Source organism: Tursiops truncatus, chromosome 19, assembly GCF_011762595.2.
Source record: "Tursiops truncatus isolate mTurTru1 chromosome 19, mTurTru1.mat.Y, whole genome shotgun sequence".
Lineage (NCBI taxonomy): Eukaryota > Metazoa > Chordata > Mammalia > Artiodactyla > Delphinidae > Tursiops > Tursiops truncatus.
In genome coordinates, this window is record NC_047052.1 from 21,638,994 (window position 1) to 21,783,172 (window position 144,179).

A 144,179-nucleotide genomic window follows, 5' to 3' on the forward strand; every position below is an offset into this window, starting at 1 on the left:
CAGGATAAATTACTTACTTGGTTTTGCCAACTCTGTGTACCACAATCTTGACTATGAAGACAATTTCCAAAAAAGTCACTTTAGATATACATGCTACTCAGCCACATGCCCAATTCTCCTATTTCCAGCCACATGAGAAGATTATATGCCTCTAACGCAGACATGCCATGAGCATGCTCTTACCAATAGAATGTGAGTAGACATGACCTGGGTCTCCTCTAGGTGGAAGTATTTAAGATCTGCTCCAACTTGGAGGGGCGTCAAACAAAATACAGAGCTGAGCCCCCCACCCAGATGTGACAGCATGGATAAAAACTAAACGTTTCTGGCTTTAAGTCACTGATGTTCTAGTGTTTGATACCATTGCATGGCTTAGTCTAAACTGATTAAATACAGAGGCATTTCAAGAAGATCTTGAAGACTTGGGAGACATTAGAATATGTTTTCTCAGTGATGAACACTTTTAAAAGGACCACCGTCATATGAATAAATCAGTGGCTAGAAATCTGGTTAAAGAAATAAGTGTTTTGTTCTGGCACTGGAGTCACTTTACCTCTCTGGACGTTCAATTTCACATTTGTAAAATGAAGTGATTTAACTTAATAATCTCTAGAGTCCCTCTTCACTCCATAAATCTACAAATTATCTGCATGCTTTGTATTCACAGCACCACACCTCATAACTACACACACTGAATGTATGAACAAGAGAAAAATATCTTTTTAAAAAAGTAAGTTCCTTCATTTAATGATGTAATATTTTAGCAATATGTTGCCCATATTCATATGTTAGCATGAAAAAACATGGATTTGACTATTCTCTGTAACACAAAATTTATGGAACTATTCGCATAGTTTTTACTACTTGTTCTGTGAAAGATAAAGCAATTATTGAGCGAACCCATTGCCTTCCATAAAAGGAAAACCTTTGTTTATCCTGGCATTAGTTAGCATGAAACCTGTTGAGTTCTAGCTCTTCTTGTTACCCTTCTCCCCGTCTCCCATCTACACACATCTAACCCGTAACTAAGTCCTGACAGTTCTACTATTCGAGAATTTCTGGCATCCATTAACCTTTCCCCATCCCTACTGGCAATGCCTTAATCCAAGAAAACTTGTTTGCTGCAACTCTCTCCTTACTGGTCTTCTTGATGGCACTTTTGCTCCTTTGATATATTTTCTTTCAAGCCTGAGTCTTCCCCCTTATACTTTATCATGTCAGGACCAATCTCCCTTCCCTCCTCTCATTCATTTTCAAATTTTGTATTTACTTTAGGAGATTTTTATCTCTGCATAGCACTCTTTGATTAAGGGCAGATCCCCTTGACATGAACTCTGGAATAATTTTATTTTCATTTTCATGACATTAGAACAGTGAACTACATTATGATTTCTTATAAGGATTACTGCAACTGGTGGTCTGACAATTATTTATACTTCTCCTATGTACTCTTCATACTTCTCATGATATCTTCATATAAGATGAAGTCCAACTAGAGTCTGACAAAAAAGACACGATGATCTTGCCCTTAGCAATTTCTTTTATTGCACCTCTTGCTAAACTACAAGCTCACCTTAGGTTTTAGACTCACTTGACTAAAGGAAATCTGTTTGAATAGAACATTTATCTCTTGCTTTTTTTTTTTTTTTTTTGCGGTATGCGGGCCTCTCACTGTTGTAGCCTCTCCCGTTGCGGAGCAAAGGCTTCGGATGCACAGGCCCAGCGGCCATGGCTCATGGGCCTAGCCGCTCTGCGGCATGTGGGTCTTCCTGGACCGGGGCACGAACCTGTGTCCCCTGCATTGGCAGGCGGACTCTCAACCACTGCGCCACCAGGGAAGTCCTATCTCTTGCTTTAAACACCTGAAGCATTGCTCCCTGAGACTTTAATATCCTTGATCCAAATGTTCCTCTGGCTAACTTCTAATGGTTTCTAAGATCCCAGTAAGCAGGGAATTATCACTATTAGGAAATATTCTCTGAATTCTGTAATAATGGGTTAGATGTTCTTTGTTTATTCTCCACAATACTTTTAGCATTTTATCAACCTTCATCAAACTGAATTTCTATTTTCAGTTTGCTTATCTGGGCTTTCCTCTGGACTTGAAGTTCCCTGAGGGTAAAGCTTATGTTTCATTTGGTTTTGTATGTCTAATGCAAGTCTTTCCCTCTCTAGAACTCTTTTTTCATCTGGGAGATAAACTTAATGCTCTTTGCTCCTGACAGCTTTGGGAGTTATGAAAACCAGTCTAAGACAATGAACATAAAATTGGTATATCAACAATTAAATACTGCACATATGGAGAGGAATATATTCCAATTTCTTGTATATGATAGGCTTTCAATAAATGGCAGTTGTTGATTATGCCAACTGGAACCTCAGCAATCTGTGTTACCTAAGAAAGTTAGTCTCTACTCAGTCATTAGGATTTTACCAAGACCTAGACATAGCAATACCATTAAAGACCATGAATATTCTACTGTACAAATCCATTAGGAATACATAAAGCATTTTTTCTGTTGGCTTATTGAGGCAACAATTATTCAAAATTCAGAAGTTTCTGCTTGGCTTGTTCCTAAACAGTTGAGTGAAGACTTTGGATCCCTAGATTCTTCTTTCTCTCTTTGTACTACACAGCTCACTGTTGCATGCATGCATTCATTTATTCACATTTTGCTGTATAGTAGACAGGAATCTGAGTCCTGAGGAAACACCTAGAGATCTGAAAATGCCCTTCCTATCAAGAGTCCCACTGATCAGTTGAGGAGCTAGGCTGAAAAACAAAATAACAACAAAACTAAAACAAACAAAGAACACATGTAAAAAGGGCTCCAAGGTACATATGCATTGGGTGGAATAGTGGAGACAAAATAGAGAATGGTTCAAAGAGCATTGTAGCTGGAGGGTAAAAAGAAAGACCTCACAGAGGGAAAACACATTATTTGAGTTTTAAAAATGATTAGGAAGGCATAGGACGATTTTGTTTGAGGAGAGAGGCAGGGATTTCAGATGGACATTTTCCAGTATATGAAGGTAAAAGTAGCAAAAGAGATTGCATGAGGCATTTAGCATTTAGGAAAATATACGTGTTTAGTGAACTCAGGACTTAGCATCTGTAAGAGGTTGTTGTTAAGTGTCCAGACTAAGGAGAGCTTCTCTTGCCCCTGTATGGTGGTCACCTGCATCCTGTGAGCAACGGGGAGACCTAGCAGAGTTCTCAGCAGAAATATTTAAGTGAGCAATTAGATCATTACTTATTGAGAGTAGGGAGGGACAATTGTGGATCTAGAAGCAGATAAAGAGGCTAGTATACCTGGAAGCTTAAAGAACATAACAAGAATCAAGGCTCTGGAAGAACCTTATGTAATGATTTTAGTATAGTATTTTTGTTTGTTTTTAATACAAAATAATTTTCCCATGCATTTATTTTATGAAGGAAAAATTTTATAAGTGACATTATATGTTAGGATTTGTTTCATGCCAACTCTGATCATTTGGGGCTAGGTGTCTGCATCACTGTGTTAAGAAGGATTCTGAGGCTCTATCCAGGCTCCAGGAAAAAGAAAACTTGATTATATGGTGATGTATGTTATGGTCAAAATAAAGGGAATGGTGACTGGGTGAACCACATATTTAATCTCTCTATTTTTATTTATGCAGTTAACATAATGAAACAGAGTTGTTCGTGTGTTAGTCATGAGATGGGCAATCCAGAGTTCTAACAGGTTATTTCTTTGCTCTCTGTCCTACCTTCACCCTACCCAACATGTCCAATTACCTCCTATAACATTTAGATCTCTAAAAAATATACCTTGAAAAACCACTATTATAGTTAAAATGCCCTTATATAGATGGAGGAACTATTTTCTGATGGTTGAACCAAAAGAACTATTTACATGAAGAATGTACTCAAAACTAGGGTTAATGGATTGTTTTTAACAGTTTATTTTGCAATAACAAAGGATACAAGGTGAAGAATTCTCATTTCTGTGGTTTTAAGAACTACACAGCTTCTGACCAACGAAATAGCTTACAATTTCTAATTGGTTTAGATGTCCCAAGTCCATCTTAGGTGAATAATATCATTTAAATATTTTCAGTAATTTCACTTCCTTTAACAGGTTTTTAAACAATGTTTCTGCCTTGCTTCAGGATATCTTTTAATTGCTCTAAATTATCACTGATGTCTGTAGCATTTTCACAGAACATGGATTGATTTCAATTAACTTTCTCATGCTTTTGCATAAAAGCAGTCTTTTTCAATTTGCCAAATTGGATCACACAACCTCTTAGAACTGAGGAATGACAGTTATTAAAAGGTTGGGAAAAGAGGACATGGCCAAGGTTGTTTACTTCCTAATGTCTCCATTTGGAATTTTCAGTTGTGCTTGATCATATAAAACCATTGATGAAGAATGTGGGTTAGAGGGTTGAAATAGACTATCCCCCCAATGGAGTGCTTTGAATTCCCCAGGATTATATTTTAACTGCAAAGGAATAACCAAAGAGAGTCTGTTTAAAGCCTGTTCAAACACCCCTACCACAATTAAAACTGTTGTTTTCTCCTTTTTTCATCTGCTTGTGCGTATGGTACAAGTGATGGACTCTCAATATCTGTGACCATGTACACTCTGGGTTGTGGGTAGAAATCTGCTGGCACTTTTACACAAAATGACTCCATCACTATTGTTGAGTATTATGAGATTTGAGGTAAGCAGTCAGTGGAGAGCAACTGTGAAAACACAGTCAGTACAAAAAAACAACAGACCTAGAACCTTGGAAGTCACAGGTATTGAGACAACAGAATTCAAGGTGGGACAAGGCAAATGGTGCAGAATCTAAAGAGTGAATGAAAAATAAATGAAAAAAGTGAGTGGAACAAGGGTGAAAGAAGCTAATTTTTACTGGCATATTTAATAAATCCAAGAGAATCAACTTAAAAATACTAACAAGTTAAGGAAATTAACTCAGATGACTAGTTAAAAAGTTAGTGTGGAAAATAATCAATTTCTTAATTTAGAGATAACATGATTCTATATATAGAAAAACCCTAAAAATTCCACCAAACTATTAGAACCAATAAATGAATTCAGTAATGTTGCAGGGTACAAAATTAATGTACAGAAATCTGTTTCATTTCTATACACTAATAATGGACTATCAGAAAGAGAAATCAAGAAAACAATCCCATTTACAATCAAGTTGAAAAGAATAAAATACCTAGGAATAAATTTAACCAAAGAGGTGAAAGAACTGTACTCTGAAAACTACAAGACACTGATGAAAGAAATTGAATACAAATAAATGGAAAGATATTCTGTCTTCATGGATTGGAAGAATTAATACAATTAAAATGTCCATACTACCCAAAGCAATCTACAGAGTCAATGCAATGCATGGCATTTTTCACAGAACTAGAACAAATAATCCAAATTTCCTCTTCTTAAAAGGACATCAGTCAGATTGGATTAGGGTCCACCCTAATGGCCTCATTTTAACTTAATTTTTTCTTTAAAGTCCCTGTCTACAAATACAGTAACATTCTGAGGTACTGGGAGTTAGGGCTTTAACATATGAATTTTGGGAGGGCACAATTCAGCCTATAACAGACTGTAAGCAACCTAAATAGCCATCATTAGGCTACTATTTACATAAATCATGGTGCATCTATACAATAAATACTATACGGCCACAACGACACACACACACACACACACACACACACACACACACACACACACACACATACTCTTAGCTTACCACAGGAAGGATAGATAAAGGACTGATGATGGTATTTACTTGTAGAGAGGACACACCTTGTGGCTTAGGCATGATGGGGAGACTATTTTGTAATGCTCATTATTTTTTAAGGTGTATGCATTTTTTTTTTTTTTAAAGAGAGGGAAAAATATTTAAGAGAAGGAATGATTCTAGGACTTGTAGCCTGTGCAAAAATTGATAGTGATGCCCTTAACTAAGAAAATGAATACAGAAATAAAAAAATAAAATAAATGTGTGGAAGTCAGCAGCCATGACACTCAAGCTCTTCTTTTTAAAGACCTTTGCAATGATATTGTTATACTGTCATCCTTCTGGTATTTCAAGTAATTAAATCTTCTTCAGTAAGGTCATGCCCATGTAATACTGAATTCCATAGTAACGTCAGTCCTATTATATTGAGCTGCCAATGTGTTACTCCACTTGTGAGACCATATTCCGCTAGACTACACTACAGACACATTAAAATATGAGTGGAATATTAAATTGACCATCCTTCCATTACAGAATATGTCATCTTTCTCCATTATAATGCAATGTCGCTTTCTTTAGGGGCCTGGAAAACTTTTTGGTATTGTTAGTAAGTTTCTGCTGTCTCTTTGATGTCAGTAGATATTTAATTTAATTATCAGGGTTGAACGAATTTGGTGTAGCTCAGTGATAGCTAACAACTCTGTGGAACTGTAACAGTCCACAAACAAATTAGTTCTCCAGATGTGGAGACATAAATAACCACACCAGTGCTGTCTGTGGGTGTAAAGGGAAGACAGGCATTGTGAGTAATAATTGAATATTTTCTGAAATGGCGGAAAGGGCATTTGGATACAGAGAACAGTTTAATTTTAAGTTTTGCATTTAGAGGAATACTCCTCATTTTTTCCTGTTTTTAACCTAGTGTGTAATCAGTCATTAATTCAGTATTTTCACTTCATTCAATCTCTTAAATATGTCTTGTGCCCATTCTTCAACCCACTGCCAGTGTCCTTGTTCAAATAATTTCTTAACCATCTTCCCTTCTCCAGACTCATCCACTGAAATATTGCCACTAGATAAAAATTTATAATAAATACAATCAATAAGATCATCCCTTTGCTCAAAATTACTCTGTGCTCAAAATTACTCTGAGGATTCCTGTTGGCTAAAGGAAGAAAAAAATCTCAACTCCTCTGACAGCTATACCAGCTGCTTCATAATCTAGTTCATATTTCCCCCTTCATTAGCACTCCCCTGCATTTTCTCCTTTATACTTATACTCCAGAAATTCTGACATATTCTCAGTGACTTTCATGTGCCACATATATTTCTAGTCTAGAAAAATCCTAAGGGAATTGTGTTTCAATCCAAGTATCTAACAAACTCCCTCCCATACAGGCTATGTGTTTATTCATTGATTTTTGTCTCTTAATGTTTTGCTGCTAAAATATTAAAATCCCCAACCATAAATAACTTAAATAAGAAAATATTTGTAACATTTTACTAAAAGTATACCTTTCATGGAAGGAATCCTATAAACAAAGCAGGGTAGATCTACTCCGGGTTAGCTTCATTAGCCTGTTTGCAACCTACCTAATGTTACCCTCTTATCATACTACATAGTTGCTGTTGAGGCTGGCACTCAGGCCTTAGAACACAGGAAAACAAAGCGAGGAGACTGATCAATTTGAAGCAGAGTGACTCTGGTAGTTTACTGGTTAGGATCTGATTAACCGTTTCCGCAGATACAGAAAGTTGTTTTGTTTGTTGGTTTTTAAACTGAAAATGGCATTGGCTTCCCATGTACTGACAATCCAAACATAGGATACCATAGTGATTCAGTTACCATCAAGCATGGGTGGAATGGAGGAGTTAACTGTTAGCTGGAGGCAGGAGGGATTTCCTGCATGCAATTAACTGGTTGTTGCCATTGGCTCCATTGTTTGGCATTTCAAGTGGCCATGGTCATGGGAATAAGCAAGAGGATAACATCACTAAAAGTCAAATATATAAAATGCATATATACAATGTTTATATATATATACACACATACACATAATATTTCTGTTCTCTGAAGTTGCCTGAAGGAGTCCCAACTTCTATTTGGACTGAGAACAAGAGTTTTCCTGGTTACAAGGCTAGGGTATTCATGTCATGAAGACACTTAGAGTGACAGATGTCAAACACATTTGCACAGTCATTTGTGAGACAGAGATTTGAAACAGGACTTTACAGAATACCAGCTGGGCTTCTGAGCTCCTCACTTCTTGATTATCTGTACGTTATTTCACCTGTCTGGAATAGCCACTCCTGTTTGGATCCCTAGCACATTTCTAGTAATTCTTTGAACATCACTTGAATTAGGACTTTCTTTATAAAGCCTCCATTCATTCCCCCACAAAGACATTGTTTTATCCTATACTATGTTCCCACTGCATCAAAAGAGTGATCATCTTAATTGCTCATCTTTATATTTGAAGGGCCCAGCATAGTTTCCTGGCATGTAGTAGCTACTCAATGCATGCATTAAATGAATTCTAGAATTAATCATTAAATACACAAATATATTCATAAATGAATTGATAAAGATGAATGAAAACAATTTCTCCTATTTTAGTGCTTTGAGGAAGAGAAGAGAAGGTAATTAGCATAAATACAGATAAATATTTAGTAAGTGTGTAAGGGGTATTGGAGTAAAGGGATCTCTAATCAATTTTTAATTGTTCAGAAATAAAGACTTGAACACAAAACAAACAAAATAAACGGAAGAGATGCACAGAGAGGCTAAACAATGCAATTTCTCACTGTTAGTCTCTGGGTAGTTCTGCACAAAACTTTTCTGAACTTAGCTCAGATTATGTTCTAGGTCATTGACTGGCTATGCACAAGGACAATACATGAGCAAATCACAGAGCACATAGGATTTTTGTGCTGGAGAGGCAGTTGTTAAAGTTTAGGTCTAAAAGGTAAAGGAGAAAAGAAATGAGATGTGGAGTCAAGGTTCATTCATGTAGGTCTTTCTTGGATGCTGCCACCAGCCAGATAGAGCAGACCCTTGACTTGGAGCCATAAATGGTAGAGAGATGAACATAAACGTCAAGGAAGTGAGAGCTTGTGAAGAAAACTTAGGGCCGAACAATTTATTTCTGGCAGGTAGAGTTTTGCTAACTTCTTATTTAACTTAAATTCTTAGTAAGTGCCCCCCTCCTTTCTCTGCAGGATATTCCATAGGAGCTTCTGGGTTTAAAAATAATGAATTTGTTAACCATTTTAGTTTCAAAAGAAAGCAGAGCAGATAGACTCAGTGGCAGAAGAGTTTTAATACTGACTATATCACTGACTGACCATCCTCCTTTGAGGAAGTTAAAACCCATTAACCTCTTCTGGAAAAACAGGGTATGTGTGACTGGATTAGATATAACAATGATTAATGATAGTAATACTACCTAGTATTTATTTGATATTTCCAACATGACAAGGACTGAACTAAGAGTTTTACATTCATTACTTAAAATAATTCTTAGCATAACCCTCTGAGTCAGGTGCTTTTTTCATATGCCCATTTTATAGATGCAGAAATTGAAGTGGTAGTATTGGAATTTTAGCTAAGGAATTTTAACTTTAGAGCCTACATCTTTCTTCAGCATCCATTCTGTGAACACTAACCATATATTCCTGCATTTTAAAAACAACCCTGTTCAATTATTATGATTCATTAGGCACATAAATATCAGACTTTTCATTCTTTGTGTCTTGATTTTTAACTTGTTCTTGTTTTAACAACAGCACCTCTGTATGTACCTTTCTATGTGTGTATAAGTAGCTACTGACTTTTCAGAAGCACCACTGGAAAATGTCCATTTGAGAGGACTGATGACAAAGCTGTTACATTCTTTCTTGGTGTGTTCATAAATTTTGCTAACATCTATTTTTTAGTTAGAAAATGAAATTACTGGGCTTCCCTGGTGGCGCAGTGGTTAAGAGTCTGCCTGCCGATGCAGGGGACGCGGGTTCATGCCCCGGTCTGGGAAGATCCCACATGCCGCGGAGCAGCTAGGCCCGTAAGCCATGGCCGCTGAGCCTGTGCATCCAGAGCCTGTGCTCCGCAACGGGAGAGGCCACAAGAGTGAGAGGCCCGCATACCGCAAAAAAAAAAAAGAAAATGAAATTACTGATAAATATACTAATTATATAATCAAATAATAGAAGTAGAAACATTTTAACTCAAGTATATTTGCCAACAGAATGCAAAAATTTTTTCATGGTTTTAAACATTTTCAAGGATTTTACATTATGCAATAGAGAATGATTTGCCATCCTTGGAGGGCAGACAAGGTGTTTTAACACCGAGGCAAACAGGCAGCAGAAACTAGAGTCTTGATCAAAGGTCTTTCAATAGGATGATTCTTATCCAGGACTACTTCTGGTTCAGGAAATTCAAATATAGCTTTCCAGGAATTAATTAAAAAGAAAACCATTTTAATCAGATGAAACTGGTCCATTCTGGATGTCTGAACCAAACTTGGTTGGTATTCAGAGACACGGAACAAGATGGTGAGGGTTCTTAGAAACTAAGCCCTTTGAGGAACTGTCAGAGGAAGTATGCGTTTTTAATCTTCCAGGAGAAGACAGAAGTGTTGAAGTAGACTCTGGAAACCACCAGAGACAGAAAATATCATGGGTATTTGTGCACTGAGTGATGATCAGAGCAGGGTGTTTCAAGCTTGGCATCACTGACATTTGGAGTGAGATAATTCTTTACTGTGGGGTGCTGTCCTGCATATTTTAGGATGTTTAGCAGCAACCTTACCTCTACCCACTAGAAGCCAATAGCACCCCCCCCCCAGTTGTGACAACTCATTGTCAAACTTCCCTAAAAATCTCTTAAAATGCCTGCCAACTTAGAGACTGAGTTTGTGATTCCTCTCTAATTCCAAAGCAGCATGTATCAATATGTCAAACTTGTTATGATGTGCAGGATTTATTTTAAACTAAGAATGGGCTTCCTCTACTATCCTCTCTTCTTTTATTTTTAAAAAATATTCCGTAATAAAAACTGGCATTCATTTTTAATCCATTTATAAAACTAAATCTTGACAACTGCAAAATTATCGACTCAGAATGTACCATGTGTAATCCTTAACAAAGTAACACTAATATAATTAGCAATAAAAAATAACGGATGTGGGTAAAAAAAAAGTTTCAGAGTGCTAATTATCTTATTTGCATAAAAGGGATTCAATCCATACTACCTTAAACATGTAGGGAAAATAATGAGTCTAACTTCTTAATGATTTTAATAATGCATTTTAAAAAATTTCTTAGGGGTCTGTTAATAAATTATATACCCTAATATAAAAAAAACACCTTAAGTTTAGCAATTCAGTTAGATTTTCTTCAGGTTCTTTTTTCTCTTAAATTCAAGTAGAATAAATGAAGTGCATTTGCTTAAAATATCAGTAAGAGTAGAAATAGTCTGTTTACAAATGTCTATCTAGTCATCATCCATCCATGCATCTAGTTTTCTATCTTCCTTTTTGTCCTTCCACTCATCCATCATTTATCTTTCTATCCATCCATCTAATCATCTTTCTATTTGTATGTATGGACAGATAGATGTCTGTTTAGTGACTAATTTATACTACCACCACTGCTATCATCTAATTTGAATACTAGTAACTTCTGGGTTGGTGCTATCCTTTGCTTTCCTCTTTCTGCTTTTTATGTTACTTGAAATGTTAAATGAATATAAATGATTTTAATAATATTAAAATGATAATGCTTTAAATGGGAAAACACATCAGAAAAAGAAGAAAGTAGTAGTTGATATAGATTGAGAATCTGGATTGCAAGGATTATCTTTTGTCAAATTTGGGAAAATAATATTTCTTGAAATGAGAGCTACAGGTGTTGTTCCTAAGTAGAATAAAAATATCTAAGGAAAATAGGAATTTTGAGCATTTTGTGGATCTTTCACAATATTCAACACAGGCCTGGATTTTGCATAATGAAAAAATATAAATAAATTTTCTGTGCCCCTAAGTCTCATAGTTCATATCACATCAAAAGCCAGAAACACACCTGGATACCCAAGTCCTCCCTTACAGTTCCCCGTTCCTCATAGTCTTGGCTTTGCAACTTGACACACTCATCTCATTTTGCCCCATTTAGGTTTGGTTTTCTAGATCCACTTTTATTTCCTGTTTTTGAAGAAGTTTAGGGAGCTATAGGTAAAAAATAATCTTAAGACTATTTAAGTATCAGACCATGACATTCCCAGGTCTAGACTTTCAAAGATAACAGGCTGATCCCAGTCCCATGAGGGTGGTCATTTTGCACTATGGAGATACAAATCACTGAGTAAGAGAGTGTAGGAGTACATCAATGCATATATATACTTTATGCATTTGTTATGTGTGTTCTGCCTCACAGCCAAAGTGGTTTGAGGCAGCCTCTGTGTCCAGCTGATAGGCATGGGAGAAAGAAGCATTGATTTTACACACCCCTTCTTTAAGAGATCATCTTTTTTTGGCCGCGCCATGCAGCTTGTGGGATTTTAGTTCCCCAAACAGGGATTAAACCCCGGGCCCTCAGCAGTGAGAGCACGGAGTCCTAAGCACTGGACCACCAGGGAATTCTCTAGAGATCATCTTTTCATCTAGCATTGGCTTGTATCAATTAAGCTCTGGATGGGTGGGTAATTATGGAACAGAGTCCTCTAAGAATTGCTTTATTCAATCACTTGGACAAAAGAGGATTTTTTTTTTTTGATAGGAGCTGACGCTGATACTTAACTTACATTCTTTTTTTAGATTGCTCTGTCATCTTAGGCATATTGACAGAGAAACCTCAAGGTGTGTGGCATCAGATAGCTTCATCTCAGTGTGGAACCAAGTTTATCTTTATTTCCACTTTCTTTGGATTTTTCAGTTGGCTTTATTGGGTGGAAGCAGTATATTTCAGCTCTCCTGCTTCCATCTTTTACAAAGCTCATTCAAACTGGGTGCCCATACATAAATTAGATAAATAAACATGTGGTTTAAGTTTCATAGAAAAAGGAAAGTCAGATCAACATGATGTAAGCAAATCCTTCTTAAAAATGTGTGTCCTATTCAAAGGGAGGATTACTTTAGTCAAAACTTAATTTGTGGGGCTTCCCTGGTGGTGCAGTGGTTAAGAAATCCACCTGCCAATGCAGGGGACACGGGTTCGAGCCCTGGTCCGGGAAGATCCCACATGCCGCGGAGCAACTAAGCCTGTGCAACACCAACTACTGAGCCTGCACTCTAGAGCCCGCGAGCCACAACTATTGAGCCCGTGTGCCACAACTACTGAAGCCTGCGTGCCTAGAGCCCGTGCTCCACAACAAGAGAAGCCACTGCAATGAGAAGCCCGTGCACCGCAATGAAGAGTAGCCCCCGCTCGCCACAACTAGAGAAAGCTGCACACAGCAACAAAAAACCAGAGTAGCAAAAAATAAAATAAATAATTTTTTTAAAAAAATTTGTATGTTATAGATAGGGAAACATGATATTAAAGTGGCAAATATAGCATTAACGGTCCTTTTTTTAAGGAAACTAACTTGTTAGTTGAAAATGGAGTACTTAGGACATAGGCTAAGGGAAAAAAAAACAGTAGAAAAACAAAAATAAAAGAACAAAAAATCCTGTTAGCGTAAGAAAATGGTGGGATTCAGTGCTTGCTACAGATATGACAGAGAGGAGGAGAGGAATTTGAGAAGAGAAGAAACAAATGACTATTGTAAGTCTGGAGCTAATAGGCAAATATGACGAGTGAAAATATTTCAAGGCAAGGTGGTGTCAAAATATTTGAAACAGATATGTCTAATATTTTGTTTTCTTACATTTTTAGTCTTGTAACCAGATTTTAATGTCCCCAACCTTCAAGAAAAGGTCCCTACACACAAAGAACCCAATGGAAGAAGTATTTGGGGTAATGAATAGAGTTGCTTTCCTGAGAGCCAATGCAATGTTTAAGATGGGATAGCAGGTACAGAAAAAAATGAGAAATTCTTTAATTCAGCTGAAGAAAGAAATTGGAGGCAGGAGTGTGAAGGGAAAATTCAATCAAATCCATAAATGGTTAGAGGGGGTCAGAGACTTGAATCTTCCTCTGCATGTGAGACGGCAACTCAGTCTTGTTTTGGTTGAATAGCAAAGGACTGTTTGACCTAAGTGATATATGAATTAGACATAGAGCATCATTACTGACATTTTCTAAATGTAAATGAAAGGAAAACTGGATCAACATACTGTACCAGCAACATTGAATGAGAGTTAGAAAATATGGATTTTAATGGTACAGATGAACTTACTGGCTAAGTAGAAATAGAGTCACAGATGTAGAGAACAAACTTATGGTTACCAAGGGGGAAGGGGGGATGCCAAATTGGGAGATTGGGATTGACATATATACACTACTATGTATAAAATAGATAACTAATGAGAACCTATTGTTTAACTCTACTCAGTGATCTGTGGTGACGCAAATGGGAAGGAAATCTATAAAAGGGTGGATGTATGTATAACTGATTGATTTTGCTGCACAGCAGAAACTAACACAACATTGTAAAGCAACTATACTCCAATAAAAATTTAAAAAAATAAATAAAACTTTCAAAATTGTTGAATGCTAAAAAAAAAAAGAAAATATAGATTTTAATTGAGACTCTGGCATCAATTTTCTCAATGACTTTGACAAAGTTATTCATCTTCTGTGATCTCCAGCTATAAAAAGGGGGCATATGACTAGGTGTTCTTTCAAGTGTTTTGAATCTCTAAAGAAGTTCTGAAATGTGTCAACTATAGTTAACTCTTAATTTGACACAATCAACCTGTCATCCACAGATTTGTTCTCCCTCTCAACATTATCTTTGTAAAGATTTTAAAATTTTATTTGTAGCAGTAATATTCATGATAACAGAGCTGTTATGAAACATGCATTGTGAAGAAATACAATAAATCATTTTCTATTTTTTTTTCTCTTACAGTAGCAATGGGTCAGGCTACGAGACTGATCTCTAAATGAGTAAATTTGGCCGAAAATCATATAATTCTGTATGCTGCATTACTCCATAGCCATCATGTCTATGTGGAGGGTGAGTGAGTTTCTTGAACTATTGCCAGCCTCTGGGTCTGGGAGCTGAACAGCTTTCCTCTAGTTTAAAGACATCTTCTAACTAGGACACTTGTATGGATGCTACAATTTCCTCCTTTGCAGCTATAACTCTCTAATAACATGGAGTTTTCTCTAGGCTAGCTCAGCAAATTCTGCTCATTTAAAAAATGTCAATCTCCTGGCTGGATTTACCTTTCCTTCAAACATTATAATTTGTTTGTTTTCACTCTGTGAATTGATAGATGGAACATTCAGAAGGGTACTGGGGTTCTGAGTACAAGTGGAAGACCCTAATGGTCCTGTCTGTCTGAAATGAGAAAACTATTAATTAGCTTGCTCTCTTTTCTAACATGGTTTATTTCCCTAAATTGATGAGAAGCTTAAAAATGGTGAACAGATGCAACATCTGTAACTAGGCTACGTCTGTAGGGTTCCATTGCTTGTTAGAAGGCAGTAATAGGTGATGGTCAAGGCAAGGAACCAAGAATTTGGTATTAAATAAAAGTAGGTTATGTCTGGTTCTGCTACAAGCTGTATGACCTTGGACAAAACACTTTAAACCCAGTTTCTGGAGCAACAAACCACATACAACTATGGCACCTACTTCACAATGTAGTTTTGAAGATCACATAAGATATGATATGTACAGCATTCAAAAGCAGTGCCTGCCATAGGGTAACCCTCAATTAATACTATTTATCATTATTTTTTTCTGTCTTATGTGGATTGCACCATCCTATACAGGTGAATTATGGGAGGGCATCAACACTTTGGGTGTTCAGACACCCTTCAATATCTGCTATTTTCCCTTAGCAACAGACATTTTATTTCCCGTTTCCTAGTCAGCTAGCTGCCCCAAGCTGAGTCAGGAATTTACTGCTTAGATTCAATTACATGGTTGACGTTAAATACCAGGTTGTTTGATTGTCCATCTTGCAGGTCTTACAGAAGCATTTATTCACATGCACAAATTCTAGTACATACCATTTAAATACAAAGTGTAGATCTTTCCAAATATATCTCCTCTGATCTACCCAAATTCAGCTAATATTCAGTGTGCCATTGTCCGAATGTCTGTCCTTAACTAAATAAAATCTTTCACATGCCTAAATACTGTTATTAAAACTGTTTAGTATATTTAAAAAGATACTCTCAGGTACTCTTAGTCCTCTCAGGTACTATTTCTCTATTACATGAATTACTGTATTTTTTGTTAATTACATTTATTTCATTTTAAGGCACTATACCTTTCACAAAGTTGTCTAACTTTGATGTTCTTGAAGATCATGAACAATGCTCTACTATCCTGAATCACCACTATGCTAGTGTCTGGCTTACCATAGGTGCTAAATAAATGATAGCTTAATATATGAGAGATGAAATAAACCTAGCTATAAAAATTTTAACTCAAAACCCTCAAGTTTTAGGGTTTTAATCTAATCCACTACTTTCTTCTAGGCCTTTTATGTTTTTTACAGTGTGAATAAAGAAAAGACACTGCAAATATATTTTGTTTGAAGAGGTAATCAACATGACTACGTGTATAATCGGTCATGTCCAAAAAATTCCATGGGTGTGACTCATTGTGGCTGGTAAAGATACTCTTGCCGTAGGAAGTGAGATAAATTTATTGAACTATAGAATACTTGAGCAGAAAGTTACCTTAAACTTTACGTTTTCCAATATTTCTCATGCTAATAGCATCAAGATCAAGTACTACTGGGTCAGAATACATTTGTATGGACTCAAGGATTTGCATTTTTAAACTTTCCCTTACTGATTCCTATGCAAAATAAGTTAGAGAACTATCTATTTACTATGTTCAACATACTCATGAAAGACAAATAAAGACATGAATGAGACCCAGGGAAGAGAAGATGTTTAGGTAAGATTACCTTGCCTAGTCTCTTTATTCCCAGCACTATTTGAATAAAATCTGGCCAGTGGAAATCATGAAACCGTTCCACCTCCTCATGTCAATTGTTTAGTGTGAGCTGATCTTTCAGTTTACATGATCTGTACCCCAGATGTCAGGAAACACTCCTCAGTCATACTGCCCCAGGGTATTAAGCAAATAACAGAATTCAGGATTACAAAATTAACAGTCCCTGCCAAGCCTTAGAATCAATGTCTTTAAGGAAAAAATACACACACACACACACACACACACACGCATGCACACTTTAAAGTTTGGGAATAAAACATAAAATTTTGTTGTTGGACTATGTCCTGTCTTTATAAGTCAGAACAATTTGCTCATAAATCTTTGGATAATTGACTCTGCTGTGTCCTAACTCCATGAAACCTGGCGCTCAGCGAAGATGCTTTATACAATGTGACCTCCCTGAGGATATTTCTCTGAGTTTTGCTCTTATATTTTTCTCTAAAACTTTTAGCCTAAAAATAATTATAAGACCTGAGGGCTAGTCAGAAAATGTAGACTTGAACTGTTCCTCATGACATCATTTTGAAAGGGACAGCTCTTTTGATTTTAAGATTTAAACAGCTAACCACAAACTAATGACTTCCAAATATACATTTCAGATTCAGACTCTTCTCAGACCTGTCTCCAGGAAATCTAAACCTGGGAACACAAAGACATTGTCTTCCCTCCAAGACTATTTTGTCAGTAGTCACTTTTCAAAAACAACATGTGTGATTTGCTGTCTTTTTTTCTTTTCCTCTTTCCTCCCTCCCTCCCTCTCTCCTTTCATTTCTTCCTCCCTATAGTCTTCTCTTTCTTCATTTTTCTTTATTCTTTCTTTCTTTCAGAGGTCCCTATAACCTTAAGAATGAAGTTTAAACTTCTCATTTCTATTGAGGGGAAATTCACAAACTATAAAATTAGCCATTTTAAAGCAAATAATTTAGTGGCATTTAGTACATTCTCAGTACTGTGCAAACACCACCTCTATCTAGTTTCAAAATATTTTCACCACCAGCCCCCCCAAAACCCCAAACCCATTAAGCAATTACTTCCCATTTCTCTCTTACCCCAGCCCCTAGCAAACACCAATCTGCTTCCTGATTCTATGGATTTATACTTTTATGGATCTTTAATATAAATAGAATCATACTGTATGTGACCTTTTGTGTCTGGCTTCTTTTACCTGGCATAATATTTTGGGGGTTTATCCATACTATAGCATGTATCAGTATGTCATTCCTTTTTATGGCTGAATAATAATCCACTGCATGTACAAGCCACAATTAGTTTATCTATTCATCTGCTGATGGACATTTGAATTGTTCCCACCTTTTGGCTACTGTGAATAGCACTGCTATAAACATGTGTATACACCTATTTGTTTGAATACCTGCATTTAATTCTTTTGAGTATACACCTAGGATTGGAATTGCTGGGTTATATGGTCAGTTTATGTTTATATTTTTGAGGAACTACCAAACTGTTTTCCACAGCAGATGAACCATTTTATATTCCTATAAGAAATGTACAAGTATTCTATTGTCTCCACATCCTCTCCAATACTTCTACTTTCTGTATTTTTTTCCTATGATAACTATCCTAGTGTGTGTGAAGTGGTATCTGATTTCACTATTTTTTTTTTTTTTTTTTTTTTTGGCCGTGCCATGTGTGCAGCATGTGGGATTTTAGTTCCCCCACCAGGGATCGAACCCATGCCCCCTGCAGTGGAAGCACAGAGTGCTAACCACTGGACCACCAGGGAAGACCCTCATTTCACTTTTAATTTGCATTTTCTAGATGACTAAAGATGTTGAACATCTTTTCATCAAACTTCTCATTTTTCATCACAAGGTCCTTAGGACCTCCCCCTGCCCGTTTCTCCAACACACCTCTCATCTCTCCCCCACACTCTGTATGTTTTCTATCCCCGTCTAGTTGCAGGTCCCTCAGTAAGCCTTGTTATCTTGCACCTCTCTGTATGTTATTTCCTCTGCGTGGAACATATGTGTCTCTTTTTCCTCCAACAGTTATTCATTCTTTAAGACTCATATCAGATATTAATGCATGTTACATGGCCTCCTTCAGGTTAGTATTGGTTTTCTTTCTATAATTCATGATACCACCATTTACTTAATTATATCATGCTGTTTATGCTGTTTTTGTTATACCTTTCTCTGCTTCTTCTTCTCTCCATTAGATTTCAAATATCTGAAGGGAAGAGTCATCATATTTCCTTTGTGTAACCACACTTTCCAAATTTGATGATGCCAGTCACTGTCATCTCTAACACTCCAAGTGTTTTACACAACCCTTACAGAATGTCCAAAATCTGAAATGGCTTCAAATGACCAGTGTTCTAGCCCCATTGCCTTACTCTTTCTCACGTCAACCCTATTCCTATTTATCTCCCTCCCTCCCTTCTTCCTTCCTTCCTCCCTCCCTTCCTTCCTTCCTCTTCTCTCATACCTTTCATTCTTCTCCTTTCCTCTCCTCTTCATCTCTTATATATCAGCTTCTTATCACTCACTCTTGTTATCTCACTCAATAGTTCTCTCTCTCTCTCTCTCTCTCCCCCCTGTTGCTCTCACTCACTCTCTAGCTCACTCTCCTCAGCACCTGCTCCACGTCTTTCAGTCCCTCCAGTGCCCCTTGCTCCTCTTATTTGTCCCTCACTGCTGTTTCTAAACTAAGCATGCCCTCCTCCCATCCCACCTCCTACACAGTTAACAGTTTAGCATCCTTCATGTTTCATCCTGTGCTACCTCAGGGATGCTTCTTCTAAAACCCTAGACTAAATTAATTCCCTTTTAATATTCTCTCTCATAGTTCTGCACCAATTCAATTTATTTTTAACATCCTCTCTTGAGAAAAATCTCTAAGTTAGGCTGAGCCAAAATGCAAAGAGCTACAGTTTTCTTCCCTGCAAGGCAAATGGGTTGTGGGATCTAGGGCACAACCCTTGACACACTGAAATGAAACAATAATCAAATGATATAAGGCTCCTTGAATGCACTGTGCAAAGATGAGGTGTAATAAAAATGCCAGGTATTACTAACATTATCTCCTAAATCTGTTCATCTGATTACTCTTTGCAAGTGCTTCTCCAATGGTAGTACTGGGGATATACCATTAATTCAATAATAAGGTTAAAATCCTAACTTCTATTCATTTGACCTCTGTTAAACCAATCTGTTTATGGAGGCTTCTACAGAGAAATATGAAGAAACATGTAGTTATTGAAGACAGAGTTAGAAGGTTTATTATATCAGTGATACCATTCAAATAATTTTTGAGAAACACTTAGTTTTGTCTAAGAAGTCATTCATTTAGTTTATGGGATCCTTATGATACACACAATAAGAAGCACTTACAAAAACTAGAAAGAAAACAATAAAAGAGAGCCTTGTACCAAGGGTCTGGGAAGTGATAATCTGAAAAGAGATAAAGAAGACCAAAGGGGAACATTCAGTTCCCCAACCAACCCTCCCTCCCTCTGCATGTGGCCCAAGGTCCACATCAGGATCAATAGGGAATAAAGTCAGAGTTGTGTTTCAAGCAGCTAAGTGCAGCAAGTTGTTCTTCCACAGACCTGGTAGGCTTTGAAAAATCATTTGCTCCTGTACTGGATATTTCTGCCCCAGCTGTCATATGGTACAATAGAAGGTGACAAAAAGCAAAATAAAGCATCATGTGCTTTTGCCCTTTTGGCAGTCGACTCCAGGTTTGCTTATTATTTTTTTAGTGATAATCTATTTCCAGTCTATTGGTTTGCCCACAAAACAAATAGTGCTATCCTCTCAGTGACAGTGGCTGTAGAAAATTACAGGAACTCAGGGCCAAGCCCTTCTCCCAGATTATGCTAAGAATGCCTAAAGAAAGAAGCATTATGTATTATTTGCCTGCTGTATGCAGACATCACTCCTAGTGATGTCAATTACAATGTTCCATTCAAACCGCAGAGTAAGCCTGTATGGTAGATGTTACTCCCTCTATTTTCAAGAGTGGTTCAAGTGAAATTCAGAGAGGTACAATAGCACAAGGTTTACACAGCTTCTGTCTGACTCCCAACCCAAGCCTGCTATAATGGAGAGTCCAAATGAAGTCTTGATAAATTTCATTGGTTGAACAAACTCTAAGGTTACTATTCTGACAGGTACTGTGGTTACTTAAAGTGATAGAGGACTTTAAAAATAAAAAAGTGACATGAGTCTTTAGGTATAGATTTCTTTTCTGGTCCGTGCCATATACATCTTCGATATGAAGGAAATCACCAATACTGAGCCAACATATATTCTACTGAAAAAAGACAACTAAAATACACTAAAACCATGAAAGTCACTTTACTAACCAACAACATATTATTTAGGGAGTTCCTCTTAAGTATCTCTCTTTGGAGTAAATTCCAGACAATCTTCACTTTCCTATATCATTGGGAGGCACCTTTGAGAAGAGTGAATGGCTCTTGGATTTAATGTCTAGGAAAATGTTTCTAAAGTTTAATTTTATTTCAGAAAGATAACTTGCCAACAATTCACTAAAAGACTTGAGTCAGTTTCTTTTGTAAGTGGCTAATCAATGCTCATTTGGGGAAAAAAAAACCCAAAACCAAAAAACTTCATGACAATGTATTTGGATCTGTTATAAAGCAAATAGATGGGAAACCAGGTGACTAAGAATACTTTTTTTTAATTGGATTGAAACAATGCAAACTGCACACTGTGTCTAAATGTTTAATATAAACATTTACACTGAATATATTTGCAGATCAACAGCTGCTCAAACAAAAGCAGCAAATCTAATGGATTTCATAGTCGAAGCCCCCAATCAGAATGGAGTTTACATTCACCACTCATGGCTTATTCAACTGTGCTTGTGTACTGGTCTTTGTTTCAAAATTATTACCTACTTTTAACCTTCTTCCAAGAAACAATCAAAGTTACTTAGTTCATGTTTCTAGACCAAATTAAGTGCAGGGCAATTAATTTTATTCCCCAAACAAAATCCAGTTAGTACCATTGATACGGAATAATGCTTTTCTATCATAATGCAATTATGCTATGTGTGCCCATTTCAACTGAACATATACAAAGACATTCCAAATGCATCTGAATTCTCTATCCCTGTTCGATGTACAATTCAAAGCACTTCAATTAGGGGCACTTGCAAACCCTTGGGGATCGTGGACTGAACACCTCCCTTTGTGAGCAGTCAAGAACTCCATGAACTAAATTGATTTATAATTTTGCAGGAGTTTGAATCTTACCGGAGGAGGCTGATGTGTGGGAGTCAGTCACTTAGTATAGGTAGAGATAGCATTATGTATCCCAATTCAACTCTATTATACTTTACTGTTCATTGTGCACATAATAATCTTTGGGAAGTGAACAGAAATGGAGTTTCTTTGTAAAAAATGAGTGCCAACTGTTAATATTAGTAATAAAATCCAGGAGAAAATAAAGACATCTTCATGAGTAATGGTACTCTAAAAAGAAATAGGAGCACTCCCCCCATACCACCACTACAAGAATTGTAAACTATTGTGGTATTAATTAAGTTGGTTATTCCTAAACATAGTATATTCCTCATAAATGATAAAGTCATAATAAATGTGATTAAATGAAGGTATAATTATTTAGTTTCATATAACATTTCATTTGGAGATGATTTTGGATCTGGCTATTCTTATGGCTTAAAGGAGGAGGAGATTAAGCTAGACTCTAGGAGAAGGTACAATGCATTAACTCTTTTATGTCCTCTGAGTACCTTTTAAGTAGTAAGACAATGTTACAAGTGATGAATCTTATTCACTTAGGTTTCACAAGTGAACACAGGCAATGCTATATTTAGTTATTTAACTGCTAAGTAATTTGTTATTTTATCTCCTTTTTCTTTCTTCATCTGATCTAAAAACAACATACTTTCTTTCTTGAAATAAATACTAATGAAAATAATTTTTCTTAGTGATAAACATATGCAGCTTTATGACACCTTTCTTCTTATCCTGAAAAGTAAGAAATTCCAAAGCCACCCTGATGCTGAAATTCTTTCCTTCATAGCTTTGTGTTGTTTTAACAAAGTATTCTTATAAATACTTCTTTTACTGCTGTATCTTCATGCCAGAGGCCCATGTTCACTTCCAATCTACCTTTTATAATGCTGACAAAATATATTTTCTAGAGTATCACTTTTTATTATGGAATTTCCCAGCTCACAAATTTTAATGGGCCCCTAATGCCAACTCTCAGGGATCCGAACAATTTGTTTTCACTATTTGCTTTATTTTAAATAAGAATCACTACCTTTAAATTACTTAAACTCAAATGTTATCAAGTCTAAAATGAGGGGAGTGTTGGAAAATATATTATATACCTCCTTGCTCCTTGGAACTGTACAAGACACATCACAGAAATCACTTCACATAATTTTTTCAATAATCCTGGAATGCGGAGGAAGAAAATGAGACATGGGCAACTTACCTGTAGTAAGTGCCAAAATTTGTATTTGAACTAGCCCCTTAGACTCCAATAGTGATATGTGTGTATGAGAGCAACGGAAAAAAATGTTATGGGGATTCACAGATAAGGTGAAGGTTGCTGAGGGTCCAAGACCTGGATGTTTTATTCTCACATTGCTGTACAATGGCATCCTTGTGGATTGCTACTGTTTGAAGACAACTGGTGCAAGACCATGCCTACAGATGCACATGACTTTGAGTATCATTTTCATCCTAAATCAAGCCCAATTCTACCATCTCTTCAAGCATAGGTCTCAGATTGCTGGCTAACTCTCAATTGCTAATATCTAGAAGCTCTTCCCCCAGAGGCTTGGCCTCTGCCCCATAAGCACATGCTGTGAGAGCCACTAATATTGCTCTAGGGGTCACTGCACATTGGCATTCTAAATAAATATCTGCTGCTGATTTTTCATAGTTTATATGTCTACTCCGATCCTTATCTAGACATGGCAACATGAAAGAAAGCAATGTCACAGTATATATTTATAGATATTCATGATTTCATTCTTTCACAGATACTTGAGTTGACACCACGTGGCAGGAATTTTTCTAGAGCTTGGAGCTCTAAAGGTGAGATACACTACCTGCACTCAAATAATCCATCACCACAATCAGAATCAGTGATTCTGAAGCTACTCTCCTTGGAGTATTAGAGGTTCAACAAAACACCTCAACCTGTACCCACTACTTTTTCATTTACAAATATTTAATAATTTAAATATACACCAAATGGAGATTTAAAAAGATAGATGGAGCCACATCTATGGGATGGAAGATTGTGTAATCATGAGTAATGCTCGCAAAATTTTGGAAACATTCAGATTTTTATGCATTAAGGTAGTATAAAATATAGAATTAGATACATATATACATATATGTTATCATATATGGACATATGCATAAAATGAAATTATACATAAGATACATTATATTAAATTATTAAAAATGGTTTTCTGTGACAGATTGTGAATGAATTTTTCACAAAAAATTCATTTTTCATTTTGAATTTTTCTGAAATTTCAAATTCCAAAAATAATCGTATATTTTCTGAAAAAGACAAACACCAATTATAAAAATAAATTGTATTCTGCCATCCTGGTAGTGTATACCACCTCTCACTATTTTTAACAAGCCCCACCACAACACTACATATATTTTTGTCCAGTTTTATTGAGGTATATTGACAAATAAAATTCATATATTTAAGGTATACAACACGACAATTTGATATATGTATACAGTGTGAAATGATTACTGCACTCAAGTTAGGTAACACATCCATCACTTCACATAGTTAACGTTGTGTGTGTGTTGAGAACATTTAAGATCTTCTTTCTTTGCAGATTTCAGGTTTACAATACTGTAACATTAACTAAACTCATGATGCTGTGCATTCGATCCCCAGAACTTATTCATGTCATAAATAAAAGTTTGTACCCTTTGACCCACATCTCCCCATTGCTTCCACCCTCTAGCCCCTGGCAACTATGGCTCTATTCCATTTCCATGAGTTTAACTTTTTTAGATCGCAAATATAAGTGAGATCATACAGTATTTTTCTTTCTCTGTCTTATTTCACTTAGCATAATGCCCTCAAAGACCATCCATGTCATGCAAATTACAGATTTCCTTCTTTCTCATAGCTGAATATTTCATTGTTTACATGTATTTATATATATACCATAGCTTCTTTATCTGTTCATCTATCAGTGGACACTTACATTGTTTCCATGTGTTAGCTACTGTGAATAATGCTGCAATAAACATGGGCATGCAGACATCTCTTTAAGATCCTATTTTCATTTCCTTTGGATATATATCCAGAAGTGGGATGACCGTATCAATATCTAATTCTATTTTTTTTTGATGAATCTCCCTACTCTTTTCCATATGGCTGTGCCGAATTATATTCCCACCAAAAATGCTCAAGGGTTCTCTTTCTCCTCATCCTCTTCAACACTTGTTATTTGTTGTCTTTTTGATAATAACTATTCTGACAGGCGTGAAGTGATATCTCACTGTGGTTTTGATTTGAATTTCTATGATGATTAGTGATGCTGAGCATCTTTTCATGTATCTGTTGGCCATTTGTATGTCTTCCTTGTGAAAAGGTTTATCCAGGTCCTAAGTCTACATTTAATTGGGTTATTTGTGGGGTTTTTTTGCTATTGAGATATTGGAGTTCCTATATATATATATATAATATTACCCCTTATCAGATATATGGTTTGAAAATATATTCTTTCATTCCATAGGTTACCTTTTCCTTTTGTTGATGGTTTCCTTTGCTGTATAGAAGCCTTTTACTTTGATGTAATTCTACTTGCTTATTTTTGCTTTTGTTGCCTGCACTTTTGGTGTCATATCCAAAAAATCTTTGTCAAGACAAATGTCAAGTTTTCTCCCTATGTTATTTCGAGGAGTTTTATGGTTTCAGGTCTTTCATTTGAGTCTTTAATCCATTTTGAGTTCATTTGAGTGATGTAAGATAAGGTCTGACTTTACTCTTTTGCATGTGAATATACAGTTTTCCTGACACCATTTATTGAAGAGACCATACTTTCCCCATTGTGCATTCTTGATGCCTTGTTGAAGTTTAGTTGACCATATATGAATGAGTTTATTTCTGAGCTCTTTATTCTGTTTCAACGGTTTATGTGCCTGTTTTATGCCAGTACCATATTGTTTCAATTACCTTAGGTTTGTAGTACAGTTTGAAATCAGGAAGTGTGATGCCTCCAAGTTTGTTCTTCTTTCTCAAGATTGCTTTGGCTATTTGGGGTCTTTTGTGGTTCCATACAAACTTTAGGATTTATTTTTCTAGTTTTGTGAGAATTGATATTGGAATTTTGATGGGGTAGCATTAAATCTGTGGATTCTTTTGGGTAGTGTGGGCATTTTCACAATATTAATTCTTCAAATCCATGAACATGAAATATCTTTCCATTTATTTGTTCCTTATTCAATTTCCTTCATAAATGTTTGATACTTTCAGTGTATAGATCTTTTACTTCTTTTGGTTAAATTTATTCCTAAGTATTTCATTGTGCTTGATGCTATTTTGAATGGAATTTTCTTCTTAATTTCTTTTTTAGATTGTTTGTTGTCAGTGTGTAGAAATAAAACTAATTTCTGTACATTGCTTTTCTATCCTGCAACTTTACTGAATTCATTTACTAGTGCTCACTGGCAGGGTGATGCCACTTGGTTGTACTCTGCAACTGAGCGGGTCCACAGTTGGGCTCCATAATTACCCCTGGTCAAGTGGGGCCCCAGGCTGTGCTTCCTGGAAGATGGGTGTTGCTGGCTTGACTCTGCCTTCAGGCACAGCTGCAGGCTGGTCTCTGTAATTGATTATGGCCACAAACTGCGCCCCACAGTTGAGCAGGATCACTGGCGAGGTTCTCTGCTCAGGCAGTGCTGCTGGCTGTGCTCTGCTGTAGGTTTGGGTTGTTACCAGGCTACCAGTTTGGGCAGACTGCAGGTTGTGCCTAGAAGCTGGACAGGGTTGCTGATTAATCTCCCTGGTTGAATGAGGTTGGTGTATGTACCCCAGATTTGGGCGGGGCTGGAGTTTGGGCTCCACAATTGGGTTGGGTCACTGTCTGGGCTCTCCGGTTCCATACAGCTGCCTCTCATTTCATTGGGATCATTGGCTTGGCTTCTTGCCCCCCTGTAGTGGGGCAGGGTCTCTGGTGTGGCTTCCTGCCTGGGTGAGGCCAATAGCTGTGCTCTCCCACTGGGCTGGATGGCTGGTCGGGAAGCCAAGCAGGCAGAACTGCCAACCATGCTCCCTGGCTGGACAGGGACACCAGGTCAGCTCCGTGAGTGAGTGGAGTGGCTGAATGGGCTCACTGGTCAGGTGATGCTACCAGCAGGGATGCAGTGCCACCACGAAAATCCATGTGCTGGTCACTGTGAGCCCTGTTTCTCTTCTTTGTTCCTAGCTGACTCCAGGTGATCTAACCCTGTCACTTCCCCCATGTTCTCCGTGAGACAGAATCTGGCCTCCCGGAAAGTGCCTTGGATTCTGGGGAAGCTGAATATCCACCTTGGACTCTCTTGCTCCACTTGAGAAATTGTAGGCCCAGAGAATCCCTCTCAGTGTGGTGCTGTGTCAGCATGGGGGAGGGCTGTCACAGTCAAAGTGTCACAACTCTTCTTACTCTTCTAATGCAGCTTGTCTTTTTTTTCTAGTCCATGGGTGTCCTTTACTCTCACCCCTGGGTTCTGAGATTTTCAAAAAGGCATTTTTGTCTGTGGATAACTGCTAGTTGCTCCTTCTGTGAGGAAATATAGCCAGGGACCTCCTACTCTACAATCTTTCTGATGAACCCAGTCACTATGTATATTTTAATTGGACACATAACCAGGCAGACATTATCATTATGACAGAAATACAGAAAACGATTTGTGGCCACAACATAGAAAGGGCAGCATTAGCAGTAATAGCATAGATAAGCATTTTTTTTTTTGTTTTGGAAAGGTTCAAAATTCATGATTTTCAAGCAACAAAGTACCCCTAGAGTAAGAGACAAGCAACATGTAGACCAGTTCTTTAAAAACATGACAGAAACAATGAAGGCATGGCTGAAGCTCATCAACCTGTTAAGAAAGATGGAGGAAGACACTTTCTTCCACTGTAAAGATGGCAGAGCCCATAAACTCAGGACACACTTGACAGCAAACTGAATATAACCAGAGCATGCCAGATTTGCAGAATGCCATTATTCATGCACTGGTTCTACAGCAGTTACTAACAGTAAGTTATTGAGAGTAGTAGGTCGTTCTCATCTTCTCATCATCCCCTAACAGTTTAACGGTGAAAGGAAACATGATTTTAAGGATTTCTTTAAGATGGAGAAAGAACTGACTTCTGTTAAATTATAAAGGAGATGATTAAGGACCAAATGGGAGAATATGCTGAAGCAGACTTAAAGACAACTTACCGTCCTGGCAAAGCTGGAGTTCCTCTCCCTTGTAATTTGTAGACAGAGTTCCTGAGACTTGACCAAAGCACCAGCTGCCTTTCATTTCCTCAAGCTCTGCTCTCACTGTATAAACCCGGTGATGGAAAAGGCAGTTTTCCAATGGATCACGAATAGATAGCAGCCATTTGGAAGTACTGCAAGGAAAAGAAAGGAGTGTTAGTGACAAAGTATTTATATTTATATTTCTTCAGAGTCTTCTAATTTTAAGACATTGCTTTAGGTAAACTATGCAAACTTATTATTTCCAATTCTTCTTTCCTAATAATTTTAGATGTGGCTGAATGGCCCTAGATTTGAAGAGATGGTCAGTTATAACGTGTACAGTAAATCTTTCTTCCTTCATGTCAAAGGTAAAAGTAATAACATTGATTGAAAACCTAATATGTGTCAGGGTTTTATATGAGTTTACTCTTTTTGGTCTCACTACTATTCTTAGGGTGCACATTATTTTAAAGAGAAATGGCAGCCAGGGAGATGATATGAGTAACAAAAACATGTCACTTGTAGGTCTTGCAGGAGAATTATGAAACCAGTTGTCTCTGACTCTAAGTTGAATAGGCTTTCAACTTTATCATTTAGCCAGAAAAAGGTTGAAATGTGTGCTACAGGAATAGTTAATTCACTTTAAAATAAACTCTCATGTATTAATTATAGGACTTTTCACAATTGAAGCATGTTTTTAAACTGGCATTTTAATATGAACCTTCCAAATTAATCAATTAGTGCCTTACAGACTCAAGCCTTGTAAACCAAACATTGAGCAAATCTTATCTCTCAAGATTAATTTATATGGTTTGTCCAAAGTATTATATACCACAAAATCATATTTAAGAGTGGGTATTCAAAGAAAAGAATGCTATTGCTTTATTTATAGGATAACCCAAATAAAGTAAACCTGATTAGAAGAAATGATTTAGGAGGTATTAGGTTATGATAGTAATGTTCTGAACTTAGAATCAGTAGCACAGGCTTGAAACTTAGCTTTACCATGAATGAGGTATCCTCAGAAAACTCAGTCAAAATTGTTGAACTTCAGTTTCCTCACCTGAAAATTGAAGGTAATAACGACCTACTTGCAACATTGTTATAGATGAAAAAACATATAGTAGAATAAATGTTTCATAGTAGGTACAGGACTGTGTTAATAAAATAATTAGGACAAAGTTCATTAGAAATCTATGAAAATCCTCCTTGATTATACCTTTCTAAGTTTTACTCATTTAACACATTTTTGCTGAGTGTCAACATTTATCAAGTGCATTAGTCTGTAGAGCTGCCATAACAAAATACCACAGACTGGATGGCTTAAACAACAAAAACTTATTTCTCAGAGTTCTGGAGGCTGGAAGTCCAAGATCAAGATGCTGGTTGGTTTGATTTCTCCTGAAGCCTCTTACTTTGGCCTACACGTGGCCCCCTTTCTGCTGTGTCCTCATATACATATAGCTTTTCCTCTGTGTACATATATCTCTGGTGTCTCTTCCTTTTCTTATAAGGACATCAGTTAGATTGAATTTAGGCCCACCCAAATGACTTCATTTAACCTTAATTACCACTTTAAAGTCCCTATCTCCAGATACAGTCACATTCTCAGATACTGAAGGTTAGGACTTTCACATATAAATTTTGTGAGGACATGATTCAGCCCATAACACCAAACATTTTAGGGTAGGGGATTGACTAAAACTACATGCAAAACAAACGTGTTACTTGACCTCAAGGAATCTTAGTCTGGTGGAGGTATAGATGAATTAAAAGGATATTATAACACCATGTGATAAATGACCTTAGGGAAATCATGGGGTGCATGAAAGCAGTGAGTGGAAACATTCTATTCAGATTTGGGGATCAAGGAAAGATAACCAAGGAATTTCTTCTAAATTGCCAACTGACATAGAAATAGAAGTCAGATTTGCAAAGATGAAAGAGGTAAAGGGTACCCCAGGCACAGGAGACAATCTGTGCAAAGTCACAGAACTGAGAATTTGTGTTTAGGGAACTTAAGTGAGCTGAAGTGTGGGAGGAAGAGAAAAGAAGAATATGCAGAGATTTACAAAGCATGGTGCAGTCATAATGCTCCTTTCTAGCTAAATCAGAACTTTTGACCTAATCCTAAGGGCACTGAGAACCTCATAAAATAGTGTTAGATAAGAGGGACACATTAGCAGTTTTGTATTTTAGAAAGATTTGTAATGTAGGAAATGAGCTGATGAGAGACAAAAACGAAATCAAGAGATGAAATTCCTCCAATGCACCAGTTATCATGGTCTGGGACATGGAAATATCAAAAGGGATGAAAAAGTAAATTTGTGAGCGACTTGTGGGGTAGAATTTATACTTAGATTGGTTGAGGAGGGATGAGAGAGAGTATGGAAGAGTCTAAGATGTCTGCCAAGCTTTTGACTTGAGTTCATGAGTGGGGGGGAGTAATATTGCTTGGAAGGAGGGTTAAAGTGAATGGGAGGTTTTAGAGTGGAAGGATACATTGTGTTTAGATGTACTGCTTTTCAGATGGATATCTTATTGGAGATGTCAAAGACAGCAGTTTCTATGGGGTCTGGTTGCTGCTAATTGCATTTTGGTAAACGATCTTCAACCAAATTCAGCTCTATTATTTCTAAGGTAAAATTCACTTATGTCAACTCTTTATTTTTGTAAGACAAAACTAGTAACTACTAGTTTTCTTTTACCTACTTTGGAGAAATTATGGATTACAAGAGGTAACTGGATTGGTCTTTTTGACCATTATTTCATGAATCTTTAGACATTAGTTCAGCTTAAAATATGTCTGTGCATGTAGTAAAATATGTTTATCCCATGATGAAAGATGCAAGTAGACAGTCCAAGAAAATTTATGTAGGGAAGTCTCATTTGTTGTTGTTAAGAATAACTTGAATAAAGTCCAAAACCATGCATTTAAGAAAACTAAAACAGAAAAAAAAAATTGATTTAAGAACACAAACACAAATTATTCAATAAAAAAGAAACAACCTGATATAAAAATGGGCAAAAAATCTGAATAGACATTTCTCTAAAGAAGAGACACAAATGGACATAATTACATAAAAACTGGCTCAACACCACTAATCATTAGAGAAATGCAAATTAAAACCACAATGAAATAATACTATACACCATTAGGATGGTTATTATTAAACACGTGCACACACACGCACACGCGCACACGCGCACACACACACACACACGCACACAAACCCAGAAAATAGCAAGTGTTGACAAGGCCGTGGAGAAATTAAAACCCTTGTACATTGCTGGTAGGAATGCAACATGGGGCAGCAGCTTCAGAAAACAGTATGACAGTGCCTCAAAAAAATTAAACATTGAATTACCATATGTTCCAGCAATTTCATTTCTGGGTATATACCCAAAAGAATTGAAAGCAGGGACTTGAGCAGATGTTTGTACACCCATGTTCATAGCAGCATTGTTCACATTAGTCAAAAGAATGGAAAAAACCAAATATCCACCTATGGATGAATAGATAAACTGTGGAATATGCATAAAATATTTTATATTATTTATTTTTTATTTTGTATTTTATATTATTTAACCATAAAACAAATGCCATTCTGATACATGCTACAAAATACATGAACAGTGTGCAAACTGAAATAAGCCAGTCACAAAAGGACAATTACTGCATGATTCCATTACATTAGGTATCTGGAAGAGTCAAATTCATAAAGACAGAAAGTAGAATGGTGGTTGTCAGAGTCAGAGGAGAGAGGAATGAGGAGTTCTTTTTTAATGGGTACAGAGTTTCAGTTTTACAAGATGAAAAGTACTGGAGATGGACGCTGGTAATGGCTGCATAGCAATGTGAATGTGATTAAAGCCACTGAACTGTACACCTAAAAATCATTAGAATGATAAATTTTTCCAAAATTTCAAAAAACTTTAAAATAATTGTATAGTATTTCCTTTACTTATGGATTAAATTTAAAAGCAAAAATCTCAGTTTCTCATACAGCAAGTATATGGTATCAACACTCCATGATACAATCAGCAATAGTGAATGCTATCAATGCATCAGAAGGTCACATTACCCTGCAAGGTGTTTATGTGATATACATATGTTAAAAACAATATTATGAAATAAATGTTAACTTTTCAGCACAGATGGAGAGTTATAAACCCTGGGATCTTCTCTGTCCCCACTAACAGAAGCACAACAATTATCAACAGATGCTGAGATTAGAACTTACTAAGACTTGGGTGCAAAAAAATAATAATAATAAAATAAAAGTCAATTTATAAACAATATTGTTATGTCTGCAATTTATATATTTCAGAGGATATTTAGAAAAAGCCCCATGGTAATGAGTTTCAATACATCAAAGCAGAAACAAACACATATTTTCACAGTGTCTTGGAGAATAATACAAATAAATTATTACAAAATGAGGAAAAAATTGATTGCACTGATACTCCTTGGAGCTGCTGTTTCTTTCTGGTTAATTCCATTTATTACATGAAGTTGCTTGAAACTTCTTAAAAGTCTGTTTAATATTAGCTTGTTAAATATTCATAAATATTTTAGAATTCGGTTATTGCTTTCTTCAGATCCATAACCTTGCTTTAATAGCCCACGTATATTCACATCCACTTTAGCAAACACATTACATTGTGTCATTAAGTTACACAATGAGTATAATTGCTCTACTTCTACTGATTCTCTCCTAGGTGTAATTCATCAGCTAAGAATCTTCTCTCAGAGTCTCAGAGTCTGGAAAGCCTCCTGGTATCTGAAGGGATCAAGCCAGGTGAAAGTCACCATATCCCTCCCAACATCTTAACTATTTATTACCTTGCTCCAGCAGGAGGTCAGAGTTTTTTCTGAAGACACTGTCAATCTGACTTGAATCAGAGGAAACCTCAGAGCTCAGTCTCAGTTAAAGGAGGCCAAATGCCCAATGGCTGAGGAGAGTTCCAAGGAGCTTCACAGCCTCATTAGGGTATAAATGGGATTTCCTGATCCAAATTTGCACATAAAAAGTCAACTCACTTAAACAAACAAACAAAACATTTCTTGATTATGTGCTTCAAATCCTTTAGATTCACCTCTTTAGATTTCCTGCTTCTTCCTGACATCTGACTATGCCATTTTCACAAATTCTTAGTATGTCCTCAAGAGACCAAAAAGAAAGGATAATATGAAACTCAAATGATTGTTTTGTACTTTAGCTGCAGTCAGAAATTAGTGTGAACGGAACTTGAAACTGTTGGCAAAATGATAATTTGCGAGCATCAGTGATTTCAGTTTCCTTGACACCCCCTCATATATACCTTACTATCCCCAAATGTTTTTCCCAAACAGCCAGTGGAATTGAAACACCTGCAGCCTGGTACTTCCTTGGTGGTCCAGTGGTAAAGAATCCGCCTTCCAATGCAGGGGACAGGGGCTCAATCCCTGGTAGAGGAACTAAAATCCCACATGCCACAGGGCAACTAAGCCTTCGCGCCACAAGTACCAAGCGCCTCAACTAGAGAGCCCACGTGCTCTGGAACCCTCGTGCCACGACTAGAGAGAATCCCATTAACAGCAACAAAGAGCCCGTGTGCTGCACCGAAAGATTCTGCATACCTCAACAAAGATACTGAGTGCCACAACTAAGACCAGACGCAGCCATAAAAATAAAATAAATAATTAAATTAAATAAATATTAAAAAATAAAAACCTGCATTCACTATTTGTTACTTGTTAAAAGTGGTCTTCTCTTTGAGGTGTATATCCTGTGCATGAGAGACATGAAATGTCCACTTGGGAATCCAGGCAGGGGCTGTGTTAGGGAGATGAAATAAGAATATTAGTGAATCTCTTGGGTATTGTATCAAGTAAAGTAACTAGTTTGATTCTCAGGACGCCTGTGAAGGACTACGTGACTGCAGATAAGCCTTATAAACTCTATCTCATTTTCCTTAACAGTAACATTTAAATCTACAAGCATCCCCCAAATCTCTTCTTCCATTCAGTGCTGTACCCAATGTTTGAATGTGCAAGGCCAAGACAGAGCTATCATGCAGGTGACAGTCTAGACACACAGATCATCAAACTCTAATGTGTATGAATATCCCTGGGGAACTTGCTGTATATGAATATTCCTGCAGAACACAGACAAATTCTGATCTAGAGATGTCAGAAATAGCTGATTTCTCCTTCTAAAAAAACATTGAATTTTTTTATTATTTAAAAACCTTGTTTTGCTCCGTATGTCCTGATCAAGTATGTGCCTGTCAATGATTTTAGGTCATCTCTTTTCTGCATTGCCATGCTGTGACCAAGGCAGTAGAAAAATTTCCCTTAAGCATTCCGTACTGTACCTAAAAATGAAAGGCGCCTCATTTTGTCATAGCCACATGCCTACCATGTATGACAATGGTATATATTGGTGATCACTTTAATCAAAGAGGGTGCTTTTAATTTTTGTTCTTCTGAGGATACTGACTGAAGGTTATGTATATTTTTCACTCCAAATTCTAAATACGATCTTACCATGCCTCTTCTGAAAGTCCCTTAGTTACTACCCAATTATTATACCAATGTTTTTCAAATTTTGGCTAGGGAGGATCCTCAGGGAGTACCGGCCAGAAACGTAGTTGGAGACAGACCTTCAGTTGTGCCAGTCTCCCTTTCCCTCAAACCCCCACCCAACTACGTGCACATACACACACACACACACACACAACTAGAAAACTGCAGTTTTAACCTGGTTTTGCTTACTGGATTTCCAAAGAAAATTTTGATTGGGTTTCAGAACTAATCAAAGACAGAATCAAAGCATCAGGTTTACTCTCTCTGACACGAAACACAAGTTCCATTATCAACCATCTCCATATGTCTTGTCAGGTTTGCCTGTCCCCACTTCTCCATGTATCCACCTACACAGAATTACTTGCAGTTCCCTGGATGTGACACACTTTTGAAAATCTGAGCCTGTTTCCTGTTTCTCATGTAGTTCCTTCCTGTGATATACTAGCTAGCTCACTGCTACTCGTCTCCCAGGACATAGAAACATTTTAAGGCTATATTTGGGACCCCTTTTCTGGGATTCCACAGATTTTTGTGAATAATTTTGCCATAACCCAAACTTCAGTATACTATAATCATAGGTTTACCTCTTGATATCTATATCATTCATGGAAAAGAGAGCCCTTTGAGGGCAGATACCATGTCTCCGTGTCTGTTATATGCATTTTAGTTTTAAATTTCCAGTACCTAACACCTTGCTGGATACATGATATGTGCTAATGCTTGTTTACGAAATAGATAGAAATATAAAACAATTTCTTTTTCATTTACTCTCTTTTAATGTGTTACTAATGCTTCTAGCTTTCTTTTTTATTTCTTAAAGACAAGATACTAGCAAAACCAGTACATTCAGACAAACAAATTCAGAAGATTACTTGGATTTTGTTAGAGATAAAATAAAAGAATTTAGGTCAAATAACATGTAAATCTTTGAAAGGATCTGGCAATACTTTAGGCTTTGCTAAATTAAGGTTTTGTTGTTGTTGTTGTTCTGTTCTGTTTTTACAGCTATTTAGAAATCAGGTGGAGGATGTAGTTTTAGCTTAAGAATGTTCAGCAGTTCCCTACTCACCTCAAGATAAAATCAAACATTCTTCTGCCCTGAAAACTCAGCTCTTTGAAATTGAGATCTTTCCCCATTCAAATACCATGAGATTCTACATCTTTCTACAAACTTAAGATCCAGACATAATTGGTCCTAATTTGGTCAACACCTACTAATACCTCAAGACCCAGTTCAAATGGTTATTAATTATACAGCCTGTCTTGGTAAATATGTTCTGTTAAAGTACTCGCCTGACCTGGTAATTTTAGGTCTCCCCTCTTCCTCATTGACATGAAGCCATCAAGGCAGTTTGAAAATTTCCCTTAAACACATCCATGACTTACCTGAAAATAAAATATGCATCATTTTGTTGTAGTGACTAATACATGACTAATACACCCCACTATATGTGAGGATGTTAAACACTGGCTATCATTTGAACAAAATAGGATACTTCTCTCAGTAATTTTATTATTTAAATTATTGTTGAGTGAAACTGATTTATTTCTTTCATCATTCTATGAATTTTAGCACCTGTATAGAATCATGTATACTACAAATGGGACAAAGAACAGTTCCATCGTTTCCAAAAGACTACTTCAGGTTATCCCTTTACAGTCTCACCTTTCCCCCAACCCTAACCCTTGGCAACTGCTGACCTGTATTCTACCTCTACAGTTTTATTTTTTTGATTCCATATAAATGGAATCATAAAATATATAACCTTTTGAAACAGGTACTTTTTTCAATCAAAATAATCTCTTTGAGATTCATTCAAGTTGTTGCATATATTAATATCCCACTCCTTTTTATTTCATAATCGACGTCCATTGTAGATGTACCAGAGTTTGTTTATCCATTTATTCATTAAAGGATATTTGGATTGTTTCCAGTTTTGGGCAATTACAACTAGAGCTGCTATAAATTTTTATGTATGGGTTGTTGCATGAATATAAGTTTTCATTTTTATAGGATTAATACCCAGGAGTCGATTTCTGGGTCATATGGTAAGTGTATGTTAAAATTTATAAAAACTGTGTAAATGTTTTCCAGAGTGGTTGTACCATTTTGCATTCTCATCAGGAACTTATGAGAGTTCCACCTGCTCCTCACCCTTGTCTATAATTAACACTAGCAGAATTTTTTTAGCCTTTCTAATAGGTGTGCAATGGTATGTCATCATGCTTTTAATTTACATTCTCCTAATGACTAATTAAATTTAAAATCTTTATTATAGGGTTATTTGACATACATAATCCTCTTTAGTGAATTACCTATTCAGGTTGTTTGGTCATTTGTTGCTTTTTTCCTCGCCAATACTGCCTTTGAAAATTTTAAACAGCTTTATTGAGATATAATTGATATACCAAGGACTGCATATATTTAGTGTATATAATTTGATGAGTTTGGACACGTGTATACACCTGTGAAACAATCACGACAATCAAGGTAACAGACATAGCCATCACCTCCAAGGTTCCTTTGTGTCTTGTGATGGTTAATTTTATGTGTCAAATTCATTGCACTAAAGGATGCCCAGATATCTGGTGAAACGTTATTTCTGGGTGTGTCTGTGAGGGTGATTCTGGAAGGGATTAGCATTTTAATCAGTCAACTGAGTAAAGAAGATCCTCCCTTATCAATGTGGGCAGGCATCATTCAATCCATTGAGGGCCTGAATAATACAAAAAAGAAAAGGCAAATTCTTTTTCTCTCTTCTTGAGCTCGAATGCCCATCTTCTCCTGATCCTGGACTTTAGAGGTCCTGATCTTGGGCCTTCAGACAGGGAGTTACACCATAGGCTCCTGTGGTTTTCAGGCCTTTGGACTTAGACTGAATTATACCACTAGCTTTTCTGGTTCTCCAGCTTGCAGATGGCATATCCTGAGCCTCCATAATTTCATGAGCTAATTCCCATAATAAATCTCCTCTTCCATATCTTTATATATCCTATTGGTTCTGTTTCTGTAGAGAACCATGACTAATACAAGCCCCCTCTTTTAAATATTTCTGTGGTACAAATATAACATGAGATCTATCCTCTTAATATTGAAGTGCATAATACAGTGTTGTCAGCTATAGATACAATATTGTACAGCAGATCTCTAGAACTTACTCATTTTGCATAACTGAAACTTTGTACCCATTAAATAACTTCCATTTCCCTTCCCCCAGACCCTGACAATCACAATTCTATTCTCTACTTCTACGATTTTAACTATTTTAAATACCTAATATTGTATAAGTGGAATCATGCAGTATTTGTCCTGTGACTGCCTTATTTCACTTGCAATAATGTCCTTCAGGTTCATCCATGTTGCTGCAAATGACAGGATTTCCTTCTTTTTAAGGCTGAATACTCCTCCACCGTATGCAGAGTATATCACATCTTCTTTATTCATTCATCTGTCAATGAACACTTGGGTTGCTCTGATACCTTGGCTATTGTAAATAATGGTATGATGGCTATGGAAGTACAGATGTTTCCTTGAGACACTGATTCCAATTTTTTTTCATATATGTATCCAGAAATGGGATGGCTGGATCATATGATAGCTTTATTTTTAATTTCTTGAGGAACTTCCACACTGTTTTTCATAGTGGTTGCACCGTATTACATTCCTACGAACAGTGTATAAGAGTTCCAGTTCCTTCACATCCCTGACACACGTTTATCATTTTTCGTTTGTTTTTTATTAATAGCCATCCTAACTGGTGTGAAATGATATGTCATTATGTTTTGATTTGCATTTTCCTGATGATTTGTGACACTGCACACCTATTATTTAATGGTGGCCATTTGCGTGTCTTCGGAGGAATATCTTTTCAAATCTTTTGCCTATTTTTAAATTCGGGTTATTGTTATTATTTTTTATATTGAGTTGTAGGAGTTCCTTATACATTTTTAATATTAACCCCCAGCCCGAAAAAAGAATGAAATTCTGCCGTTTGCAACAACCTGGATGGACCTAGAGGGATTATGCTTAGTGAAATAAGTCAGAGAAAGACAAATACTGTATGTTATCACCTATGTGTGAAATCTAAAAAATCAAACAATCATGAATATAACAAAACAGAAACAGACTCACAGATATAGAGAACAAACTAGTGGTTACCAGTGGGGAGAGTGAAGGTGGGAGGGGCAATATAAGGGTAGGGGATTAAGAGTTTGAAACTACTATGTATAAAATAAATAAGTTACAAGGATATATTGTACAGCACAGGGAATATAGCAAATATTTTATAATAACTTTAAATGGAGTGTAATGTATAAAAATATTGAATCACTATGTTGTACACTTGAAACTAATATAACATTGCAAATCAACTACACTCCAATTTAAAAAATTGAATAAATAAAAATAAGCATAGATTCAGATATGACCAGAAAGCTTTAGAAACAACATGTCACAGTAAGAAGGTCCCTTCCTACTGAGAAATGGATGATCATAAATAAGCCCCTGTGGGTCAGGATATATGGAAAGACATTTGGTTTCACCTGCAAGGGTCTGAGGATGACTCACTGTTTTCAATATTCTGGCTCACAAGGTACCAAAACCTCCTGGCAATCAGGAAGCTGATGCCCTAGACCAGATATAAGCCCTAGCAACTGACCCTTCAGTAGAAACAGCAGATCGGATATGTAGAAAGAATGGCTACCACAGCACCCAGATGGGATGACATATTGCCAAGGATGCTAACTTGCCCTTTATATACAGTGAGTTGGTTAATGTAATTATAGCGTGTCCTTTGTGTTCTAAACAATGCCCAAGGCAACTGCGAATTGAATCTGGGGCCATCCGCCAGAACTCCCAACTTGTAAAGGATTGGCAAATTGATTATATTGGCCCATTCCCTCCAAATGAGGTTTTTAAGTATGTCTTGATTTTTGTGGACACCATGTTTGTCCTAACCCAAGCTTTCCCCTGTTGCCAAGCAAACTAGGCTACCCACATTAGGGCATTACAGAAGCTAAGTACCATGAGTACATTCTCATGGAATAGACAGTGATTAGGGGTCACATTGTAAGCGTCATGGCATGCAAGCCTGGGCAAAAGAACATGAAAGGAAATGGAGTTTCCATCTCTGCTATAACCCATAGGCAGCAGGGTTGATAGAATGGAAGAATGGAATATTAAAGCAGCAGATTAAATTAGTAAAAAGTAAAGCCACTTTGGCCTGCTGGACCAGCATAGGTACCAGGCTTTCGTACATCTGAATAACCAACCAGTAGAGCCTGTTACCTCATATATCAGACTGGGAACCCCTGCCAAGACATTCAACACTGTAAAGGTACAGAAATCATGGGAGACAGCCAGCGACCTGACTCATGTTATGGATCAACCTGTTCTACTGCTGAGAACACCGAGCCCCGTTACACTTGGGAAAGGCGTTTTCTACTGTAATTTGCAGTGGGATGTCTCACAGGGATGGTGCAGCCAGAGAGCCGCCAAACGAGCCGCTTTCATGCAAGTGAAACCCCTGGCTGACCACTCAGGGCACATTCTGGAAGAGGAGTGAAAGAGGAGCTCATATAACAGCTAATTCCGAGGAATAAAGTGTTGGAGAAGGTCATCCAGATGACGTGACCGTTGGCCGACCTGCGAGCTGGAGCTGGGAATTCGGTGTTCCTCACCCCTCCCCTGTCCTGGGAATGTACCTTCTGCCCACCATTCCCACAGCTGGAGCCGTTTCAGTGAAATAGCCTTGAGAGAGTAACTGAGAGGGTGTACGTGACTGAACTCTCTTAAGGCCTCTCTATTAACTGTCAAGATTCTGCGGGCAGGTGCAGATACCTACTTGTCTCGCAGTCTCCCAACACGAGTCTCTTGGGTAAGTTCCCTTGCTTATTTAAAGGGCCACCTACCAATTCGGAGTGGGCTGCCTCTTTCCTCAGTCACTCCTGAAGCTCCATGTCCAGGCTCCAGTTCGTGAACTAACAGGGAAGACAGACTGGACCAGGCCCAGGAGTGGCTGAGAGGCCTTGGCTGTGGTGTGCACTCCTTGGGCTGGCCGGCTAGTCGCGGGCTTGTGCGCGGCAGTGGAGGCCAGTGACAGGGGTCTGCTGTAGCTACAGGTGTAGCTGTGGGCACAGGCGACAGCCCTGGGTCTGGAGCCTGGGATCCGAGCCTCGTCAGCGTCCGCGAGCATCTCGTCAGGTTCTCTTCTGTGCCGCCAGCGCTCGGGCTAGCTGTGAGCATGCGCACAGCGGAGGAGGCGAGTGGCGGGAATCCCGCCACATCCGGGAACCCTGCCACATCCGGGAACCTGAGCGGTCGTCGGAGGCTAAAGTGCCTCCTGAAGAGGCAAGATGGCTGCAAGTGCGGGCTCCCAGCGCCGGACCGTCCATGGTGGCTCTGGCAGCCGGGGAGGAGGAGGACAGAAGCGGGTAGAGACTCAGTCACTGTCATCTGTAAACGCTAGAAAACCTGTGGAGTCCTCAGCGGCAGGAGTGGTCTGGGTCTGTGATGGCTGCTCTAGCCGCTATTTTCCTCAGTGAGGAAAACTGCTGGTGTCTTCTGCAGAGCAGACCGCTGGGTCCACAGTGAGGTCCTCAGTAATGAAAGCTTCAGGGGTCCACTGGCATCTGCAGCAGCTGTTGAGGCCCTCGGAGGCAAAGGGTATTGGAGTCCGTGGCGGAGCAGGTGACCGGGAATTGTGGGCGCGCTGCCGGGGGCTGGTATCCGTGGCCTCTGCTTTCCTCCTTGTTTCGAGCTGTCTAGAGACAGCTCGGCTGTGCCAGTCGCTGGGTGGGATGAAACCAAAGGCCGTCCTCCTGCAGGGCCCTGGCAGGCTGGGAAGCTGGTTGCTCTTCCTGTTCTCCTTTTCCTGGTGAAGGGAATTCTCTGGGGTCTGAGAGTTCCCTGTCAGCGCCAAGCAGTCCCAGCCTGGGGGATGGGGTGATGCAGGCAAACTGAAACTATTCTTCCTTCCCTATTTGTGAGGTTATTATCGGGCTTTTTTGCTCAGCTGTGTTGCTGAAGCTTCTAAGTGGTCTCCTGAGCTCTCCCAGAGCTATGTAAATTTGTGGATAGCTGCTTAATTGCTGTTCTTTATGGAGGCTGCAGTCGGCTACTCCACCATCTTGGTGACATCGCTCTTACCACTCCCCAAAATTTTTTGAATGACCTTCGCTATATCTACAAAAATATACTGCTGTAATTTTGATTTGAATTAAATTAAATCTTTAAAAAAAATGCGAGGAATGACATCTTTATGAGGTTGAGTCTTCCAATTCATGAACACAATATGTATCTGCATTTTTTTAAAGATCAAATTGGTTTTATTGAGCGGTTCATGAATTGGTTAAATAGAAAGATGCTCCCTATGCATCTCTGTTTTTTAAGATCTTCGATTCTTTCATCAGTGCATTTACGGTTTTCAGAATACGGTTTCTATATATGTTTTACATATTTATACAAGAGTATTTTCTTTTGGGGTTATTTTAAATATTTACATATTGTTTTTGAATTTCATTTTATAATTGTGTATTACATTACTAGACATAGGAATACAATAGATTTTTATGTGTTGACCTTGCATCCTACAGCCTTGATAAATTCATTTATTTAGTTGTGAGAGGTTTTATTCTGTTTTGTTTGTTTTTAGACTCTGGGATTTTCTCCTTAGATGATGAGGTCATCTGCAAGTAAGAACAGTTTTATTTCTTCATTTCAAATTTGTATGACGTTTATTTTATTATCTTGTTATATTTTCCTGGCTGCAGCCTCCTGTTGAATAGGAATGGTGTGTTTAATAGGATTGGTGTGAGTTGATACTCTTATTCGGTCTTTCACTATTAAGGGTGAGGTAGTTGTAGTTTTGTTTTGGTTTTGGTAGATGCTCTTTATCAGGTTGAGTGACTCCTATTTCTGATTTCTGAGAATTTTTATTAGCAGTGGATGTTGAATTTTGTCAGATACTTTCTGGGGCATGAACTTTTCTGATCATGTGGATTTTCTTTAGACTGTAACTATAGTGGGAGATGTTTGTTTTCAAATGTTAAACAAGCCTTGCATTCTCATGATAAATCATAGATGGTTTGGGTTTATTATTCTTTTATATTATGTTGGATCCTATTTGGTAATATTTTGTGGGGATTTTTGAAATTTTATGTATTTCGTGGAAAACCTGCTTTACATGAATGGAGTTTTAAAAACAAGAGTTCATACAAAGGCTCCAACAAGGTAAGTGGTTGGTATTGGTTTCTAGTTTAATTTCACTGTGATCAAAGAACAAAATTTATATGATTTCTCTTATTTTTAATGTGTTAAGGTTTGTTTTATGATCCAGGATATGATGTATCTGGTGTATGTTCCATGCAGGCTTAAAGGCATATTCTGCTGTTGTTTAGTGGAGTGCTCTATAAATGTCGATTAGATCCAGTTGATTAATGGTGGTGTTCAGTTTTTCGATATCCTTGCTGATTTTGTGAGTATTAACTCATATTGATCCTGATTTTTACTCAGCAAAAGTGTTAAGTTTCTGATGTTTATTGTGGATTTATCTATTTCTCTTTTCATTTCTGTTGGTTTTGCAATGTGTATTCTGTAGCTGTGTAGTAAGGTGTATATATATATTTTCTTAGGGAATTGACCCTTTTATCATTTTGTAATGCCTCTCCTTATCCTTAGTAATTTTCTTTGACTGGAAATTTACTTGTCTGATGTTAGTATTGCCACCCCAGCTTTCTTTTGATTAGCATTCATGTGTTATGTCTTTTTGCTAGGCTTTTAATTTTAGTCTCCTTATATCATATTTGAAGTGAATTTCTTGTAGGCAACACATGTTTATAGATGTATTCCTCTAATCTCTGTCTTTTCATTGGCATATTTAGATACTTCACATTTAATGTAATTATTGGTATGTTTGTATTAAGTCTATAATTTTATTAATTGTTTTCTGTTTTGTCCCTTGGTTTATTTCTACTTTCCTATCTTTTGTGGCATATTTTAACATTTTTAGTACTAATATTTGACTTATCTATTATATAGTTGATTATAATTTTATGGTATTTTTGTGGATTACTCTAGAAATCACAATGTAGACTCTTAATATTTCACAGTATAATAGTATCAGCATTTTATCATATCAATTGGGATGTAGAAACATTACCACCATATAGTCCCTTTAGCTTCTTTGCTTTATGTTACAGTTTCTTATCAATTGAAGCTACATATGTTGAAAACCCCATGATACAATATTATGAATTTTTGCTTTCAACGGTAAAACATTTTAAAGCTCTTAGAGAATAGTCTATTATATTTACCTAAGATATTGACCATTTCTGTTGTTTTTACTTTATTCCCAATATTCCAAGTTTTCTTGTGATATTTCTTTCTGTTGGAAGAATTTCCTTTAGTGATTATTTTAGAGCAAATTGACTGGCAACAGATTCTACTAGTTTTTCTCTGCTCCTAAGGACTTTGCCTATTTTGAATTTACAATCTTAGTCCTAACTTCATCTGCATGCTCAGTGAGGAAGTACCCCACATCTAAACATGATTTTATGTTATGCTGGAAGGCCTCATCCTTAATTCAGGGCAGCTTTTCCTTTTGTGGCTTTTGAGGTTTATGTTTCTGCTGAGTGTTAGAATTTCAAAGGTGAGAGACTATTTATTTACATTATGGCCAACTTGTCTAAGGGAAGTCTGACAGTTGTAATAAGTCTGTTGAGCCTTCAGAGATTTAAAAAGAAAAAAAAAAAGAGACTCTCATTCTGACAGGTTAGCAGTGGGAAACCTGGCCTTGATTTCTGAACTTATTTGTTCTTTGAGTTTTTATGTACCATATGGAAAACCTCCTTTATATGAAAGAAGTTTTAAGAGCAAGAGTTAGTACGAAAGATCCAAGTTAGGCATGTGAAATCAGGAAACATAAGTGGAGTGAAATGTGGTTAAGTTGTTGGTAAAACATTTGCTCCTGTTTAATAGCTTAATGAATGGATCTCCACTCCTAATCCGTCTGACCTCTGGTGTGGGTTCTGAGTGTGAATTCCCTGCAGGGAAACAATATATATTACCTACAATGCAGTAAATTGGGAGGGAAATGGAATCTGATTTTTGTCTTTAACAGCCCTATTTCTTCCTTTTCTTGCACATTCAAGTTCCTGCGTCCCACCCTCTAAGGAGCAGGAAATTTTCCAGAGAGAGAGAAGTTAGAAAGAGAGGGGCCAATTTTCTGCTCATTTGTGTGTGAAGAATCTCTAAACAGAGATATCAATCTAGTGATAAGGTACTCAGAAAGAAGGGGGCCTATGTACTCAAGATCCTGATTTCAGTGCTTTCAGATAAATATCTGAAAGTGGGATTTCTGGATCATATGGTTGTTTTTAGTCTTTTGAGGACCCTCCATACTGTTTTCCATAGTGGCTGCATCATTTTACATTCCTGCCGACAGTGTACAGTGTTTCAATTTCTTCACATCCTCACCAGCCCTATTGTCTTTATTTTTTTTTAATATATAATAGCCATCCTAACAGTTGTGAGGTGACATCTCATTGTGGTTTGATTTGCATTTCCCTGATGATTAGTGATGTTGAGCCTTTTTCCTATACCTGTTGATCATTTATATATTGTCTTTGGATTCCCATGTTCTTTAAAGCATTATTCACAATAGCCAAGAAGTGGAAACAATGTACGTATCCATCTACACATGCCTGGGAATATGTGGTATATACATACAATGGGATACTATTTACTACACATTGTGCAGCAGCATGGATGAATCTTGAGAACATTACGTTAAGTGAAATAAGATGATCACAGAAGGACAAGTACTGTATGATTCCACTTATATGATAATCTTATACGATGATCTGAAATAATCAAATTCATAAAGCAAGGAGTAGAATGGTAATTGCCAGGGGCTATGGGGAAGGGAGACATGGAGAGCTGTTCAGTTTTAGTTATGCAAGATGAATAACAATACTGTAATTTACGCTTAAAACTTTGTTAAGAGGGGAAATCTCATGTTAAATGTTCTTACTACAATAAAAAAAAAAAGGAGACCTAACAGAAAAGACAGCTCCATGCATGTCAGGGTGCACTATTTGAGCATCTTGCACGTAGGAGTACCTGGAGTATTTTGGGTGTGTGATAGAATAAGAGAGAAGAGGAAATGCAGTTTCACCAAATAAACCTGTGAAATGTAAAGTAAATAAACTTTGATGTACTTTGAGATAATTAATGACGTTTGAATTGAAAAACTTCTGATTGCGATTGACCCTTGAACAACTTACGGGTTAGGGACACCAACCCCTGTGCAGTTGAAAACCCTTATTTCACTTTTCAGTTGGCCTGCCATGTTCCATATTTGTGGTTCTACATCTGTGGATCCAGCCAACCTCAGATCATATAGTACTGTACTATGTATTTATTGAAAAAATTCCACGTATTAGTGCAGTTCAAACCTGTATTGTTCAAGGGTCAACTGTATTTTATTATTTTTACCACAGTTGCATTAAACTGCTGTAGACTAGGACATGTAAATCTATCTGTATGGATTATATCCATTTGGTATCATACCCAAATATCTCCCCTCTGCTCCAGGAATAGACAAATTGATTTCACTCTCATTTCTGTAATTCTACCAATGTAGTTCCTACTAATTCCTTAGGACTTATATTATTATCACTTCCAAGAAGGCATTTTCTCCCTCCACCCCCTCAGGAATAATGTTAACTATTCTGTCTATTGGCATCCATTATTTACTTCTTAATCTTTATCAGATCATTTGTTGTACAATTCCATAATCAATGATTTCTTCTGTTCTGTTCTCTTTCTTGATCCTCAGAGTTTGCACAGGGCCTGGATGGATGAGAGTCCCCCCTCCCCTTGAAATATATTTTAAATGAATAGAGAAATAAATAAACTTACCTAGCTAAGATACTTAAGACAAGTGGTATGGAAGACTACTTATAGTTTAGTATTCATTTTTAAGGAGAAAAGTCTAATCTGGAGGAAATGATACCACTTTGAGAGTTAAAGCAGAAATGATAATGGTACAAGTGAGAAAGTTTTCTGTTCCAATTTCCCACTTACAGTTCCACCCAAACTGAAAAAAGTTCCAAGAGATGTTTGAGAACTGGTCCAGTGGGATAACGTTTAGAAACAAGTTCTGTATATAAGACGTCCTCAAGTATCTAAAGGGACATAAGTGGTAGAGTATCTGATAGGGGTCTGGCCCCTTTATAAGATATTCAAAGCAGAACTGGCCATATTTTTTCATACAGTTTGGATGTGGCTTATATCCATCAAGATCTTTCCTTACATTCTTATATATCCTCATTCTTTCTCATGCTATGGATATGTATTTTGCCCTTTACACATTTTCCTTTCTAATCATTTGTCATAGGCATCTTTTTTCCTCTTCCTAATGATATATCCATTGTTAAATAATATATTTTATGTTTTATATTTTTCATTTTTACCTCATGTTTTACCTCAATTATTTCTCATATGCAGCACAAAAGTAACATTTACTATAATAGAACTTCACTGTTGGTTATATAATTCCCTACCCCATTACAATTGCCAATGCACTTAAATAAATTCTATGAAAACTTCCTTTTTTTTCACTGAATATTATTTTTATGGGTTTTTTTAGCATCTTTATTAGAGTATAATTGCTTTACAATGTAGTGTTAGTTTCTGCTGTATAACAAAGTGAATCAGCTATATGTATACATATATCCCCATATCCCCTCCCTCTTGCATCTCCCTCCCACCCTCCCTATCCCACCCCTCTAGGTGGTCACAAAGCACCAAGCTGCTTTTTTTTATTTTTAATTTTTTAAATATTTATTTATTTTATTTATTTATTTTTGGCTGCATTGGGTCTTCGTTGCCGCGAGCTTCCTCTAGTTGTGGTGAGTGGGGGCTACTCTTCATTGCGGTGCGCGGGCTTGTCATTGCAGTGGCTTCTCTTATTGCGGAGCACAGGCTCTAGGCGTGTGGGCTTCAGTAGTTGTGGCATGTGGGCTCAGTAGTTGTGGCTCACGGGCTGTAGAGGGCAGGCTCAGTAGTTGTGGCTCACAGGCTTAGTTGCTCCGTGGCATGTGGGATCTTCGCAGACCAGGGTTCGAACCTGCGTCCCCTGCATTGGCAGGCGGATTCTTAACCACTGCGCCGCCAGGGAAGCGCCAAGCTGCTTTTTGACAGTATCAAATTTGACAAAAAAATTTTAAATTTCCTGATTTCAGATAAAATCATATTTTAAATGGTGAAGTATGAAAATAATAAGACCCTGTTTACTTAATAGTTTAAATACAATAGACTGTTTTCTCCTAAATAGAAGAAAAAGAAAGAGAAAAAGAAAGTATACATTCTTATTGTTTCCCACTGGCTGTATTTAGTTGATTTCATGAACTTAATATTTTTTGTCCTTGGTGTTCACTATAATTAGCTGAACAAGATACTTGAAATAATGCATTTTAATAACAATTATATACAAGTGCTTTTAAAAATCAATTGACAGCCTTATATATCAATTCTCAAACTGTGCTATTGGATATGTTATTAAAAACACCCTATGATTTTAAAATAGAAGTTTGGAAAATGCTGGATTACACAAAGTCAAATGGGTGTTCAATAGTGATACTTTTCAGAAAATATTAGTGTACAAGAATCCTAAATAAAGATATACTTGGTACCACTTTTGAAACTGTTTTTACCATGTGCACGCTTGCTCTCTTTATTTTGTTTTTAATTTCTAGCATTATATATGTGTGTGTAACAGGTAGAAATTATTAGTTTTTTTTCAAGTTAATTGAAAAGTAAGATCTAATACAAAAGTTGTATGTTTGCATTAAGGGAAGACAAACTAACATCTTGGCATTCTGTAGGAATGAAGATTTCTCTGTGGTTTGAACATAGAAAAATGGCATAAACTTTGACTCATTACATGGTATGCATAGTGGAGTCATGCAGAATTCAAAGGAAACGAAATCTAAAACACTAGGTCACCTACTACACATGACCTCATATTTCACATTAAATTAATTACTTTTCTTTTATAATTCTGTTTGTTTTAAGCTATGATTCTGGCAGTTTAAAAGTTTTAAAGTGAGTATAAGGATATTATACCTACACTAATGTTTACATATATTTACATAAGTTTAGACTGTTTTAAATCAACTCATAGGATGTAGGATTTTTTCCTCTGTAAATAATAGTTTTATTATTCAAGGTTTAGAAACTTTGTCACATGATGGACATCATCTAAAGGTGCATTTGATCAGTAATGTTTAAATTTCATAACTATTGACTTAGAGCTAATAAATCACTTGTCTAAGGGAAGCTCATGTAAGGAATAAAAATGAGTTAATAATTATAATCCCCAAATAAAGTATCTCCTCAAAAACTTGAACTCATCAAAAGAAAAACTTCATCTGCAAAATATCATAAAGTTTAGTAAGAATAGAAGTGTGATGTTACCACAAAAAGAGCAGAGATTTTAGTAGTTTCTGGTTGAATGTTACTGATGATTTAACCCATTCCTCTGTGAATTTCCAAATTATAATATCATATACTTAATATATTATTTTAAAATATTGTTATGGATGTTATGGACATATATTTTCAGAGACAAATAACCTGCATGAGAGTGGAAATACATACATTTTGAGAACAAATAGAGTAGAAATACCTGCTCTGCCACTTATTAGTTTTGTGATACTGGGTAGTCAAACACTAAAAATATGAATTTAAAAAAAGTCTTCAAAAGACCTCTGAGAATGCATAAATCTCATTTACTGAATTACTGAATGTTTATTTTTTTCCTCTCACTAAATACTCCCTATACAAACTTAATGGTTAATATAATAAAATAGGCCATTTTGTATAATTATTCTATGGACTTCAGTTTCAAATGTTCTTCATCTGAGAATATTTAATAATATGCCTCAGGGAAGAAATGTACAAGTGCTAAGTCTTACTTAAGGTATCTTAAGAGGAAAATGTTTTTTTATGAGTATCTCCAAGTACTTTTATAGCATAAATGTAGTTTTCCTGTCTAAATATCTTTTTGATGAATTTGATATTCAAATAAATATTAACATAATCCACATACAATACCCATTTGAAAGGTTATGGGTGAAAATTCAAGAGAAAACTGTTTTTAAGAATAATGCTCAAGTGAGTTAGTTCATTGCCATAGAATATATTTTTCTTCTCATTTGAATCATAGTTTTTTTCAAAACTAAGAACAATTCTCACTTATGTTTTCTAAAGATTTCTTATTCTGTGGAACATAATGTCTGTAAAAGGTTCAAAGTAGGGATAAAAGTAGTGAGAATTAGCAGCTACATAACCTCATGCATTCTATGTATCTATACCTTTATCTTTTGGTTAGAATTAATTCAGGCATTCATCCACTTTTCTCCCCAGTATTTTAGAGATGAAAGAACATTCTTTATAGACTCCTGTATGTACTCACTTCTTTGACAAGTTTGCTTGGCTATTTAAACAAATCAACATATCTTCAGTTGTTTATGATATCATTATCATCCCTGATGTCTTTCTTTTAAGTGAGGGAGGAACAAACAGCATTAAGATGTGCTCTTGGCTGTGTCATTTTATGCATAATATTATTCATCGTTAGGAGAACCCCAGGAGAAAGGTATCACCATGCTCATTTTACAGTTGAGATAACTGAAACTTAGAAAGGTTAAGGGGGAAATCACGAGTTATGCAATAATTAGGTGGGTGGCTCTAGATCTATTTGCTCCCCACAGCCTTGGTCCTTTTAAAAGTCAGGAAGCCGTCTAGTATGACCTTATCACATATGTCATTGCTCAGTTTCTTCTCTGTTTTGAAAATTGATATTTAAAGCCTCTTTAACCCATTTTACTGAGTGAGATTCATCTTACTTTGTTAAAAAAATCTCTTTTAATTGATGTTAATTATAATCTTCCTTGTTTCTTCCTTTGACTTAGTTTAAAACCTTCCAGTTTCAGGCAAACCTCATAAAACACATGACCGTGTACTTGCTGGTTGATTCCTGTCTGTGGATGATATTCTCAATGATTCAAAAATTTGACCTAAATAAATGTACTCTGTTCAAACCTGCTCCCATAAGGACACTGGTTTCTTTCTGGAGAAAACTCTGGTTTCTGACCTCCTGAGGAGACTTTGACAGAAGTTGGGCTGCACAGGAAGGTAACCTGTAGTGGCACATCTGGAGGCAGAGAGAAAACAGAGACAAAAGCCAGGGGGAATGTAGGTGATGGTTGTAGCAAGGAGAATTTTCAGGCCCACACCTAGAAACGTGCAAACTTGCGAGATTTGCCATTCTATTCAGCAAACATGCCTTGAACTTTCAACACATGCCAAGCAATATGTAAGAGAAAGGAAGATTAAAAATCAGGGAATGAAACTAACATTTCTTAAGATGTGACAAACATTGTGGTAGATAGAACCTAAGTTTTACATTCTACTGATGTATTTTTTCTAACGAATACCTATTGTGTTGGTTATTTTTTTTTGGATGGTTAATCTTATATGTCAACTTGGCTAGGTCATGGAGTGCCCAGACATTTGATCAAATATTATTCTCTGTTATCATGAGGGTATTTTTGTATGAGATTAACATTTGAATCAGTAGACTGAGTAAAGCAGATTGTTCTCTCTTATGTGGGTGAGCCTCATCCAATCAGTTGAAGGCCTGAATTGAACAAAAAGTTTCACCTTCCCCTCCTGCCTTACTGTCTTCAAGTTGGGACATTGTTTTGTTCCTGCTTTCAAGTCAAATTGGAAACATCAGCTCTTCCTGGGTCTGGAGCCTGCTGGTCTTTGAAGTGCCACTTAGACCATCAACTCTCCTGGGTCTCCAGCTTGCTGACTGCAGATCTTGGGACTTGTTAGATTTCATAACCACGTGGACCCATTTCAATAAAGGAAGAGAGAGAGAGAGAGAGAGAGAAGGAAAGAAGGAAGGGAGGAAGAAAGAAAGAAACTCCATTGGTTCTGGTTTTCTGGATAGTACTGAGCAATATACCTATGTTGGTGTGCTATGGACAGGAGATTTCAAGGAGTATGAGATAATCCATTTTCTAATTTATTCTTCCCTGATTTTCTCCATCAACATGGCCCCTGCAGTTTCTAACTGAGATAGAGACCTCAGAACAGGCATCTTTCTCAAGAAATCTGAGACCACATAGATTTTTAGCCCTTACCAATTCTCTCCCTGCTCCCAATCAGTAAGAAATTTATTTCTGGGAGATTGAGCCATTGCTATTGATCAGTTTTCCAAACTGCAGTCGTTTCTTGCTATGTCCATGGTTTTGGCACAACTGTCATCTGCAATATTGACTTGATATTTAAATATACTCACCATTTTTACTTAAGTGCATGTGCTAAAGAGGTTTGAATATACTGGTATTTTACATGGAAAACTAGTATCACTTGCGTTAAAGAGAAGGTAAAAATAAACCTAAGAAAACAAGAGAATACTCTTATATTGTAATACGACCTTATTGCTCACAAGGCTCTGAATTTGAGCCAACTTTCTCTTTGTTTCAAGTGGAAATTAGCAAGCACTAGAAAACTGAAACTTTCTCTTTGATGCAATCAGCATGGATTAAAGATAGTTCAAAAAGGAATTACTTCTTACTGCTTGAATCAGTGTTTAAAAGGTATACTCTTGGGAGTTCCCTGGTGGCCTAGTGCTTAGAATTCTGGGCTTTCACTGCCATGGCCCAGGTTCAATCCCTGGCTGGGGAACTGAGATCCCACAAGCCACATGGTGCGTCCAAAAAAAAAGGTATACTTTTTACTACTCTAATTACCTCTGGTAATACTATGATATGTACACTGCATTTTGAGGAATGTTATTATTGAACATTTCCATCTTTAGTGGTAAATTATACCTTCTGACCATGCTATTCCTGGCCTCATGCTTCCCTTCCTCATGCTAAATTTTCTGCAGAAAGGTACTTCCTTGGGAAAACCTTGTTCTGTTGTAAATAACTGTCTTCCTCAGCTCCATAAAGGTAACTAAATTATTGATATATTAGAATCACCTGGAAAACTTTTGCAATGTCACTACTTGAAATTCCTCCCCAGTGGAATGAAGCCATCTCCATAGTTAGAAACTAGAAACCTGTCTTTTTAAAAGCAGCCTTCATCCTCATCAAGTCATGAACCAATCTGGACTGAGGCAAGCAACCTAAATCCAATAACCTAAGATCTGTTGCTCCCAGGGTCCATCAGTGATCAAAAGGTGTTGACCAAATGGAACCAATATTGAGGAGAGAAGTTCAATGAGATCATGAGAATGTGCCATTAAGGAACCACAAAAAGTGTTAAAAGCAGAATGGAAGTCTTGGCAGCTGCAATCAAGAATTTAAAGGGAGGTCAGCCTTCCACTTTGTACTTTCAGAGTGAGACATGATTCTCAGGCAAAGATGGAGGAACATTTCAATACACTGTAAAAAAGTATGGAGGAACATTTCAATAAAATATATAAGCAAATAAAATTTTTTACTCATTAGAGTGGCTCAATAATGTATTATCTCATTTTACCACTTATCAGTTTTCACTATTTCCCAAGGTAGGGAATTGGGATATAAAGTTTCCCTTGAGAAACTTTTAGTCAAGTAGGAATGACCTAATAGTGAACACTCATAGGGATACAACAGTGGCTGAATGACCCCATGATCTGGGGTGACTGAGCCTGCTGTATAGGTGAAAGGTAGGACCTGATGACATCTGGGGCTTCTTTTTCTCTAAAATCCCAAGTACTATTACTGACTTGTTGCAGAGGTATGCTATATAAATGGGGGTGAAGTATATTATACTCACACATCTATACATGTATGTATCCATTTGAAAGACATCACATGCATTCTTCAGATAGCTTTCTTCAAGGCCCATTTATTCCTCCTTTTCTAACAAAGAGAAAAATGCATTTGGACATGGAAATGGCAATGCTTTTTTCTCCCCCATTCAGTTTTGGTTCCTATTATAACTCTTGGTTACTTTATTTCTAGGAAAAGGAAGTAAGTTAGCTTTGTTTTGGCTCTGGTAATTCTTATTATTTGCTGTGAATGGAGTAATTTCCAGTTAGTGTGTTAGGGATCGATTGCAATTTCAGGGTCCTGTCTCTACCATTCATGTTACCTTAGGTTGAGCGTAAGACAGAATTGTGAAGAAGGTAAAAGTAGTTTTGGTGCCCTCTCCCCTTTTCTTCCTTGATCTCTATAGCCCCATTTCCTGCAGTCAGACACTTCCTCTCTGCTCCCTGGCACCTTTCCAAAGGACTGAGTTTCAATTGTGAAACCTTAATTGTCCCTTTTTAAATGCATATTTATGGATTGTGTATGACCAGCTATACGCTAACCACAGAACACAGAGAAGGGTAGCCTTTGCTCTCTAAAAGTTATTGTTACACAGTAATACACTGGGGAAAAAACAATTGCAAAAAGTTAGGGGGGAAACTACCCTAGGATGCCGAAAGAGGGAGATGATCTCTAACTGATGGGGACATTTGATTTGGGTTTTGAAGTATTGCTTTGCAAAAGTGATCTCAGATGGAGAGAAAAGGCAAAGCAAAGATATGAACTGAACCGAGGGTGATGTATACAAAGGTTGTGGTTAATGGACCACCTGGTCTGGAATAAATGATGGGGAAAAAGGAACTTGTATTATAGATATGGATGGATACAGAGAAATCACTAGATGCTTCCAAGGTGATCTTTTCCCTTAATATGAAACAGTTAAATAAAAGTAAACCTTTTAAATAAGGATATGGGCATGCTAAGACATGTATAGGTAAATAGAGCATTTTGTGTGTGTGTTAAATACTGAATATCAATTGTCTGACTATAGAAGCAACATAAAATTGTTAATATGTTCTTTTTCTTTCTGTATGTTTATAGTTTCCTGGCTAGAGGTGGCTTCTTTTTTAAAGTGAGAATTCAGTTTGGCATGTTTGTAAGAAAGTAATGAAGATAAGACGAGTGACAATTAGAAACAAAATAAGGAAGGCCCTGAATTCTAAATAGGAACAGAGGACTGTTGGGTAGTCCATGAGGGGCTGGCTGCATCCCGCTGTCTTTATTTATTTTATTCAGTTATTTAAAAACCTTTATTATATTTTTATCATAAAGAAAAATATGGCAACTATAGAAAACTTGGAATCATAGAAAAATATATAAGACAACCTGAAAGTCATCCAAAATCCACTACTCAGAGATAGTAATTATATAATGCATGTTTCCTTCCAGCTAAACATGAATATATAATATATAACCCTCCACACACACACACACACACACACACACACACACAATTTTGACATTGACAGAACTAGAATTATACTGCATGTATTTTTTTAACATTTTTATTGGAGTATAATTGCTTTACAATGGTGTGTTAGTTTCTGCTTTATAACAAAGTGAATCAATTATATATATATCCCCATATCTCTTCCCTCTTGCATCTCCCTCCCTACCACCCTCCCTATCCCACCCTTCTAGCAGATCACAAAGCGCCGAGCTGATCTCCCTGTGATATGTGGCTGTTTCCCACTAGGTATCTATTTTACGTTTGGTAGTGTATATATGTCCATATATACACTGCCACTCTCTCACTTTGTCCCAGCTTACCCTTCCCCCTCCCCGTTTCCTCAAGTCCATTCTCTAGTAGGTCTGTGTCTATATTCCCGTCTTGCCCCTAGGTTCTTCATAACCACTTTTTGTTTTTTCTTGGATTCCATATATATGTGTTAGCATACGGTATTTGTTTTTCTCTTTCTGACTTACTTCACTCTGTATGACAGACTCTAGGCCCATACACCTCATTACAAATAACTCAATTTCGTTTCTTTTTATGGCTGAGTAATATTCCATTGTATATATATATGCCACATCTTCTTTACTCATTCATATGTCGATGGACACTTAGGTTGCTACCAAGTCCTTGCTATTGTAAATACAGCTTCAGTGAATATTGTGGTACATGACTCTTTTTGAATTATGGTTTTCTCAGGGTATATGCCCAGTAGTGGGATTGCTGGGTCATATGGTAGTTCTAGTTGTAGTTTTTTAAAGAACCTCCATACTGTTCTCCATAGTGGCTGTATCAATTTACATTCCCACCAACAGTGCAAGAGGGTTCCCTTTACTCCATACTCGCTCCAGCATTTATTGTTTGTAGGTTTTTTGTTGATGGCCATTCTGACTGGTGTGAGATGATATCGTGTTGTAGTTTTGATTTGCATTTCTCTAATGACTGGTGATGTTGTGCATGGTTTCATGTGTTTGTTGGCAATCTGTATATCTTCTTTGGAGAAATGACTGTTTAGGTCTTCTGCCCATTTTTGGATTGGGTTGTTTGTTTTTTTGATGTTGAGCTGCATGAGCTGCTTGTAGATTTTGGAGATTAATCCTTTGTCAGTTGCTTCATTTGCAAATATTTTCTCCCATTCTGAGGGTTATCTTTTCGTCAAAGATAGACATTGATCAAACCTTTCCAGGTTTCCTTGGCTGTGCAAAAGCTTTTAAGTTTCATTAGGTCCCATTTATTTTTACTTCCATTTCTCTAGGAGGTGGGTCAAAAAGGATCTTGCTGTGATTTATGTCATAGAGTGTTCTGCCTATGTTTTCCTCTAAGAGTTTTATAGTGTCGGCCTTACATTTAGGTCTTCAATCCATTTTGAGCTTATTTTTGTGTATGGTGTTAGGGAGTGTTCTAATTTCATTCTTTTACATGTAGCTGTCCAGTTTTCCCAGCACCACTTCCGGAAGAGGCTGTCTTTTCTCCATTGTATGTTCTTGCCTCCATTATCACAGACATGGTAACCATATGTGTGTGTGTTTATCTCTGGGCTTTCTATCCTGTTCCATTGATCTATATTTCTGTTTTTGTGCCAGTTCCATACTGTCTTGATTACTGTAGATTTGTAGTATAGTCTGAAGTCAGGGAGCCTGATTCCTCCAGCTCCATTTTTCTTTCTCAACATTGCTTTGGCTATTTGGGGTCTTTTGTGTTTTCATACAAATTGTGAAATTTTTTGTTCTAGTTCTGTGAAAAATGCCAGTGGTAGTTTGATAGGGATTGCTTTGAATCTGTAGATTGCTTTGAGCAGCAGAGTCATTTTCACAATGTTGATTCTTCCAATCCAAGCACATGGTATATTTCTCCATCTGTTTGTATCATCTTTAATTTCTTTCATCACTGTCTTATAGTTTTCTGCATATAGGTCTTTTGTCTCCTTAGGTAGGTTTATTCCTAGGTATTTTATTCTTTTTGTTGCAATGGTAAATGGGAGTGTTTCCTTAATTTCTCTTTCTGATTTTTCATCATTAGTGTATAGGAATGCAAGAGATCTCTGTGCATTAATTTTGTATCCTGCTACTTTACCAAATTCATTGATTAGCTCTAGTAGTTTTCTGGTAGCATCTTTAGGATTCCCTATGTATATAGTATCATGTCATCTGCAAACAGTGACAGCTTTACTTCTTCTTTTCCGATTTGGATTCCTTTTATTTCTTTTTCTTCTCAGATTGCTGTGGCTAAAACTTCCAAAACTATGTTGAATAATAGTGGTGAGTGTGTGAAACCTTCTCTTGTTCCTGAGCTAAGTGGAAATGGTTTCAGTTTTTCACCATTGAGGATGATGTTGGCTGGGCTTTGTCATATATGGCCTTTATTATGTTGAGGTAAGTTCCCTCCATGCCTACTTTCTGGAGGGTTTTTATCATAAATGGGTGTTGAATTTTGTCAGAAGCTTTCCCTGCACCTATTGAGATGATCATATGGTTTTCTCCTTTAATTTGTTAATATGGTGTATCACATTGATTGATTTGCATATATTGAAGAATCCTTGCATTCCTGGGATAAACCCCACTTGATCATGGTGTATGATCCTTTTAATGTGCTGTTAGATTCTGTTTGCTAGTGTTTTGTTGAGGATTTTTAGATCTGTGTTCATCAGTGATATTGGCCTGTAGTTTTCTTTTTTTGTGACATCTTTGTCTGGTTTTGGTATCAGGGTGATGGTGACCTCGTAGAATGAGTTTGGGAGTGTTCCTCCCTCTGCTGTATTTTGGAAGTTTTAGAAGGATAGGTGTTAATTCTTCTCTAAATGTTTAATAGAATTTGCCTGTGAAGCCATCTGGTCCTTGGCTTTTGTTTATTGGAAGATTTTTAATCACAGTTTCAATTTCAGTGCTTGTGATTGGTCTGTTTTTATTTTCTATTTCTTCCTTGTTCTGTCCTGGAAGGTTGTGCATTTCTATCAATTTGTCCATTTCTTCCAGGTTGTCCATTTTATTGGCATACAGTTGCTTGTCGTAATCTCTCATGATCCTTTGTATTTCTGCAGTGTCAGTTGTTACTTCCCATTTTTCATTTCTAATCCTGTTGATTTGAGTCTTCTCCCTTTTTTTCATGATGAGTCTGGTTAATGGTTTATCAATTTTGTTTATCTTCTCAAAGAACCAGCTTTTAGTTTTATTGATCTTTGCTATCGTTTCCTTCATTTCTTTTTCATTTATTTCTGATCTGATCTTTATGATTTCTTTCCTTCTTCGAACTTTGGGGTTTTTTTGTACTTCTTTCTCTAATTGCTTTAGTTGTAAGGTTAGGTTGTTTATTTGAGATGTTTCTTGTTTCTTAAGGTAGGATTGTATTGCTATAAACTTCCTTCTCGGAACTGCTTTTGCTGCATCCCATAGGTTTTGAGTTGTTTTTTTTCATTGTCGTTTGTTTCTTGGTATTTTTTTATTTCCTCTTTGATGTCTTCAGTGATCTCTTGGTTATTAAGTAGTGTATTATTTAGCCTTGTTGTGTTTGTATTTTTTACAGATTTTTTCCTGTAATTGATATCTAGTCTCATAGCGTTGTGGTCAGAAAAGATACTTGATATGATTTCAATTTTCTTAAATTTATCAGGGCTTGATTTGTGACCCAGGATATGATCTATCCTGGAGAATGTTCCATAGCACTTGAGAAGAAAGTATATTCTGTTGTTTTTAGGTGGAATGTCTTATAAATGTCAATTAAGTCCATCTTGTTTAATGTATCATTTAAAACTTGTTTTTCCTTATTTATTTTCATTTTGGATGATCTGTCCATTGGTGAAAGTGGGGTGTTAAACTCCCCTACTATGATTGTGTTACTGTCGATTTCCCCTTTTATGTCTGTTAGTATTTGTGTTATGTATTGAGGTGCTCCTATGTTGGGTGCATATATATTCTCAATTCTTATATCTTTTTCTTGGATTGATCCCTTGATCATTATGTAGTGTCCTTCTTTGTCTCTTGCAGTAGTCTTTGTTTTAAAGTGTATTTTGTGTGCTATGAGAATTGCTACTCCAGCTTTCTTTTGATTTCCATTTGCATGGAATATCTTTTTCTGTCCCCTCACTTTCAGTCTGTATGTGTCTCTAGGTCTGAAATGGGTCTCTTGTAGACAGCATATATACGGGTCTTGTTTTTGTATCCATTCAGCCAGTTTGTGTCTTTTGGTTGGAGCATTTAATCCTTTTACATTTAAGGTAATTATTGATATGTATGTTCCTATTACCATTTTAGTAATTGTTTTGGGCCTGTTATTGTAGGTATTTTCTTTCTCTTGTGTTTTCTGCCTAGAGAAGTTCCTTTAGCATTTGTTGTAAAGGTGCTTTGGTTGTAGTGAATTCTCTTAGCTTTTGCTTGTCTGTAAAGGTTTTAATTTCTCATTTGAATCTGAATGAGATCCTTGCTGGGTAGAGTAATCTTGGTTGTAGGTTTTTCCCTTTCATCACTTTAAATATGTCCTGCCACTCCCTTCTGGCTTGCAGAGTTTGTGCTGAAAGATCAGCTCTTAACCTTATGGGGATTCCCTTGTATGTTATTTGTTGTTTTTCCCTTGCTGCTTTTAATATTTTTTCTTTGTATTTAATTTTTGACAGTTTGATTAACATGTGCCTTGGCGTGTTTCTCCTTGGAAATTTCCTGTATGGGACTCTCTGTGCTTCCTGCACTGATTAACTATTTCCTTTCCCATATTAGGGAAGTTTTCAAGTATAATCTCTTCAAATATTTTCTCAATCCCTTTCTTTTTCTCTTCTTCTTCTGCGACCCCTATAATTCGAATGTTGGTGTGTTTTATATTGTCCCAGAGGTCTCTGAGACTGTCCTCAATTCTTTTCATTCTTTTCTTTTTATTCTGCTGTACAGTAGTTATTTCCACTATTTTATCTTACAGGTCATTATCTGTTCTTCTGCCTCAGTTATTCTGCTATTGATCCCTTCTAGAGAATTTTAAGTTTCATTTATTGTGTTGTTCATCACTGTTTTTTTGCTCTTTAGTTCTCCTTGGTCCTTGTTAAACGTTTCTTGTATTTTCTCCATTCTATTTCGAAGGTTTTGGATCATCTTTACTATCATTATTCTGAATTCTTTTTCAGGTAGACTGCCTGTTTCCTCTTCATTTGTTAGGTTTGGTGGGTTTTTACCTTGCTTCTTCATCTTCTGTGTTTTTCTTTGTCTTCTCATTTTGCTTAACTTACTGTGTTTGGGGTCTCCTTTTCGCAAGCTGCAGGTTCGTAGTTCCCGTTGTTTTTCGTGTCTGTGCCCAGTGGCTAAGGATGATTCAGTGGGTTGTGTAGCCTTCCTAGTGGACGGGACTAGTGCCTGTGTTCTGGTGGATGAGGCTGGATCTTGTCTTTCTGGTGGGCAGGTCCAAGTCTGGTGGTGTGTCTTGGGGTGTCTGTGACCTTATTATGATTTTAGGCAGCCTCTTTGCTAATGGGTGGGTTTGTGTTCCTATCTTGCTAGCTATTTGACATAGGGTGTCCAGCACTGTAGGTCATTGGTTGTTGAGTGGAGCTGGGTCTTGGTGTTGAGGTGGAGATCTCTGGGAGATTTTCACCACTTGATAATATGTGGAGCTGGGAGGTCTCTGGTGGACCAATGTTCTGAACTTGGCTCTCCTACTTCAGAGGTGCAGCCTTGATGCCTGGCTGGAGCACCAAGAGCCTGCCATCCACACAGCTCAGAATAAAAGGGAGTAAAAGAAAGAAGGAAAGAAAGGAAGGAAGAAAGAAGGAAAGGAAGGAAGGAACGAACAAAGGAAGGAAGGAAGGAAGGAAAAATTTTTTAAGTTATTAAAATAAAAAACAAAAATTAATAAAATAAAATTTGAAAAGTAATTTTTAAAAAAAAGAAAGAAAGAAGAGAAAAACCAAACCCAAAAACAAATTCACCAATGATAACAAGTGCTGAAAACTATACTTAAAAAAAAAAACAAAAAAAGAGGACAGACAGAACCTGAGGATGAACGGTAAAAGGAAAGCTATACAGACAAAATCACACACAGAAGTATACGCATACACACTCACAAAAAGAGAAAAAGGGAAAAAACAAAATATATATATCGTTGCTCCCAAAGTCCACCTCCTCAGTTTGGGATTATTCGTTGTCTATTCAGGTATTCCACGGATGCAGGGTACATCAGGTTGACTGTGGAGATTTTATCCGCTGCTCCTGAGGCTGCTGGGAGAGATTTCCCTTTCTCTTCTTTGTTCGCACAGCTCCTGGGATTCAGGTTTGGATTTGGCCATGCCGCTGGGTGTAGGTAGCCTGAGGGCGTCTGTTCTTATCTCAGACAGGAAGGGGTTAAAGGAGCAGCTGCTTCTGGGCCTCTGGCTCACTCAGGGCGGTGGGGAGGGAGGGGTACGGAGTGCGGGGGTGCAGGGGGGGGGGAGCCTGTGGTGGCAGAGGCCGGTGTGACGTTGCACCAGCCTGAGGCGCGCCGTTTGTTCTCCTGGGGAAGTTGTCCCTGGATCACGGGACCCTGGCAGTGGGGGACTGCATGTATTTTTGTGTACTTTTTTTTTTAACTGACTCATATCTTATTCTATTAACCAGCCTATAAAAACAGAACTTCCTGAACAATGTTAAATTACAAGGCTGATAGCATTTATTCTCTGGTGTTTGGATGATATACTTTTCCATTGTTCTATAATATGTTTCTAAAGAGATATAAAGACAGGCAGATAGATGGATAGATTTAATTTACTTTCATTTCACTTTGGTCTCCTGAATAAATAGTTGGAATTTGCCAGACATCTCATTATATGGAATGCTCATGGAGTTCCACATCTGGAAGTTTGTTGTTGTCAATAGCCATGAGCCCACTTTTCAGTACAGTCCCTCTTTAAATATACTGGAGATCTGTTAGACTGAAGAGAGATAGCCTTACCCCAAATGTCAGGTTTTCAGACAAGCTGGCGTGTGGAATAACTGACAACAGCGATCTCCTGCATGCATGCCTACCATGAGCCTCCTTGCCACCCTGCTATGGACAGCCTGCCCATGTAGCTGCTACTTACTAGCCAGCTGTTTTCTGGATGTTCTAGTCTAGGAGCAGAAGTAGCAATTGAGATTGTTATGTGGATGAAGAAGGAAGAACCCTCAGGCTGTCTCAGTTAAAATTCCCATGCACTGATAGAAGATGATTGCAGAGGTGAGAAACACATCATTTCTGAACAAGATAAGAAACAGCAGTAGTGAGATAAAGGGATTCAGGCACATACCTGACTGATGGATTTCTATGATTTGTTGCATAGCAAATGTGAGTTGCCAATTTCTCAGTCTCCTTCCAATTCTTGTCAGTTTCAGTCCTGAAATTTTCTGGCAATTAAGTAAACCTAGTGTTCAATATAGTTTTGAATTTTTTTTCTGCAAATTTGGATTAGTATCTATGATATATAACCAAGACCCTCTTTAATGGAGCCAATTTTTACATGTGGATATGTTAGGGATTCTTTCTGGTCTGAATCTTTCTATTTTTCTACTGCCCCCTCAACCCTGCCATGAAACATGTCCTGTATTTCAGGGGCCGGCTGAAGGCCGTTTTCTTTGTATCTGGGTTTTCTCTGTTTAAATCAGTTTGACATCGATGTTTTATGGGAGAATCCCTTTGGATTCATGACCTTACCTTCATCCATGCATGCTGTGAGGCCTTTTAGACCTAGGTTGTATCTGTATCTCCTCAGTTTCTAGAACCCTATATCAGAGTTCTTTGGTTGCCTGGGAGAGGAAAGTTGGGGATTTCTATGGGTTTCTAATTATTTCAGTGGGAAATTGAGAGAGGTTGAGCCAGCAGCTCTTAGTTGCTCAGATGTCATTTAAACCTGGAAATAATTCCAATGAAGTTTTCTGAGGAGAGAAATGAATGATTGATACTATACTTAAAGATAATAAAAGTTTGGCTGCAATGTATAGAAAGCTTTAAAGGGGAACTGAATTTGAGAAAATCAGTAAAAACAAAACAAAACAAAACAGTGTAAAACCAGAGGTTTTAAGCCAGAGGTAGTGAAGGCCTGAAATAGGGTAGTGTTTGTTACAATAGAAGCACTGGTATTAGTTGGCTCTTGACTCAAAGCCAGACAAATAAAAAATTTAGAAAAAAATCGGTGTTCTTTAGATGACTTGAAAAACACAGTGGTGGGCAGCCTAGTTAAATATACTGAGCTGCAATTTGTGGTTTTCTTTTTCTTTTTTTTTTTAAAAGAAATGAAGATTGAAAAGAATATTACCTACATAAAGAAAATTGTGATATTAAATAATCTATTGGAAAGAATCTGGCACACAGTAGGTGTGAGATAAATATTAGTCCTTTTTCTTGTCATTTTTAGAATTATTTATTTATACTCAACTGGTTCTGTTTAGCTATTTGTATGTTTATCTACCCACTGAGTTAAAACAAATCCTTCTGTTGTCTTAATTTTATTAAGCTGGATAAACTGTGTTGCTGTCTTGCTTTGTTACCTTGTCCCTGCATCAGAAATGAATGATGAACATCACTATCTCTGGGACCTTTGGTTATTATCTCTGGTTTTCAGAATTGTGCATTTTCCCCATGTATGTTTTCAAGCTGATATGTCACACCAAGATAACTCAATGTGAGCTGCAGAATTTGTATCATAGTATCACTGAGGCTTCCTATCATTTGCCATGGCTGAAACAACCTGACATGAAATATAACACTGTAACATGTCAGGTGGAAAATTTAAACATTGCTTTTTCCCAAGGAAGAATAGAATCTTTATATTATAAACCACACTGTTTCAACAGGGGGGAAAAGTTATGATACTGTATTGATTCTTCTAGGGAGCTGAGTTAGCGAAAATCCCTTCTACTCAAGGATTGTTCATTTCCCTCTTTTGACACAAGAACAATTCTAAACAAGCTGTTTCGTAGCTAACTAAAATCCTTTAAAAAATATCCTAGGAAAGCATTTTGATAAGTACCAAACTAGTAAAACTGTTGTTTACGAGGGTCTTGTTAATTTCTTCTCTCATATTTTCTTGGTAAACTCTAAGTAATCAAGATGGATACAGACATACCTTATTTTATTGTGCTTTTTTTTAATAGCACTTCACAGATACTGCATTTTTTCCTTTACAAATTGAAGGTTTGTGGCAACCTTACATCGACCAAGTTTATTGGTGCCAATTTCCTGACAGCATTGGCTCACTTCTTGTCTGTGTGTCACATTTTTGGTAATCCTAGTAATATTTCAGACTTTTTCATTAGCATTATATTTGTTACGGTGATCTGTGATCAGTGATCTTTGATGTTGCAAAAGATCATTGCAAAAAGATTACAACTCACTGATGGCTCAAATGATGGTTAGCATTTTTTAGCAACAAGGTACTTTTTAATTAAGGTATGTATTTTTTTTAGACATAATCCTATTGCACACTTAATCGACTACAGATTAGAGGCAACATAACTTCTATATGCATTGAGAAACCCAAAAATTGTGTGATTGGTTTTATTGCTGTGGTCTGGAACCGAACCTGCAGTATCTCTGGGCTATGCCTGTACAGTCATTTACAATTTATAAGTCTCTCTCCTTCCTATTTGCACCAGAGAAAAGTAGAGTTAAAAGTAGAGTGTTACAAAGCAAATAAGAGCTAATTATGCAAGAAAGCTTAGTTGTAGATGGTGCATTAGTTTCCCTGAAGTGATCAGTCTCCAGTAATTAGCATGAGCTAAAGAGAAAGAGTGTCTAGTAGAAACTACCATCATTTCTCTGCCTTGCTTTCTACTTTTCTCTCTTTATTTTGCTCTCTGCCTCCTTTCACTCTCTTGTTTGCTAGACATTCTTCTTGGCTTAATCAGAAAACAGACTTTGGTTCCTTGTAATAAAAATAATTTATAAATGCACACTTGAGGTTTCTTTCTGCTGTCATTCTGATTTTATATTGATGATTTTTTCTTGATCATAGGAGTACTAGAGGTGAATAAAGTAGCAAATAATCATCATAAAATGATGATGAGGATAATGATGACATTGCTGATACAGATAGTTCACATATGAGTATTTTTTATTCACTGGAAATCATGTTAAATAGTTCCTAAGCCAGGAGTGCTCTGGTGGTGGGAAACATGGCAATTCTATGTGGTAGGTACATTTAACGTTTTCATTTCCTCACAAGGTGATTGAAATTAATACAAATCATATTATCCTTCTGAATTATTGTTTGTTAGTAACAGAACCAAAATACAGACCTTATTTATTCTGACTTGAAATCCTATGTGCCTACCCCTCATGCTGTGCTCTTTGGAAGATGGACTTGCACTGATAACGTAGGATTTGGAGTATTAGCCAAATTCTACTTAGTGGGGACAGATCCAGGGTTAGGGTTAGGGTTAGGGTTAGGGTTAGGTTTAGTGGTGTCTAAACATAGACACCACTGCTTCTTAGTGATGCTGCTTTTATAGAGGCATATATGGACTTGTGGGCTCATCCCTATTCTTTGCATTCTTGGGTGTTTAGATTTTAAGGTAGTTATATTCCATAGGCAGAGCCAGCAAAAACAAAACAACATACTTAAGTGGCGTAGGTGGGTTAAAATGCAAACTACTTATACAAGATTATAATGGCATAACAGCAGAACAGATAAGGGTATGAATATTTCAGTTGGATAGTGGTGGATTTTAGAACACAGTTCACACTACACCCTTTGTGTGACTTCGGATTCATTCTGCCTTGGTTTCTCCATCATACACTTTTATACTATTGTTCTTACAGGCCTGTTGTGAGGTTTAAATAAAATAATGCATAGAAAGTGCTCTGCACTATACTTATAAAAAATAAGCATGCCACAAATGCTGTCTGTCTCCTTTCCCATATCTGTGGGGCACTGGTCTTTCCTTGGTCACTCTGGTCAATCCGACAGACATGGGACTATCAACAAGAAGAGGAAGCAGAACAGACACTATTGTTGCTGATAAATCATCCTGGATTTAGAGACTTCTCCCTTTGAAATTTAAGAATATCGAAGGCTTAGCCAAGGTGGCAGAGATTATTATTCTTTCTGTTATCCCTTAAGAGCTTGGAACAAGATCACATTTGAGGGGGCTTCTTGAGGACATGCTTTGCTTTGAAGACTGAAATTTTATGTATGCATGTAATGCCTTGTTTGGGATGGTTAGATTTTTACACCCTAGTGGGAAATTCCAGTAGCACCTTACGTGTTCTAATTATTGCTTTAAATTTGCTCAATCCACTGAAGTTGTAGAGTATAGTTTTGGGTGGTGCCCAACAGTAAGAATTTCTGGAAGAGAGATAGAATTTAAATACAGATTTGTGCTGGTGCTGTTCCTGTATCCTGAAGTGTCTTTTCCTCTTGGAGCACATTATATCCTCCTTCAAGACTCAGTTCAAATGTTATCACCTTCCCAGGTCATTCCCTAACCCCTCTTATCAGGTATAGAAATATGTATTACCTTATGCCTATAACTGGAAATAATACTGAATAAAAAAAGTATTTATTGAACACTCTATAAATCTGCCAGGCATAGTGCTACCTCTTTAATATACTTTATTCCATTAATCCTTATAAGAATCTTTTGCTGAAGACATTATTGCTATGCCTATCTTAATGATGAGGAAATGAAGGCTCAAAGATGTCGTGTAGTTTTCCCAAGGTTACCAAGCTAGTCTTGGGTTTTCCTCAGAGAAGATGGATGTGTTTTGCCCAGTTGATGCATAAACTAGGCTCATTCCAGAATATTAATGGAGTCAATTAATCTTTTTATTATAACCTCCCAAATTCTCTGGAAATATTTGTCAAATACAGAATATTAATAAAAAATTAAAATGCAATATACTGAATAATTAAACCCACAAAGACCTGATTTATCTTTAATGCTTTTAATGATATTTTTAAAAAGGGAAAGTTTTGATAACATATGCTTGGGGCAGCATATGAAGAGATGAACAAGCTGTTCCTTCTTATTGTTTATTCTTAGAGGCTGTTGGTGGGGAAGCAAAATGCCAAGGGCAGTGATACTGTGGGTATGATTGCTGTGTGCATGCGTCTGGTAGTATATTATATTTTTCTTCCTTAAGTTTTATTTCTGTTCCATATTCAAAAGTCGTTTTCTCAGTTGTGCTTTTTTTTTAGAAAACATTTTTAATTTTGAGGATTTTTTTTTCCTTTTTTGTCTATCTGTTGAGAATTCACTAGATTAATACTTTCAAAGTCCTTCGTCACCAGGTTCAAAGGAATTGAAGTCATGGCACCCTTACCGTATAGCATGAATATCTCCCTAAAGAATTATCAAAGTAAAGAAATGAGCAATCAAGCCATGAAAAGACATGGAGGAAACTTAAAGCCTAAGTTACTAAGTGAAAGAAGTTAATCTGAAAAGTTCACATACTGTGTAACTCCAAATATGTGACATTTTGGAAAAGACAAAACTATGGAAACAGTAAAATGATTGGTGGTTTGGGGCAAGAAAGGATGACTAGGTGGAACATGGGATTTTTAGGGTGGTGAAACTATTCTGTATGATAAGGTAGATACATGTTCGTCAAACCCAAATAATGTACAACACAAGAGAGTGAACCATAATGTAAATTATGGACTTTGCTTGATAATGATGTGTCAATGTTGAGTTACTCATTGTAGCAAGTGTACTAAACTAGTATAGAATGTTGATAGTGGAGGAGGCTGTGTGTGTGTGTGTGTGTGTGTGTGTGTGTGTGTGTGTGTGTGTAAAGGGGCATACATGGGAATTATATGTACTTTCCACTCAACTCTGCTGTGAACCTAAACCTGCTTTAAAAAATACAGTTTATTTTAATAAGGAGGGAAAGGAATAAAGCACAGTGGTTCCTTTACTTTTCATATTTATCCTGTCAGACAATCCCAATTTCTATGATCCTGTAGGAAAGTAGTGATAAGAAGTTTAAGGAAACATTTCCAGAAATGGAAAAAATTGCTAAAAATAGGAAAACTACAAGTTCACAATGCTTTCCCTCCTTCAATATCTAACTTTCCCATCTACTTCTCCCTTCTTTTCACAGATAGCACTTTCTTGTGTTACAGAGCACAGCTTAAACATTGCCAATTTAAGAAGCTTTTCCTGACCATCCCATTGCTCACAGACATATGGATGGTGCCTAGCATATTCACCTACTCTAGTTCTCCACATAACACTTACTACTGTTGTTCTTCATATTTATAAATCCCTTTACTTTATCGTATCTGTCTAGATCTCCTTGCCTTACAGTTAGCTTCCTTTGGGGCAGATTAGACATGGGTATCTTCATGTTCTGTCTAGGTCACTGTTTTCACTGTGGAGGACGGCAGTCATAAAAGATACTTTTATGACCCTTAAAGATACAAAAGACTCTCATAAAGGAAATAGGGCCCTTGGACTCTAGGAAATTTGGCTACTCCAGCTGGTCCTTCAGCATTGAGTCCTACATAGCAGTGATTTATGCTTGAGCAGCATTTGTTAAGCCCAGATGTTAAGCCCATTTATTTATTTAAATGAGATTTAATGCTAGGGAAAAAACACTTATTGTGTAGCATACCTACTATGAAACAAACCTTCTATTAGGCACTGGAATGCAAAGATGAATGAAACAGAATCCTGAGTCCTTCAGGTTCAGAAAGAAGCATTGAAGAGGGAGGCATGATTATACTGTTATAATACTACACAGTGGCAGTTATAATGAAGGCTGGTGTCAATATTTGAACAGTAATTCAGATATTTGATAAAGGTCAAGGGAAACTTCACCAAAGTCGTAAATTAGTAACAACATTCAAAATTCTGTAGGAGTTTGAAAGAGAAATGAGGAGGAAAGAGTTTCACGAGCAGTTACCAAATGATCTAAGGCTGAGGTGTGTAATAGTGCATGGCTTCTGTGGGATGACAAGCCGTTCACAGTACCTACACCTGCACCTCTGGGAGGGAGCTGTGAAGGAGGAAAAGTTACCACACACTAGGAAGCCCCTTCACTGGTGGAAACGGGGTGTGTGGGGGTGAAGCTTCAGAGCCACGGAGGAGAGGGCAGCAACAGGGGTGCAAAGTGGAGAGATGCCCGCACAGAGGATTGGTGCAGACCAGCACTCACCAGGCTTGTCTGCTCACCTGCCGGGGCGGGTGGAGACTGGGAGCTGTGGCTTGGGCTTCGGAGTTCAGATCCCGGGGAGAAGACTGTGGGTGAATGCTTGAACACAGCCTGAAGGGGGCTAGTGCACCACAGCTAGGTGGGAGGGAGTCTGGAAAAAGTCTGGACCTGCCAAGAGACCATTGTTTCGGAGTATGTGACGAGGAAGGATTCTTGCTCCATGTGCCCACAGAAGGCAGAGCACCACGTAAGCGAGCTCCAGAGACGGGCGCGAGCCGCAGCTATCAGCTTGGACTCCAGAGATGGGCATGAAATGCTAATGCTGCTGGTGCAACCACCAAGAAGCCTCTGTGCAAGCACAGGTCACTATCCACACACACCCCCGCCCCCGGGAGCCTGTGCAGCATGCCACTGTCACTGTCCCGTGATTCAGAGACAAATAATTTTTTCTTCTTTTTTGCGGTACGCGGGCCTCTCACTGTTGTGGCCTCTCCCGTTGTGGAGCACAGGCTCCAGATGTGCAGGCTCAGCGGCCACGGCACATGGGCCCAGCCGCTCTGCGGCATGTGGGATCCTCCCGGACCGGGGCACGAACCCGCGTCCCCTGCTTCGGCAGGCAGACTCTCAACTACTGCGCCACCGGGGAAGCCCTCTTTCTTTTTTTTTTTTTTTTCTTCCTTTTCTTCTGAGCTATGCAGCTGACAGGGTCTTGGTGCTCTGGCCTGGTGCCAGGCCTGAGTCTCTGAGGTGGAAGAGCTGAGTCAGGACATAGGACCACCAGAGACCTCCTTGCTCACGTAATATCAATTGGCAAGACCTCTCTCAGAGATCTACATCTCAGTGCTAAGACCCAGGTCTACCCAATGGCCAGCAAGCTCTAGTGCTGGACGCCCCATGCCAAACAACTAGCAACACAGGAACACAACCCCGCTGATTAGCAGAGAGGCTGCCTAAAATCATACTAGGTTCACAGATACCCCAAAATGCACCACCAGATGCAGCCCTGCCCATCAGAAAAACAAGATCCAGCCCCACCCACCAGAACACAGGCACCAGTCTCCTCCACCAGGAAGCCTACACAACCCACTGACCACCCTTACCCAATGGGGGCAGACACCAAAAACAACGGGAACTACGAACCTGCACCCTGCGAAAAGGAGACCCCAGACACAGTAAGTTAAGCAAAATGAGAAGACAGAGAAAAACACAGCAGATGAAGGAGCAAGGTAAAAACCCACCAGACCAAACAAATGAAGAGGAAATAGGCAGTCTACCTGAAAAAGAATTCAGAGTAATGATAGTAAAGATGATCTTGGAAATAGAATGGAGAAAATACAAGAAACGTTTGACAAGAACCTGGAGGAACTAAAGAGCAAACAAACAATGATGAACAACACAATGAAATTAAAAATTCTGTAGAAGGAATCAATAGCAGAATAACTGAGGCAGAAGATCGGATAATGACCTGTAAGATAAAATAGTGGAAATAACTACTGCAGAGAAGAATAAATAAAAAAGAATGAAAGTAATTGAGGACAGTCTCAGAGACTCTGGGACAACATTAAACGCACCAACATTTGAATTATAGGGGTCCCAGAAGAAGAAGAGAAAACAGAAAGGGTCTGAGAAAATATTTGAAGATATTATACTTGAAAACATCCCTAACACGGGAAAGGAAATCGTCAATCAAGTCCAGGAAGTGCAGAGAGTCCCATACAGAATAAATCCAAGGAAAAACATGCCAAGACACATATTAATCAAACTATTAAAAATTAAATACAAAGAAAAAATATTAAGAGCAGTAAGGGAAAAGCAACAAATAACATACAAGGGAATCCCCATAAGGTTAAGAGCTGATCTTCCAGCAGAAACTCTGCAAGCCAGAAGGGAGTGGCAGGACATATTTAAAGTGATGAAAGGGAAAAACTTAAAACCATGATTACTCTACCCAGCAAGGATCTCATTCAGATTTGAATGAGAAATTAAAACCTTTATAGATAAGCAAAAGTTAAGAGAATTCAGCACCACCAAACCAGTTTTACAACAAATGGTAAAGGAATTTCTCTAGTCAGGAAGCACAAGAGAAGGAAAAGACATACAATAAAAAGCCCAAAACAATTAAGAAAATGGTAATAGGAACATACATATCAATAATTACCTTAAATGTAAATGGATTACATGCTCCAAGCAAAAGACATAGACTGGCTGAATGAATACAAATATAAGACCTGTATATATGCTGTCTACAAGAAACCCACTTCAGACCTAGAGACACATATAGTCTGAAAGTGAGGGGACAGAAAAAGATATTTCATGCAAACGGAAATCAAAAGAAAGCTGGAGTAGCAATTCTCATATCACACAAAATAGACTTTAAAATATAGACTATTACAAGAGACAAAGAAGGACACTACATAATGATCAAGGGATAAATCAAAGAAGAAGATATAAGAATTGTAAATATTTATGTACCTGACATAGGAGCACCTCAATACATAAGGCAAATGCTAACAGCCATAAAGGTGGAAATCAACAGTAACACAATCATAGTAGGGGACCTTAACACCCCACTTTCACCAATGGACAGATCACCCAAAATGAAAATAAATAAGGAAACACAAGCTTTAGATGACACATTAAACAAGATGGACTTAATTGATATTTATAGGACATTTCATCCCAAAACAACAGAATACACTTTCTTCTCAAGTGCTCATGGAACATTCTCCAGGATAGATCATATGTTGGGTCACAAATAAAGCCTTGGTATATTTAAGAAAATTGAAATCATATTGAGTATCTTTTCTGACCACAACGCTATGAGACTAGATATGAATTACAGGAAAAAAACTGTAAAAAATACAAACACATGGAGGCTAAACAATACACTACTAAATAACCAAGAGATCACAAAGAATTCAAAGAAGAAATCAAAAAATACCTAGCAACAAATGCCAATGAAAACACGATGACCCAAAACCTGTGGGATGCAGCAAAAGCAGTTCTAAGAGGGAAGTTTATAGCAATACAATCCTACCTCAAGAAACAAGAAACATCTCAAATAAACAACCTAACCTTACAACTAAAGCAATTAGAGAAAGAAGAACAAAAAAAATCCAAAGATAGTAGAAGGAAAGAAATCATAAATATCATATCAGAAATAAATGAAAAAGAAATGAAGAAAACAATAGCAAAGATCAGTAAAACTAGAAACTGGTTCTTTGAGAAGATAAACAAAATTGATAAACCATTAACCAGACTCATCAAGAAAAAAAGGGAAAAGACTCAGAGTTAGATATGAAAAAGGAGAAGTAACACCTGACCCTGCAGACATACAAAGAATTATAAGGGATTACTACAAGCAACTATATGCCAATAAAATGGACAACCTGGAAGAAATGGACAAATTTATAGAAAAGCACAAACTTCCGAGACTGAACCAGGAAAAAATAGAAAATATGAACAGACCAATCACAAGCACTGAATTTCAAATTGTGATTAAAAATCTTCCAGCAAACAAAAGCCCAGGACCAGATGGCCTCACAGGCAAATTCTATCAAACATTTAGAGAAGAGCTAACACCCATCCTTCTCAAAATCTTCTCAAATATAGCAGAGGGAGGAACACTCCCAAATTCATTCTACAAGGCCACCATCACCCTGATACCAAAACCGGACAAAGATGTCACCAAAAAAGAAAACCTAGGCCAGTATCACTTTTGAGCATAGATGCAAAAATCCTCAACAAAATACTAGCAAACAGAATCCAACAGCACATTAAAAGGATCATACGCCATGATCAAGTGGGGTTTATCCCAGGAATGCAAGATTTCTTCAATATACACAAATCAGTTAATGTGATAAACCATATTAACAAATTGAAGGAGAAAAACCATATGATCATCTCAGTAGATGCAGAAAAAGCTTTTGAAAAAATTCAACACCGATTTTTGATAAAAACCCTCCAGAAAGTGGGCATAGAGGGAACTTACCTCAACATAATAAAGGCCATACGTGACAAACCCACAGCTAACATCGTTCCCAGTGGTGAAAAACTGAAACCATTCCCTCTAAGATCAGGAACAAGACAAGGTTGCCCACTCTCGCCACTATGATTCAACATAGTTTTGGAAGGTTTAGCCTCAGCAATCAGAGAAGTAAATGAAGTAATAGGAATCCAAATTGGAAAAGAAGAAGTAAAACTGTCACTGTTTGCCGATGATGTGATACTATACATAGAGAATCCTAAAGATGCTACCAGAAAACTTCTAGAGCTAATCAATGAATTTGGTAAAGTAGCAGCATACAGAATTAATGCACAGAAATCTCTTGCATTCCTATACACCTATGATGAAAAATCGGAAAGAGAAATTAGGGAAACACTTCCATTTACCACTGCAACAAAAAGAGTAAAATACTTAGGAATAAACCTACCTAAGGAGACAAAAGACCTATATGCAGAAAACTATAAGACAGTGATGAAAGAAATTAAAGATGATTCAACAGATGGAGAGATATACCATGTGCTTGGATTGGAAGAATCAACATTGTGATAGTGACTATCCACCCAAAACAACCTACAGATTCAGTGCAATCCCTGTGAAACTACCAATGGCATTTTTCACAGAAGTAGAACAAAAAACTTCACAATTTGTGTGGAAACACAAAATACCCCGAATAGCCAAAGCAATCTTGAGAAAGAGAAAGTGAGCTGGAGGAGGCAGCATGCCTGACTTCAGACTATACTACAAAGCTACAGTAATCAAGACAGTATGGTACTGGCACAAAAACAGAAATATAGATCAGTGGAACAGGATAGAAAGCCCAGAGGTAAACCTACACACATATGGTCAGCTTATCTTTGATAATGCAGGCATGAACATACAATGGAGAAAAGACTGCCTCTTCAATAAGTGATGTGGGGAAACTGGACAGCTACATGTAAAAGAACGAAATTAGAACACTCCCTAACACCATACACAAAAATAAACTCAAAATGGATTAAAGTCCTAAATGTAAGGCCAGACACTATAAAAGTCTTAGAGGAAAACATAGGCAGAACACTCTATGACATAAATCACATGAAGATCCTTTTTGACCCACCTCCTAGAGAAATGGAAATAAAAAGAAAAATAAACAAATGCGACCTCATGAAAGTTAAAAGCTTTTGCCCAGCAAAGGAACCTATAAAGAATATGAAAAGACAACCCTCAGAATGGGAGAAAATATTTGCAAACAAAGCAACTGACAAAATATTAATCTGCAAAATATACAAGCAACTCAAGCAGCTCAATATCAAAAAAACAAACAATCCAATCCAAAAATAGCCAGAAGACCTAAATAGACATTTCTCCGGAGAAGATATACAGATTGCCAGCAAACACATGAAAGGATGCTCAACATCAGTAATCATTGGAGAAATGCAAATCAAAACTGCAACGAGATATCACCTCACACTGGTCAGAATGGCCATCATCAAAAAATCTACAAACAGTAAATGCTGGAGAGGGTGTAGAGAAAATGGAATCCTCTTGCACTGTTGGTGGGAATGTAAATTTATACAACCACTGTGGAGAAGAGTATGGAGGTTCCTTAAAAAACTAAAAGTAGAACTACCATATGACCCTGTAATTCCACTACTGGGTATACACCCTGAGAAAATCATAATTCAATAAGAGTCATGTACGACAACATTCATTGCAGCACTATTTACAATAGCCAGGACATGGAAGCAACCTAAGTGTCCATCGATAAATGAATGGATAAAGAAGATGTGGCACATATATGCAATGGAATATTACTCCGCCATAAAAGGAAACGAAATTGAGTTATTTGTAGTGAGGTGGATGGACCTAGAGTCTGTCATACAGAGTGAAGTAAGTCAGAAAGGGAAAAACAAATACCGTACGTTAACACATATATATGGAATCTAAAAAAAAAAAAAGGTTCTAATGAACCCAGGGGCAAGACAGGAATAAAGACAGAGACATAGAGAATGGACTTTAGGACATTGGGTGGGGTAAGGGTTAGCTGGTACGAAGTGAGGGAGTGGCATTGACAAATATACACTACCAAATATAAAATAGATAGCTAGTGGGAAGCAGCTGCATAGCACAGGGAGATCGGCTTGGTGCTTTGTGACCTCCTAGAGCGGTGGGATAGGGAGGTTGGGAGGGAGACGCCAGAGGGAGGGGATATGGGGATATATGTATACATATAGCTGAGTCATTTTGTTATACAGCAGAAACTAACACACCATTGTAAAGCAATTGTACTCCAATAAATATTTTAAAAAATATAAAACTATAATATACTTTTACCATGCAATCCATAATTATAATCCTTGGCATTTACCCAAAGGAACGGAAAACTTATGTCCGCACAAATACCTGCACAAGAATGTTTATAGCAGCTGTATTCATAATTGCCAACACTTAGAAGCAACCAAGATGTCCTTCAGTAAGTGAATGAATAAATAAGCTTCAGTACATCTGGATAATTAACTATTATTCAGTGCTAGAAAGAAATGAGCTCTCAAGACATGGAACGACATAGAGGACAATTAAATATGTATTACTGAATAAAAGAAGCCAGTCTAACAGGGCTGTATAATGTATGATTCCAACTATATGACACTCTGGAAAAGGGAAAATTTGGGAGAGAGTAAAAAGATCAATGGGTGCCATGGAGTGTGGAGTGGGGAGGGATGAATAGGTGGAGCACAGAGGATTTTTAGGGCAGTGAAACTACTCTGTATAGTATAATGACGGATGTATATCATTACACATTTGTCCAAACCCATAGGATGTAGAACACAATGAATGAACTCTAATGTAAGCTATGAACTTTGGGTGTTTATGATGTGTCAATGTAAGTTCCTTCATTGTAACAAATATATTATTTTGGTGGGGGATGTTGATAATGGGGAGGATATGCATGAGTAGGGGTGGAAAATATATGGAAAATCTCTGTACCTCTCTCTCAATTTTTGCTGTGAACGTAAAACTGCTCTTAAAAAATAGTCTTTAAAAAAAGTGTATGGTCACCTTAGTGACAAGGCCAAGGAGGGAGATAGGATCAGGACTGTGGGGATGTGGTATATTATGGTTGGAAGGTTGGGCCTTTTTCCTGTGAGGACCCAGATAAGTAAACTGTGAAGGATAATGACCATTAAGGATTTTTATATTTTATTTATTTACATGATATTTTAAAATGCAAGTCACTCAAATAGCAACACGAATAGTGAAATATACAGGAAATGAGGATCCTCAAATAATCTAATAAGAAAACTATTAATATTGAAAATAATTGAGGAGTAGTACAGTGTGGACTAGAGCTAAGGCATGGTGAAGATAGGGAGAAAAATAAAGCATTTAGAGATTTCTGTGAAAGAATCAATTGGGCATGGACAGAGGGTGATGACTCCATGTTTGTAATGTGACTTATAGCCTGGAAATACAAAAATTTGGAAGGAGATGACATGCTCGGATGTGGGAGATGATAAGATGACGTCCTGTGGGGCAGGTATGGGAACACAGATCGAGGAAGGAATTGGTCAACAGTGATGATTATTTCAGACAAGTGAAGTATGGGTAAGGCAGTCTTCTGGAATTTCCACAGGCATTAATGATTATAATAACTGAGCAGAATAAGGATGATGTGAGGTCTAGGAATCTAATGTCAATCAGAATTTGGAGGTTTGCTAAGATAATATTTGATGAACACCTCAGTGGAACAGGCATTGTGCTATTATTTTGTACCCATGTAAAATCACAGCAGCAGAAATAGAGTTGTCATTCTTTCCCCCAACAAATGTTTATTTAATGTATCTTGTGTTTCAGATAGTGTAATCATCATTGGATAACTGTCTTTTACTTTCAAATGTGAAAACTTATGCTCAGAGAGAGGAAGATATTTATTGGAATAACAAGCTAATAACTGGCAGGGGGTGGGGAGGGAATGAACCTGGTTATGTTTATTTCCCCAGTCAATGAACCTTCTTCTGCACAACCTTGCTATCAAGGTATCCGACCTAAGAACAAATCTGATTGTAAAGTGGTTAATTGCATTTGGGTGGAGGTAGATTGTTTAGGATGGGACTTGCAGTCTAACTGGAGTCTTCTGTATAGAGAAGAACACCAGTGTCAGGATTTTAAAGTATTCTAATCAGGCACATACACACAAAACAAGATATCTAGGTGGTACAGTGATAGACACAGGAAAATGTTCATCCATAGAAATCTGCTGTCATCTGAAGCTTAACATAGTGGTAAAGGTGGTTCCTGGTGGGTAGAGAAAATAATTGGAATACCTCAGGGCAGGAGCTACTAGAAATGCAGGCTAGTTCTTGACATCAATGATATTTTTAGGAGGGAGAAGGATTCAGCCCATCTCTGTCATAATGCCCGGGACTTCTCCTTGTTTACGTAGTGCTTGTGTGTCAGTGGTGGGGAGAGAGGTGGTTGGAGGTAATTCAAGGTTCTTGTCATCCTCACTCCTTTCCTCTCTCCCTTCATTTCTCCTTACTTCTCTTTTCTCATTTCTTCCTTTCTTCCTTCTTCCTTTTACAAACACTAGACTTTTATTTACTATGTGTGATGCACTGGGAATGTAATAAAAAGCAGGGTATGACATCGCCAGTATGGAGCTCACATTTTTATGCAGAAAGCTAAAAATAAATAAAATAATTTAATTAGTGCAAAATAACTCAAAAACATGGGACTGAGCTAGATCTACTTTACATAGAGACTTCAAGGCAACATTTTTTGAGGGTTGATAGTAAAACCAGGTCTTAAAGGATGAGAATGAGTAACTTTGCACATGTGAAAGCTTTCTTTTCTTTCTTTCTTTTTTTTTCTGGCCGCGCCATGTGGTATGTAAGATCCTAGTTCCCCGACCAGGAATCGAACCAGCGCAGAGTCTTAACCACTGGACCACCAGGGAAGTCTCGAAAGGTTTCTTAATAAGAGGAACCTACAACCACCTAGTTGCTCAAACCTGAAATGACGGCTCTTCTGTTCTTCACCCCTTTCATGAAAACCATCACCGACTCACTATCACTCTGGGTTACAAACAAGAAAATAAAAACACTTATGAGTACTTAGGAAAAAGGAAATTTAACCAGGAATTAGTTACATTGGTGGTAGATAAGCAGAAAGCCACCTACGTTAGTAACCTACTGTGCTTAGGCTGGTGGAAGATAATTGGTATTCTCCAATAGGGGCTGAAGCCATGAAAGATACACAGATGCCTCTGAGGATGGAGCTGGGAGGCAGAGAGGGATCATGTGAAACACCATTTCCTCCCTGTTTTTTTTTTCTTTCAAATGTCTTAACCTGGGCCACTCATTGGTTGAGCATCTAGATGACAAGGGGGGCTTCAGAAGTAACACCCACTGGGATAGTCATAGCTCAATCCTTATGAAAAGCAAAGCATGGCTGGTTTGAGGAATGGATCTGAAGATAATCAAGTCCTGGTTTCTCGCATAGTATTGTCTCAAAATGTTCTGTGAAACCAGTCCACTTCTCTCCATTTTTAGACCTTGGTCTGAGTCATCATCCTCCCCCACACAATAGCCTCCTAACTTCCTCCCTAGATTTAGTCTGATGCCCTGACAAGTCTCCACAAAGCAGTATGAATGAATGAATGAATGAGTGATATTGTTTAAATAATAATGGGTGGATAAAAGGGAGGGGGTATGAGTTTCAATATTCTATATGAACTCCTGACTTAGGAATTTACCTCTAATGAAGTAACAATTTTTTCTGAACCTCTATTCCTTATTGGTAAAATACTCATAGCAACTCTCTCACAGGAATGATAGAAGTAAAAACAATATTAGGTACGTAAAAGTGCTTAGAAAACTGAAAGTACAGTGTGCTGCTGTGAAAAATCAAAACCATTGGCCCAGTGGGCATCTGTATGTTTGAATCCTCACTCTGATATTTACTATTCACTGTTGCTTAACCTTTCTGAGCCTCAGCTTTCTCTTGTTTACCATGTATCTTTCCCTATTTTTTTTGAATCTGGCCTGCCCTCAGGACTTGCTTTGACTGATAGAAAGTGGTGGAAGAGAAATGATGCTGCTCCTGAGGCCAAGCCTTCCATTTGTGCCCTCTTGGGACACTGCCTTGAGACTGCCATGGGAAGCTGAGCTAGTGGACTGGGTTGTGCGAGGCCACATGGAGGAGAATGGAGGGGCCTCAGCAGCAGCACCAACTACCAGTCACACAGTTGAGGATCTAGAACCTTCTAGAATAGCCAGCCTCCTGATAAATGCAATGCAAGAGTGAATACAAGTAAAATCAGAGGAGAATCTCCTAACCACCCCACATAATCAAGATAAATAGTAAATTGCTATTTGTAGCCATTAAGTTTTGGGGTGATTTGTTGTAACAGTAGTTAACTAATACAGTGTATATTATCAAATGGCATGACTTATTAAGAGAACATTATTATTAACTATTGATAAATTGTGATTGGTGCTACTATTGACATAATAATAGCATTGTCATATTTTAAGCTCTTCAAAATAACTAAAGGTAGCATTATGTCCAGAGCTTTTTCAATAGCGTATGGACCATATTATGACTTTAACATTATATTGAGGACAGGGTTCATTTGCAATTTACAGGTCTTAGCTTCCTTTCCCCTCCACTTTTTAGCATGTTATCTCATTCATAGTAGATATACATACACATTATTTAGCTTAAGGGAATATAAAAAATGTACAATTTTCAGAAATTGAAATACTTACTTTTCCCAACATTGACAAACACTTTATAGACTCTCCTTTGATTTTTAAGCTAACTAAAGAAGAGGGCGGGTGGCGTATGCCCTTTTGCTGATTTTTGGAACAAAGACCAGGACGGGCAATTGAATGCTAGTTTGAAAGATGAAATTTGACCCCACTTGCCCTGTGACCATCTCTTCTTTTTCTATGGAAGAAAGCTCTCAAAAGTCTTCTGTAAAGCCAAACTTAGAGCACTCTTATCTGAAAGGAACTGCTCGTCTCCATCTATGACTCAGATTATTTCTTTGCATATTAAATTAGAAGAGACAGTTCCAGCTGGATCCATCAATGTATTTATAACTCAGTCACACAATTTTCCTCCAGGCAGAAAACTTGGCAAACATTCTTGCAGCCTCGCTGTGACTTTCAAAGATGAGAACAGGAAAATAATTGTGGCAGTTTTTATATCAAACTTCTTGTCTAACTTCTGAATATAATAGAAGTTCAGTCCCCCAGCACATCACAAGTCACCATTTCCACCAAAGGAGGGAGTCAGTAGGACAGCTGAGGAATTTACCAAAAAAAATCATAATTTCTTCTGCCTCTCTTGGATCTTATTCCCAATGAATGATCTTTGGTAACAACAGTGAGAATGTCCCTTGAATTCTATGAAAGAAAGGAGTATTTTCATTCATTAATGACCTGGCACAGTATCTAGCACATAATCAAGACCACTGTGCTGGGTGCTTTAGACACACAATGTCATTAATCAATAAGACAGATTTGATTTTCCTCAAACTTAGGTTGTGACAAGTTAGTTAGCATATTCAGGGCACAGAGTCATCTCCTATAATTTATTTATAGCTTTGTTTCCAAGGGAAACTATATAAGTAATTATATATACACATAGGACTTAAAGTGCTCTTATCTGAAAGAAGTCAGTCGTGTGTGTCCATCTATCAGTCATAGATATCTGTATTTTTACTTAGTTTGTGACAGAAAATCAAATTCAAAGTGTTCTAAGTAAACAGGCAATTTGTTTAGTCATATAACTAAACATTCAGAGGTAAGTCTCTATCAGGTACAGCTGTAACATGGAAATATCACTAGGAATCTCATCGTGTGTCCCTATCTCTGAAGTTGAAACATTTCTACTCTATTAGTTTCAAGATTAACCGATCCTATATTTAAAAATTCTAGTACAAAAGAATCTTCTATTTCCCAATAAATTTAATTAAAATACCTGATTCGAGTCTCATTGGCCTGTTATAAAGCATTCAGCCATCCCTAGAGTAATCCCTGTAGCCAAGAGGAGGAATTAGGCTGAGAAGTTCAACGTGGATCATGTGTCCTCTGGCAAAATTCTAGCAAGATCTATACATTAGTTAATATTATTATATCAATGTTAACTTTATGATTTTGAGAATTATACTATGACTATGTAAGATGTTTATATTAGGGGAAGCTGGATAAAGGTTATGTGGGAATGCTACAGTTTTTGAAACACTTCCATTAGTCTAAAGTTATTTCAAAAACATTTAGAAAAGTATACATTGAACCTAATGAAATGTATGATAGTAAAACTTTAGAGGGTAAATATTTGTGAAAGGCTTCACCTAGCAATTTTCTTTCATCAAATGAGTTAGAACCTTTGGGTTGCATGGTTGGCCATTCCAGTTTTCTCTTGCTGCTTCTTCTTCCTTGCTTTCTTCATAGACCACTTCCTTTTTATATAGATACTTTTTTTTTTTTTTTTTTCTGGTTCGCGGGCCTCTCACTGTTGTGGCTTCTCCCGTTGCGGAGCACAAGCTCTGGACGCGTAGGCTCAACGGCCATGGCTCACAGGCCCAGCCGCTCCGCGGCATGTGGGATCCTCCCGGACCGGGGCACGAACCCGTGTCCCCTGTATCGGCAGGCAGACTCTCAACCACTGCGCCACCAGGGAAGCCCATATAGATACTTTTGATTACAAAAGCATGTGTTATTATTTATCTGTTCACATATTTATCTCCTCATCTAAGCTGTGTGTATCTAGAGTGTCAGGTCTGTAGGTTATTCGTCTTTAAAATCTCAGAGCCAAGCTGAAAGTCAAGTATAGACCAGAAGCTCATTAAATGTTACTAGAATACATGAACAGGAGCATGCTAATTTATTAATTCATATCAACAGCTGGGATAACAGACTATTATTTTAACTAGCTAATGGTTTGGCTTTTAAATAAATATTTAAATAGAATTTTAGTTTATAATGTTCATTTAATTTTTTCCTTTCATAGACATCATTGTCCAATACCATATTATAGCTAGGGAAAACAAATCCTGAGTCTGTTTCTCAGAAAAATAAATGGAAAAATGCTAATAGCATTGCTGTTTCTAACTGCTTTTTGTATGTGGGTTGTAGGGAGTAGGGGGAAAGGCATTGAGAGTTTATTTATTCTTCATTTATTCTATCAATATTTATTGTGTCTCAATGCTGTTTTATTTTAGGATGTGGTCTATACTACCCAATCGTAAGAGATTAGTGAATTCATTTGAAGAAGCAGGCAATTCAGTGAGGGAGAAAATCACCTTAAAGTGTAGCATATTAAAACTAAACTCACAGTTCCTCCACCCCACCCCCTGCCATTATCCCCTGCTGTCTTTGGAATGAGCCAGGTTTCAGTCAGCTCTAGTGTTGTCATATGATATACATCCATCAGCAAACATGCACTCAACTCCTGCTGGGGGCAAGTGTCATGGGATAAAATGATCTTGGAAATGCTTGCCTATCTGAATATGCCTGAGTGCTAATATTTTATATACTCTATATTTGGTTATTTTTTTAACTAATTAAAATTATTAGGATGGATTAGATGTAAATATGTATTAGGCAATACAAATGTAACTGATAGCAAACAATATCAACTCAATTCTATTTCAGAGAAATGTGTCCACATGTCTTGTTATGGTAAATATAATAAAAGTGCGGAGGTCTTGTATCTGGTGACATTCAGGAAGCAGGAATCAGGTATCCATTTGTCTAGGGCTGATGCAATGTTGTAGGCTTGGGTCCAGTGTACTGACAGTTCTCTGTTCATCAACATGAAGAAAGTCAAAGAGATTTTCTGAATACATGTGATAACATTATGGGAATTAAGTTCCCTGGAGTTTCTAATAATAAATTAACTATCCAGAGATTACTGTTATGTAATCTACTGAAATGGGAACTGACCTAATTCCTACTTGCAATGGACTGAATTGTCTCCCAAAATTCACATGTTCTAGTCCTAGCTCCCACTGTGAAGGTATTTGAATATGAGGCCTTGGGGAAATATTTACGTTTAGGTAAGGTCATGAAGTGGAGCCCCCATGATGGGATTAGTGCCTTTCCTAAAAAGACTCCTGAGAGCTTGCTCCCCCTCTTTCTCCCTCCCATGTGAGAACACAGCAAGACGGTGGCTATCTACCACTAGAAAGAGAGCTCTCATCAGAAACCAACAATGCTGGCACCTTGATCTTGGACTTCTAACAACTGTGAGAAAACACATTTCTATTGTTTAAGCCACTGAGTCTATGGTATTTTGTTATGGCTGAGTTGATTAATTAAGACTCTACCTTTTCTTCTTCCCATGTTAGTTAGCAGAGCTGTAACACATATTCAAGTGTATTGACAAATATTTTTATACTGGATGCCTCTTAACTCTGAAGGACTAGAGGTTTGACTTGATGGGGAGCTTCAGTAAGATATTAGGGGAAGCAGAAGTGATCACGAGTACTTAAGAGAAAGCTTCTGCTAGTACTGATAATATTTTATAATTGAGGAAACACATACTCCAAGGATAGTGTCAACTGTGGGAAATACCCTGATCTGTGACTGAAACATGGTAAAAGAAATGGGATACTACACCTTATTTTCTTGTTTGATCACTAAAGTCCAAACATAAATGGTTTTTGCTTAAGTTTCTGTATGTCAAAAGTACTTTATTTAAATGGTCCATGTGGTTGGTTTAAGATGATTAGAATGAGAAGTTTCTATTTGTAGGGTATTTATTCCCTCATATAGGATCTCTGAAGAACTGTGTTGAAACCACTGTTAGATGCTTCGGGAAGCACTGTGCCTTGACTAAGCCTGACCAAGACCTAAAACTTAGGATCATTGGGAAAGCTCATAATTCTCAAAGATTATGATTTTTAGTGTATGAAGTTTAGTAACTGATAATGCATTGTACAGAGAGTTTTAAGTGTCTCGTTTACCTTACCATAATATCTTAGTGATGTATACTTTCTTAATTTTCACGTCTTTTAGGACAGGGACTTCTTCTTTTAACATCTTTATTGGAGTATAATTGCTTTACAATGGTGTGTTAGTTTCTGCTTTATAACAAAGTGAATCAGTTATACATATACATATGTTCCCATACCTTGCGTCTCCCTCCCTCCCACCCCTCTAGGTGGTCACAAAGCACTGAGGACAGGGACTTCTTCAACATCCCTGTCTTTAGCTATCTTGCTCATTTCCAAACAGGAAAACATGAGACTACATACTGTGGCTAATAGAAAATGAAATATATGACCCTGTATTTCAAACAACTTATATTTAATGGGGACAAAATAATATGAAAATAAAATTAAATAAGCAATTCGGAGGAATAACCAATGACTATTTGCTGTTATTCCTGGAGGGATAGGAATTAAGTTGGACCATGGCATCATAGGGACTGAAATGAGAATGAAGAATATATCAAGTGGTTGAGAGCTAAGATCCATGGATCCGCAGCAAATACAATATTTTAGGGAGAGGAAGGCAGCTATTTCAAGCAAAGTTCCCCCACCCCCGCCACAAGAGAATAATGAAGGTTGGTTGGGGCCAGATTGGAAATAGTGTATCATAACTACAAGAATATAAACAGCATCCACTGATCCAAGAAATAGAATAAAATTTGTTTTGGGAATACTGAACCAGCAGCAATTTATAGAGTGGGAGTGGTGGGTAAAAAGAGTTGGAGGCACAGAAGCAAATAATGGAGGAAGATCTGGATGGTCTTAAGAAACAACTCTCTTCTTCTGCCAAGGTTCTATTGCTTAAGGGATTCACAACAGGAACTAGTAGCCTAACAGGAATTAAAGTGCCATTTTTATAATTCTAGATTACAAAAGGCAAGGCAGACTCCTTGCTTCAAACTTGACCTCTGTGATGCTCAATTTTATAGATGCAGTTTTGGTTCTCTTTCATTGACCCTTTAGATTCTGAAACAGACCATACTCCTTACAGCAACTGTGCCTTTGCATATTTGCACATCTATCTCCTCTCCTTGGAGCACTTTCTTTTTGCTGTTGTGAATTCATACTCAGTGTTCAGATTTCTGCTCAAATATAACTTCTTCAAGGTGTCTTCCCTACCATCCTCATATTTAGACAGGCATATTCACTGCTTTCATAGCTTATGTTCTTTTTATTCATTAACTTATCTCATCTCAATACCTATACACTTGTTTGTGACCATGATGATTAATGTTTATCTATTCCCACTGAAATGTTAAGTCCTAAAATAACCAGTCCATAGCTAGAAAGTGGCAATCTGGACCTAAAAGTAGGTATCTTTGAAGAGGTGAAAAAACCTAAAATATATCTCAAACAGACTGAGAATATGGAGGAGTCTTGCCAAAGCAAACACAAACAAACCAACCACAGGATTAAACCTACTTTGATTTCACTGAGATAAAATACCCAGTACCAAGATTTGAAATGCTTTACCCTTAAACAAGACACACCAAAAAGTAATATTTTACTCCCAATTCAGACTATGTCAACTTTCTGACATAGGAATTTGCAGTAGAGATGCACAGAGACACCATGGAAATGCTTGGAAGCCCTCAAGTGCTGAGAATTTTGGGGGCAGACTTCTCTCCGCACAGATGAACACCATGAGCTTGCTGGAAGGGGTTCAAAGAACAGCCCACAGCACCACTCAAGTTTGCTTAAGTGACTGACGTTGGCTTCAGCCTAGAATCCAAAGGTGACAACTGACAAGGAAGAAAAGAAGGGAAAGCAGAGGCGAGGTTTGAACATTTGCAAAAGCCTAAGGCAGCAGAAGGCAAACGCATTCTGGGGTTATCACAGTGTTCGTAACGAGTTGCACCAGAAATCTGTCTAACAGAGTGACAGCTGGTGATTGGAGCAGCCAACCCTAAAGAATTACCCCTGTCCGCCTCCTTTGTAGGGTCTGAAACAATAGGGATGACAAGAATGGGTTGTGTGTCTTTTCATGTCTCATTTATTCATCTCTGAAGGGAGGATTATAATAAAATAGTAGACATTATATAGTGCTTATTATATGTCAGACATTGTTCTGTGTTGCTTATGTTAACTACTTTAATAAGCCCAACACTCCTGACATAGGTACTATTATCAATCCCTCTTTTCAGATGAGAAATGGAGGCACAACATTAAAATAATTTGTCCAAAGTCACACAGCTATTATTAACAGTCTGGCTGCTAAGAGCATGTGCTTAATGCTGGCACTACACTGCCCCTGTATTATAGTATGATGGTTAATATTTATTGAATGTTTATCATGAGTGTTTTTTATGCCAAACAGATACATGTGAAATCCTTTGTTCAGGCTTGGGAAGAATGTTTTCCACTGTGACTCTATAGATGAAAGAATTTAGGCAGAGAGAGCTGTCATGTTGAGAAGCAGTTATTGAGCAATTCCAATGTATATGGTAAGATGCTATGTGATGACCACACATATAAAGATGAATGCCTCACCCACAAGGAGTTGATAGTTTAAGAGACTAGAGGTAGGGGAGTAATGGTAAGAGACAAAGCTAAACATTGACTTGATCATCTACTGTGTTCCAGGTACTAGGCCAGGCATTTTGCATATACTATTCCACGTAATGCTTACATCATCCCTATGATGAGAAAGGTCTCATTCTAACCCAGTCTTCTATCACTGTGTAGTTTTTATTATATACATATTTATAAACATCAGAAAGGAGCTGGAGAGAGTACCTTAGCAGAGGTGTTCAGTTGAGAAAACTGTACATCTCTTATAGCCCAGGTTCTCACTGTCAAGTCCATGCCACTTGGCTGAAGCTTCCCTAGGTCTCAGACTGTAGCCCAATTCATATCTTTAATTCTTGTCTTTCGACAGTAAGCATGTATGAGGGACTTAGTACTGATAAACAATATAACTTCAAAACCTTCAGAGAACAATCCATTCTAAGTGTTTTTCATGGAAAATATCCAAAGTACTCAATAATTGATACAAATGATCAGGTGCTTATTCCAATTTTTTTAATTAAAAAAATGTTTTGCAGAGTATTCTTTTTTTTTAAATTAATTTAATTTTGGCTGCGTTGGGTCTTGTTGCTGCACGCAGGCTTTCTCTAGTTGTGGCAAGCGGGGGCTACTGTTCGTTGTGTTATGCGGGCTTCTCATTGCAGTGGCTTCTCTTGCTGTGGAGCATGGGCTCTAGGTGCGCAGGCTTCAGCATTTGAGGCACGTGGGCTCAGTAGTTGTGGCTCACGGGCTTCCTTGCTCTGTGGCATGTGGGATCTTCCTGGACCAGGACTCGAACCCATGTCCCCTGCATTGGCAGGTGGATTCTTAACCACTGCGCCACCAGGGAAGCCCTGAAGAATATTGTTAAAAAAGGATAGATGGGAACAGATTGAGAGAAGAAAGGAAAATGTATTTGCATATAATACCAAAAAAGCCCACAGACTTTTGCACTGTTTCAGATGCTTTTGTAGGCATAGTTCTTTTTAAGGATGATTATGCATGTTGTAGCAACGTGTGGTATGGATTTTCCCTTGGCAATAAAATCAGTAACTTGTATGGTACTGAGTACATCCCACCGCCTCTCTTGACCACAGTAACTTCAACTTCCAGTTTTGTGTAGAGGCCACTATAGCAAGATTCAAAAGAAACACCTCTGACCAGAGCTCCAAGAAGATAATGACCAGGGCTTCAGTGACTCCACATGGCCTGCACAGTAAGACCCAAACTCTGCAGCTTGAATTCCAACGCTCTGAGTGTGCCCCCACTCTCTATTTACCTGGCTCCCTTCATGTCTTACTACCACCATACAGCCCTAACTCCAAACATTATGAACTTGTGCTTTTTTCATTTTAGAAAATGTCATGTTTATTCAGGATTCAGTCCCTTTTCAGATGCTGTTTCCTCTTCTTGGTATGTATTTTCATACCTTTATCTCTTAACAGATATCTACTCATCCTTTAAGCCCCAAAATTCCTACTCTGAGAGCAGTGGCTTCAAAAAAGTACAGTTGAAGTATTATCTTTAAAATATATGTATTTGCCAATGTGGTAGGTGAAAATATCTTATTTTGAAATTCCCTAATTTCTAATAAAGTTCAACTTTTTGTTATTTGGAAATTGTTATTTTTCAAGCTAAATATCTTTTCATAAGTGGAACATAGTGTGCCTTTGTGTATGTGTTGCACAGTTGTTTGTTCCCTATTTGAGTTAAGGTCTGTTTCTCCCTTTTATGCTTCACTTGTAAACATCTGGGTCTTTAGAATGTACTTTTCAGATGTTGAGTTATAGGATATCTTGTATAGACCTCCTAGGCAAAGTCAGGTGAGGCTCTGATGGGATTCAGCAAGAATCTGTTCTGGTCCTTCTAATTGGTGATGTGTGGGTAGCCATGTCCATGTGTATCTATTGATATCTCTGCCTGATAGAAGTTATAAATGAATGGAGGGAATTATTTTTTTCTTTATAGTTGAAAATTTTTCATGATTCTTCTCTACCTAAATGAACATATGAGAAGATACAATTACTACATCTCCTCCATTACCTGTTTCTTTTTTTCCTCTCTTTTTTTAATTTAACATCTTTTTTTTTAAATGACATCTAATGTTTATTAAACTTCTACTGTGTGCCAAGACCTTCTGCATCATCTCACTGGACCGTCAATAACTGCATGAGATGGGTACTTTTATTATCCCCATTTAATGGATGAAGAAAGTGGGTTCCAGAGGTAGAAGTAACTTACCAGGAGTCACATAGCTAGGGAGTGGCAGAGCCAGGCAGGGTGCCCATAGATCTGACTCCCCCACTCCACACCAGTGTGCCATACAACCTCGGGATGATGCCTCCATTAAAGCAAAGGAAACACAAGCAAGTTCCTGAAAGACATTCTTCTAAAACACAACAACTATGACAGAATGTTAAACCAAATTCAAAACCATGCAAAGAAAATAAAGCCCTAGTTCTTTCCCCTTACATTTTCTCATCAGAATTCACAATCCCATTATGTGTATTGCTCCCTTTGTTCCAGTTTCTTCTTACAAAGAAGTTTTTTTTTTTAACATCTTTATTGGAGTATAATTGCTTTACAATGGTGTGTTAGTTTCTGATTTATAACAAAGTGAATCAGCTATACATATACATATATCCCCATATCTCCTCCCTTCTGCGTCTCCCTCCCACCCCTCTAGGTGGTCATAAAGCACAGAGCTGATCTCCCTGTACTATGTGGCTGCTTCCCACTTGCTATCTATTTTACATTTACCTGTGTATATATGTCCATGCCACTCTCTCACTTTGTCCCAGCTTACCCTTCCCCCTCCCCGTGTCCTCAAGTCCATTCTCTATGTCTGTGTCTATTCCTGTCCTGCCCCTAGGCTCCTCAGAACGTTTTTTTTTAGATTCCATATGTATATGTTAGCATATGGTATTTGTTTTTCTCTTTCTGACTGACTTCACTCTGTATGACAGACTCTAGGTCCATCCACCTCACTACAAATAACTCAATTTTGTTTCTTTTTATGGCTGAGTAATATTCCATTGTATATATGTGCCGCATCTTCTTTATCCATTCATCTGTTGATGGACACTTAGGTTGCCGCCACATCCTGGCTATATGTAAATAGAGCTGCAGTGAACATTGTGGTACATGACTCTTTTTGAATTATGGTTTTCTCAGGGTGTATGCCCAGTAGTGGGATTGCTGGGTTGTATGGTAGTTCTATTTATAGTTTTCTAAGGAACCTCCATACTGTTCTCCATAGTGGCTGTATCAATTTACATTCCCACCAACAGTGCAAGAGGGTTCCCTTTTCTCCATGCCCTCTCCAGCATTTATTGTTTGTAGAGATTAATCTCCAAAATTTACAAGCTGCTCATGCAGCTCAATATCAAAAAAACAAACAACCCAATCCCAAAATGGGCAGAAGATCTAAATAGACATTCTCCAAAGAAGATATACAGATTGGCAACAAACACATGAAAGGATGCTCAACATCACTAATCATTAGAGAAATGCAAATCAAAACTACAATGAGGTATCATCTCATACCGGTCAGAATGACCATCATCAAAAAGTCTACCGGTTTCTTTCTATTTGCAAAATCTATCTGACTTCATATTTCAGAATGTAGCACCCAACCTTCACTCCCAGAACTTAGCTCAGTAATTTACATAATGAAACAAAGGAAAGGAGCAGAGCATGTGTTTTGGCTGGATAGAAAGAAGTAGTTTTTTGATGGACGTTCTGGGTGGTAGGCCATAAATCTCTTCAACTTTTTAATTTTTTTTTTATTTTTGGTTGTGTTAGGTCTTCATTGCTGCTTGTGGGCTTTCTCTAGTTGTGGTGAGCAGGGGCTACTCTTCGTTGCGGTGTGTGGGCTTCTCATTGCAGTGGCTTCTCTTGCTGCGGAGCATGGGCTCTAGGCATGCAAGCTTCAGTAGTTGTGGCACGGGGACTCAGTGGCTATGGCTCGCAGGCTCTAGAGTGCAGGCTCAGTAGTTGTGGCACACGGGCTTAGTTGCTCTGTAGCATGTGGGATCTTCCCAGATCAGGGCTTGGACCCGTATCGCCAGCCTTGGCAGGCAGATTCTTAACCAGTGTGCCACCAGGGAAGTCCCTCTTCAACTTCTGATTTCTTCTCAATTGAGTCTCTCCACACTGTAACTCATGGCAATTATATCAAAGAAATTTGAACAATTTGCATGCCTTTCAGTATTGTGGTAAATTTGAAACAGTCGCTCTTCTTTTCATGGGAATTTTATTGGAAAACTCTTAGGCAATGGAAGTGAATCAGCCTTAGTTAACTGATCAGTGAGTCGTATGAGTCATATCCTAGCACTTAATTCTTTTATTTTATTGACACCTACCTGTGAGCCCCCGAGTCTAACATTTTAGCTGGTATATAATAGGTGCTCAATAAAATGTTAATCAATTAGTTGATTATTCCAGTGTGCACTTGGGTAATATGGAATATGCTAAATTAAGTGCTTTCCTACTTCACCCAGCTACAAGTTTAAATATAATTCTGTCCCCATGCCAATTTCTCAAAAAAGAAAGGCCATTAACTTTACTGACATGTGTAATCTCCAACCTGACTTAGTACCCCAACCTCGCATTTCTCAGATGGGTTTAGTTGATTAAATGAAACTATGTGGGACTATTTGTCTCTCTGTCTAGTAGAATTCATGACTGAGTAGCCTCCTCATATTTCAGTTCAGGCTTCAGTGGATTTCTGAGGAAAATTGCTCTTTTTTTGAGGAAAGAGGCTTAAATATTTTATTTCAAGAAAGTATGCAGATGATTAAAAGTACAACTTAATTGGAATAGTTTGTGTTCACTGAATATTTGAATTTCATTCATTACTATAGCTTTCATTCATTCCTTCATACTTACTAACCCCTGGAGAAAATATCTACCCCAAGAATGATCTCAAAAATTGTGTCAGAGTATAATGAATGCTACAATCTTTTTGTTTCTTTTCTTATTAATTTTCAGTTTCTCAACATAGAACAATTTAATTTCTTTTTTTTTAAGACATTTTATTCCATCAATACTTTAAAATATATAGGAAGGTCCTCTGGCAGAAGCACACAGTTTAGAGCAGATGAAGTTGATTTGGAATTCACTGATCACCATCATTATCATGGTCATCATTTTGAGAGAGGAAAAGAAGGAGCACAGTTCTGACCCTTAGGTGGTTAGTGTTTCTACCAGAAGAGCAAGTATCAGTTTTGAGATCTCTGACTGTATTATGTAAGTGGTTCACCAGATCATTATTTGTATTGAAGATACTGAGATGTATCACTTAGATTCCTCTTCAAGAAAAGGCTTACTGTCCATCTGCATGGAGTGTGGTTGTTGACAGACTTCACTTGGTAGCATTTTGAGGGTCTGTTTCAGGAACTCTCTAGCCTAGATCACTCCCTCATGTGGCCTTAATCCAGTTATTAAGCAAAGCACTGGTAAAAAAAAAAAAAAAAAGTCTGACCATTTCCACTCAATATGATGGATAACTTATTTTTTTTTTTTTATGATGGATAATCTTTGAGCCACACTTCCTTATTGGGATTACGAAGCAGACTTTGTCAGATCTGCCTTGCAATCCTACAGCCCCCCTGCCCACTCATGGTTCTTACTATTTTCTTTAAAGGATGACTCCCCAACCAAACCAGTACATTCCTAACTGTCACAGCGTCAGCTTTCCGAAGAATCTAATCTTTGGAAAATGTGTTAGGAAGGTAAATAAGAAGGCAGACCAAATGGATGAAACATCAAGCAGGAGAGCTGGCTTTGCTTTCCCTCCACTCTTATATGCAGATATCCAAGGATGCACTCAGATTTTAAGCAGCCATTTGGTAGAATGATTTGGATGTAAAAGGAAGGAGAACTCCTTTCTTTTCAGGGTTACAGCTGAACCCTCGCCAGCTGCTCACTTTCAAAGAGCATTGTGCTAGAGTTTTGAGAACAAGCCTATCTAATATTGAAAATAAAACAGTGCCATACTTTCCCTTTGGTTTCCTCTTTTGTGCTTGCTTGCATCTCCCTTTTCATGGTAAGATGGTGCTGATAGGCCATGATAGAAATGAAGCCTTCCTGGTCCCTTGACCCACTGGCTTTCTTAACAAAAGCAGAAAGTTATTACAATCCTGAGTGCTGTAAATCAAGAATTTCATCGTCCTGCATATGCATATCAATTCCTTAAGATGAATTAATCATCACTTAGGATCCTCCCTACAATCCTTTGATTATGCAAAACATATTCAGCTAAGAACATTGTGGTTCAGGGAGTTAAGATGGCTTGACTTAGGTGTCATTATGATCATTATCATCATCTCTTACTGAATATTTAGTGTGTGGCAGATACTGTGATGGGCATTTTATATTAATTATCTAATTTGCAACACCTCTATGACATTGATATCATGGTATCCAATTTTCACATGTGAAAGCTAAGCCTAGAAAGTCTAGTAACACCTCTAAGGTCACACTGTTAAAAATGCCAGTTTTGCTGTGCTTATCAGGTCTGACAAATGGATTCAGTTTGCCTGGATCCAAGACCATTGCTCTTTTTCTTTCATCTAAGAGTTCTATTAATAGGAGCACAAGAGAGACTTTATAATACTTTGGATGGATTATGGCTTTTTTTCTGACATATCTTCCTAGCATGTATGAAGAACACAGATTTCATTGCACAGAATGTATTTTAACTTCTCACATCAATCAGAAATGTTTATTTCCTTTCTTTCTTTTGCTTTTTCTCATTAAGAATGTAGAAGTTATCCTTATTTTCTTTGTCAGGTCCATATCGTTATTCTTCCCAAGCAATAACCATTTTCCCATTTGAGAGGTAATATGTTAATTAAACTGTTATAATGTTGTGGAGTCCCAAGAGCATGATCCGTAAATATAACAGATATGGCTTTGAATAATGGAGCTGATGCTGATGCTCTGGGTATTTGACAATTTATTCATTGTGTGTTTAAGGTTCAGAGGATAACACCTATTTTATAGGAATTCTATGAAGTGAAATTATATCATCCATCCAACTTTTATTTATTTAGCTATAATTTGTTGGTGACTGGAAAGATAGACATAAACAAGTAAATGCAACAAAACAGACCCACAGGTTGTTAGGGCAGCATAAAGGTACATAGTAAAGTACTAGATACAGGCAGGGGATTGGACATGCAGGATTTTCTGGAAGAATTGATACCTGAATTCAGGTTTAAAGTATGAAGAATTAAGCCTGAGTAAAGAATAAAGCAATGGGGAACAGAGAATTTCAGTCAAAGCAGAGGGGACAGTAAAAGCAATTGAAAAAAAAATCATCGAAAAAATATACCGTGGTTGTCAGGAGTACTTACCTGTTGTGAGATGTAAATTTTACAGCAGCGGGCAGATGGACTGATGCTATTTGGATGCTTTTTTGTGTGTATAAATATCCAAAGACTAGAATGATACTTCATACACAGGGCTGAAGAAATTATACTTCTCCTTTTTTCTTTCTCTGAGACTCTTGTTTTTAGGTGTTTCTACCTTTTTCACTTCTTAGTCCTTCTATAGGACCTACATAATTCCCTACCAATCATCAGAGTCCACTCATCTGAACTGTCATCCGTTAGTATGGGTTCCAATCAATTAACCAAAGATAATTACCCATTTCTTTTTTTTTTTTTCCTCCCAAGAGATTTTCCACAGAGCCCCCATGTCTTCTAAGTAACATTGGCTTCTTTTTATTTTCTGTTTATCAGGTCTTAGGAAGTCATATTATAGGTATCTTAAAAGGATTATCTGCTTGGAAGAATGTGGCGAGGATGGAAACAGTAGGGAACTTGTTTATTTTAAAATAATGAAAAGCATGGAACAAGAATTCAAATTCTTGAAAATAAAGTAACTAAATAATAGCTTAATATGAACATACAGTAGAAAATAACTTAGGAAATATTTTGGTTCCTTTTCTACATTATTTCTTTTATTGTTGGATTTATTGGGGTGATTGGAAACAGCTGTGGAGAGAATTTTGTAGGAATATTTGGAATAAATTTATCTGTCAAAGTGGAATTCTAAAAAGAGATTTGAGCGCAGAGAATCATGTTTTTACAGTCATCACTCAAATAATTTTATTTATTTATTTATTTAACATCTTTATTTGAGTATAATTGCTTAACAATGTTGTGTTAGTTTCTGCTGTATAACAAAGTGAATCAGCTATATGTATACATATATCCCCATATCTCCTCCCTCTTGCGTCTCCCCCCCACCCTCCCTATCCCACCCCTCTAGGTGGTCACAAAGCACCGAGCTGATCTCCCTGTGCTATGCAGCTGCTTCCCACTGTCTATCTATTTTACATTTGGTAATGTACATATGTCCATGCCACTCTCTCACTTTGTCCCAGCTTACCTTTCCCCCTCCCCGTGTCCTCAAGTCCATTATCTACGTCTGCGTCTTTATTCCTGTCCTGCCCCTAGATTCTTCAGAACCAATTTTTTTTTTAGATTCCATATATATGTATTAGCATATGGTATTTGTTTTTCTCTTTCTGACTTACTTCACTCTGTATGACAGATTCTAGGTCCATCCACCTCACACTCAAGGAATTTGAAAGGGATCTGCTATGTGCAAATGGAAATTACATTTCTCACTAGCCAGATATGCTTACATTACAAAGATAACTTTGAAAAATTTTGTCAGGGAACATTCATTTATTGTTCTGCTCATTATTTATTCAGTCACTCATCTTATAATATAGGTTAATTAAGCAACTACTGTTAGTTGGGTTCTGTGCTAGCTGTTCAGAACAGCTATGAAGAAGAATAAAGGTTATCTTTACCAGAACTTAGTATTTTCAATGGGAAGACAGATGCTATACAAATAATTATAACTCAGTGTGATGTATGTACTTAAGCAGAGGTGGTGATTGGTTGCCTTGGGAGCACACACATATTAGGCACAATCTACAGGGAGAAAATCAGAATTGAAGGATGAATACAAATTTTCTGGGTAGACTACAGAGGAGGAGCTTGACTAATGATAAGAGCCTCAAAAGAGTTAAATGTTATCACAATAGAGTTACCACAATAGAGTTAAATGGCTAAGATTTTGGATTCTGGAGTCAGAGGAATGATTTTAAATTCTTGCTTTTTTCCCATTATCACTCTCTAATATTTCTCCCCCACTGAGTACTTAATATGTATTAGGCATTGGATAAGAAATCTATCAGATCATCTTCTCCAATGTTCATGGCAGCCTTATGAGTCATCAACATTTTACAAATGAGGCAACTGGCATAAATAGTTTATGGCATGCTCCAGGTCATACAAGTATCAGGAAGGATCTGAACACATGTGGTTTGACTCCAAAGTCAAACTTAGCTTCCAGAACATCTAATGTTATCCAATCCCTTTGCTCCATCTAAGCTTTAAATATTAAGGTCTTTGAATAAATGGGGATCATCATTGACTCTGTACCATGAGTCAGTCTCTGTGTTAGGCATTTTAGTAACACAAATAATAACAAAAATAGCAATAACAACAAAATGGCTACCAACTGACCTTGTTTTATAGAAGGCAATGCATTAATCAATACTAAACCTTAGAAATGGTTATGTTTATTCGACAAATGAAGAAGCCTGGGTTTAGCTAGGTCATGTAATTGCCCAGTAACAGAGCTTGATAATGATAAAACATATAAACACACAGAATCCAGGTTTGCTCCTAGAGCGCATACATATCTAACCTTATCACAGTACTTCCTCCTGCTTAGAAGGCACCAGATCCACTGCTTCACTGGTCTGCTGTCTGTGCTTCCAGCACTGCTACAAGACCCAGAATATGCCTATTGCGGCAATGAAGAAATCTTGCAATTATTCAGAGACAAAGCCCTCTGAATAATAACTCAGGGATCTGAAATGTTAACTTAGAAGTGTTTACCAAGACCCTCAGGGGGAGGCAACCATCGGCAGCTGCATCTGACAACACTATCGATGCCCATTGATTTGATTGCTACCATTATTCAGGTAAACCCTCCAGTAAAGCTCTAAGATGCACTGTGACTATGGACATGCTCAGAAAATCCCACACATCTCCTTATGAGCCCACCTGTCACTTCCTTGTGGGGGATTGGTTGCTGCTTTTTCCCTCAAAATACATTTTGAAGAATGGAATAAAGTCTCTGTTCTTCAGCTGCAAAGCCTGATAAACATGATTAGGTCGTCTTTTCCAGCCTCAGTTACTTTATTGGAGGTACAATAAATGCATATTAGGAAGAATTAAATAATGATAATTGACATATGATAAACTAGGTAAATAATTACTATGGTGGCTAATATTTATTAAGCTTTTACTGTATACCAATATTGTTCTGACTTTGTCTCATTGAATTCCTTCGATAGGCCTGAGGGTAAGTATTATTACTTCCATACTTTACAAATGGGGAAGCTATTATAGTGTTATCTTAGTCTGTTTAAGCAGTTATAACAGAATGCCACAGACTGGGTGGCTTATAGACAACAGACATTTATTTCTTATAGTTCTGGAGGATGGGAAGACAGTGAGGGCTTGCTTCCTGGTTCATAGATGACAGTCTTCTTGCTGTGCCGTCATATGGTAGAAGGAGCAAGGGAACTCTCTAGAGTCCCTTTTATAAGGGCACTAATCCCATTCACGAGGACTCTACCCTCATTACTTAATAGCCTCCCAAAGGCCCTACCTCTGAATATCTTAATGTAGGGGATTATGTTTTAACATATGAATTTTGGGGAACACAAACATTCAGTTTATACAAAGCCTGTATACCCTAATGTGACCCCCAATGAAACACAACCACATATAATCTTTTCCCTTGAGTTCAGGCAGAAACTGTGACTTGCCAAAGGTGAAGGGAGTTTTCAGGTGTAATTGAGGTCCCAAAGTATTTGATTTTGAGTTACTCATCCTAGGTGGTCTGATCTAATCAAGTGACTCCTATAAAAGAGTACAATCTGTTCAGCAAATGAAGAAGACATTTTATCTTCTTTGTAAGAACTTAGCATTTTAGATGGGAAGGCAGATTCTAAACAAATAATTATAATTCAGTGTGATATGTAGTACTTAGGCAGAAGTAGTGATTGGTCATCTTGGGAGCACAGATATATGAGCCATACCCTACATGGAGAATGTCGGTATGGAAGGATGAATACAAATGTCCCGGGTGGACTATAAGGGAGGAACTTGAATCATGGTGTAGAACCTCAAAAGTGTAGGGCAATATAGTCAAGTGGCTAAGACTGGGTCAGAGAAGTCAGAGAGTCTCCTGCTTGCCCTAAAGAAGTAAGGTGCCATTTCTACAGCACAAGGAAATTAATTCTGCCAAAAACTTAAGGGAGATTTTTAAAAAAGATCTTTTTTCAGTCAAACCTCTGGTCGGAAGGCAGCCTGACCAACACATTAATTGCAGCCTTGTGAGACCTGGGTAGAGGACTCAGCTGAAATATGTGCAGACTCCTCACTCATGGACACTCTGAGAAAATAAGTTTTTTTTTTTTTCTTAAATCATTTTAAGCAGTAATAGAAAACAGCTTCTCTGAGGAAAAACAACAACAGAATGCAGATTAAAATGTCCATGTATAGAAATAGTACTTGAAAGATCAGTTATTTGATCTCAGATCTATCTGCAGTTAGGTACAGGGATCATAAACATGTCCATATTAATTCATATATTCAACAAAATAGAGTGTTGCTGAGTTCCTTATGTAAGTCAGTGGTTCTCAAAGAATCTTCACCAACAGCATCAGTATCACCTGGGAGCTTGTTAGAAATGATTATGACCAAGCCCTACCCAGAGCTTCTAAATCAGAAAGTCTGGGGTTGTGGTCCAGCAACCTGTACGTTAAGAAGTCTCTGGGAGCTTCTGATGAATACTAATGTTTGAGATCCACCACTACCGTCAAACAGTAATCTGGGAATTTAAGTAAAGAAATGATGGAAATGAAGATTCCCTTATTGAATGCACAGTTTACTAGGTGAAACTGATAGATGAACACAGATGTCTAATATAGTGCAATCAGCAGTTAGAGAGAGGGTATAAATTATGCTCTATTAGACTCATAGAAGAATTAAGCCTTCTCTGGAAACATTGGTTTTCTTCACAGAGAAGGTAATGTGCAAAAAGAGACTTAAAGAAGAAGTAAGATTTCTGCAGTTGATGGAAAAGGGAAGCATTTAAGGGGATTTAAATATTTTGTATAAAGTGATGGAAACATGGGCCGTGATGATGCCTTGGAGAGTGTAGGAGGCATATAGGAGAATGTAAGGGTGGATATCAGAAGATGAGACTGAACAAGTGAGCGCTAAAAAGTTTGGGCTTTATCTGTTGCACTTAATGAACCATAAAAGAATATTTAGAAAAAAACAGCATCTACTTGGAATTTCATTTCAGAAGGGATAAATTTGGTGGGAGAAAGATGTAGCTCATGGATAGGAAGACTCTTGTTTAATTTGCTACTTTAATGAACACATCACTAGGCTTCAGTGTTCTCTAAAATAATACATATTAATTCTTTCAAAAAGGCTTTCCTTAAAAATCAGTTATTTGATGACATATGTGTTTTGTTTGTTTTGGTTTTACTTTTTTTTTTTGAACAGCAGTAATTATGCTGTAAAACATTGCTATTATGTGCTGCCACTGTTTTAAAATTAAGATTTCTTGTTCTTAAAGTTAGTGAAACTGTCTAAAAATGACTTTGATAAAACAGTACTGAATATTGAAACATTTTCTGGGTGAATCTTGGTGCATTCTAAGGGAAACATTATGGTGGGAGTAAGTATATGTTGAGGTTGCGGGGAAGGAGTGACATGACCCTTTCACATGAACATAGCCAATGTAGGTAGTGCGAGCATTGACAGATTTTACCACAGGGCCACGATTTCAAATTTAAGCTTTTCTATGTTAGGTTTTTCTGGTTGGTTAACACACTCTATGGGGAAACTGGCAAGCTGACTGAGTGTCGGAGAATTCCTGGGTTAGTGTAAAGTGTTCATCCTGCTTCTTGCGTCGGAGGGGGTCCCTGCAATCTCATTTGAAACCCCAGCGCCAAAGTGAAACAGAATACCCTAGTTACTCTGCATAATTCGAGGCAGCCAAGCTGAAAGTTATTTTGAACTTTGTGTTATTTATACGATTTGTTCTTCACTAAATCTGCAATCATTAGAGTCACTCTGGAGTCCATAGCTGAACTGTGGAGCACCACAAGGAATAGAGAGCTACTTCCCGCTTCTCATTTTTAGAAGCACTGTCAAAGCTGTTCTTTATGTGGAAAAAGCACGTGATTTCAATTAGTTTCTAGGGGATAGCAACCTGGAAACTCGTTTATTTGATACCTTGAAGTCTCAAATTGTTCTTATGCACCAAACCATGGAAGGTGAAGAAACCAGCAGCTTTATCACTATCTTTCATGTATTTTCTGAGCTACAGTCAGAAAGAGCTTGGTTATAACACATCCACATAACATAGACATACGCACACACTTACACACAATCTGTTGAAGGAGTGACAGGGTTCCAGGGCATTTTGGTGACCCTGAAAATTTGTATTTAGTTATTCTGAGATCCCTTTCTTGGATAATTATTTTCAAAAATAATTTGAGTTATTTTTGAAAATAGGAATTCAGTGATACTGTTATTTTGGGATGTGGGTAAAGAAAAAAGGGGAAAGAAGACATCAATACAAACCTGAGTTACAGGCTTCCATTTCCCATCCCAACCTCATTACTTAGAAGTAAGATAACATTTAAAGAAGTTCTCAGTAAACTAGTAATAAGCAGCGAGCCTTAGGACTTCCATTGGGTCTCACCAGTCTGCCATTATAAGACCACGTAATTCAGGACTTCAGGATGCTCATGGGATCACTCCAAAAACAGAGACATGGATGAGGTAGCCAGCATTCTGCCAACCTTGAGTTTCCTTCTGAGCCATTCCTCCTATGTATGGTTTCTTCCTTTGGTCCACTGGGTCTTCTTCAGATCAGTTTCTCAAACTAGCTCACACATACTATTTGTACTTTGAATGAACTGGTCACCTAGAATCAATTTGTCAGCTTTATGTCATGGATCTACTTACTCCTTTCTGGGGAAAGTTGTTCTGATAATGACTTCTTTCCTGGCCCTTAAAACCCATCTTTGCTGAACTTTTCCAATGGATACGTACTCCATGGCTGAAGCTTAATATCCTAGACGTAAATGCCTCTCCAATTCATTAGAGAGATCCCTATGTTTTGTCATAGATCTTAGAAGGCAAAGCCCTAGACCCACTTTTAATTGTCCACTTATTCCTTTATTTATTTAAAATTCTCCTTTGTGTGATCTTGGGAAAATTAATTTATCTCTGAGTCTTATTGTCTCTTATCTCTAAAGAGCAGGGATTGAAAATGTTGCTATCACAAGCCTCGACATAAAATTACAGTGCTAAGAACGTAAGTATGAAATGAAATGTGATGTGCATTAGTGAGGTGAGGGAATATCAAACCTAGAAATGAAAATACCTTCAAAGGGTCAGTCGGAAGCTGATAAGATTAATTTCCCAATTTCCATAATTAATGATAAAAAAATTATCAATTGGAATATACTGCCATGCTTACACTCTTCTCATCTCTGTAGTAATTCCTTACTAGAAAAGCTGAGTGAAGCTCAGTTGCCTATTTGGCCTTTGATGTATAGCTGTGCAGAAGATGTCTCTCCAGCAAGTACATAGTTATGGTCACTAAATATAAAGTTCTTTGGATCAATGAGATGACACAGATAATTAATTCAGAAAAAGCCTCCTAGGAAACCTATGCATAAGGTAAAAAAAACCCTCTACGATGTGCTTCAGAGAATTCTCATTGTCAAAGTGAAAAGCAGTAGAATCATAGGAATTTTTAAAAATTGTAATTTGGTAAAGTAGCCTAGTCTGTGTGGCATTCACTAGTCTGTGAATCTGTGCCATTAATAATTAGCATATGTTACAACATGAACAGCCAATAGAAATAAAAATATTAAATATGGTTTATTGGCTCAACTTTCTCTCAGATCACTTACTTTTGAAGCCTTGGTGTCATCCTCACCCTGTCTCCTCCTTCACCATTCCGTCCGATCAGCCTCAAAGCCCTAAACATTTTATCTTACACATTCAAATTATCATGACAGCCTTCCTGCCAGTACTTTCCTTCAGATCTCACCAAATCTTGCTTGAATTATTGAGCAATTATTGCATTTAGTCTCCTTCCCTCCTCTCTCCCTCCCTCCCCCCCTTTCTCTTTCTTTCTCTCTTTCTTTCAACCTCTTTAATCTGCTATATGATGCTAGAAGTATGTTTCTAAAATTACATGTCTGATGTTACCCTTGCCTAAAAATGTCCAGTGGATATTTATGGTCCTTATTAGGGTTTGTTAAACATTTCTTTCTAGCTCCACCTTCTCCCATCTAACCATCCCCATATCACTTGCCCTCCTCTAGCCAAATATCTGAGAAACATACTCTTCATGATGAATATCATGCATTTCCATATCTCTTTCCCTCAATGCATACTGTTTCATTGGTATGTAATGTCCTTTACTTTTACACTTAGTAAATCATCACTTTTTCTTTAAATCTATGTTCTTTTTGTGAAAATATTCTCAGGTCTTCAGGAGCAATTGGGGACCCTTTTAATGTAACACAATAGTAACGTATTGATTTATCTGTTACCATTCGTAACACTGACGACTATAACGGACTGAGAGAGGACCCCACCTAATCCAACTTGCAACCACAGGGCCTTACTGTGTCAAGAATATGTCAAGCACTGAATATATGGTGTATGTAGAAGGAGATGGACTAAGAGAGAATATCTGTTAAAACAAGAAGAATCCACGTGGTAGAATTTAATGTAATGAAAGAGTAATGTGCTTGGTTCTGTGTTAACTTTTCTGGAGGATGTTGAAGGTTATGGCCAGAAGTTGCATGTGGCCTATATTTAGGCTCATTGGTGGGTCTGGTTTTTAGAATATTTTTGAAAGAGCTGGCGATTTTCTTGTCTAAAGTCATTCTCAACTTCTCTTTCTTTTCCACCATGGACAAATGTAGCCAAATCATCAACAAAAAAATGAAGAAGGTAGTGGTGGTTTCATCAGAGGAAGCATCTACATGAGCAAACACAAATGCAAATGCAGAGATAGATAGAGAGAATAGAATAGGATAGAGAGAGAGAGAGACAACAGAATCTCACAGCCACAACTAGCATTTTGCAGAGGTCATCGGAAAGAACAAAACCTTTTTGTAGAAATCAGTTAATTAAAACTCAATACAGTAAGTCCCTTACATACGAACCTTCAAGTTGTGAACTTTCAAGATGCAAACGTGCATTCTATCAACATCAGGTGTGAGGGAAATTGCAGCTTGCCCTCCATCTCCTATTGCTGACAGTCCTTCAGGTCTGCCATCTCCCACCTCCTCTCCCTCCTCTAGTCAGTAACTCTTCTTGCCTGTTCACTCGATGCCAGCCCCCGTATGCCAGTTGTTGTACTGGACTACTGTACTTTTCAAGGTACTGTACTGTAAAATTAAAAATGTGTTCTTTATTTTTTGTGTTTGTTTTTTATGTATTATTTGTGTGAAAAGTATTATAAACCTATTACAGTACAGTACTATATAGCTGATTGTGTTAGTTGGGAACCTAGGCTAACTCTGTTGGACTTACAAACAAATTGGACTTTCGAACGCGCTCTCAGAATGAAACCCGTTCATATACAGGGCACTTACTGTAATTAAAGAGCATTCTTAAAACAGGGCAATGTATTAGTCAGGATTTTCCAAAGAAACAGAACCAAAAGAGAACTAATCTCTTTCTCCCATCTCTCTCTCTCTCTGTCTCTCTGTCTCTCTCTTTCTCTCTCTCTCTCTCTCTGTATATATATACACACACACACACACACATATATATATATTTATTATAAATAGATAATACTCCATAAAAATTTTTATGTAAAATAAATAAATAATAAATAAATATATTTATATATTTATTATAAGGAATTGGCTCTTGTGATTATGGAGGCTGTGAAGTCCCATGATATGTTGTATGCAATCTAGAGAACCAAGAAAGCCAGTGGTATAGTTCCAGTCTGAGTCCAAAGACCTGAGAACCTACCAGCAGATGGTGTAGGTTCCCAGTCCCTGGACAGGGAAGACCAATATCCCACCTTGTTTCAGGCAGAGAGAGTAAAATTTTCTTTTCTTTGCCTAATTTTTGTTGTTGTTGGCCGCACCATACGTTATGTGGGATCTTAGTTCCCTAACCAGGGATTGAACCCATGCCCCCTGCATTGGGAGCACGGAATCTTAACCACTGGGCCGCCAGGGAAGTCCCTCTTAGCCTAATTTTTAATCTCTACAGGCCCTCAGTGGATTGGATGATGTCCACCCACATTGGGTAGAGCAGTATGTTTACTAATCTTAATATTCAGAGTGCTTATAGAGATGCAGAGACCTTACGTGAAGAATGATTTTTACAGTTTAATCCAATAAGAATCACCAGGAAGATCTGTTAAAAATGCAAATACCATGGTCAAACCACTAGAGATTCAGATATGTTAGCTGTAGGAGGCAAACATTGGCTGTTTGACCATTTGAGTTGACTCCTCGGCAGCTTGTGGAATCTTAGTTCCCTGACCAGGGATCGAACCTTGGCCCCTGGTAGTGAGACATCGAGTCCTAACCACTGGACCACCATGGAATTCCCCTGATTTGACTCTTGAACAACGCAGGAGTTAGGGGCACTGACCCTCTTTGCAGTTGAAAATCCGAGTATAATATATAGTCAGCCCTCCATATCTGAGGTTCCTCCTTATCTGCAGATTCAACCAACTATGCATTGTGAAATAGTGTAGTAAATAAATTGTAGTAAATTGAAAAAATCCACATATAAGTTGACCCGTGCAATTCAAACTCGTGTTGTTCAAGGGTCAGCTGTATTTAGTTTCCTCTTCTTTCATCAATCCAACCCATGTTTTATTTTGCAGGTCTGCCCTACACTTAACCCTGCAGCTTGTTTGGAATTGACATCACAGTTAGTTTTGCACTGCTGTATGGATGGATGGATACATCCCTAATATGGAACAGTGCTCACTATTGCTGCTTGAAAATACTTGCTTTTTCACTGGAACTCTCTGTTCCTCAAATGGTGTGGGATTAGTCTGGAACTCTTGGATCCATTGTTGCTCCATGTGAAGAGTTGACCTAAAGATGAACCATGTGCAGGAGCTTCCCATGTGCATTTAGAATGGAAAATATATAGATAGTAGATTTATGTTGAATGTTTTAAGAATACATATATTTCACAATGAGACATATACCCATATTCCCTTGATTTATTCTAAAGTGGATCTTACACTTCTAGCATTTGATGTTGAAGTAGAAGGAAAGAAAAAAGTACATATGTGCTGTGACTAAAACCCTCAAAATAGTTTATGTTATGTTAGTACTTGACACCATACTTATGCTTATGTTGAAAAAATATGTGTGTGCCTATCAAATGTGTTTTATTTTTTAACACATTTTCATATATGTCAAAGTAGGATTTTGAACTAATGTTCATTACCAGGAATGAATTCTTGAGTTCAGTTCCACTTTATATCTCGTTCAGAAGAAATTCTAATCTTAAATAAAACTGGATTTAGAGCCAGTCATTCTATTAAAATGAAAAGTACAAAATAATTTCTTTTGCTCATGATCCAATGATATTAAACTGGCATCAGTATAATTGACCCTTTTGTACAATTTTAAAACATTTCCTATTGCTGATAGTCAAATATTGCAATAAAATGAGAGGACCTTGTTCAAACATATTATCAAAATTGTGAAGAAAAGTATATTTTGACCTCAATTCAACCAGTTCTGCTAAATCAACCAGATCTCTTTCATATTTAGTAACTTTAATTATTAACTTTGAGAATGTCTAGATATTCCTTATGAATCTGTTTGCAAATAATTCCATTAGTTAATATCTTCAACTCTGTGCTAAGGACTATAAAGACATTTAAAAGCTAGATTTTTAATTGCACCTCAGGTACACTATACAATGTAGACATCTTCTCTAACACTCGGATGTGCTGTGTTGTGGAGACAAAAGAAAAAGATATGTATACCTACAATGAGCATTACAATTAATAAGAAATATCACTTTTGACAGTCTGTTGCATACAAGGCACTGCTAAGATATATATCTGGCAACCATCTGTTATGATCACTCATTACTTACAGTTTTGTTTGCAAGATACAATTGATTCAGATTTTTTATTTTTTGGCTGTGTTGGGTCTTTGTTGCTGTGTGCGGGCTTTCTCTACTTGCGGCGAACAGGGGCTACTCTTTGTTGCGGTGCACGGCCTTCTCATAGTGGCTTCTCTTGTTGTGGAGCACAGGCTCTAGGCACACGGGCTTGGTAGTTGTGGCTCGCAGGCTCTAGAGTGCAGGGTCAGTAGTTGTGGTACACAGGCTTAGTTGCTTCGCGGCATGTGGGATCTTCCTGGACCAGGGATCGAACCCGTGTCCCCTGCATTGGCAGGCGGATTCTTAACCACTGCACCACCAAGGAAGTCCCTACAATTGATTCAAGTCCCTACAATTGATTCAAGTCCCTACAATTGATTCAAAGTTTTAAAGGACCAAGTTAAAAACAAAAATTTCTCACAAGATGTATAATTCAAGGACAATTTTACTGGGAAAGATTTGGCATACCAGGGTATTAAGGAAGGCTAAATAATCCATCTCTCATGGTTTTTTTTGTTTGTTTCTTTGACGAAACTCCACAAAATCTTTGCAAAGGTTCAGTGAATCAGAGGTCATTTTCACGGCTCCTAAGACTAGGTCTCACAGCATCAACCTCCTTGCCAAGATTTCCTTGAGATGTTGCTGAATATTCATTCCGTCAAACAAGGACTCCTGATTTCTTTTACCCATGGAAGCCGGGCAATACAGCAAAAAGCTATTCTTCACTGTCACGCACATCACATAGACGAGACTCTGCTGGCAGTTCAAGATAAGTAATATCTGCTGGAAGAGAGTAAAAGATGTAAATCCTTTCTGTGTCTTATGTACTGCAGACTTGTTTAGCACAAGAGTGTCTGGTTGCCGGAGAAGTTGATCTCCTCTAAATGACTTACAAACTTTAAAACCACAATGGTGGTGAGGAAGTAGGGTGGTGAGGGCAGGGGAAGGTGGGAGAAATACAGTTGGTGCAGGAGGGGAGAATAAGATTATCTCCTTTCGTAGGAATAGTGTAAAGTAGTGAATCTGGCAGCAAATGTAGAATCAGAGGTTATCTGTTCTCTTTGATGCTTCTATCTGGATATATGACCTTGGATAAATCACTGAAGTCTCTAGTTCTTGGTGTCCTCATTTGTAAGGTAGGAATTGTTACCTATGATACCTGCTTCAGAGGGTTGGGTGTTCTAAGGGCACAATAATTTTTTAGATGATGTAGTTCACGCTGCAGCTCTGCTCTGGCCACAATTCCTCTCCAAATGGTGCATTTCTCCTTCTCTAATTTGAGAATATACATAGAGGACAACTCTCAGAGGCACCCCTCTTGCAGTATAAAAAGACACAATATAAGAGAAAAGAGTGGTATTGGCATTGTGAAGATTAGTTTTGTTTATCTCTATCCAGGAATTAGGAGCAAGTAACAGCCAGATGGTTAGTGGTGAAATACTCAGACTCTATAATCAGGGAGACGTAGATTTGACGTTGAATAAGTTACCTTGTGAAACCTTATTGGAATTTCTCTGGAGGAGAGTGGGATGATAGCATCTACCTCCTAGTGTTACTGTGAGTATTAAATGAGATTATGTTTGGTCCCATGTCTGGCATACAAATGCTCTCAAAGGTCTGCTGTTGCTGATCTTCTGTTGTTTTTGTTGTTATACTTTTCTGTTATTACCAGAACTATCAATTAGCTTCTACTGAATAAATATGTCTGCGTAGCACTTACCCAGAAGAGCTCTATAAAGTAGCCCATGTGAGAAGCAACTAACAGCATGTCGGCATCAATATTTAGGGATTCCTGTCTTTTGATTTGGGGCTCATATTTGAAAATCCTTTTGTTTTTCTCTGTTCATGGTATTCTAATTCATATGGGCTCTCTCTCCCAATAAAGAGTCACGTGAGCATCTCATGTCTTAGTTTCAGCTATTCTGGAAGATAGTTACATGCTACTTTGAAGTGTCTTATTCACCTAGACCTTATAAAATGAAATTTTATGTATGCCATGTAGTCTATTTTTAAGTCAGGCAATCAACCCCAAATATACCCTTAAAATATGGTGATGTATTATGGACAAAGAGATAGAAACATGCCTTTACTTATTTAGTTCAGGCTTCTGCCCATTAGAGGAAACCCCTTTTATCCTCCATGAATGTGGACAATCCCACTCTAAGGTCTCCAGAGTTCAGATCTCATTGCACTGCCTTGGGAGACGAGGGCCTCTAGAATGAGTCTTATCATTTACTTGGTGATTGCACTCTATTCCTCCTTTTTAAAAAAATCACTACTGCAGGCAAGACCACCCCCAAGACGGCAAGTGTTGATTCTTAGCACCAAAACATCTCAGATGTTAGATCTTACGGCCTTCCATAGGGCCACAGAAGGGTCCTTAGGGGAATAATGAAAAGAAGGTTGAAAAGTACTGCTGTAAGGCTACTGAGGTCTCCAAAATGACTTACCTGTACTATCCTATCTGAACATAATATTTGGAAACAACTGGGAAAAAGGCCAATGGTAATCTGTTACGGACTGAATTGTGTCCCTACAAAGTTTGTATGTTGAAGTCCTAACCTTCAGTATGTTAGAATGTGACTATATTTGGAAATAGGGTCTTTAAAGAGCTATTTAAGATTAAATGAGGTCAGAGGTTTGATCCCTAACCCAATATTACTGGTTTCCTTTTAAGAAGAGGACGAGATACCAGTGGTATGTGCCCAGAGAGAAAAGGCCATGTGAGGGCACAAGAGAAGGTGGTCATCTGAAAACCAGGAGAGAGGCCACAGGAGAAATCAGACCTGCTGATGCCTTGATCTTGGATTTATTGCCTCCAGAACTGTGAGAAAATAAACTTCTGTCATTTAAGCCACCCAGTGTGGTATTTTGTTATGGCAACCATATCAAACTAATTCAGAACCAAAATACCAATTTTATATTGTAAAGCTGGTATATTACATTGTCAGAACGTAGGCTTATTAATATTGAGACTCAAAAGTAGTCAGACTTAACCACTTAGTCACAAGACATGATGTAAAATTCCACACTTCCTCAGGTGAGGTCCTGCATGTAGAAATTTTAGGAGGGCACCGAAGAAAAAATAATATGCTGCATGTGATAAAGGCTGAACTAACTTTCAGGAGCTGTGAGGCAAAAGTGACTAGGTTATGTATGGCCCAATTCTTCCAAATGCATCAATCAGATTAATCAACTTCTCCACTCATGGGAAGTGGTCAGTGAGGAGTGGAAAGAGGTCAGAAATGTGAAATTATTGGCATTTCCTCCACATGGAAGGAAACATCTGGACATTGACCATCTCTATCACCAGCCTAGCAACTATCTCAGAGGTAGAGCTCATTAACATTCTCTACATCGATCTAAAATGATTGGGCCCAAGCACTGGGGTATCAGGAGGCATTAGCCAGGTCTTTGATCTGAGAAGTAAAAAATCATTGGCGTGGTCATGTGTTAGGTACTTGCTATCCATTTCCCTATAGAATTCTGGGGCCCAAGGCTGATTTATGGATATACCTGAATGATTAGGATAACATGACTCACTGTTGTAAAGGATGAAATTTGGCAAGGTCACTACTTCTTATTTGACTCAATTTTCCTCTCCACGAAAAAGATGTCAACAACTTCTAGGATGTTAGTTAAGGGAAAATGAGATGATGGACTTACATGTGTCTTTCCTGGAAGAAATAACAGAAAGCATGTTTTTGAGGAGTAGACAGTAGTATGAAAGGCTACATCATTAATGACTTTGAAGCTGGGCTGGGCCATTTTGAATCCCAACAAAAACAACTGGTCCAGCAGCCACAGGCATTCTAAGTAAGAGTGTCACATATTCTGTGACCTAAGTTTCCATTCTCTCATGACATTGCAATGAGCGGACCAAGGACTTGACCCCCAAGCAGCTCATGATACAGTGATATTTATGCAAAGACATGTGGTTTATGTTGCAGCCATGCCATATCACTTCCAGATGTTTGCAGAACATCACTGGCAGCATCTTTTGAGAGGCTGTTAAAGAAGAACAGGACTGGTATTTTCCCGATTCTACTGTTCCTGTAATTTCTTTTGTGGGGAAGGCAGAATGCCAGCCACTCCAAGGGAGATTGTTGCAATGTACGTGTTACATTTGAACTTCAAATCTCCAGTAATTTTCTCAATTGTGTCTTTAATGAGTTCTTATGAGACCAAGAACAAAAAGGCTGAGATTCTCAAAAGGAAGTTGACCTCTTGAAAAACTATGTTCTTAGCCTCAACCTAGCAGCCTCTTCGTACCATCCCCAATAACTCTTGTCTTAATCTATCCAACCAGCACACTTTTCACTTTAATGAAGTGGGGGAGGGTGGAGGGAGAGGGAGCGTGAACAAGAGAGCCTATGCTAGAATTCTAGCAGACCATTACAGCTCATAGACAGATAATGGTCAAATATGGGTGCTCATAAGGAATTCTGAGAGGGGGAGTGTCTGAGTAGCATCTTCTTTCTGAGTTGCTTTTCATCCCCTCAATTAAGTATAAGCTAACATGCAGTGCTGACTATTGGCCATACTTCCATCTATAGAAATGCCCGCCAGACTGGATAGTCCTGGCTTCCCATTCACCCAACCCCTATTCATCGTGAAACTTCTTTTACAATGGTTATTGGATAAATCACTGGACTTTTCTGGTCTCACTGCCTTCACAGGAGATTTTAATTATTGCTACTACTTTGCTGCCACATATCCTCTGCCTTATGCAACTATTTGCATACTATTTTGGTTTATACAGGTCTCTTCTATCACTTTAGGAAGTTCACAGATGTTTTCTGTAAATGTAAATATATGCATATATTTTCTACTTACAGTGGTCACTGATGAGTATCAAACTTTCTCCCCTACCTCAACATGTAGCGTTGTTAATGTCTTCTTGAATTAGTAGCAAAGAATTAAAATATTATTTGTAAGAAGCAATTGAGATTTTCCCCCATAAACCCTCTCCATCTCAGCAATCGACCCAGGAAAAGAGCCCATCTGTATTTTCCTGGCTAAGATAAAATTCTTAGACTTTCCCAACATGTGATTTCTTTAAAATAACTTGAGGAGGGAAAAGATTCATATTCAATACCCTGTATAGTCATTCTGTTTTCTCATTTATATGAGTAACTTAGTCTGTTTTTTTTTTTTTTTTTTTTTTTTTTTTTTGCGGTACGCGGGCCTCTCACTGTTGTGTCCTCTCCCGTTGCGGAGCATAGGCTCCGGAAACGCAGGCTCAGCGGCCATGGCTCATGGGCCCAGCCGCTCCACGGCATGTGGGATCTTCCCGGACAGGGGCACGAACCCGTGTCCCCTGCATCTGCAGGCGGACTCTCAACCACTGCACCACCAGGGAAGCCCTGTCTGTTTTTTTTTTTTTTTTTTTTCCTGCCTCTTCTTCAGTTAAGTTTCCTTTGCATGTAATAACCTTTTCTCTCCTCTCCACTCCACCAATCCGTACCAAATACACTCTACTCATAGCTGTTCATTTTCAATGTCCCTTTAAAAGTTTAAATGTCACATTTGCATTTCACTGTGTTTAAAATACAAGAAGCTGAAAATGAAATAAAACCATAGGAGAGGGCCTTTCAGTGAATGGAAAATAGTAATAAATCCAGTGTTCTGACCCCAGTTATGGGTGTTCAACCTTGTAAGGCCCCTTTCATTCATTCTGCTCAAGCTGGATGACACAAGCCCCTTACCAGACTCCACTCTCATCTCCCTCTCTTCCCATCAGAGTGTCCATGTGCCACATGATCAGTGTTGAGACATAGGCTTTCAGTCTGTCTTTGTATTCCCTGAAATGAAACCTTGTAGCAAAACAAAACCTAAATCTTTCTATGACTACACTGGACTTTAAAACTATAGGGATAATAAGGACTTTGGTGGTGGTTTTTGATCCAGGGAGAACCATTTCTACCAGTTTTCAAAAGTAGATACATAGCTGATGGATAGTGCAGCAGCTTTTTTATCCTTTTCATGGAATTAGCAAGATTATCTGTCATTGAAAATAATAAGCCAGCATTCAAAAGACAGCAGGTTGCTCCACACAGGAGATTCTGTAAGGAATGTGTCTCTGGGGCCAGATAAAATGGCGTTCAAATATTGTCTTTATTACTTGTTGGTAGGGTAACTTTGAGACATAGCTTTTCTGAGCCTTAGTTTTCCATCTGTAGAATAGGCACACTAATGTCTGCTTCAAGCTTCGTTGTAAAGATTAAATGATAGGACATATGTAAATTTCCCTTAAACCACATTGGGTAATTGGTAAACATTCAATGTATTATTACTCTTATTATTGTAAGCAGTACTGTTTACTAATATTGGTACGCTAATGCCTTTTGTCTCTGTGGACCTTCTCTCTTGTGAGAGTCACTCAAATGGGTATCTTACTCCTGGAAAACACCAACTTTGCAGGACATCTGTATTCTTAAGTGGACTCTTAGACTCAAAAAAGCTTCAGGGAGTACAGTTAATTCATTACTTCAACAAGTATTGACTGGAGGCCTGGTCTGTGCCTCATATTGTTTTACAAGTTAGGCATTCAGTAATGAACAAGGTGAATGAGTTTTCTAGAGCTTACATTCTAGGGGAGGAAAAGAGAGAAAAATAAACAATGAAATATACAGTCAAACCAGATAATTTTATAGTGTGGTATGTACTCTAAAGAAAGTAAAACAGAAGCATGTGACTGTGGGGGGAGATTAATTTGGACTGTGTGGCCAGGGACAGGAGCAGCCTCACACTAGAGTTGGTTCTGAGTTTATTCCTAAATTCCAAGTAAGATCCAGTCATAGGAAATGCTGGGATGGGAGGAAAGACCATTCTGGATAGACAGGGAAACCTATTAAGCTAAGATTAGAAAGAAGACCAATGAGTCTCAGGGCTACTGACTTGGGCAAAGGGGATAGGGTACTGAGAGGTGAAGAGGAGTAGTGGGCAGAACAATTTTGTAACAGACTTTCTAGGCCACAATAAGGGGTTTGTTTGTATTATATTTGGAGAAGTAGAGAAAGCGTGCCCTCAAAAGACTGGTGAGTTGACTCTAGCTAATGTCCAATTGTGACATAATAATGGCTTGGTCCAGATTATGTCCAGTAGTACAGATGGGGAGTAGTGGATAGATCAGAATAAATTTTGGAACTAGAGTTGATAGGCTTTATTTCATGGATGTGAGGGATGAGGAAAAGAGAAGAATAATTTATTCCTACATTATTTCTAGTCATAGCACTAAATGAGACAGTTGTGAAATCTTCAGAAGAATAATAAATCTCAGGAATTATAAAAGTACATCTGGATATGGAATCAGAACATTGGGAGTTTGAATACCAACTATTCGACTTACTATGTGGCCAGAGGCAAATAATGTAGTGTCTCAACTTCCATCTTCTATAAAATGTGGATAATAAATCTATATTTATGTACCTGAAAAAGGTGTTTTGAGAGCCAAATAAAACAAAATCACTATAATTTTATGGTAATATTTTATCAAGTGTTTAATATATGCAGTGCCTTGTGCTGAATGCTTTCATTTTACTCCTTAAACATGAGGTCAAAGGCATTTGTTGGTAGTCCCATTTTACAAGTGATGAAATTTGGGCACAGAGAGATTAAAAATGTACATGTGGCTGAAAAGCTAGATCACAGGTTTAGTTCCCATGCATTGTAGAATCTAGAGTCTGTGCCATTAACTATTACCTGAAATGTCTCTTAGTAAGTCCCAAAAAGGTTACTGAAATTTATAGTTGCAAATCATCTATAATATTGTTAATAGGAATGATAAAAAGAAAAAAAAAGTAATAGGAATAATTTAAAAAATAAGAAGATAAACTGTGTATGAGTAAAAGTTTAACTTCTCCTGAAACATGGTTACTTTGTGTTGGGAAAGCAAACTGGAATGAAATTATGTGATAAGTTATCTTAATCCTTTAAATAAAAAAAAAAGAGTCTGACAGCAGTGACAGTATCTGATAGTGCTGTCTCTTACAGCACCTAGCATCTAGTAATAGGTCCCTAAGTAGGTGTTTAATAAACTCCTACAGAATACGTAAATAGACCTTTTGGGCAATAGTCTGTATATTTCCACAATATAAATTTCTGAAGAGCAAACCCTTGCCTTTTTTTTCTCTTGTCTTATTTTGCCTTCCCTCACAGTGTTTAGTATAGTAGAGGTTCATTAAATTTATTATTTAACAAATAAACTCTTGCTGCTAGGCACTAATGAGAAGGAGCGTGAACGCAGATGGTACAAAAGTGCCAGTAAGTCAATGACTGTTTTTGTCACTGTCCTGAAGCAAAGCAATCATCACATTGTTGGAGACTGGGGTCCAAATCTGATCTAAGAAAAAGCGTTTATTCTCTTGTTTATCTTGTTAGTTTATTTCATTTCCTAATTGGTTAAGATTTGTTTAATAACTTAAGATCCCAGGGCACATAGAACCTTGAAGATTTCACCATTTACATAATGCATTCTATGTATAGCCTTATTCAGTGTTCTATCATGTTGCTGAGCTTTGAAATGTTATATACCCCAGAGATATCAGGATATTACATTGAACAGTTAGAGAATAAAGTTGACCCACTACCCTCCCTGCCCTCAATCCAGAGGAAGTCCTATTTTCCTGGTATGTGACCTCTTTACATATTTTTTCTCTGCATTAATAGTTCTCACTGTTTCTTTCTTTCTCATTTATTTATTTATTTACTCATTTGCACCTAACATGTGTATCCCTTCTATGCTCTCTATATCCCAGGAGTGTAGAACTATGTGTGCTAAACTATAAATCACTCTTGCCTAGAAAAGCATCTGAGGTAACATATGCTTGCTAAATAAATGAGAGATACATATGCCTCTGGGACTTTACACACCTTTTTCTACCAGAAGAGTCAGATTCTTAAGCAACAATAATGAGAAGTTGTATTTAAGTTGATGTATTAGGGGATGTATCAGCCATCTATTGGATAACAACAAGTTACCCCCAAACTCAGTGGTTTATGGCAATGACAGTAATGTTGCCATCTGTCCCAGTTTTAGGAATTTGGGAAAGGTTAGGCTGGTAGTTCCAACTGGGGGTCACTTATGTGCAGTGAGATGGGGGCTGGTTGGTCATGTTATCTCTGTCTTTCTCATGTATTCTCCATGTAATATCTCAGCATGAGCTAGTTTGGGCTTCTTCACAGTATAGTGGCCTCAGAGCAGTCAGATTTATTCCATGGTGGCTCACTTCTCTTGTCTGAGTCTTCTAGAATTCAGGCAGAAGCTGCATCACCTTTGTGAGCTACACTTGAAAGTCACTTAATGTCATGTCTGCCATATTCATCTAGATGACTATTTACTAAGGTCAGCTAGAATCAAAGGGAAGGGTTATAGGCTTGGCTTTTGATGGGAAGAGTGTCAAAGTATTTTGTAGACATGTTTTAAAGTTACCACAGTGGGTTATATAAAGTATAAATTTTTCTTTGGGAGGTTTTTCTGAAATCCCCGTAACTGTCTTCTTCCCTTTTGTATTTCCCCATTTAACTCTTTATCAGGAGACAGCAGTATGTGTAGTGATGAGGCAAACATACTTCATCAAACAAAATGTATCTATTTTTGTAGTAGGAGAGAGGTCAATTTTTATGGGCTTCTCCATGAAGAGGAGAGGGAATTTGGAAACATGCCTGATGTCTTACCTTGTTTCCACTTCTTTTCCCCACAACCCTTAGGCTGGAGACTCCAACAGGCTGGGTTATTTCAGAGGAGACGCAAATGAGCAGAGTTGTATGAGCTGGTTGGTAGAAGGGGAAAGCTTCTCTGGGAGTCCCAATGTGAGTTGGAGAAGACAGATGTGTTAGCAGCTGTTCAGCTGGATAATGAGTCAGCTCACAATGCATGTGGATAATCTATAATACAGCTAATCCATTCACAGATAATCAAGAATTGACCATATGCCACAACTGGACTATGTGTGAAGGCAACACATGAGGAAGGAGGAAAAACAGGAATTTGACTGTTATCTTAAAAAAAAAAAAACACTCCTAATATTATATGGATAATAATAGTGGGCCATTCACATAAGTAACATTTGTGTTTATCAAAGCATTATCAGATCTTCCTTTAATTTGCTTTCTTATGAAATAGAGAGGCCACTCCACTTTTCTTGATGGAGTGCTTTAAAAGGATGGGAAGGAAAAAGAGAGAGGAGACTAATATTTACCGCTCGCTAACTCTGTGTTAGGCACTAAGACCTGCCCAGAACTATAAAAATAATTGGTGACATGATAGATAGAATGTTGCCTTTTTAGCTAGCAGTCCAATCAATTCTCATTGGAGTGCAATATTAATTATGTATCGCAAATCCAATAAAAAGTGCCTTTTAGCTGTAAATATTTTTCACTCTACGCATTTGTGAATCAGAAAAATATATACTGACCTCATAGAGTCACTGTCTTCACTTTGCCTCGGAATTGAGGTTTATTTTGTGGTTATCTCACAGCATATTTGCATATTAAACTTATAATTTCCTTGGTCATCAAGCCTACTTACGAAAAATTCAGATTCTCAGAACCTCCTCCCTAAAGATTCTGATTCAATTAGTTGAGAGAGGACCAGAGATCTTGATGTTTAAACAAACACTTTCAGTCTGAGGCTCTGAGAAACATTTTGGGAAACACTATTCTAGAGCATCGTTCTCAACCTGGGGTGATTTTGCCACTATGGGGACATTTGTCGATGTCCGGAGATAGTTTTGGTCATCACACCTGGGGAACAGGTGCAACTGGTATCTAGTGGATAGAGGCCAGGGATGATGGTAAACACCCTGCTATGAATAGGGCAGCTTCCCACGACAAATCTGGCCCCAAGTGTCAGCAATGCTGTAGTTGAGAAACCTGTTTTAGAGGAACTGTAAAAGCCAGTCACGTGACCACACAAAGGTTTAATTACTACTCCATGATATCTGTCCATATATATATATCTATGTCTGTGATTATTAGTATGTCCATATCTATATCCATATCTATCCATATCTATGTCTATATCTATGTCTATGGCTATGACATGTCCGTGTCTATCTATATCTCTATCTGTATCTATATCCATATCCATATCTATATCTATATTTATGTCTATGTCCGTGCCTATCTATGTCCATGTCTATATCTATGTCTTTGTCTATGTATATGTATGTCCATGTCCATATCTATCTATATCTCTCTATATATCTGGAAGATTTTATAATATTAAAGATAATTTGCATCTATAAGCTTCAGTAACATTTATAAGACTTACTAAGAGTCATTTTAGGTAATGGTTCATGGCATAGACTCTGTATTCAAGAGTGCATGAAAACTCTGTATATACAGGCACACCGCAGAGATACTTCAGGGTCCTTTCTAGACCACCATAACCAAGTGACTATCACAATAAAATAAATGACATGAATTTTTTTGGTATCCCAGTGCACATAACAGTTACGTTTATGCTATACAGTAGTCCATTAAGCATGAAATAGCATTATTTCTAAAACACAAGGTACATGTCAATTAAAAATACTTTATTGCTAAAAAATCCTAACAATCATCTGAGCCTTCACAATCACTGATCAGAGATCACCGTAACAAATGTAATAATAATGAAAAAGGTTGAAATATTTCAAGAATTACTAAAATGTGATGCAGAGACACAAAGTGAGCAAATGCTGTTGGAAATAAGGCACCTATAGACTTGCTTGACACAGTTTGCCACAAACCTTCAATTTGTAAAATATGCAGGGGACAGATAAATTAGCAGTTTGGGATTAACATATACACACTACTGTATATAGAATAGATAAACAACAAGGGCCTACTGTATAGCACAAGGAACTATACTCAGTATCTTATAATAACCTATAATGGAAACAAATCTGAAAAACTGAATCCCTTTGCTATACATTGAAATTAACACAGTATTGTAAATTAACTATACTTCAATTTAAAAAACATGCAAAAGCTTTAGACAAAATTCAACACACATTCATGTAAAAACCCTCCAGAAAGTAGGCATAGAGGGAACTTACCTCAACATAATAAAGGCCATATATGACAAACCCACAGCCAACATCATTCTCAACGGTGAAAAACTGAAACCATTTCCTCTAAGATCAGGAACAACATAAGGTTGTCCACTCTCACCACTGTTATTCAACATAGTTTTGAAAGTTTTAACCACAGCAATTGGAGAAGAAAAAGAAATAAAAGGAATCCAAATCAGAAGAGAAGAAGTAAAGCTGTCACTATTTGCAGATGACATGATACTATACATAGGGAATCCTAAAGATGCTACCAAAAAACTACTAGAGCTAATCAATGAATTTGGTAAAGTAGCAGGATACAAAATTAATGCACAGAAATCTCTTGCATTCCTATACACTAATGATGAAAAATCGGAAGGAGAAATTAAGGAAACACTCCCATTTACCATTGCAACAAAAAGACTAAAATACCTAGGAATAAACCTACCTAAGGAGACAAAAGACGTGTATGCAAAAATACCTATAAGACACTGATGAAAGAAATTAAAGATGATACAGGGGTTTCCCTGGTGGTGCAGTTGTTGAGAGTCTGCCTGCCGATGCAGGGGACACGGGTTCATGCCCCAGTCCGGGAAGATCCCACATGCCATGGAGCAGCTAGGCCCGTGAGCCATGGCCTCTGAGCCTGCGCGTCCGGAGCCTGTGCTCCGCAATGGGAGAGGCCACAACAGTGAGAGGCCCGCATACCGCAAAAAAAAAAAAAAAAAAAAAAAAAAAGATGATACAAATAGATGCAGAGATATACCATGTGCTTGGATTGGAAGAATCAACATTGTGAAAATGACTCTGCTACCCAAAGCAATCTAGAGATTCAATGCAATCCCTATCAAACTACCACTGACATTTTTCACAGAACTAGAACAAAAAAATTTCACAATGTGTATGGAAACACAAAAGACCCCAAATAGCCAAAGCAATGTTGAGAAAGAAAAACGGAGCTGGAGGAATCAGGCTCCCTGACTTCAGACTGTATTACAGAGCTACAGTAATCAAGACAGTATGGTACTGGCACAAAAACAGAAATATAGGTCAATGGAACAAGATAGAAAGCCCAGAGATAAACCCACACGCATACGGTCAGTTTATCTTTGATAATGGAGGCAAGAACATACAATGGAGAAAAGACAGCCTCTTCAATAAGTGGTGCTGGGAAAACTGGACAGTTACATGTAAAAGAATGAAATTAGAACACTGCCTAACACCATACACAAAAATAAACTCAAAATGGATTAAAGACCTAAATGTAAGGCCGACACTATAAAACTCTTAGAGGGAAATATAGGCAGAATACTCTATGATATAAATAACAATAAGATCCTTTTTGACCCACCTCCTAGAGAAATGGAAATAAAAACAAAATAAACAAATGGGACCTAATGGAACTTAAAAGCTTTTGCACAGCAAAGGAAACATAAACAAGATGAAAAGACAACCCTCAGAATGGGAGTAAATATTTGCAAATGAAGCAACTGACAAAGGATTAATCTCCAAAATTTACAAGCAGCTCATGCAGCTCAATATCAAACAGACAAACAACCCAATCCAAAAATGGGCAGAAGATCTAAATAGTCCTTTCTCCAAAGAAGATATACAGATTGTCAACAAACACATGAAAACATACTCAACATCACTACCAATCCAAAAATGGGCAGAAGACCTAAATAGTCCTTTCTCCAAAGAAGATATACAGATTGTCAACAAACACATGAAAACATACTCAACATCACTAATCATTAGAGAAATGGAAATCAAAATTACAATGAGATATCACCTAATACCAGTCAGAATGGCCATCATCAAAAAATCTACAAACAGTAAATGCTGGAGAGGGTGTGGAGAAAAGGGAATCCTCTTGCACTGTTGGTGGGAATGTAAATTGATACAGCCACTATGGAGGACTGTATGACGGTCCTTAAAAAACTAAAAATAGAGCCACCATACGACCCAGAAATCTCACTACTGGGCATATACCCTGAGAAGCCATAATTCAAAAAGAGTCATGTACCACAATGTTCATTGCAGCAGTATTTACAATAGCCAGAACATGGAAGCAGCCTAAATGTCCATCGACAGATGACTGGATAAAGATGTGGCACATATATACAATAGAATATTACTCAGCCATGAAAAGAAATGAAACCGTTATTTGTAATGAGGTGGATGAACCTAGAGACTGTTAATCAGAGTGAAGTAAGTCAGAAAGAGAAATATAAATACCGTATGCTAACACATATATATGGAATCTAAAAAAAAAAAAAAATCGTTCTGAAGAACGTGGGGCAGGACAGGACTAAAGACACAGTTACAGAGAAGGGACTAGAGGACACGGGGAGGGAGAAGCATAAGCTGGGACGAAGTGAGAGAGTGGCATGGACTTATATACAGTACCAAATGTAAAATAGATAGCTAGTGGGAAGCAGATGCATAGCACAGGGAGATCAGCTCGGTGCTTTGTGACCACCTGGAGTGGTGGGATAGGGAGGGTGGGAGGGAGATGCAAGAGGGAAGAGATATGGGGATATATGTATATGTATAGCTGATTCGCTTTGTTATAAAGCAAAAACTAACACACCATTATAAAGCAATTATACTCCAATAAAGATGTTAAAAAATAAATAGATAAATAAAAATAAAAAAACATGCAGTATCTGCGAAATGAAATGAAACAAAGCACAAGAAAATGAGGTGTACCTATATGTGGGAGTGTGTGTATGTAATGTTTTTTCCATACTAAGTAATGTGTGCTTAACTTCCTTTCCTCAGTGAAAGTCTGATGATATCTTAAGATTTTTAGTTGCATCTAAAAATGCCTTATTTTGTTGGAGAATTTCAACCACAGCACGGAAAGTTAAAGATATTTCTTATGTTAGAGGTTTTGAATTCCCTGAATAAGATTGGACAACCCACCTCAAATTCCATTCCTCAATCCAGAGACACAAATTGAATACTAAACTCATAAAACGGAGAAGTTGTAAAGTGTGTCTTTAATATGTTAAAGAAACAATCATGTATTTGGAAAAAACAATCTTAAATGTACCCATATGTATGTGACTGATTAGTGCCTTTTTATGTTCTGCTACCTGGGGCTGTACCCTAATATACATAAACTATTCTGAATTTTCCTCATTCTTTCTCATTTGTAGTAGAAAGGTAGAGACTAGCAAGAAGGAAGAACAGGAGATTGTGAAAAATGGGACTTGCTATGAAGTCAATGAGAATATTTATTATTTATAAGAGGGAGATGAAGAGGAGATGCATTATCTCAGGGCTGATTTTTTTCAACTATTACCTATCCTTGCCACCCAGGCTTATTTCTCTTTTCTGGAATACTCACATTCCTTGTATCCACTGGATATCTCCTTTGGATATCTCTCAATAAACAATGGCATTCACCTTCCCCCAACACATGCACCTTATACTTACTTTCTCCAAGCATCAGGCTGATATACATACTTTCCTATTACAAATTATAGATATTCTAGTTACTCTAGCGTTCAAACCCTGTAAGGTTCATACAGATGAATAATTCTTGGGTCACTTCTGAAGTTTGTCTTAATAATCCATTTACCCATTCATTCTATACTTATTTATCAAGTGACCAGTATGTGTAGACTTTCTGCTAGATGCTTTCAGTTAAGAATGAGTAACAATAAAGTTCTGACCTTCCTTGGGCTTATTAGTGAGCAAGGAAGGCAATAGACAAATTTTTTAAAATGCTTATATTTTATGAAGGAAAATGTGGCAAGATAATGGGAGAGATGGAAAGAGGTGGCTATTCTGTATAAAACAGTCAAAGGCGGCCCCAACTCAGAAGGTTATTTTTCTGTGGAGAACTAATGTGTCATGATTCTTGATTCTTCTTCTCTTTACTCTTCTAGTGTGACTCTATTTTCATGTTCCACAAGTACCTTAATGACAAATACAGAAGAAATTCCAGAGCCAAGCCTTTAGAACTTCCATAAGAATTTCAGATTACTCAAGAGAAGACGGCCGGTTTAGGGCAGGTGAAACCCTAATGCCACCTTCTAATAAGAATGCACCTGTATCTGTCTACTTACCTTACAGAGACCAGGCTCTGACTATACTATTCTTTCTTCTATTCTGTCTGAATAAGCAAATAAGTTCATTTGCCTTATATTAGTATCCAGATTATCATGATATCATAATGTAGTGGGATGAGAATTTATAGTAAAAAAGCAAAAACAACTGACGTGAAATCTTGACCATGTCACTATGTAATTTTCGACATGTTACTTACTCTTCCTGAATCCCATATCATTCATTTATCAAATGAAGATAATATTGATGGTGCCCATTCACATCTCTAGTCTCAAGCATCATTTCATATACAGTTGAGTTACCTTCTGTTAAAACTTGCTGTCTTTGCTTTCTATGATGTTGCTCATCCATGGATTTCCTTCCACCCTTCTGCCTGCAAGTTATCAGTCTTCTTTGTTATAAATATTACTTATAAGCTGTTCCTTTTCAAAATTTCACCTCCAGTATGGGTCCCTCATGTCAGCTGCAGACCCATGTGTGACTATATTTGTGTTTGTGTGTAAATATAAAAATGTCTAGTTGGTATCTGCCCTTGGATTTCATACAGTAATGCCAAGCTTAACATATTCAAAGCAGAACATTTAATCCTTACCCCAAATTTGATTTCCTCAAAGCTGTCATCTTTAGTAAAGTGTTCACATATGAGCCAAGTCTTTCTAGGCACTTTAGATCCCCCAGCTAGTCTTTAAACTCCCAAAGCACAAGTTGCCATCATCTGGACTGTGGCAGTAATCTTATCTTCATTGTCATTTTTGCTCCCTTTCAGTCGCGTATTGCGTACAGAAAATGGAACCATCTTAAAATAAAAACAACATCAGTGAATGCCGTGCCATTGGTTTCAGAACAAAATTCAGGATCTTTCACATGACCTCATTAACCCACATTATCTGGTTTACATTATCTACATTCCTATTTCCTGCTTCTCTTCTTGCTGCCCTTCATTCTTCCAGTGGGCCATCTCACAGGCATTTCACGCCTATTTTCTCTGCCTGGAATATTTTTCTCCTTCCTGTTCATTGTGACACAGCTCATTCTTCTTCAGATTAAATCCTTCTTCCCCAGGGAGGCTTTCTCCTCTACCCTTCTCTAGTTCCTGTTGAGGTTGGGTTCTCATTATAAAACTCTTTTTATTTCTTTCATATAGCTTAACATAGATATAAATATTTCATGATATATGTGATTTTCTGATTAATGTATATTTCTCCCATGAGAATACATGATTGCTAAAGAGAGAGACAGTCTGTTCACTGCTCTATTGCACACTAAACACACTGTCTGGCGTATTACATGGTTCAATAAATATTTTTGATAGAATGAATGCATAATAAGTCATCATGAAATCTAACCATCTCTTATTTTCTGCAACCATGATATCATATATAAAACAAAAATTTTATTTAAAATAGTCTGTTTTTAAAGTAGCTTCACTACATTGCAATGATTTCAAATCATCCTCAGTCTTAGAAATAATTGGTCATATAATTTATTGCTTCTTTCATTCATAAAGCTTATTTTGTGATAAACTTAGTCCTACTAAGTCTCAAGCATTGTATTAGGCCCAAAAGAAATAAGCATTGAAGAACACTGCTATTTCCTTTGCTTTGAAGTCTATTAAATTTGTTTGTGGTATTAATATTTATCAATCAAAGACATCAACTAAAATATCCAGTCATAATAAGAAAAGAAGAGATGTTTACAAAAAAGATTGTTCTAGAGGAAATAAAAAGAGTTTATTGTGCAATATTTTTAAATATACAAGGGAAATCTGAGACTTGGAAAAATTGTAGCAGAGAGAGAGAGAGAAAGAGACTGTTATTTTAATTAAAGTGATTCATTTGAGGACAAAGGGACAAATTCTAGGGAAGACAGAGCCCCAGATTTCCACTCATGCTGTCAGTGGTGGATTACACCTCAAAATGAGAAGGGGCAATTCATAGTCTAAGCTAAAAGCAAATAACTTTAATTAAGCCTGGCTCATGGGTCTAAGCTTAGGAGACCTTTTTAATAAGAGAGATCACATGAATGAGGAAAATTTTATTCACAACCTCACCAGTCTACTTTTCCCCTCTTTTTGAACTGCCTTTGACAGTTTCTTCAACATATTTGAGGATGAGAGTAGATGAAAGAAAAGCAGTTCTGACCTTTGGCTTGAAACTTATGAAATGAGAATTGGTGGTGGTACTATGGTAAGCAGTATGCAAGATTCAGAATAAGGCAATTTAAAAGTCATATGGTATATAATGCTTCTCAATGGGAGAATAATTTTCTAGCCTCCTTTCACATAACATATCAACTCAACAAATAGTTTTGAGTGTTTATTGTGTACCCGATGCTGTCCTATATTCTGCAGTTGGAACAAAATACAAAACAGGATAAATAATTATGTAGTAGATATTATAATGGATAGAATGGCAAAAATTTTTTTAAATGCCTATATATAATAGTATATTATATTAGAATGTATAGTATATCAGATGTTTTAAAATAAATACAAAGTAAAAACAAATATTTAAAATAATAGGTGAAGGGGAAAATCATGCTGGGTGTGAGTGGATGTTTGAGAGGGGACCACCTGTACTAAATAAAGCACTTCTAGTGAGCCGAACCTCTGGACTTTTTGTGGCAGTTAGAAATCCCTAAATGCTACAAGTTCCTTTTTTTAAAATTAGCTTCATTCTTGGATTGGTCTGTTAGGCTCTCTCTCTGCTCATATTTTTATAAGACATATAATTCTAAGAGGTTTAATGTGGGCTAGAGACAGAGTCTGTTGTTACATCTGGACGGAGTAATGCAAATATGATCAATGTTTGTTTGTTGGAAACATTATTTTCAATAGTTAAGCTGAGAAACAACCGAACCAAGAAGAAAGTCATTCAGAATATATTGGGTCTTTAAATGTATATACTGAGCTATAATGTTCTCTAAATTATTAAAATTCAGAGGCACGTACCTACCTAGCAATGTTATATTTTTATTACTCAAGGTGTTTGTGCATGTGATCCAGAGACACATATGCAGGTTCACTAGAGTTCCAAGGAAACACACACACACACATACACACACCCTGTGCTATAGACTGGATATTTGTGTCCCCCCAAATTCATATGTTGAAACCTACTTCCCAATGCAATGGTATGTAAAGAAAGAGGATTTCTGGGAGGTGATTAGGACATGAGGGTGGAGCCCTCATGAATGGGATTAGTACCCTTATGAAAGAAGCCCCAGAGAGCTTCCTTGCCCACTCTGCCATGTGAGGTTACAGCGAGAAAGTGGCCATCTATAAACCTGAAAGTGGACCTCCACCTGACGCCAATTCTGCCAGCAGCTTGATCTTGGACTTCCCAGGTTCCAGAACTGTGAGAAATGAATCTTTGTTGCTCATAAAATAAACAGACTTAGACACCCCCTTATTATTTTTTTTTCATTTTTTTAAATTGGAGTATAATTACTTTACAATGTTGTGTTAGTTTCTGCTGTACAGTGAAGTGAATCAGCTATATGTATATCTATATCCCCTCCCTCTTGGACCTCCCTTCCACCCCCATCCCCCATCCCATCCATCTAGGTCATCACAGAACACTGAGCTGAGCTTCCTGTGCTTTATAGCATGTTCCCACTAGCTATCTATTTTACACATGGTAGTGTACATAGGTCAATCCTACATGATTGTATACAGTGGAAAAGCACTGGACTTGGAGAATCTGGGTTCAAATCCTGAACCTGCTATAGATGAGCTAGTAGCTTTTACAAGCATGGTTTTCTCTTCTGTCAAATGGAAATATTGATATGTGCCTCACATATTTGTGAAAGGACTAAATTACTTTAAAACTTTCTCCCAAACATTAGGCAATGAAATAAATGTAAGTGTAATTGCAGTGTTGCTGATGAATGAAGTTTTAAAAATATCATGGCCAGTTACGTATAAAGTGTTAGGAATTATATCCCTAACTTGACGAGTGGAAGACAATACAGTATCAGGAACAGAAAATATCTGGTTAAACTGTATGCTATGGTACATCTTTTTAATTGAAAAACACAATTGATTTGTTTTCTATTTTGGTAATCATCACCTATGTCAACAATTGATAAAGCATAAATTAAAATTTTCATGTGTCAACATTAAACCTATAAAATCTTGTTAACAGCTGCCATAGTTGTCTCAAAATGTTAGCCTGCTGGATAAATATGTACTTAAGGAGACAGGAGCGCATGGCCTTCCCAGAGCCATGCTTCTAAATGTTACAGCAGTTCTAACATACTTTCAATTAAATAAAAATTAAAGCTCAGGAAATGTCACAAAAGGGTAACCTAATATTTGATCATTAATGTGCTTATGCAAAGGGATATTTACAGCTGTGCATTCAGAAGTGATCAACTAGCCTTTCCAAGTTCCATGAAACCAACGTTTAAGAAAATGTTTAGATAAAATTTAGAGCAGAGTTTCTTGGTAGTCTGAGCCCTGTAGACTGATTTTGATCATAATGAAATATTGAGAAGTGTTTGTGTTGCAGTTTTCTTTTATAGATCAACAACCAAACATCTCATGATTAGAGTTAAGTTATTGTCCAAGATCACAAAAGATCATCTTGTCCAAGATCATCTTGCCCAAGTCATAAAAGACATTAAATGGAGAATTCATTAATATCTTCCAAATAGATTTATCTGAACCACCTGTGTGACCAGATACTGTAAATACAGAGTATTAGAATCACCATTAGACTCTAAATGTTAAAAACTCTCTCTTCCACTTAAAACATAACAGACCAGTCCGTTTTCCTTCCTCTGGTGATTTAAGTGCATTTGGAAGAATAGTGAACAAAGTGATCATCCTCATTTATGTTATAAACCAGTGTGTCCTTATAGATGCTATTCTGCTATTGAGCAACATTCCCTGCTTACAGTTTAATACCCCAAATCCCTTTTGCCTTTTCTCATAGCTCTTATTTGCCAACACTTTAATTATTGTGAATAAGAAACTTGCCACATTTGCCACTTCCAGTGCATCTATTTCCATAGAGCACAGTGTCATCTCCAGGTCTAAAACAAACCTTTTTTTGGAGTCTGTAAGAAAGAAAAAGTGGTATTACCTAGATCTGTAAACATAAAGTTTATTTATAAGTTGGTATTATTTCTTAGAGATCAGGTTGACAGTCAAAAAATGGTATAAGGACCCATCTATTGACTTAAGATATGGGACTATCTCTGGTTTAGTGTTAACTAATGCTTTAGAAAAAAAAAAAATATATATATATATATATATATATATTTAATTTTCTGATTCAGAATCAGAGATAATTTCTTACAAAAATCAGATTTTCTAATACTTAAAATCATAGATGAATTTTTCACCTCTTCTTAACTTTAGGTACTTTTTAAAAGATGAAGAGCCTGTGGGAGTCCCAATTAGAGTCAATTATAGTTTGATTGACTTACTTTGCCATTTAAACACCTAGAAGAATAACACCTAGAAGAGGTTATTCCTTCATAAAGAAAAAAATTTCCTGTCCCATGTCTACCAGATTTAGGGTTTTATTCTATGCATGGAAAATAGCCATGGTGCTTAACTGGACATAACAATTAAACTATATAATATACCACTGAATCTAGACATGAGAAATTCTGAATGAAAGTTGAGAGGGATAAAGAGGAAAGAAGGGGGGAGAAGGGAGGGTGAACACCTGGAATAAAGAAAATGACAATTTAATAAAAATATCTATGCCTAATATGTAGCCAGAATACTTACTCTCTCAGTGTAGTTCTTTATTTTCCCCACATTTTATTGCAGTGTCTTTATAGGATAGTCTGATTATCTGATATGCTTGTTCTGTTCATTTTCATAGTTTTCTTTGCTATTTTTGAGTCTTTACTTATCACATAACTTAAGATAAATTTATCCAATTCTCTTTTACCATCTTGATCTTGTTGGAATTTCAATAGGAACTGCATTAAATTCATTTACTTATTTTGGGAGAATTTATATTTTTATCATATTAAGTCTTTCAAGAAGCCTTTCCATTTGTTACATAGCTTTTTTCATATAGGTCTGATGCCTTTCTTCTATTGAGTATATTCCTACATATGTTATTAACATTTTGCTATTGGGAATAGATTTTTAAACTTCAATTCTTCATTTGTTTTGTTTGAGGAAAGAAGAATCTACTGATTATTGTATACTTGTAATCTATTGTTTTACCACATTTCCTTATTAAGCTCTAGTTATACATATAAGAATAATCATCACCAAATAGGGATACTTTGACATCTTCTAATGCATAGAAGATTATACAATTATTTCATTTTATTATTGCAATTGCTGACACTTTCAGAGTAGTGTTAAATACTTAGGGTGATATAGAGTATCCCTGTTTCTGGTTTGAATTGATATGGGTTTTTGTGTTTCACTATTTAGAATAATGGTAATCATCCATTCGGTAATCCATTCAGTAATTTTTTAAAATGGTTGCTAAGGGCTTCCCTGGTGGTGCAGTGGTTGAGAGTCCGCCTGCCGATGCAGGGGACACAGGTTTGTGCCCCGGTCTGGGAGGATCCCACATGCCATGGAGCGGCTGGGCCCGTGAGCCATGGCCGCTGAGGCTGCACATCCGGCACCTGTGCTCCGCCACGGGAGAGGCCACAACAGTGAGAGGCCCGCGTACTGGGGAAAAAAAAAAAAAAAGGTTGCTAAGTTTTTCCAGTTTTATTGAGATATACATGACATATAGCATTGTATTAGTCCAAGATGTACAACATAATGATTTGATATGTGTATATACCACACAATGATTTCCACAAGTTTAGTTCACATCAATCATCTCATCTGATTACAAATTTTTTTGTATGATGAGAAATGTTAAGATCTACTCCCTTAACAACTGGCAACTGTGTAATACAATATTGTTAACTGTAGTCACCATGCTGTACATTATATGTAGTTCTTAAAGATTATTTCTACATTGCAGTGGGATTATCAGGTTTTTTACCTTTCTCAAAAAGGCCATTCTATGGATTTTTCCTCTTTATGTTATTTTGATTTTACATCTTTATGTTATTTGTTTTTCTCATTTTAAAATATATACATGCTGAATGCAGGAACATGAATTAAGACACAGGCGTTTTTTCACAAGAGACTGAAAAACAATGATGGAGAAGGTAGAAAGCAAGAACCATTTTAGGAATCAGAAGAGAAAGAAATCATAGATGACATAAACAGATGGAGAAATATACCATGTTCTTGGATTGGAAGAATCAATATTGTGAAAATGACTGTACTACCCAGAGCAATCTACAGATTCAGTACAATCCCTATCAAACTCGCAGTGGCATTCTTCACAGAATTAGAACAAAAAATTTTACAATTTGTATGGAAACACAAAAGACCCCAAATAGCCAAAGCAATCTTGAGAAAGAAAAATGGAGCTGGAGGAATCAGGCTCCCTGACTTTAAACTATACTACAAAGCTACAGTAATCAAGACAGTATGGTACTGGCATAAAAACAGAAATATCGATCAATGGAAAAGGATAGAAAGCCCAGAGATAAACCACGCACATATAGTCACCTAATTTACAACAAAGGAGGCAAGAACATACAATGGAGAAAAGACAGCTTCTTCAATAAGTGGTGCTAGGAAAACTGGACAGCTTCATGTAAAAGAATGAAATTAGAACATAGCCTAACACCATACACAAAAAAAAAACTCCAAATGGGTTAAAGACCTAAATGTAAGACCAGACACTATAAAACTCTTAGAGGAAAACATAGGAAGAACACTCTTTGAATTAAATCACAGCAAGATCTTTTTTGACCCACCTCCTAGAGTAATGAAAATAAAAACAAAAATAAACAAATGGGACCTAATGAAACTTAAAAGCTTTTGCACAGCAAAAAAAACCATAAACAAGACGAAAAGACAACCCTCAGAAGGGGGGAAAATATTTGCAGTCGAAGCAACTGAAAAAGGATTAATCTCCAAAATATACAAGCAGCTCATGTAGCTCAATATCAAAAAAACAAACAACCCAATCAAAAAATGGGCGGAAGACCTAAATAGACATTTTGCCAAAGAAGACATACAGATGGCCAAGAGGCACATGAAAAGATGTTCAACATCACTAATTATTAGAGAAATGCAAATTAAAACTACAATGAGGTATCACCTCATACTAGTCAGAATGACCATTATCAAAAAATCTAGAAACAATAAATGCTGGAAAGGGTGTGGTGAAAAGGGAACCCTCCTGCACTGTTGGTGGGAATGTAAATTGATACAGCCACTATGGAGAACAGTATGAAGGTTTCTTAAAAAACTAAATTAGAACTACCATATGACCCAGCAATCCCACTGCTGGGTATACACACTAAGAAAACCATAATTCAAAAAGAGTCATGTACCACAATGTTCATTGCAGCACTATTTACAATAGCCAAGACATGGAAGCAACCTAAATGTCCATCAACAGATGAATGGATAGAGAAGATGTGGCACATATATACAATGGAATATTACTCAGCCATAAAAAGAAACAAAACTGAGTTATTTATAGTGAGGTGGATGGACCTAGAGTCTGTCATACAGAGTGAAGTAAATTTATCTTAAGTCAGAAAGAGAAGAACAAATACCATATGCTAACGCATATATATGGAATCTAAAAAAGATGGTACTGATGAACCTAGTGGCAGGGCAGGAATAAAGACGCAGACGTAGAGAACGGACTAAAGGACACAGTGGTGTGGGGGAAGGGGAAGCTGGGGAGAAGTGAGAGTAGCATTGACATATATACAGTACCAAATGTAAAATAGATAGCTAGTGGGAAGCAGCTGCATAGCACAGGTAGATCAGCTCAGTGCTTTGTGACCACCTAGAGGGGTGGGACTGGGAGAGTGGGAGGGAGCTCGAGAAGGAGGGGATGTGGGGATATATGTATGTATATGGTTGATTCACTTTGTTGTGAAACTAACACAGCATTGTGAAGCAATTATACTCTAATAAAGATGTATAAAAAAAAAGATGTCTCAAATGGACTGTGACTTATCCTCAAATATTTAAAGGACTGCAGTGTGGAGGAGGATATGGACCTGATCATTTTTCTTTTAGAAAACCGTTACCTCCACCATTCCCAGAACCACCATCATAATCATGTCAACCCAATAGTTAAGACTGATGAATGCTGAGGCAAGAACAAAGTCAAGCCATATTTATGTGCTGGGTCATATGGTTCTATAGCTTTGGACTGGGAGAAGTAGTCCATGATCTCATGTCTATTATATAGCAGTAGTGGCCCTGGTGCCAAGAGTTGTGTCTTAATCATAACATGTTCCCTTTTCATACCAAATGTTTTCTCCTCATCATTTATCTTTGCTTAACATCACACAGTCCTCCTCTCAGTCCTGCACACAGTTTCCATGAGGACAGGGATTTTTCTGCCTTTTTGTCCATCACTATGACTCAGCATATAAAAAAGTGCTGGTTATATAGCAGATGCCCCAAAACATTTCTCAGTTTAATGAATTGTAGCAAATATATTAGCTGTGTGGTATATCCCAGTTAAACACAAAGCATAGTTTAAAAAATTAATTAGGGTCAAATTAAATATAGGATGAAACTACCTCAAGCAGTAGTCCCAATCAGTAGAAGTCTTCTCACAAGGATTATTGACAAAGATTTTGTACTGGATTCAGGAACTAGAATGTGGTACTGATATCGAGGTAGTACCAGGAAAATGGTTGGGGCAGGTGATTTTTTTAAGTCCTTTCTATGCTCATTTTCTATTACTTGCTTACTGTTTTCAAACTTTTATGTTTGCCAGACAATATACATATACACACATTTGTGCATACATGCACATATACATATGCACACACACATTTTTTCCCCATTCCCCACCAATGATTTGTTCTTATTAAAATGGCTCTATGGTTTTGTGGAATTTTCCAGGACTTCTTTTATGCATCACACAAATGTTTGAAACTTGGAGTATGACTGCCTTTGGCTTAATTATTTTAAATCATTCCATAACTTTTATGCAATGTAATAAATGTGAACTTTATTTGCATCTGGGGAAGAAGTTAAATTTTGCATGCATTAATAACTAACCAAAGTACAAAGTAATTAACACTTTTCAATGCTTTCTGATAAGTGCAGCCATAATATAGCAATTAACCTCTCAAAATCCACAAAGAAGATACAGGAAATTATAGTCTTTAAATTCTATATTAAAATTTAGAAATCTGTTTTAGGTTTCTGTAGAGTATGTGTGTGTGTGTTAGGTAGAGTGGAGAAGAAAGTTCAATTTAGTTTAAAGTTTTAATTAGAGAACCTACAATCAGGTAGTACTGAATGATTGTTTAAAATGTACAAGTTTGAGCTGAATGGTTTTTAACAGTAAAAATGTTAGTATTCTTAATTAAATATGGAAATAGAGAAGCCTTTAAAATAGTTTAACACATAAACTACCCCCCTCTAGCACCCACCCCACTTCTATTTGTCAATGTATAATTAAGAATTAGGAAATTTTATAAGTGTAAGTATAAATTACATCTAATTGAATGATTACAAATATTTAGTCTTTAAAAAAAGTGGTGTTTAGGGTATTTTAAATTGTGTCATTTTAGTACAATTTGAGGTCACATCTGTCTAAAATGTTATATATGATCTAGTGGAGTTATAATCAACATCATCAACAACAATCCTCGACTCTGAATTTGATTGCAATGGGACATGACAGGAGATCTTATAACAAATATTGCTGATTTACACACATATGGATTTCATGTTTACCCACTGATCAAGAGACTAAAGGGCTATAGATCAGATTTCTCTCCATCTCTCCTGTTGCAGATTGTGGTATGCTAGGATTGTATCATATAAAATTATAGCATGATAAAATTATAACAAAATTGTTAACAGTATGCTAAAATTATAATCAGTTGAATATATTTTCCAAGAAAATGAATCAAACCTTTTAGTAGGATTTTAACGGTGATATTATAGTAAATATAAGAATGTTTTTATTTTCTTTTAAAGTTAAGCTATTTCTGATTCCATCTCTTTAGTTACATGGCCTCAAACATTGGATGAATCTCTCTGTGCCTGTGCAAATATTGATGACACCTTGGCTTGTAATGAGAAGAGAATATTTGAATACAAATACATTGCTTAGACTATTGACTAGTGTTTAATGTGTTCTGAGTGAATTTTAACATAATATTATCTTATTCTTTATGGTACCCATTTTAGTAGATTCAAATGGAGTTATTTCTCTAAATCACAAACATGGAAAATAAGGTAATATTATAGTGAGGGCATTATAATTCATCTAGTATAAATGTTGAAGCCCAGCCTCAGTCTGTATTTCATAAGTGAGAATGAGAAGAAACTTTGCCTAATTTGACATTGTGGAGCTTTATCTTTTGAGTGGGTTCTAAACTTAAGGATACAATTGCTAAAGGTGCCAGTATATTTATTTACATTATAAAAAATGTTATGTATATTCAACATTATATACATACATATAATATGTATATATGTATGTGTGTATTTATGTATGGGTATACACACACACACACACACACACACACACACACACACACAGGCACAGACTTTATGACCTTTTCAGGACTTGTGCCTGTCTGATTGGACAGTTTCTCCTACTCTTCTTCCCAATTAAAGGGAAGAATTTGCCATGTGGGGAAAGCAGGAGAGTTACAAATACGTTTTCTCAAAGGTGGTTTCTAGTAATCCATTTGTATGGAATATTGAAAAGGTCAGTGTAATACAGCATGCTCTCTAATTCTCTGAAAATGTGAGGCATTAAAATTCTGATGCCTCATTCAAGGTTGTAATGAGAACATAACACAAATTGAACCTATTATTTTGACAGTGATAGTAATGAGAAAGACAAAGGAAATAAACTTGATACTGCAAGTGACTTTTTTATTTCAAAATTTCTGAACTTCCTTGCTGTCTGTTTTGCAAAGGGGAAGCATAATATGCATACAAATACTAAATTCTTTAAAATAATAATACCCCATGAAAGAGTGGAACAATAAGATATTTTAAACACTAAAAAAATGTTTATAATTGTGTAAAATCAGACGAAGACCTCTTTTTCTTTAATGCTGATTCTCATCATGGAGAGCAAATTTTCTGAAAGTTTCCAAAATAAAAGCAGCAAAAGTTTATATAGAATTATAGAAATTAGAGCTATAAAAGTAATTAATATGTTAACTCTGGGTAAATCAAGTGAAGAAATAGATTGAAAGAAATCCTTAAAGCCATGGTAACAAAGCAGAGACTAGAATTCAGCTCTCAATGATCCCCGTCTTATGCCTCACTTATCTCCCTTTTCAAAGAATTATCAGCTGCCTGCTATTGCCAGCAACCACCCAATCTTATTTCCATTCATAAAATAAAATAAAATCCTGCCATTTCTACAAAGAGAAAAGGAATTCTAATATTATTATGAGGGTTTTGCAGCTATGGAAAAACAAAGACAATCCATTCTTCCCTTATAATGTCTTTAAAAACTATTAACTGTTTGGCTGTATCCAGAGCTGAGATGTTGGTTGAGTACAAAGAAGGGTATCTGCTAGTGAATTTGATCAATGCAGACAACAAAATTGTCTCTCTTTATGCCCAAAGTGTACTTTGTACTTTGTACCAAGAGAGGTTTAGGCATATGGGCTTCGTTGACCAAAGTTGAGTAGTCTCTGTACACGGCTAAACTGTGATGAATGTCTTCTTTCTCTCTAGGTATGTGTTCTGTGCCTTTATTTTTGTGCTTTTTCGTACCTCCTATCTCAGCTTAAAAGAGAGGCAAATAGGTAAACTGTTTACTCGTGAATCAAGATAGACAGTACTTCCTAGTTGTACAAACCAAATATCCTTTTTATTCTTTTACCCTTATGATATGGAGTCATAATTTTATTCATTATCTCACTCTACAAATACTGTGCATCAAACTACTGTTTGAACTTTGATTCAAAAAGTGAGCAAGCAGCCATGCTTCCTGGCTTCAGGGAGAGTAATGATAAGTGAGGCGATGAGCATTTAAGTATGACACTAATAGTAGTTAAGCTACGTCAGTGATAAGTGATGTACAGGGGAGTTACAAGGAATAATAAAAGTATATTATAGGCAGTTTGTTTACTGCTATAATGCTAGTATTAAGGACAGTGCCTAGTACTAGTGGACCCTCAATGAATTTACGTTGAATGAATTTGATCTGGTCAGGAATGGCCTACCTCACAAATTCCTGCTTCAATTTTGCTCCAGGATGAGGAGAGTTAATTAATTAATGGAGAGGGTGAGGTAGAGAAAAGCCATTGAAAAGGTTCTGTGGGTCAAGAATCATGCTGAGTTCAGAGAGGGCCAGTGTTTCTCAGATCTAAGAGGATTATATATGTAATAACAGAGAGAGAGAAAGCTGGCAAAAGATAAACTGAGTTAGAGAGATACATAGGAAAGATTGTACAAGGCATTGTGGACCATATAAAAGGAGAATATCCCAAAAGTAATGGGTAGCCTTTGAATATTTTAAATGGGCGTAGGAGTGAGTGACCTCATCAGTTTTATCTTCCTATTTTTAAAAATTAATCCATGGGAATAAAATCCAGTATAAACTTCTAGCTCGTTTAAAGGGACCACTGCTCAGTGCTAATCTGAAATAATTCTTCTCCCTGATAGCCCTTGAAAGTGCTGGCAAGTATCTTTGCTCCCATTTTCTGCAGTTCACCATGATACTTTAAGCTTGCCATCTAGTGCACCCTGGGGTAGCCCTATCAACCCACATGTTCAACTTGACACAACTCTGTATTTGTTCTATACATTTGCTGAGATCCCATGATTCTATTTACGGATAAGCTCTGCAGCTCCCTGCAGGATACAGCTCTTTGCTGAAACTTAACTATTTAGCAAATGTTCTGACACCAAGTATAGCCTTCACCTGTCTTCTTTTCCTGGGAATGGACCTTTACTCATAGGCCTAGATGATATAGGTATCATTGGCCTAAAATCACATATCCACCCTTGGATTTTAATACAGCCTTCCATCAGCGCTGCTTGGAGTCCTTTTTGGGCCCCATTCAGCATGTGAGTTTTTTTTTTTTTTTTTTTTTTGTATTCACATTAGTCAGAGTGGAATCCCAAGCATCATGTTCTATTAGATAGTGCCTATGACTGTGCTGGCTCTCTCTATGTCCTTCATTCTTAACTCTCCATTTCACTCATGATCCACACTGTGCTTGAATGAGTTTTATGACTGAGCTTTTTAAGGCATTACATGTAAATGTCCCTACTCTAGACCTTGCCTTTTCTGACTAGCTTGTTAGGCTATTGTGACTCTTTACCATAGAGAGAAAAAATTGCATGTGTGTGTGTGTGTGTGTGTATGTGTGTGTGTGTGTGTGTATCTACATCACATCTATACCACGCATACACACACACATACACACAGATTCAGAAGAAATTGTTTTAATTATGTTTCCTGGAGGAAGATTTTTTAAAGCTCTAACACTTTGATTGAATGACATGAGACTCTAAAACAACCCCTTCTCTGGAGGAACCATTAAGCATCTGGGGTTAAATGTTAGACAGGATTGGGTGAGATGACGATTGAGATGCTCTGGAGAGGTGTGTTGTCAGGTTGAAAGTTTATCGCAGGATCAACTGAACCTTCCACTTCTGGATGGACTTGGCATTGACAGAATCAGTCCATGTGCCTCAGTATTTCCCATGTCACTCTGTTGTTGAAAGTACACCTGTCTATAAATAGGAAAAACATGTGATTTTTTAGTTTTGCCCCTTGATATTAAAAATAATGATTTTTTAAAAATTAAATCTTTAAAAACTATAAAATAGTCTCCCTAAAACCATAACTGCCTTTGTGGGCCTCTAAGGTCCCAGAGAGGCATAGATTAGAAACCAGTGGATCTAAGTCCAGTTGAGCCAAGTCTCAGTTCCTTACTGGGTATAAAAATCTTATGTTATCTTTCTGTGCATAAGTGCTTTAAAAATTTTATATTTTTAAATGCAAACTATTTTGTGAGAAAGATTTGTTTACTATGTTTTTTTAACCTTCTAGTAAAGTAAAATAATAAGAAAAAGACAGTAAATATTTGTTGAATTTATTTATTTCTCTTTAAAAAGGCAGTCTGACTTAGGTACATCTGGTATTGTTTATACAGCAGGAACTAGAATGACAGCATTTCCACTGCAGCAACCAGGAAGCATCTACATGATTTTCCTAATTACAGTTCTAAATTTTCACAGGTGTGTTTCCAATAGATAGATATTAATGGGGCCTAAATAACACATAGTTTAACTTATCTACTTTTCTTTATACAATGACCTACATTTTTTCACTCTATCAAATCCACATACTGAAATGCCAAAAGAACAATGAGTTTATTTGAAAGCATAGCGTTCATTAAGAGTTTTTGTTTAAATGTGTGGTCACTGAGGATCATGTAATTCTTTTTTGATGTCCATTTCTTTCCAAGTATAAAATTAATGCATTACCCAATCATTATAAGGTAGCTTTCCTAAGTCCTTTCCTAAATCAAATACTTAACAGTAAGGCCTCTTCCTCTGATTATCAGCTATTAAACAATGTCTTCCTGTTCATATTTACCTTGATTTGTGTTCTGAAGCAGGACAGCAATTACAGTAATGATATCTTGCTTTCGAATAGGACTTTAGAGGAAGTAACTGGATAATATTTCCCTATAGAAATTTCTTAAAATGTACTTATTTACTTATAATAAGGAAATCATTTTTTTACATCATTATTGGAGTATAATTGCTTTACAATGGTGTGCTAGTTTCCGCTCTATAACAAAGTGAATCAGCTATACATATACACATGTTCCCATATCTCCTCCCTCTTGCGTCTCCCTCCCTCCCACCCTCCCTATCCCACCCCTCCCAAACAAGATGTGCATTCTAATACTATTTAAGAAAGAAAAAAATCTAAACTCGTATAAAAAGTAAATAAAATTATAAAGTATGTGTGTCCAATGAAATATGAGGAACTATGCAAATAACGGTTTACGAAGTTTATAATAACATATAAAGAATAATACTGATAAAATCCTAACGTGCAGGATTTTGGAAAAAACAGCAGATATTCGTTTGGGAAAAAAGTTAAATTGTAATAATAAGGAAGAAAAGCAGAAATTAATATTCTGCTATTGGTTCTACTATACCAATATTTTAGGAAACTTGGTTTCTTGGTTTTGTTTTAGCTCAGTACACCTAAGTATGAAAATAAAGACTAACTTGTGTCAAGCTTCTTTTGTGATTTACTGGTCATTTATATTGGTCAGTGATCATTTATATTGATTTTTCTCTTTAATCTTATATATTAGCAAGCTAAATTTATAGATGAGAAAAGTAAGGTTAAGAAATCTCATAACTTGTGAAGGCCAACCAGTTAGTAATTAGTGATGGACATAATAATCCAGCTCACTGTCTTACCATGTTCAAACCATTCAATAATTGAAAAATAACATGGGAAAATGCCTTTGAAAATGAAAGCCTGAAGTGTGAGTGTAATTCCAGAAGAGGATGGAAAAGAAAATATTTTCTTATTATCAAATTACTATATGAATTTAGACATATCTCCCTGAGGCAGTGTTTTCTAATCAGCAAAAGGGTAATAATACCACATACTAACTTGCAACTTAGATAGGGATAGAGAGATGATAAGACAGAAATCGTCTAGCAATTATTTGACAATATTTTCAGGCTACAGTGTGCACTACAATGTGCTACCTGTTTGGAATACAATAAGTAAAGTACAGATATTGTCTGAACCCTTAGAGAGCTTACACACAATAAATAATATCTACGTTTACTCATAGCATCTTTAGTTTACTGTTACTCTGGAAGCAGTTACCCCAAATAAGTAATAGAAACAGAGTAAAATCTTGTGCAGAAAATGGATGATTAAAAGGGCAACATTTCTTCTCTAATTGTTACCCTTCCAACTTTTCACATAGATTTATGTACTGTAAGCCAACTGAAATGATTGCTAATTATTTGCTTTGCTAATTATCACTAGCAAAGTGCTAGTGATAAGGGAAGATTCCCAATTAAAGCTTTACAAGTGTGCAGGAATAAACACAATATGCTGTCTTGACTGCTGTTGCCAGGCGTGTATTGTTTTCATGTTAAATTTCTATTAGAATCCATTGCCTTTCACCTGGGAATATAGTTGCCAAATAACGTAAGCACTCCAACCCCAAGCTTATATTGTAGAATAAGAGCAGCCCTTATTTCTGGCAGACGCAAGTAACTGTGGCAGATTTAGAAAAATGTAAATAAAGGGGGCTTCCCTGGTGGCGCAGTGGTTGAGAGTCCGCCTGCCGATGCAGGGGACACGGGTTCGTGCCCCGGTCCGGGAAGATCCCACATGCCGCGGAGCGGCTGGGCCCGTGAGCCATGGCCGCTGAGCCTGCGCATCCAGAACCTGTGCTCCGCAACGGGAGAGGCCACAACAGAGGCCCACGTAACGCAAAAAAAAAAAAAAAAAGAAAGAAAAATGTAAATAAAATAAACACCTACAACATACATCTCCCACATCACAACAACAATTAAACACTTTCTTTTAAGTCTGTTCAGTATAGGGCTAGGTTAGAGAGATGCATGGAGGGGGGTTGTTAATTTCTAGATTTGACCAATTTTGTGTTGGACACTTTATGATATTTAATAAGTTCTAGCATCATGGTTAAGACAATATCAATCAAACTTAGGTTGGAATCCTGGTCCTTGACCTAGAGCAATTCAGTTAACCTCTCTGAGCCTCAGTTTCCCCAAGTTTAATTGGGCAATGAAAGTGTCTTTCTCACAACATTGTGATGAATCAAAAAAGACAAAGAAAGATGTACATAAGACATTAAACTTGATGCCTGATACATAATGAGTGATGCATATATTAATTATTACTGGAGCAGGTGTTGTCTGTGTCTATGACAATAACTAGTGATGTGCTTTACTTATAACATAAAGAAGGAACCAAAATCTGATAACAATCCTTTAATGACATCTTGTCTGGATTTTCATTGGCACCCAACATATTTATTTCCAATATGTTTACTATGTGAGGGCATATCTGTTTTGTTGTCTGGTGGTCTGTGAGTTAATAAACAGTATACCTATTTCTAGACATACATATCAGGTATATGTGTGTATGTAGTATTAAATATATTAATATATAGTAATATACAAAAATCAATGTTGTATTCGCTCAAAAATCATATGATGTGAATGTCCTCGAGTTCTTTCTTCCCACCCATCTTAATTACAAAGTCCTCAGGCTTTTCTCCCCTCTCTGTACGCTAATCAGTCAGACAAGTGTTTTTTGTTAGGTTGGTTTTGTTTTGTTTCCTTTTAAGATTGAGTAGTAAGCAAAATGATGTTCTTGGTCTCAAGGAGCTTATTTTCAAGGAGGAGTGGGGGACACAGACAACACTCACTTGACCAGTAATTTAATAAAGTAAATCCAGAGACTAATGCATTTAAAGGAGGTCATGGGATGAGAGGAAGATGCTTTAGCTTAGCTAGCTTAATAAAACTTTCTTAAGAAATGAGTATGTGATATGAGAAGGATTCTCTGTTTCCTGGTTTTCCATTGGACTTTAGTCATGGGAATTGTGGGGTGGAAACAGAACAGAGACAGTGTGAAATGAGGCACATTGGCCAGGGATTGGAAAGTGCCTATAGAGCGGGCAATCAAATGCAGAGGGAATGGAGAGCAAGATGCCCAAGTAGCTATTGTATGTGAGAACAATGGAAGGGAAACAAGAAAAAAAAAAAAGGATGACTTTAGACCTTGTGCCCTTTCATGACCTTTAAGCACTGCAAATAAAATGCATGAACTACTTTGAAGTTATGTGACTTTTCTTTCTTTCCACAATAGTGACATTCATTAAGTTAGAAGTACGGGACTTCGTAAGTTGGCTGACTGTGTTCAGAAAGAGCTAAGATACTTCCTCCTTCTACAGCCTCATTTTTTCTCAGCTGTAAAGTGGGGAAAATAAAGACACGTAACGGCGTTGAATGATTTAATATTTGTGAATTGCTTTAAAAAGTATCTGACACATAATCATTGCTGAATAATTGTTAGCTATTAATTTGTCGTTAGTGTTGAAATATTTTGTGTTGATGAATGCATTTTCTCTATAAAATTAATTACTTTCACCAGACAATGTTTGTGGGAAAAATAGCTTTTTTCCTGATTGGAATTCTCCTAAATATTCTTCCCCAATTTCACAAAGCTGTTGTAAATACCATGCAACACTTTCACCATCAGTTGTATGTAATTTGATCACATAAAAATCAGCATTATTTGGTTTATAAACATAACTACCCAATAGCTAGTTATAAACCTAGAGGGAGAAGGAACTAATTAACAAAATCATAAATGCAAAGGGACATAAGGAGACCAAGGCAAAACAAAGGGTTTGATGATCCGTATTTTAACGGAGATTTTTTTCCCTTTTTAAATAATGGAGATTAAAGAAAAAATTCTTTCATGCTTTGTAAATCCAAATTAGACTTTTTTGAGTGTTATAGATTAAGTTCCTTATATATTTATTTAATACCTACTGTAGTGTCTTTTAGGCTCTCTAAAGAGAAAAGTGATAAATCATGGTCCCTATCCTCTAGAGATCATAGCTTTGTCAGGAACAAAGGAACAACACATGCATAATTAATGACGTTACAATGTGATAAATACATTTTAAAGATATTAATAAAGTGTTCTGAGAACACAGAGATCAGAGCAATTAATATAATTTCTCAGAGGGGGAGGCTTATAAGTTTGGCCTTGAAACTTGTCAGGTGAAATTACCTAGTGGAGAAAGAAGAGTGAAATCATTCAAGATAGAAGGTTGAACATGAGCTAAGGCCTGGAGGCCCACAGAAGTTGGGGGAACTACTGATGTGGGGGAAATGAAAGACATGGCCAAATCATTAAAAGTTTTCTGTATCGTGCTGGGGACATTGAACTTTGTTATTTTCATTTAGGTGAGCCATTCAATGATTTTAAGGAAGGACAGGTTATTAATAGAATCATCTGTAAGAACAATCATCTGGACATTCCTGTCTAGATAGGACATGCCAGGCACCAGGACTTTTCTGGCCAAGAATATGATTTTTCTGGAGACTTGTGATATCAAGTAAGGTTTATACAGCCCTTTACAGGTACTCCATAAGATGATTTGTGTGATCCTGTGGAAAAAGAACAAAGCAGGAGGCATAACCCTCCCAGACTTCAGACAGTACTACAGAGGTACAGTAATCAAAACATGTTATTGGCAGAAAAACAGACATATGGATCGATGGAACAGAATAGTGAGCCCAGAAATAAAACCACACACCTACAGTCAATTAATCTTCAACAAAGGATGCAAGGATATATTGGGTTGGCCAAAAAGTGCCTTTGGTTTTTAAGTGAAAATAAAAGACACATTTTTCATTTTCACCAAGAACTTTATTGAACAACATATTCACCCTTTTGTTCCACTACCTTCTCTCATTTTTCAGGCAACTTCATAATTCCGTCTTCCCCAAACTTTTTATCTTTTTGAGCAAAGAACTGTTCCAGGTGCCTTTTACAGTCTTCCAGGGAATTGAAATTTTTTTCCACTAAGAGAACTTTGTAAAGACCTAAATAAATGGAAATCCGAAGGTGCAATGTCTGGTGAATACAGCGGATGAATCAGAACTTCCCAGCCAAGCTGTAACAGTTTTTGCCCAGTTATCAAAGAAACATGCAGTCTTGCTTTATCCTGATGGAAGATTATGCGTTTTCTATTGACTAATTCTAGATGCTTTTTGTTGAGTGCTGCTTTCAGTTGGTCTAATTGGGAGCAGTACTTGTTTGAATTATTCATTTGGTTTTCCAGAAGGAGCTCATAATAGAGGACTCCCTTCCAGTCCCACCAAATACACAACATCACCTTCTTTGGATAAAGACTGGCCTTTGGTGTGGTTGATGGTTGTTCATTTATTTTGCCCATGAAATGAACCACCATTCCATTGTCTTCCATTCCACATTATTGTACAGTATCCACTTTTCATCGCCCATCACAATTTGTTTTAAAAACAGAATGTTTTTGTTACCTTTAGATAGAGAATCACATGCAGAAATATTGTCAAGAAGGTTTTTTTCACTTAATTTACGTGGAACCCAAACATCAAAGCAATGAACATAACCAGGCTGGTGCAAATGATTTTCAGCAATTGATTTGGATATTCTGAGTATGTCGGCTCTCTCCTGTGTGGTATAACACTGATTGTTCTCAATTAATGTCTCGATTTGATCGCTATTGACTTCAACTGGTCTACCCGACCGTGGAGCATCGTCCAGCAAGAAATCTCGAGCCCGAGACTTTGCAAATCATTTTTGACACGTTAAATCAGTCACAGCACCTCTCCATACACTGTACAAATCTTTATTTGCATTTCAGTTGAGTTTTTACCTTTCTTGAAATAATAAAGCATAATATGCCAAAAATGTTGCTTTTTCCTTCCACCTTCAATATTAAAATGGCTACACAAAAATTCACCAGTTTTGATAAGTCTTTTTTTTTAGATGCATGCTGATATGACAGCTGTCACATACGACCTAACAGTTGTTTTGAATGAAGTTAAAGACAACTAAGTGTTACTAGAGCCATCTTATGGAAAAAAAACCAAAGAACCTTTTGGCCAACCCAATGCAATGGAGAAAAGTCTCTTTAGCAGGTGGTGTTGGGAAATCTGGACAGCCACATGTAAATCAATGAAGTCAGAACACACCATACACGACAATAAACTAAAAATGGCTTAAAGAGTTAAATATAAGACATGACACCATAAAACTCCTAGAAGAGAATATAGGCAAAACATTTTCTGGCATAAATCATACCAGTGTTTTCTTAGGTCAGTCTACCAAGGCAATAGAAATAAAAGCCAAAATAAACAAATGGGACCTAATCAAACCTACAAAGAAACTATAAATAAAATGAAAAGACAACCTACA